Source organism: Thamnophis elegans, chromosome 2 (genome assembly GCF_009769535.1).
Source record: "Thamnophis elegans isolate rThaEle1 chromosome 2, rThaEle1.pri, whole genome shotgun sequence".
Taxonomy (NCBI): domain Eukaryota; kingdom Metazoa; phylum Chordata; class Lepidosauria; order Squamata; family Colubridae; genus Thamnophis; species Thamnophis elegans.
Window position 1 is genome coordinate 8,518,922 of NC_045542.1, and position 144,179 is coordinate 8,663,100.

At 44.0% G+C, this 144,179-nt stretch overlaps 1 protein-coding gene across 1 annotated transcript; it reads left to right on the forward strand.

Moving 5' to 3' along the window:
* The first annotated feature begins 14,522 nt into the window (after nucleotides 1-14,522).
* BGN (biglycan) lies at nucleotides 14,523-95,957 on the forward strand. The gene is given in 10 exon segments (XM_032211476.1): nucleotides 14,523-14,886; nucleotides 61,859-62,112; nucleotides 70,055-70,167; nucleotides 71,383-71,566; nucleotides 71,569-71,595; nucleotides 77,694-77,726; nucleotides 77,729-77,803; nucleotides 80,508-80,601; nucleotides 88,001-88,139; nucleotides 95,071-95,957. Coding segments are annotated over 9 exon segments (1,101 nt in total). The 5' UTR covers nucleotides 14,523-14,886; nucleotides 61,859-61,874; the 3' UTR covers nucleotides 95,269-95,957.
* Nucleotides 95,958-144,179: the final 48,222 nt, after the last annotated feature.

A 144,179-nucleotide genomic window follows, 5' to 3' on the forward strand; every position in this document is an offset into this window, starting at 1 on the left:
CATCTCCAACCTATGCTGATGTCCTGATTGGGAATGTTTATTTCATTCAGAGCCCTGAGGTGCAGTGGTCAGAATGCAGTATTGCAGACTAATTCTGTCGACTGTCAGGAGTTCGATCCTGACCGACTCAAGGTTGACTCAGCCTTCCATTCTTCTGAGGTCAGTAAAATGAGGACCCAGATTGTTGGGAGCAATATGCTGACCCTGGAAACTTCTCAGAGAGTGCTATAAAGCACTGTTAAGCGGTATATATGTCTAAGTGCTATTACTATTTTTAGCAGTATATTGAAGTGGGTTGCCATATGCCTCTGTAGTGTGTAATATGTAGTATTTGCTATTTAGTATTGGAGTACTTATAGCTCACCAAATGTTGCTGAACTACAGCTCCCAGAAATTTTACTCAACATAACAAATGATAGGGCATACCACAATTTCATAATATCTGGAAGATGATCATTTTTTCATCTTTTTTTCTGAGTTGTAACTTGAAAATGACACACAGATATTTAAAAAGTTAATCCTCACTTTAATTTCATCGACATATTTAAAATCATTTGTGATTCAAGCACTGTGGTTTGATGAGTCATATATAAAAGCTGTCTCAATATTCCAATCACCATGTACATGTAGCTGCTTACTGGGAAAAAATAACGAAGGGGACTTGGTAACCATTTGCATTTCGCAATGAATTATTCATAGGAAGCCTGGGTCAAGTTGAATGAGTTTCTTAATAGAATCATGGAGATGGGAAGGTGGCATGTTGAAGTTGGATACAATTTCCAACCCCATTCTTATTTGTGCAAAAATTCTGAATGGAGTTTAATCCACAAATTGAAAATGGGACTTTTAAAGAAAATTAATCTTTTCTTTGAAATGGAGAGCAACATAATCATGGTGAGATAAGTATGGGACAGTCCAATGATTAATTTTAATTTTGTTCTATGTTCAGTTTACTGATTAAGTTCAGGACCTTAGTTGCAAAAGAAGGCTGGGAATTCCAGCATTTCTGGGGATGTATGGCCACATCCCCTGCTCTAAATTGAGCCGAGGTGGCGCAGTGGTTAGGGTGCAGTATTGCAGGCCACTTCAGCTGACTGCTATCTGCAGTTCGGCGGTTCAAATCTCACCAGCTCAAGGTTGACTCAGCCTTCCATCCTTCCGAGGTGGGTAAAATGAGGGCCCAGATTGTGGGGGCGATGTGCTGACTCTGTAAACCTCTTAGAGAGGGCTGAAAGCCCTATGAAGCGGTATATAAGTCTAACTGTTATTGCTATTGCTATTGCTAAATTCAGGAGTTTTGTGAGCAAAGATTGTGCAAACAATATTAAGATCAGGTTCAGCTTCACTTAAGGATTTCCCCCAATGAAAACTCTGTTTTTACTGTGCCTTTCAGATATATTGGCAGAACTACCAGAATGTATAATGAAAATGAACTGACTAAAAGTTTAGCAAATATGCTCTCTTTTTTTCCAAGTTAGGAACATGGTTGTTAAGTGAATCTGGCTTCCCCATTGACTTTGCTTGTCAGAAGGTTGCAAAAAAGGTGAGCAGATAACCTTGGGATGCTGCAATGGTCATAAGTATGAACCAGTTGGCAAGCATCTGAATTTAGACCACATGACCACAGGGCTGCTACAAAAGATGTAAGGGTGAAAAATGGTCATAACTCACTTTCTTCAGAGCCGTTGTAACTTTGAATGGTCATTAAATTTATTATTTATTTATTTATTTATTGTCTTGTATGCCGCCCACTCCCGGAGGACTCCGGGCGGCTCACAAAAGACAAGGGAAAGGGGGGAACAAGACAAAGACAACATATTAAAAACAAAACCAACATTCACAATTTCTATGGAGGTAGATGCTTCTCAGCTCCCCCCAGCCTGCTGGAACAGCCAGGACTTGGTGGCTTTGCGGAAGGCCGGGAGGGTAGTAAGGGTCCAGATCTCAACAGGGAGCTCGTTCCAGAGGGCCGGAGCTGCAACAGAGAAGGCCCTCCCCCGGGGAGTCGCCAGCTGACATTGGCTGGCAGATGGAATCCGGAGGAGACCCAACCTGTGCGATCTAATTGGTCTGAGAGAGGTAATCGGCAGGAGGCGGTCTCTCAGGTACCCAGGTCCAATGCCATGTAGGGCTTTATAGGTAGCGACCAGCACCTTGAAGCGGATTTGGAGACTAATAGGTAGCCAGTGCAGCTCGCAGAGGATAGGTGTAACGTGGGTATACCTTGGTGCACCCACAATCGCTCACGCGGCTGCATTCTGGACTAATTGGAGTCTTCGAACACTCTTCAAGGGCAGCCCCATGTAGAGCGCATTACAATAATCCAGTCTTGAGGGCGTGAGTGACTGTCTGAAGGGCCTCCCGATCCAGGTAGGGTCGCAATTGGTGCACCAGGCGAACCTGGGCAAAGGTCCCCCTGGTCACAGTCGACAGATGGTGTTCTAGAGTCAGCTGTGGGTCCAGGACTGTTGTAGGTCAAAGACTACCTGTATTGGGGAAAATACCTGGTTGCAAGATTATTAGTATCCTGTTGTGGCCCGGCAGGAGCCGTTGGCCACCAAGTGGCGGCAGAGCATTGGATCAGAGGGAGTGTTCAGGGAAACACTTGGGAGTTGTTGCAGGATGCACCCCGTCGAAGGGTTGCTGATGGAAGGAACAGGAGATGATTGCGAGCAGCTGTTGCTCATTGGGATCCTCTCCTGAATATAAAGAGTCTGCTGGTGCCTCGCCCTGGTGGCAGAAGTCAACATTCCGTTCCTGTTCTAGTGATTGTTCTTGTTCGCGTTCACAAACCGAGAGAAGCCAACTTGGATAAGTGGTTTGAAATAAGAGAAGCCGGGTTTGCATTGTGGTGTGAGTTATAGGACTTTCTGCCGGAGCTATTATCTTTGTTTATTTGGGCTTGCAGCCAACAAGAGCTTGGACTGATTAAAAGAAACCTTTTTGACAAGAGGTGTTAGATTTTAATGTAATTTGATTTCACATGTATACTGTCTTCTCTTATTTTTTCTTTAAAACTAGGATATGTTAAGTATATTGATATGGAAACGGAAATACACCAATGAGAGGAAGAGTGGGAAACAGAAGGGAGAAGAAAGATGGGAAGAGAGGGATAGGAGAGAGGGTAAGGGGGGAAGATGAGGAGGATAAGGAGGAGTGGAAGGTAGAGAGAGGAGAAGGAGAAAGGAAGGGGAAGTAGAGTAGGAAAGGGTGATGGAGGGAAGATAGGAGGTAGGAGAGAGGTAGAAGAAAGAGGTGTATGGAGAGCAGAAGAGCTAATAATGAGTTTTTATCTTTTGGGGCGTTGATGACAAGAGGAACTGATGTAATCACTATTTAATACTATAGGATATTGGCTATGTATAGTATACATGTGATTGTATGTTATGAAAATGGAAAATAAAAAGTATATATATATATATATATATATATATTGGTGTTACAACCCCTGGTAAGCCCCAATTATGGGAGGAAGCTAACTGCTTCCAACATCTGTCAATCGGTCGTCACAAGAGTCCATCACGACAGAAACCCAATATTTTTACTGTTGCCTTTTGTTATATTTGTGTTTTTATTTGTGCTGATAAATAAATAAAGGGAGACTAGTATAGATCTATTTCAAGCTATTTAGCTCTCATCAGCTAGCCATACCCTTACTGGGATTCGAACCTGTGCTGTATTGCATCTTAGGCAAACGTCTTAGCCATCAAGCCACAGGTCTCCTCCTTATCAGCTGAAGCCAGGGAAGAAGGTATATATTAGTGTTACAACCCCTGGTAAGCCCCAATTATGGGAGGAAGCTAACTGCTTCCAACATCTGTCAATCGGCTCGTCACAAGAGTCCATCACGACAGAAACCCAAGGGGATTTTAATGCAACAGAGAAAGGGTGCTGAAAACCTTGCTCCATAGCAATAATTCAGAGGTTGTTGCAGTTTTTCTTTTGCAGCCCATCATACGAAGCCATGTGTACCGAGGGAAGGACTCCTAGTCATTGATGTTATTCTCCTTTATACAGAGTGGGGCTGAGAGGTTATCTTAGTCTAGGACTGGGTGAAGTTCAGGAGGGAGGCAGGACACTGATTGGTTAACAAGTTTTGCATTCTCTTGTTGATCATTTGGAGAGTTAGCGGTGATTGGCTCACACATTTCTTTGCCTCGTCTCTGCATTTCAAGACCAGCAGAAATAAAGACAATCATAGGTCAAACTGTTTTGTGAGGGATTGGGAAGTGGGAATGTGGTTGATGTCGGTTAGTCCTAAATTTTCCATAGAATGGTGCTTTCAGGTGATGAAAGAAATGTCCTTCTGGGTTCAGCTCCAAGTGGGGAAAACATTTTGTATTTGTATTTTATTGGTCTTGTATGCTGCCCACTCCCGAAGGACTCCGGGCGGCTTACAATAAACAAAGGAAGGGGATAAATAGACAAATAGACAAACAACAATTTAAAAATACACAACATTCATAGTTCCCGTGGGGCTGGCTATTTCAACAGCCCCCCAGCCTGCCGGAGCAGCCAGATCTTTGTGGCTTTGCGGAAGGCCGGGAGAGTAGTAAGGGTCCGGATCTCCACGGGGAGCTCGTTCCAGAGGGCTGGAGCTGCAACAGAGAAGGCTCTCCCCCGGGGAGTCGCCAGCCGACATTGACTGGCAGATGGGATCCGGAGGAGGCCTAGTCTGTGCGATCTGATCGGTCTATGGGAGGTAATTGGCAGGAGGTGGCACTGGAGACATGGAGGCTGCTTGGAAAGATGGTTTATTGTTGGACAGGACCACATGGCTTGAGCCCTGAACAGAAAAGGTGATCACATGCTTCAATGTTGGTGGAGAAGAAGAGAAGGGCTGAGGGAGGGGCTTGCTAGGCTCTTTATAACCTGTTCAGCCCCACTTCTCTGTTTCCCGTTCCTGTGTAAGAAATGTATTCTGATTGGTTGTCAGACTCCCATGGGCCCATGCAGGGGCAACTCTCTGGGCTGCGTTTTGAATCCAGGTTTAGTTGAGTTCTCAGATGCCATGTGGTCAGTTGAGTAAAGGGCCAATATTATCATGCCTTTACTCCCATCCCCCCTGGGGCTGCAGTGGAGAAGTCTTTATTATGTAAAAGGGACTAGCTTGGCCTTCTTAATGGCCCATTGACAAAGTGGGGATGGGCAGGAAGCTACAGGCAACTATTCTGTCTTTTAAAGCATGTTTCTTTCTTTTCATATCCAGAGAAATATTCTGCCTTTTCAATATTTCCTAGGATATTTCATTTTTCTGGGAGAGGGCTAGATGATAACTTCCCACACAGGTATGTTGGGACTACACAATATTGTCCACACAACGTTGCCCACATATCTGCAGGTACAATATTGGGGAAAATTGCAGTAGCCTGCTCCTGGTGGCACAGTGGTTAATATACACATGGTTTGACGTGGTATTTGTGTGATTCCAAGTAGTAGCCAATTAATTTACAATTAATTTACATTGCAATATTGCAGGCTAACTCTGCACATTGCAGCAGTTCGATCCCGAACGACTCAAGGATGACTCAGCCTTCCATCCTTCTGAGATTGGTAAAATAAGGACCCAGATTCTTGGGGGCAATATGCTGACTCTGTAAGCTGCTTAGAGAGAGCTATAAAGCACTGTGAAGCGGTATATAAGTCTAAGTGCTATTGCTATTAATAAAAATGTACAGTGCCACATGAATTCACAGCTGCCATTTTTTTAGCTGGTATTGTTTTCCATTCACATCACATTATGCTCCCGAACACAGGATATTATAATGGTTTGACATGATATTTGTGTGATTCCAAGTAGTATCCAATTAATTTACAAATGAAAAAAAATATCAATGTGCAGATTTACGAAGTGCTGTCCAAGGCTTTCTGGTATGGTGTCCAGGATGTCTATAATTACTTGGAACACCACTGTTGGTTATATACCAATTTGTTTATGCCAGATGTTTAAACTAGATTTGGCATTTTTATCCACCTATGCAGTCTTTCCCAAGAATGTGTATAGAGAGATGTTGTTTGTTAGTGTGAAAGGTATTGTTGTGAGATGTAACCTTGCTATTGACTGATGCCTATACTCAGGGCCGGATTTAGATGAAAAGGGGCCCTAGGCTATTCCACTTATTAGGCCCTTTCACCTCCCATTTTTAAGTTTGTAAATTACATGAGAGACAATAAAATACATCATTACTGTGATATATATCAATATATATCAATATATATAGCCGGCCTCCCGACGGAGGGCAGCTCTGCTCGGCGGCAAAGGCAGCGAGGCCAGCCGCCTCCCCTGCTGCGCTCAGCTGCCCGGCTCGGCCCCCTCGCTCTCACCTGCCTGGCCACTGGTGGGCTCTGTGTCCACGGGGCGGCTACTGGGAGCGGCCGCGCCTCTCGCCCGACCGCCAGTGCCGGGAACGTGGGCGGGCTCCCCAACTGCCACGGTGCTGGAACGATCTTAACCAATACATTTTTATGTTTGTTTATTAGTCATATGCATAGAATTTCTCCTTATTTTCGGGTCAGTGTTTTAGTGTTCACCGTTTTTAGAATAGAGTAATTTTAATTTTGCTAACAATTTGAATGTAGGCCCCTCTGGATCTTGAGGCCCTAGGCTGAAGCCTAGTTAGCCTATAGGAAAATCCGGCACTGCCTATACTGATGGTGTTCAAGTGGTGATTCAGTTGTTTTGGGATTGCACCCAAGGTGCCTATTACTATTGATACTATTATTATTACTAGTACTGATACTAGAGCTTCTAGCGGTGATGTGTTGAAAATATCTAAAGAGCTGCCACAAATTCTCTAAAGTACCTGAAGGCAGAAGCAATGGGTGGGAACTAATTAAGGAGAGAACCTAAAATTAAGGAGAAATTTCCTGAGTGGAACAACTTGCCTCCAGAAGTTGTGAGTGCTCCAACACTGGAGGTTTCTAAGAAGAGATTAGACAACCATTTGCTTGAAACGGTACAGTACAGGTTTCCAGCCTGAGCAGGGGTTGGACTGGAAGACCTCACAAGGTCTCTTCCAATTTCATGTACTAGATGAGATTTTTCAGGCTTGGTTTCATAGAATTAGCCCCTTCTCCTTCTCTTGCATCTGGGCTCCTCTTTCCTGTAGAAAGTCTGCGTTAGTCTGCTAGAATGCAATACATATCTGTGGATTAAATAAAACAGATAAATAAATCCAAAGGAATCTGCTGAAGCTAATTACCAAGAAGGAAAAGGGGTAAGGGGTGGAGGAGGGAATGGCTATGCACTCCTGGAATGCAAAGAATGTTGTGCTATTGCTCAGATCAACTTGGAGCAAAACCACATGTCAAGGCTTCTTAGGGTGGCTGCCCAACAAGAAATCTCAAATTTATTTCCTGGTCCCTAGAGCCACCACCACAATCAGCTCCAGAATTGCGTCTCAGCATCCTTACAAGTCAACAGCAGACATATCTTCTTCCCATCCCAACTCAAAGGCTTGTTTAGTGTTACTAAGACTTTCAGAGAAAGTGACAATTTGAATGAGCCGAGAGATTCTCGCTCAAACGTAACATCTGAGAAAAGGGAGATTTTGTAATGCAGCCATAAAAGGATTGCCATTGCCACATCTGGCTCTCTTAAAAGAACCCAAATGTTCTTAGTGATCTTACTGAGAACTTGCCACAGGTTTATCAGGAAAGTCTAGCGACAAACAGTTTAATGACAAATTCTAAGTTACTCTGTACAGGATTTAAGATTCTCAAGGGACTCCAGCAAAAGCCCCTTCAGAGGTTAAAAATGCACCGAAAATTTGTCTGCCTACATCAATGTCCCATCCAGGGTACATTCCTGCAGTTGCTGTCATGACCTAGCTGGGATTAGCTCCAGAATGGACAAGAGGAACATGTATGAGCAAGAACCAGGAAATGTGCATTTGACTGGAGATATAGCTTTAATTTTAAAAAGAGGGAAAAGGGGATGTGCTAACAGTGAAAATGTTTAGGCAGCTTATGGTTGAAAGTACCCTAGCCCAGAGGTGAGCAAACGGCAGCTCTGGAGCCGCATGTGGCTCTTTCCTCCCTCTGCTGTGGCTCCATCGGTTGGCACCACCATTTTGAGAGGAGCTTCTGGTGCGGGAGGGGAGAGAAGCACAGTGCGCCAGGAGAAGACTCTATGGCAAGGGGAGGGTTTTCCAGTTGTCTCCACAATTGTTAGGGCTTTTGGTTAGGACAGGTAGAGGAAAACATACGCTGCGCTAGGAGGAGACTCTATGGTGGGGGAACTGAACTTCCGGTCAGCTCCAGAATTGAACAGGGAGCTTCCGGTTAGGACCTTTATGGCTCCCGGTGTTTCTTTTTCTGTGGGAAACTGGTTCAAATGGCTCTTTAAGTGTTTAAGTTTGCCGACCCCTGCCCTAGCCAATACATCTGAATCCTTCTCAGATACCTTTAGCAGCGTTCACAAACTCTGGCGACTAAATCTCCTCTTCCTCTCACAATTATTAGGCTCCCCCCCCCCCCATGAGTCTTGGATTTTGACAGCACTTGATGAAAAGTGCTGAACGTCTCTAATCCAGTGTTTCTCAACCTTGGCAACTTGAAGTCCAGACATCTTCAAGTAGCCAAGGTTGAGAAACACTGCTCTAATCAAACTGTGTTTCATTGTTACAGTAGGCACAGTAGAGCTAGTTCTCGACTTACAACCACAATTAGGAGCAGAATTTTCCCTTGGTCGTAAAGCAAGTGTCTGCAGTTGTTAAGTGAATCATCTGGTTGTTAAGCAAGTCTGTCTGCCTCCACTGACTTTGCTTGTGGGAAGCAAGACTTATATACCGCTTCATAGGGCTTTCAGCCCTCTCTAAGCGGTTTACAGAGTCAGTGTATTGCCCCCAACAACAATCCAGGTCCTCATTTTACCCACCTCGGAAGGATGGAAGGCTGAGTCAACCCTGAGCCGGTGAGATTTGAACAGCCGAACTGCAGAACTGCAGTCAGCTGAAGTAGCCTGCTGTGCTGCATTTAACCACTGCGCCACCTCGGCTCTCATAAATATGAACCAATTGCAAAGCACTTGACCTTGGATCATGTGACCCTGCGGAGGCTGCAAGGTTCTTAAGTACGAAAAACCGTCACGAGTCACTTTTTTTCAGAGCTGTTGTAACTTTCAACAGTCACTAAATGAATTGTTGTAAGTCGAGGACTACCTGTAAATGCATCCTTTTCTCAAATTCACTGCAGGCAAACTATCTCCAGAACAGTGGTGGGTTCCACATAGATACGCCAGCGCGTGTGCGCACGCACACACATGCACACATGCACAGTGCATGCAGCGTGCGCACATGTCTTACTGTCTAACAATGCCTCTGCAAGCCTCCGCAACTCTCCAGATGCTCAGCGGAGCATCGCGCAGGCGCTGTACGTGCCGTGCGCATACGCGGAAGCATCGAAGACTTTAAAGACAGGTAGGGCGCGAGGGCGGGCAGGTGGGCCCTCCCGAGCACCATACCGGAACGGTACCCAGTGCTCCGGGCAGGCTCTGGGATGTACCGCCTGCAACCCACCACTGCTCCAGAAGAACTACATTGTCAAACATAGAAGCTACAAGACCAAGATAGGAATGTCTGAGAAAATCTCTTAAGCACTTAAACATCCAGATAAAAATAGGAAAGAAGAGTCCAGTCTGATTAAGGCATAAAGATAACCATGCAATATTCCAACCTGAAAATGTATTTAACCATGCATTGTATTATGTATTGTTGCTACCGGTATCAGGGGTGGGTTTCAACCGGTTCACAGCGGTCCCCGCGAACCGGTTGGTCGGCGAACCCGGAAGTAAGTAACTTCCGGGAACGGCGAAGGGCGCACCCGCCCGCCCGCGTTCCTTACCCGGTTTTGACGAGTTCTACGCTTCCACGCATGCGCAGGACACATACAGCGCCTGCGCGATCCTCCAGGAGCAGCTGGAGCATCGCACAGATGCTAGTATGCATGCGTGCGCTGCGCGCGTGCACGAGGACACCGCCGGCCCCGTTCCAACCGAACCGGTTGGAACGGGGCAAGAAACCCACCCCTGACCAGTATGTATAGTCTTATAGATGGTTCTTTCACTACAGTTAGCACTTCACGATGTTAGCTATACTCCAAAAAGACCACATCTGGAAATTGGAATTTGTAACATAAGAACAAATCTTGTGCAAAAGGTCTAGGTTTGGGGACGTCCAGACAACTTTACTAACTCCAGACAACTTTATTAACTGTAATCATCAGTCTGCTTAGAAACTGATGTCCAACATACCTGAAAAACATAAGGTTAAAGAAGGATGATCTAAACCAGAAGTGTCATGTTGTCACGGCGGCGTCACATGATGTATCGGGACTTCCCACACCTTCGTTAAACCGGGCATGGGCGTGGCCAGCGCATGACGCATCCGGGCAGTGGGCTGGGAGTTTGACAGCCCTGATCTAAACAGAGATTAAGTGTTGAGACTTATGATATACAGTGCAAACATTTTATATTCCAAATCTTCAAGCATATTTGAACAAAATTCTTTCCTGGGATCTTCCATGTCCAACTCACAATTCTGACGGGCATTTCCCAACAACTGTGCATGTCCTTTTGAGGTGCCCCAATTCCTACTTTTGTTTCCCTCAATGTGCCTTTCGGAACCAGGTCATGTCCAAACCCAGCTTATTGGGAAAACTGGTTCGATTTACTGTCAAAGCAAGTTATATACACTGGATAAATTATACTCCAGTAAGTTGGGGACACATTTAAATACGGTTATCGGATCTGGGCTACAACAATGAGGACAACCATTAGATGGCAGCATGGAATTAAGAGTTTTGTGTATTTTTTTAGTGCCCCCTTTTGGTCATGGGATTTTTGCAGCCCAGTTCTGGGAAACCTCATTAAGGCACCCAGAATTTATGATCGGTACGCATGGATGTGCAAATGTGGGCTTGTAGGTTCCCAGCCAGTGCCAGCTGTTTTGATGCCGAGGTGGCTTGCTCGCAAGAATAAGAATGATAATAAATTAAGTGACTGTGTTTGGCAGGCAGGATTTTGGCATCCGCAACCCTTTGTTATGCAATGTTATCTATTTATCTTTGCAAAAATCTAGCCAACTAGCTGTTCCGATTCATCTTTAAGGGACAAAATATTTATAATATTCTCTCAGGGCTAATGTTGCCTATAGGCAAAACGATGTACATGCCAATCAATATTGGTTTGTTTAATTATGATCTAGTATGTTGGCTGAACTCCGACACTGGGGTACACAAAAGATAGTTTATAGCTTAAGGTGTTCTATGAAGCCAGCCAATTATGGTTTATCCAAGAAAGCATGGATAAACAAGCCATTGCTCAATGTAATATGTAAACCCAGTCATGCTTCTTTCCCCATATTGAAGAGCCGAGGTGGCGCAGTGGTTAGAGTGCAGTAGTGCAGCCACTTCAGCTGACTGCTAAGCTGCAGTTCGGCGGTTCAAATTTCACCGGCTCAAGGTTGACTCAGCCTTCCATCCTTCCGAGGTGGGTAAAATGAGGACCCAGACTGTGGGGGCGATATGCTGACTCTGTAAACCGCTTAGAGGGGGCTGAAAGCCCTATGAAGCAGTATATAAGTCTAACTGCTATTGCTATATTGCCTGGAGTAAAATGCAGTATCCATTGCACAAATAGCTTTCCTTTAACAGCATTCATATTATACCAGCAAAGGGGAATTTTAGTAGTGAGAAGTGAAGCTGCTTCTCCTGTTTATTGTGTTGGGTGGAAATGAGCTGAAATCAGTATTTCCGGAAGATACCAGGCTGGGAAAGGATAGTAGCAATAGCGCTTAGACTTATATACCGCTTCACAGTGCTTTTACAGCCCTCTCTAAGTGGTTTACAGAGTCAACCTATTGTCCCCAATAATCTGGGTCCTCATTTTACCCACCTCTGAAGGATGGAAGGCTGAGTCAACCTTGAGCCGGTGAGATTTGAACTGCCGAACTGCAGCTACCAGTCAGCTTGCAGTAGCCTGCAGTCCATGCACTCTAACCACTGTGCCACCCCGGCTCAGTGGCAAAGTAGTAAATAATAAAACGAGCCTGAATGTTTTACTTATTTACTTATTTGAACCCAATGTCAACTTTCTACTATCAGTCACTTGTGCCCTATTGCAATGTCTTTGCCTTTGAAGAGTATCCAGAAGCTTCAGTTGGTACAAAATGCAGCGGCATAGGCAGTTATTGTGTGCTCCAAGATCTGTGCACAATGCACCTCTGCTATGCAAGCTGCATTGGTGGTCAGTTGGCTTCTGGGTTCAATTCAAAATGCCTTTAAAGCCTTACGTGGCATGTGACTGGGATATTTGAGGGGCTGCCTTTCCCCAGTTACATGCATCATATTTGACAGGAAAGGCATGTTGTGGTGTTGTGGCCCAGCAGGAGACGTTGGAGCTGCCACCAGACTCTGAGAGTGAGGGCCCCTTTGAGTTGGCCCTGGAGGATATGGAGGACCCTGGACAGGGTTCCGGCTCCGAGCAGGGCCCAGAGAGACTAGTTGGCCACCAGTGGCACCTGAGCCTTGGACCAGTGGGGAGGAGACAAGGGAGAGTGATCCAAAAGCCAGCAGTGAGTTGTTTCTGGATGCCCAGAATCGAAGAGCTAATAGGAACAGTTATGCAAGTACAGGAGGTAATTGCGCTCAGCTGGTGGTCATTAGGCTCCTCTCCAGACTATAAAAAAGACTGCTTGTGCACACACCCCTTTTGCAGAAGTTAACGCATTGACTAAAGAGAACTGTTGTAACTAACTTGGCAGGCTGGATTGCTGCCATGTTTTGTCTGAGTTGCTGCCAAGGTCCTTATCTGTTTGTTTGCTTGGCTTTCAGCCACCGAGATGTTGGTTTCTTGCTATTAAAGTACATTCTAGTTAAGCTTGTCTCGCCTTTCGCTACTGGACGGAGGAGGGGGTCAGAACATTGTGGGTCCCATTGGCTAGGGAATGTTGTTGTGTGGAACCTAGGAAGAAAGCCTTTTCTGCTTAGCCCTCTCCTTGTGGAACATCATTCCACTCAAAACTCCCATTCAGGGTCACCTGGAACTAATCACCCCCCCCCCAAATAAGGTTGAACCCAAGCCTATTGGCCATCAGGGAGACTCTTAAAACATGGCTTTGTCAGCTAGCCTGAGAATCCCATAATAAAACGGAGCCTGTTTAGATGGTTATATGGATTAATGGAATACACGCTCTATATGTTTTCCTTTCCCCTTGTTTTCCCCTTGAGCCGAGGTGGCACAGTGGTTAGGGTGCAGTACTGCAGGTCACTTCAGCTGACTGTTACTTGCAGTTCGGCGGTTCAAATCTCACCGGCTCAGGGTTGACTCAGCCTTCCATCCTTCCGAGGTGGGTGAAATGAGGACCCAGACTCTGGGTGGGCAATATGCTGACTCTGTAAACCGCTTAGAGAGGGCTGAAAGCCCTATGAAGCGGTATATAAGTCTAACTGCTATTGCTATTTATTTCTTTTTATCTTGTTTTAATTTCAGTTGGTTGTTTTAAGAATGTTGTGTCCTTTTTTTTTTAATTGGTGAATTTTGTCATTTCACTCACTGCAAAATGACCGATTTCCATAACAACTTTATGCATCCAGGTGTGGCATCCCTCTGTTTCCATCCTCTGCTTGTTTCTGACAAAAAGGTTGCTCTTTTTGGTGGGATGAGAAAACAACCACAATAAATCATTTTTTCCCGAGCTGGCACCGTCCCAACTCCCACAATTCTCAGGGGATTTAACTATAGATTTTTGGAATTTGCAGTCCCATCATAAATAAAATTGTAGAAAGCTAGATAAACGGATGCATAATTCAGCCGAGTTCTTATGTTTCTGTCTGCCTCCCCAGGAGAGGGGAGGAAAAGGGCCCTCTGGATATTGTTAATTACTATTCCTCTCATCCATGTCCAACAGCCATTAGTTACTCTGGGCTGCAAGAGGCTGTACTCCGATGAATTACTATACCTCACCCTAAGCCTCTCCATCATTATTCTGTATAAAGCATGCTGTATACTCAACGATCCATCTCCCCCCATTCCCCCCTTCGTACTATATTCTTATTTCTCATCCTTTCGTATCCCAGGACTTCCCCTCAGCCCCTTTATTCTTTATCTTCTTCCATTGATTGTTTCTTCAAAGCACAGAACCATTTCTTTACCAACAAGATGGCTTCCTTTCTTCTAAGTTTATCACAAGCCAGGCTCCCCCAGTCAGGGAAGACAAATATTTTGCATGGCCTTAAACCAACACAAAAGCCATCCTTTCTGGCGCCACCAAGTCAGAGAGATTTTCTTTTTGTTGTTGTGTTGTCCCCCTCCCTTCTCCAACAACTTTTTTTGGGGGGGGGGACCAGTTTGGTTTCCTTGCTGTCCTCCCAACCCACAAACTCTTGTGACTACTTTGAAAAGAACAGGCGAAAAAGCGTCTGTCATTCTGGAGTGGAGAAGTGGCTGAAAACTTCCATCCTTGAGGTTGAGCGGTTTTTTCTCCCTCTTTTAATTCCCCCCCCCCCGTTTTTTGGCAGGTGGTTGATGGAAACCACATGATGGTTCAGCCCCTGAAGTCATTTGTGTGTGTGTGTGTGCGTGTGTGCGAGCGTGTGTGTGTGAGCTCTGTACCTCATTGAAACCAGCTTGCCTACAAGGAAGTCAACCCCTCTCAATCCCCTCTTGTACAGTACAGCCTCCTCCAGTCCTGCGAAGGGCTTGAGACACACACTCAGCTCCAGTCTGCTGGCAAAAGTGAGAGGGGAAAACATACAATACAAAAAAAACAAGCAGAGGAATAGAAAAAAAAGACGGACTTTAACGAGGCAGCCAAGCAGAAGGCGCTTGGGTGGAGAAGAAAGATCTGCTTCAAGGTGTGATTCTGAGGACCAAACTCTGATCTGAAGGTACATTTTCTTTTTTCTTTTTTCCCTTCCCTTTCTCTTCTCTTAACTTACTTTCCAAAGTTTGGTGTGAGTTTTTGTTTTGTTTTGTTCTCTCTTTTGGAGAGTCTTTGGAGCAAATGGATTAAATGCAGTGGACCACACAGGAATTTCAGCCACGGAACCAGCAGAAACTGGGGATTTGAATTTTTACATCCTTTGCTTTCACTCTCAACTTAAGCCACAATGTTCTTTTACTCTAACCCCAGTAGAAGTTCCTCCTCCCTAATTTTTTTTTAAAAAATCCACTCTGTTCCATTTACCGTCCCATCACCCTGTCTCTCTCCCGCCCCCCATCCCCGCTCTAACTATTAGAGATCACTTCTCTTAGGCTCTTAGGAATAAATTGTAAGAGTCCTGCATTTCTACTTCTCACGCACCCTTTCTCTAGCCGCATAAATTTCATGTGTACATAAGGAGTGGAATTGTTCTCTCTGGTTGTCATTCCCTACATTTTGCTCCCCCTCCCCGTAAACTGATGAGAATCCTACTGTTAACAGCTTGCTCTTAAGCTCCCTTATTCTCAGGTTTCCTTTCATCTACTTGGCAGCTGTCTAACCTTGTAAGACTTATTTGATCGTTTCATTCTCGCTCCCTGGAATGATCTTTTAGGGAACCCCTGTGTTGTAGCTGGAGAGGAACTGCAATAGGTGTGTAACACAAGGAATCTCAGCAGCTAGCCGCCCTTCATTCAGGCTCCCTTACGGTGCGTCTCCAACTTTTTTGAAGGATGGCTCCAACCCTACTAAGTAGGGAATTTGGGACTGTCATCTCAAACACTAGGCTTGGTCCACACTTAGGTGCGGCTTAGTTGGAGACGAGATAGCAAGGTCTCATTCACTGGGGAGTTCAGCCTTGAGGAAGTGAGGAGAGATGGCATATATTGTGGGGTAGAAGCTGTGCATGTTCATCTGTGTTTTTGTCTTAGATCCCAGCATTTGTAGGAGCGGAAATCCATGAATATGGATCTTTCTTATTTCTAGGTATAGATTTTCTGCAAACAGAGTAAATGTGTCAACTGGCTGGGGTAATCCTCAACAATTCCCATAATCAACCAAGCTGGAAGTATGGAATTGTATCTGGAGCTGTATTTGTGCTTATCTAGCTAATATGTCAAAGGTCTCCATGCCCAAACTCCTTGCATCCAAAAAGAGAAGTGAACTGAATGTACCAGACCTTTTTCTAAAGCAGGACTTTCCAAGGGATTTGGTTTTGAAAGCACCTCTCTTATATCCCTTTCGCTTTGGGGTTTTTTTCCATCTCATGCAATCTCCCATTCTCAGCCTCTGCAAACTAGTGTTAAAATTAAAACGAAGGGTGATTTTTTTTGGGGGGGGGGAATGCAGCTCCGAAGAGTCTTTCTGAGTTCCCATAAAAAGAGAGCCTCAGATCTGCTCATTGACTCTAGCGCCCTCTAGCCCCACTTGCAATGATGCAAGATTCGCCATCAGAAGAGCGCCTTTTGGTCCAGATTTGATCGTATCCCGGGAGCAGCCAGAGGACTCTGCAAAACTCGCCAGAAGGGCAGAAACTGCCTTTCCCTGACATTTTCCGTCAATCTCTCATATTCAGAGCTGTCCTGCGATTTTAACTAGCTTCCAAGTCACTGCCTTCCCCATCTAAGCCCCTTGTGGTGTCATTTAGCCTCTCATTCCATCTTGCAGGGACAACTCCCCCTAAACGACACACGGAGTTGCAAGCTATAAAAGAGCACTTTTATTTTGTCTACCTTTCTGTTTTGTTGCTGTTCTTTGATTCGTTACTCTTCTGGGTTTTATCTTTCCTAGCCAATCAGCACCGGATCTTTCTGATACTTGGAGAGCATAGAGGCAGATATTTATTGTTAAATTTATTTGCCGCCTATCTTGCTAAGGGGATAATAGCAACAGCAATAGCAGTTAGACTTATATACCGCTTCATAGGGCTTTCAGCCCTCTCTAAGCGGTTTACGGAGTCAGCATATCGCCCCCAACAACAATCTGGGTCCTCATTTTACCCACCTCGGAAGGATGGAAGGCTGAGTCAACCTTGAGCCGGTGAGATTAGAACCGCTGAACTGCAGCTAGCAGTCAGCTGAAGTGGCTGCACTCTAACCACTGCACCACCTCGGCTCTTCAACACGGAGACCCCACATCTTTTGCTAAGGGTATACAGAGACACCCTGTATTCTCCCCTGTAATTTCTCAATTTAGCATAGCATTTTTTTTAAAAAAAATCTTTCTTAAATCCAAGCTGTCTTGGATTTGTCCAGTGTGAGTCGAAACATGAGCAGAGGAGGCTGGAAGAGTTTTTTTCATTCATAGCCAGCGTAAATGTTTGCAAACCGGAACTGCAAAGCCAGCCGTGTCTCCGGGAGCTTCCTATTCCCACCACCCTTGGAAGCAATTAGACAACGAGCCCCCCGCCCCAGGAGGATCGGAAACCCGCAATGTCTGCCAGTTTAAGCAAAGCCTCCTCAATCCTTTTAGCGGATCGAGCACCAGGGAGGTGGGGAAGATGGTTATATAGATGTTGGAAAGAAAGAATAAGAGGGAGAAAATTAAGATGAACTGAGCTGATCCAAGGTTAACACCGGAGAGGCATCCAGCTAAAATGGGAGATAGCAGGAAAGAGTTGGTGGCTTTCACAGATAAGGCAAGAGGGGAGTGGCAGAAGAGCTTAAGCCAACAGATGTGGGGAGCACAGCCCCTTGCTGCTGCCTCCATCTTTGGAAGAGCAGATCCAGACGGCTTGTGGAGGAAAGGCTGCCCGGGAGAAAAAAACTATATGCCTGCTTGCCAAGTCTGCATCCTTGCGCCAACTCTGCCTTTCTTGGCCAAGCAATTCCCTTGGCAGCCCGCTGCTTGCTGAGCTGGCAGGCATGATCCACTGCCTGCCATTAGAATCCTCAAGCTGGCTCCGCACAGCCACAGATGTCAAAGCCACACGGGCTCCTCTGACCCACAGGACGTGGCATTTCCCCCCCGCCCCCCGGCCCGCAGGCTTCTTATGTTTAATTTGATTGTTCCAGAGCTGTGTTGGTCAGTCAATCCTGTACTTGGCTTTTCCAGTTGCCATATTTTCCCTTTCTCCCATGGATTGTACCAAAGGCCACATTGTCATGGCTGGAATCAGGACACCGGGATGGATTCTAGGATCCGCTGGTTGAAACTGGCAGCCATAGTCCTGAATGGTCCTGACACTTAGCAATAGCAATAGCAATAGCAGTTAGACTTATATACCACTTCATAGGGCTTTCAGCCCTCTCTAAGCGGTTTACAGAGTCAGCATATTGCCCCCACAATCTGGGTCCTCATTTTACCCACCTCGGAAGGATGGAAGGCTGAGTCAACCCTGAGCCGGTGAGATTAAGAGCTGAGGTGGCGCAATGGTTAAATGCAGCACTGCAGGCTACTTCAGCTGACTGCAGTTCAGCAGTTCGGCTGTTCAAATCCCACCAGGCTCAAGGTTGACTCAGCCTTCCATCCTTCCGAGGTGGGTAAAATGAGGACCCGAATTGTTGTTGGGGCAATATGCTGACTCTGTAAACCGCTTAGAGAGGGCTGAAAGCCCTATGAAGCGGTATATAAGTCTAACTATTGCTATTTGAACAGCCAAACTGCAGAACTGCAGTCAGCTGAAGTAGCCTGCAGTGCTGCATTTAATCACTGTGCCACCTCGGCTCCTGCCTAGGCAGGGGGTTGAAGACCTCCAAGGAATTCTGTCCCCATTTTTCCTCTCTCCTTACATCATAGGGGAGAGACACCAATTTGTCAGGCATTGTGTACCTAATATCTCAGTCCAATGTTCTTTCCCACTCTTCTAGAGTTGTTTTTTTTTTTTAAGGCATACCATATCTCCATGGTGTTGTGTTTTGTTTGGACCCCTTTAAAACATCCCTGCAATCTTGCAAAATATCCTTACAGGTTCAGAGGATTGTTTTCATGGGAGTAAATTTGAGAGGCAGGCCGCCTTAATCTCCTGACCTCGTAGGCAAGTGGGTTATAAAGCTAAGGGAGAAATGAGTAAGTAAAACGTTGCTGTGGTGCCATGGCTAAGAATGAGGGAGGTGACATTGGAACCAAAGCTTTGAGGCTTTAAGTTGCAATTAATTTGGAATTAAAATTTGCCTTTCTCCCCAAATGACTTTCAGCCTCATCCAAGCATTATGACTTGTAGTACAACAGTAACCAAGGCAGGCTTTAGCACAGGGATGATGGCTACCACTATAAGATATCACAAATCACTAGGGAAGAAAAGGCCAGGGACACTGAATCTACAAATTGAGCGCTTTAATTATATACTCTCCATTGCAGTAGGCTGACACACTGTTACAATACAATAACAGAGCTGGAAGGGACCTTGGAGGTCTTCTAGTCCAACCCCCTGCCTAGGCAGGAAACCCTATACCGTTTCAGACAAATGGCTATCCAACATCTTCTTAAAGACTTCCAGTGTTGGGGCATTCACAACCTCTGGAGGCAAGCTGTTCCACTGATTAATTGTTCTGTCAGGAAATTCCTCCTCAGTTCTAAGTTGCTTCTCTCCTTGATTAGTTTCCACCCACTGCTTCTTGTTCTACACTCAGGTGCCTTGGAGAATAGCTTGACTCCCTCTTCTTTGTGGCAACCCCTGAGATATCGGAACATTGCTATCATGTCTCCCCTAGTCCTTCTTTTCATTAAACTAGACATACCCAGTTCCTGCAACCGTTCTTCATATGTTTTAGTTTCCAGTCCCCTTATCCTCTTTGTTGCTCTTCTCTGCACTCTTTCTAGAGTCTCCACATCTTTTCTACATCGTGGCGACCAAAACTGAATGCAGGATTCCAAGTGTGGCCTTATCAAAGCCTTATAAAGTGGTATTAACCCTTCACGTGATCTTGATTCTATCCCTCTGTTTATGTAGCCTAGAACTGTGTTGGCTTTTTCGGCAGCTGCTGCACACTGCTGGCTCATATTTAAATGGTTATCCACTAGGATTCCAAGATCCCTCTCACAGTTACTACTATTGAGCAAGGTACCACCTGTAGTGTACCTGTGCATTTCGTTTTTCTTGCCTAAATGTAGAACCTTGCTCTTTTCACCATTGAATTTCATGCTAATCTAGACTCGTCAACTCAAAGAAAGCCCTGTTAAATATGTATAGGTAAGTATGCCTAGAATTTCAGGCTGAACATCCTAACGAAGGAGAAAATATCTTGAGTAAAAGTAGTATTCGTTTGGAATGAAGTCATGAAAAAAGCAAGAAATGCAGCAATAGTGACTAATTTCTTTATCCAATATGGGCATAGTCTAATTATGCACATCATTCTCATGCTATGTCAAAATTTCAAGCTGATTTATTTATCACACATATATATTCCACCTTTCTTCCAAGCGTTTGTGGGGAGGCGTTATTCCTTCTGTCTTCATAACAACCTGTGAATTACTTAGGCTTAGGGATTGATTCAAACATGCACACAATTCACACAAAACAGTGGATAAGCATCATTTCTTGATGAGCAACGCAACCGGTTACTGTTGTATGGACTAACGACTCATCCTAACAAGAAGCAATCCAAGTAACAAGTAAACAACTCAAGGAATATTGCCAGCTGTGAAAAAAAAATCACTCGCTCTACATGGGGCTGCCCCTGAAGAGTGTTCGGAGACTACAATTGGTCCAGAATGCAGCCGCGCGAGCGATACTGGGTGTACCGAGATACACCCATGTTACACCCATCCTCCGCGAGCTGCACTGGCTCCCCATCCGTCTCTGAACGTGCTTCAAGGTGCTGGTTATTACCTTTACCTGGATATCTACGAGACCGTCTTCTGCCACATACCTCCCAGCGTCCGATAAGATCTCACAGGATGGGCCTTCTCCAGGTGCCGTCGACTAGACAATGTCGGCTGGCGGCTCCATGGGGGAGGGCCTTCTCTGTTGCTGCGCCGGCCCTATGGAATGATCTACCCCCAGAGATCCGGACCCTCCCCACTCTCTCGGCCTTCCGAAAATCTACTAAGACCTGGCTGTTCCGGCAGGCCTGGGGCTGTTGACCTCATGAATGAGGTCCAGCCCCACTAAGGTTGAGTGTATGATGTGCCTTTTAATTTGTTCTCTCTCTATTTTAATTTTTTTAGTATTTTTTAGAATTGCTGTATGTAAGCCGCCCGGAGTCCTACGGGATTGGGCGGCATACAAATTTATTAAATCTTAAATCTTAAACTCAAAAAGACGCATAGTTTGAAAACAACAGGAATCTTTCTGATCATTAGTCCATTTGGCCTATCATTATTAATCATAATTCCTACAGTTGCTACAAGGTTTCCTAATTGAACATTTTTAACTGGAGACACCGGAAATTGGAAAGCAAATGCATCAACATTAAGCTATCACCTGTTTCTGCACATGCATGCACACACCCACCGCAAAATTGTCTCTTGAAACTCAGAGATATGCTTCCATATTCTTCTTCTATAGTGTCAGCTGGAAATGGTTCCCCCACGGGGGAGTCATGAAATTCTTTGTCCCAATTGTACGTAACCATGATGCAACCATAATAAGAATTGCAAATACCGGTAATATCTAATCAAGATGAAAAATATCTGATTTTGTGGCATCCCCACGAACCTCGTCCTCATTTTGTTTCCATCCTTTAATATAAGATTGTATTGAGACATCCTGAGCTGCACCTGGGTTCGCACATCTGCCCGCCCCTTTGTACACAGGTAGTCCTCAACTTACAACAGTTAATTTAGTGACTGTTCAAAGTTACAGTGGCATAAAAATAGTGAGTTATGACCATTTCCCACACTTACGGCTGTTGTGGCATCCTCATGGTCAATAGCAATAGCAATAGCAGTTAGACTTATATACCGCTTCATAGAGCTTTCAGCCCTCTCTAAGCAGTTTACAGAGTCAGCATATAGCCCCCAACAACAATCCGGGTCCTCATTTCACCCACCTCGGAAGGATGGAAGGCTGAGTCAATCCTGAGCCGGTGAGATTTGAACAGCCAAACTGCAGAACTGCAGTCAGCTGAAGTAGCCTGCAGTGCTGCATTTAACCACTGCGCCACCTCGGCTCTCTTTTGTTCAACATGAACAAAATTAAAATGCTTGATAACTGACTCATATTTGTGACGGTTGAAGTGTCCCGGGCTCATGTGACCCCCTTTTGCGGTGTTCTGACAAGCAAAATCAACGGGGAAGCCAGATATTGGGTTCAAGTGGGCTCAATTGAGGACTACCTGTATTCTGACACTATCGTAAGGGCAGCTTCAAGATGTATAACATGATTAAGGAGGCTCTCTCACTCATCCCTTGGAGCAGGGGGTGGGTTCCGGCTGGCTTTACTGCCAGTTTGCTCATGCGCACGCTGGATGCGCGCATGCACAACTCATTTAAAATTGTTGTTCCCATGTGCAGAACTAAAAAACAAGATGGCGGTAGTGACCGGGGAACCGGTTCGGGGGCATGGCAGGCCTGGGTCGCTGCCGGTTCCAGCGATCCAGGCCGCCATACCACTACCAGGCTGAACCGGTAGGAACCCATCACTGTCTTAGAGGGAGGGATATCAGGGGACTGCAGTGATTCTGAAAAGCGCAGCAGAGTCAGGATGGGGATCAGCTGTGGGAATACTCAATGCTTTGCTGGTATAATTTCTTGCCTCCAGTATGGAAGCAGAATGTTGCAGCATAGCAGCAAAGAAAGGTCCAAAGGACGTCTCATGCAGGAGATGTGAAACAACAACATTGATCTGCATTTATTTTTAAATAGTTCCTTTCACCCAACCAGAGCAACTTATCCTCCCTTTTCAACATGTTTTCCCACCCTCACATTACTGCAAATCTGGAAGATTCCGGTGTCGTAGCCAGCTGGTTCCTGGTGCACATGTTGACATTGTCTTCCAACTGGCACTATTCTTAAAAAATAAAGTTCAGACCCTAAATGAGCATTTTGTATGGACAAGGAGCCAAATTATTTGAAAGGCAAGCTCCAGTTTTTATCCTTTAGGTTGGAGATGGGGAGAGGTTTGCCTGGCTGCAGTACAGATGAGAGTAGGAACCAAAACTCTTCACCTCTATTCATGAAAAGCAGAATCTGGCTCTGGCATAGTGGCAGCCGCAGCGGGGGAAACGCCTGTAATTGACAGCTTCATGCAGAGCGCTGCATGATATTTGGGGAAAGTGCAAGATCAGGGCCAAGATGTGAACATGTTCAAGGCTGGTCCAAGATCATTGGTTGCAGGAAGTCCACCCCTACACGCTCTAATTAACAATCATGGAGAGCACATTCCACTCCAAAAGGCTGCTGAGAAAGTGTCGTTGAAATAAATAACAATTGCAAAACAGCTCTGCAACAGGGCACCGAGAGTGCAAGGGAGAACTTCCAATTAGCCCAAGAGTCTGCGCTTTGGCTAAGGTTGAATTAAAAGTCACTCATTCCAGGGGTTCTCCACTTTGCATAATCTTCCTTTCCTACCCAGAACAGATTGTTGTGGCCCGACTGCAGACAGCAGAGCTGGTAGCAGACTCAGACAGTGAGGAGGTTGGGGAGGAACATGGGCCAGTCCTGGAGTCTGGGGAAGGCTCTGATGAGGGCTCTGTGTCGGAGGCAGAGATGGGGCCAGTGCTGTCCGGCAGTTATCAGCTGCCTTCAGAGTTGGATATTAATCGGCTAGAGGAACAGCTGGAGCCTGTTCCTGATGTGCGCATGCGCAGAGCTGCCAGGAGAAGGGAACAGCTAAGAAACAAGGGCCGACTCGGGAGCAAAGCCACAGGTGGCTGGTGAATGGCCCCTCCCATAGGGGATAAACAGGAGCAAAAGAGGAAGGGGGGTTTGCAGGAGACAGTTAGTTCAATTTATTAGGGTGAAGATCTGTTCCTGAGCTGGGTATTGGACCTGGGTACTTGAGAGACCGCCTGCTGCCAATTACCTCCCAAAGACCCATTAGATCGCACAGGGTCGGCCTCCTCCGGGTCCCGTCTACCAGCCAATGCCATCTGGCTACGACCCGGGGGAGGGCCTTCTCTGTTGCAGCTCCGGCCCTTTGGAACGAACTCCCCGCGGAGATTCGGACCCGCACCTCTCTCCCGGCTTTCCGAAAAGCCGTTAAAACCTGGCTGTTTCGGCAGGCCTGGGGTTGATGAGCTCCCTTCCCCTCTTGACAGGCATGGTTGTTGGTTATTTTAAATGCCTGTCTTGTATTTGTATGTTCCCTTTCCCGTTTGAGTTGTTCGCCGCCCTGAGTCCCTGCAGGGAATAGGGCGGCATATAAATAAAACAAACCTCAACCTCAACCTCTTGCCAAGTAATTGCTGCTACAGCGTGGCGTTTGGAAGATATCACCTTGGCAACTCTCCAAGCCTGATAAAGGTCTGTAGTTGTGAAATGAAAGACTGTTTGCCAGGACTTTGCTGGAGAGGAATTCCCTTTAACCTAATTAAAAGAGGTTTTATCGGGATGAGGAGTCTGCTTCATGATCTTGGGGAAGCCTAGGTCAGAACACAAACCAATGTTTCCTCCTGGTCTCAAATCTGCTAAGAGGGAAAAAGATGGATTAGCTAGTCATTGGCTTTTGATGGGTAATACTCAAAGTCCTCCATTACAATTCTCCCAAAGGAGCTTCCAGTGACTATTCAAAGTTGCAATGACACTGAAAAAGTAACTTTATGACTGGTCATTTCACTTGCCACTGTCAGAACATCCTTACGACTGGGTATTTGAGATTTGGGTGTTTGCAACCAGCAAGCATTTATGCACTATGCAGCATCTTGTGCATGATTGCTTATTTGCATGCTTCCTAGCCAGCATCTGACAAGCGGAGTTACTATAGGGAAGAAATCATCAATAAAATTGCAAGTCGCGGTCACATGATGTCTTATTCAACAACTGGGTTGCTTAGCAATGGAGTTGTTGGTCCAACTTGTTTTAATTAAGCAAGGACTACATATATGAACTTTTCTACACCTTACCAGTCAAAAACATGATGTGCCTAGTCCACGTTTCCATCCATAGAAGATCATTTTTTGGTCAGAATTAAAAAGGCCAACAAAACAGTGGGAACACACGAGCGTATTCCAAAGGCAGAGGATAAAAGTCTACGCACACATCTGTGTATGCACAAACCAGTGGTGGGTTTCAAAAGTTTTTCGAACCTACTCTGTGGGTGTGGCTTCCTTTGTGGGAGTGGCTTGCCGGCCATGTGACCTGGTGGGAGTGGCTTGCCGGCCATGTGTTTTCTCTCTCTCTCTCTCTCTCTCTCTCCTTCCTTTTGTCTCTCTGTCCCTTTTTCCTTTTTTCCTTTCATCTCTCTCACTTTTTCTTTCTTTTTTCTTTTTTTCTTTCTTCCTTTCTCTCCCTCTCTCTCTCTCTCTCTCTGTGAGTCTGTCTGTCTGTCTGTCTGTCTGTCTCTCTCTGTGTGTGTGTGTGTGTGTCAGTGGTGGGTTTCAAAAAAATTTGGAACCTTTTCTGTAGGTGTGGCCTGCGTTCTGGGTCCACTGGTGGAACCTCTTCTAGCCGGTTCGGTAGATTTGACGAACCGGTTCTACCGAACTGGTGCGAACTGGTAGGAACCCACCTCTGGCACACACTCACTGGAGAGTAGTATTCCAAGCAATAGGGCAAAGACACAATAAAGCCCTTGTTTGGAAAGCTCCTACGTTTACATTTCTTTATATCGCATTCCTTCTAACATTCCTCCCTATTACTGTCAAAGTGTGTTAAAAGTTAAACAAACAAGAAAGAAAAGAGAACTTGGAATTGCCAGTTCTCAAGGCTGATGAGAAAGTTCAACTCTTATTAGTTTTTACTTTGACATTCACAGCATGGGGCTGGTGGCTGGAATAGCTCTGTTTTCCCTTACTAGGCCCTCTCTCCTGCGAGTCCATGCTCGCCCCCCCCCCCCCTTGAGTTGGAATAAAATCATGCCATCTTAACCTTGGCTGTTTGCATCAACAATTCCTATCCTACATCTGCAGCAATTCCAGCTGCATGCATACTCTTTCCAGACCCTCGGGCTTTGTAAATCACCAGCAAGCAAGCACCAAACAGGGGGCTGCAGCCTGAATAGGGTGGGCCCGATATTCTTGAATTGCAAGACAATACTTTGGCTTTCCCAGGCTGTCTGCTCCTCTTCTGACATCCTATCTGGGCATTGCATACTTTATGATATGAAACGAAAAAAACGTACAGGAAATCAAGCCTCAATCATAAAAACGTATCCACAATTTTTTTTTGTACTATAGTATTACTTTTATTGAAAAGGTTTTTTTTTACAGAGAAAAATAATAATACAAATTTAAAGAACAAAAAAGTAAACGAATAAGTGAATGAGCAAGAAATAAAAGAGAAAAGGTAGAAAAGAAAGAAGGAAAAAAGAGATATAAAAAGCAGTTTCTGGTCTTCTTTACAGGAGTTACAGTCATTGCATTTATATTTTATCCTCTCTATAGTTATATTGTGGCTTTCTTTTTTTTCCTTATTCTACCCTTGCTATTTCTCAAACCCATAAATCACAAATTGGTTTTTTTAAATAGTTTTAGCGAAAAGTACATACTGTAAATGGTTTCCAGTCAGAAGATGTGTCTATAATTTTTTTTTAATAAACTGAGCAAGATCAAACAGATTATAATTTAGATAGGTAGGGAAGGAAAAAGCAAAACAGTCAGTACAGAAAGCTGGTGACCAGATAGAAGAAGAATATCTGCACCGTCTAATGCAGTGGTCTCCAACCTTGGCAACTTTAAGACTTGTGGACTTCAACTCCCAGAGTTCCTCAGCCAGCTTTGCTGTACCGTCTAATGCAGTGGTCTTCAACCTTTGCAATTTTAAGACTTGTGGACTTCAACTCCACGAGTTGAAGTCCACAGGTCTTAAAGTTGCCAAGGTTGGAGACCACTGGTCTAATGCACCTTTGGTCATGCCTACATCTTGGTAACTTTAAATAAAGAGCTATAAATTCTATATACCTAGTGGCTGTGATGAGGCAGTGTCAGATTCAGGGTGATTATTTAAATTAGATAACAAGCAGTCCCTGAGCAGGTAAGGGGTGGAGCAATTTGAGTACCAGAAGGTGGGACCAATAATATTACTGCATTCGAGAGATGACTTCTTGAAACAGAGAGGAACATCCCGCCTCCTAGTCTACCCTTTGGGGAAGAAAAGAGGTGATATGCTGTAAAAATTAACAACTGAACCAAACTTGTCTACTTCACACTCCTGCTTCTAGGGGGCCATACTACATATTGTATTGCCATTCTGACACATGAAATCACAACATAAGATATTTGATTTTCTTGACTGGGGACAAGCATTGTATGTTGACACCAGTGGTGGGTTTCAAAAATTTTTAGAACCTCTTCTGTAGGTGTGGCCTGCTTTGTGGGAGTGGCTCGCCAGCCATGTGACCGGGTGAGAGTCGCTTGCCAGCCATGTGACTGAGTGGGAGTGGCTTGGCAGTCATGTGACTGGGTGGGCGTGGTCAACTTTTAAAATGTGGTCAAACTCACTTAACAATGCTCTTGCTTAGCAACCAAAATGTTGGCTCAGAAACTCTGGCATTTGAAGCACGCAAGTCTTAAAGCTGTCAAGTTACAAGACCCTTGCACCCCTAACCCTTTAGGAAAAAAAAACCTGTGGGTTGTTCAAACTTGACAGCTTTAAGACTTGTGGACTTCAACTCCCAGAATTCCTCCTCTCACTCTTCATCTTGATGATGTGCGGATGGATGGGGGGAGGGATCTGGAACCGGTTCTAAACGACACTGTAGATTTGTGGAACCTCTTCTAGAGAAGAGGTTAGAACTGGCAGGAACCCACCCCTGGTTGACACACGTCAATGTAAACGTCAAAGTGGGGGAAGGTCTTAGTGAACGGGCAGAGGTCTTGAGCCTTACAAATGATTAAAGCATTTTCCTTTTTTTTATCTTTACAAATGGAATTATAATGGAAAAGTTGGGTGGGGGAGATAGGGCCCAGTGAGCTGCTGTGGTGCTTGGACAATTAATCATTTTTTAAATAGAAAAATGCGGGAATGGGGTCCTTGAATCTGGTGGGACAGGAAGAGGAGCCTTAACTTGGCCTTCCTTTGCCAGATTTTCTCCGGTTCTTAACTTTGTTTCTCCTTCAGAAAAAGTGAATAAATCAGCATAAGTCAACCAAGATTGTGAGGTTGTCGTTTCTCTTCCAAAAAGTTTTTAATTTTTGGAACTACCCCAGAAATACATGAATACCGTTTCTTCAGTCTCTGTTTCTTGCAGCCGGTGATTCGTTTTGAAAAAGAGAAGTGCCAATGCTCTGTCCATTATGAAATGAATTTGTCTTACTCCCAGGGCTGTATGAGCATGAGTAGTTCACTGAAGGACCTCTGTTTAGATTAGACCTTTTGAAGTGTTCTCTGTCCACAATGGCCTCTATAGACTCCCACCGTTTTCATCAGAATGACAAAGGCAGCATCAGAGCCCTTGTGCATCACGGTGACATGGCCACAGGGACGTGCAGTCACTAGAGGCAGGGGAGGCGTGGCCTCACCAGACATGAGGAAAAGGAAAGAATTTTAAAGAATTTTTTAAAAAATAATTTAAAGCCAAGGTAGTTGCTGCCAGATTCCAAGTCATAGTGACTTGGAGTCTGCCTAGTGTTAACTATAGGAGGAGGCGAGAGAACTATGGGCCTCCTGTGCATAAGCAATTTTTCGCCTTTTAAGAGTTAAGCAAGGGTTAAAAAGCAAAAAAATTCATATGCAAAGGAGGCACGTGTTCTCTCGCCTCCTGTAGAGGGCATTTTTAGAGGCTTTTTAGAGTTCTCTGGGAGCAACTAGCTCAGTCTGACTCAGAGCTCTGGCCTTTCATGAGGGCAGGCAAAAGCAGAGTTGAAATCCTCTCTGAAACAGCTGGAAAAGGTGCGTGTGTGGGGTGGGGGGAGGAATTCAAAAAGTTTGATTGCATGCAGAACCACGTTGCCTTTTCAAACAAACACACACACCCACACACACACACACACACACACACACACAGCTGGATAAAAGTATATAAGCCCAGCTTCACTGATTACAAGTTTGAAAAGGCAACGTGATTCACCTGCAATCAAAGGCTCCGATCGGAAGGCAGCAGGGGAAGGCGGGGTATGGCAGAGGAGCTGCTTTCAAGCCTTTGGAAAATATATCCAATCCAACTTCTGTGTTTGTGTTTGTTTGAGAGTGAGTGAGTAAGAGAGGGATCCAAGTTCTCTGTGTGCGTGTGTCTGTTTGAGAGAGGGGGGAGGGAGGGAGAAAGGGAGGAAGGAGGGGGAGGGAGAAGAAAAAGAATGGGAAAACTTATTTTGCAAGGGGGAAAAATGCTGTCGCTTTAAATCGGAATGAGCATGCCTGGCTGTGGAATTCTGGGAGTTGAAGTCCGCAAGACTAAAAAAATTGCTGCCTCGCCAGCCATAAAGCTCACCGTACGTCACTGCATGGCCATAAATGTAGCAAACAGGTAGAGCTTAAAGTCACAATGCCTCAATGCTGCTTACATTGCTATGACCCACCTTCCCCCTCCTACAGACAACACAGCTCTCTAGCATTTTTGGAGCAGCACAAGAGTAAGGTAGTTTAATTAGGACACTGGGGTATGGGTTTTAATACTTTGCCAAGCTACAAAAGTTACTAGTTGCTCTAATTCCTCACATAACTACTTTGGGCATAAATGTGTGGGTATATCTATAATATAGATATTCTCTGAGCTGTCTGATAAAGGCAATAAAGTACATTTCACAGCTGACTTTTTTTTTTGGAAATAAAAACTGTTCTTTTAACTGCTCATTTAAATGCTGATCAAAGATCTTCTGAGAAACAATGGCTTTCAGCTGATTAAAATTAGGGGGCAAAGTGTGGTGTTACTCACTAAAGGTTGCCCTGCCCCAACTGGGTGTCCTTCCACTGTGTTGGATTACAACTACCATCCTACATGGATGTGCTACAGTTTAAAACTTGGCAATTTGGTAGCCTGGATAATTTGGGGACTGCAGGAATTGCAGCTTTGACCATACTTAGTTAGGGCTCATGGGAATTATACCCTCATTTATTTCATTTGTATGCCGCCCTTTTCCCCGAGGGGGACTCAGGGCGGCTCACAAGTTGAGCAAGGGAAAGGGGATACAGACAGTTTGACACCAACACAAAACAGTACATAATTTAAAAGCGCAACAATCATACCATTCGAGATAGGGGCAACGGTTGTTTAGCCCCAGGCCTGTCGGAACAACCAGGTTTTAAGGGCTTTGCGGAAGGCCTGGAGGGTGGTGAGGGTGCGAATCTCCACGGGGAGTTCGTTCCAGAGGGTTGGAGCAGCCACAGAGAAGGCCCTCCTCCGGGTAGTCGCCAGTCAGCATTGGCCGGCGGATGGAATTCGGAGGAGGCCTAATCTGTGGGATCTAATCGGTCTGGTGGAGGTAATTGGCAGCAGGCGGTCTCTCAAGTACCCAGGTCCAATACCATGAAGGGCTTTATAAGTGACGACTAGCGCCTTGAAGCGTATCCGGAGACCAATAGGCAGCCAGTGCAGCTCGCGGAGGATAGGTGTTACGTGGGTGAACCGAGGTGCACCCACGATCGCTCACGCGGTTGCATTCTGGACAAGCTGGAGTCGCCGAATGCTCTTCAAGGGCTGCCCCATGTAGAGCACGTTGCAGTAGTCCAGTCTAGAGGTCACAAGGGCGCGAGTGACTATGTTATACCCTACGGCAAGGTGGCTGGAAATTGTGGGTGCTAACATCTACAAGCCTTAAAGCTGGACACCCCTGCTCTACATTAGCTGGGGGTACCAGATTGCCAGCTGCTTCTATGATCCAGCTCATCAGCAGGGCACCAGGTTGAAGAATGCCAACCTAAAGACAGAGTCCCACATTTTTGAGACAGTTAAGCTGCTGTAGAGTATTAGAGGCTGCTCTGCATTCCCACATTGGTCTTTTTAGAACTTAATTTGTTGTGTGGACTTGAAGCCTATCCTTTTTATCTGGAATAAGATGAATAACAAAATGTTATCTCCCAACAATGAACATAATGAAAAATCATATCAAAGGACCATCAAACACGTCTCATCCACCATCTGCTAGCAAAACTCTGGGTTCCAAAATACTGCTTGTATTTTCCCCCCCTAAAAGTGCTTAATCCTGGACTCTGGCCAGACTGAATATTAATCATCTTGTACAAATTGTGCATATTTGCAAATGCTTCCTAATATTGCATTAATTAAAGCCCTGCTCCCCTTCATTTCAGAGAGATTTGAGAAGGAAACCTTCCAACACATCATGTTTATTGAGGGGCTGGGGCCATCTGGCTTTTATGCAACAGTGATCAAACTGGTTTGGTCAAGCAACACATCCTCTTCTTCCTTCCCCAGCATGTCCACACATCACATTATAGTAGTGGTGGGATTCAAATAATTTAACAACCGGTTCTCTGCCTTAATGACCAGCTGGGTAGGCACGGCTCGGTGATCATGTGACTGTGTGGGTGTGGCCAACTCAACGTCACTAAGGTCGATGGGCGCTTCGCCTTAGCTGTTGCAATGTCATAAGGGTTAACCAGAGAGGCAGTTTCTGTAAGCAGGTCAACAAAGATTAGGCTAGAAACAACATTAGAATGTCTCCTTCATGCCTTCCTTACAGGATTAGCCCTGTAAAGTGGGGAAAAACAAAAGATTTCTTCCAACAATCGGTTCTCTGAACTACTTAGAAAGTTACCAACTGGTTCTCACGAATAGGTGCGAACCGGCTAAATCCCACCACTGCATTATAGCCCAAGCTACATTGGCTTGTCTCAGGCCCAGAGTGTGTATACAGATAATCCCCAATTTACAAAAGTTTGGTTAGTGACCATTCTAAGTTACAAGGGCACTGAAAAAAATGATTTCTGACCATTTTTCACACAGTCATGTGTGTAAAATATGGTCAGCAGTCGGTTTTTTTTAATGATTTGATTAAATCAATTAATTGATTTAATTGATTAATTGCTTGGCAATTGACTTATATTTATGAGGTTGGAGCAGTGGTGGGTTGCTAACTGTTTACTACCGGTTCGCTCGCTCGCTCACGCACAACACTTCTGCGCATGCACAGAAGCGTCTGGGCAGGTGGGCGGAGCCTCCCTCCGCTGCCACTACCGGTTCGGCCGAACTGGGCTGAACCAGGAGCAACCCACCTCTGGGTTGCAGTATCCCAAGGTCACCTTTTGAAGTCAATGAGGAAGCCATATTCACGTAACAACCATGTTACTACCTGAACAACTGCAATAACTCACTGCACAACTGTGGCAAGAAATGTCCTAAAAATGGGGCAAAATTCACTGAATGACTGTCTCGTTTAGGAACAGAAATTTTGGGTTCAGTTGTGGATGGTCCTAAGCTGAGGACTACCTGTTCAGCCAGGGAGAGCTGCTAAGGGTGAGACAGATTTTCACCAGCCTGGCGTCAGCTCCAAAATTGGAATAGAAAACTGGGTGTGACTCCACCTATAATCGCAACCATTTGGGACCTGGGATTATAAAGGCTGCTATTGTGGGCTTTGGAGTGCCTTGTGGGTTTGGAAGGGGTACGGGAGATGCTCGCTGCTTGTAATTGTTGGCTGCAGCCTGGGTGGAAAGCAGCTTTTACTGGAAGTAGCTCTTCCAGGAAGGCAATCATTCATATTTTGGGCTGTCCCACTAAAGACAATCTGCTTGATAGAGTTGCCACCTTTCTCCCTGGCTTTGTTCCTGTGCCATCAGCAGCGGTCTCACAAGGAAAAATAAATAAATCACTGGAAGCCGTCTCCAACATGGAGATTAAAGGAGAGGAAAAAACTTCAGGGCTTATTTTCTCCCTGGCAGGCTGTTGTTAAAAATATAAGAGTGCAGATATTGAGAACAGATAAAAAGAAGGAAGGAAACCTCAAGTGTGTAACAGGGAATGTTTTATTGAGGTCAATGTGTTTGGAACAGAATAAACCCTTAAAGTCAGTATTAAACATAGCCAGTTTAACCGGATGGTCAGTCTGCATGATCATACAATATTATCCTGGCATTCTGATATTTAGCTCGCTCATGTGACACGTGTCCTAACCCTAACCCCATCCTATTCTTCTCCTTTTGTTTCTCTTCTATATTCTATTCCCCCTTTTTATAAAGATTTCTGCTGAATATGCTCTCCCTACATAATTCAATTACATGCATTCTTATCCAAGACATAACTCTTTAAGTCTTATTGGTGGGAACGTATTTAAAAATGTAGGACCTATTTGACATAATTTTATCTTATCTCTTCCTTCCCATTCTGGCAGACTAGAAATCCGTGATTGCTTTTAATCTCCAAGACTATTTTTCTCTGTGATCTACACAAATTGCGCAGCTTTGAATAATAAGAACATCTTTATTTTTAAGGCTACACATTTGTGCCAGTCGCATGTGCCTAGAGGTGTATAGCTGCCATGTTAAAAAAAGCAAAAGAACAAAAAGCATGCACACCCCAACATGACTTTCCAGCATGATTGGAATACGGAATAAACTAAAATTGTAGTCTGAACTGGAGGTTTGCAAAGCACAAAACATTCTGCTTGGAATATGTGCTCACAGGTAAATAACATGTCAATGAAAACTCTAAGGACGGATGTGCGGCACCAGGTCGAATAGCAAAAGCAATGGAAAAATATACTGTACTATTAATTAATTAGCATTCATTAACATACCCCCTCCAAATAACAATTGCAATTTATTGCAAAATTGCAAAATAAAGCCTCTGAAACAGAAAGGGTTCCAATGTAGCTCTTGTCCTGTTCTGTTCACACTTCATGCAAAATAATGTCCCTGTAGGTATAACAGTGTGCAAGCATGTATTCTTCTGGTATGTCAATCACCTCGATATGCAAATGTAAATTACCCTAAGCATAGATAAAGACAATGGAAAAAGAACTAACTATTGAAAGCTGTCATCTCACTCAGCTGTTTCATTCTGCTTCACGGTCAAGCTGTTGGCTCTTATCTCTGTGGTTTGGTTGTGCTTTGAGTTGCTCCAGCGGGGGAAAAAAAAGCATGTGCAGAAAAGCATGGTATTAGCTTCTCAGAGACTGCTGGGGAGAAAGCTAAGATCATCTGGTTTTACATCTCATAAAATCTGGCCAGCAGGGTGTTGTGTCTGCTTTGCTTGTAAATCCACCCATTGTTATTTTAATTTTTGTACTCTTTCTGACTGTCTGTATTGTTTTTGTCCCCTTGCTATCTAAGCCAAAGTCATTGGCAAGAACAGAGGAACTCCTAAAGTCTCAGGGGATTCCTTTGTTAGCTACAGTTGCAGGATCTTTGGTGCCTTTGAATTGTAATATAATAAACTAAGGTTAAAACTAAGCGTGACCCGTCAAATGCGCGCTCGACAAAAGCGCGCCAACAAAACCGCAGCGAGAAAACAGCGAGTTTGAAATCGCGCCCACAAAAGGGCACCAACAAATGCGCGCCGACAAAAGCGTGAGGGGAGGAGTGTGGGTAGAAGAAAGATGGGTAGAGAGGGTGGGAGAGAGGAGGGGAGGGAGGGTGAGAAGGAAGGGAGGGAGTGGATCGGGAGAGAGGAGTGGTAGAGGGAGAGGGGAAGTAGGGTAGAGGGGGATGATGGAGGGAAGATAGAAAGTTGGAGGGGGGTGGAAGAAAGAGGTGTACAGATAGTGGAAGAGGTATATTGGGTTTCTATTCTTTGGGGTATTGTTGACAAGAGGAATTGCTGCGATTATTGTTTAATGTTGTATGGTTCCGGCTATGCACAGTATATATGTGAGTGTATGAAAATGAAAAAATGGAAAATAAAAACCTTTTACAAAAAAAAAGCGTGATTAGGGTTAAGGTAAGGGTTAGGGTAAGGGTTTGGGTTAGGGTTAGGTTTAGGGTTAGGTTTAGGGTTAGGGTTAGGGTTAGGGTTAGGTTTAGGTTTAGGTTTAGGTTTAGGTTTAGGGTTAGGGTTAGAGTTAGGTTTAGGGTTAAGGTAAGGATTAGGGTTAGGGTTAGGGTAAGGGTTAGGGTTAGGGTTAGGGTTAGGTTTAGGGTTAGGTTTAGGGTTAGGGTTATGGTTTAATTCTCTCAGTACCTTCCGTGATGCTTTTGGATAACACACCTTCCAGTTCACAATCTTATGGGGAAATTGCTTTTAATGTTTGGATACTTGTTTAATATTTAACCCTTGTTTTCTTTTTAACTGCCCTCTTCCCTAATGTTACTTTGATGCATGATTTCAGTAGACCATATTGAAAACATTAGAAGAGGAGGCAGATTCTAACGGTTCACCACAATTTATAGTCCACGACTACATTGTTCCTCTGAAGCTGCTTCAAAATAAAAATGCAAAGAAACAGCTTCAACAGGGAAATAATTTCTTTTTTTATTGAGAATTTTGAAAAAAAAACTTTTAAAAATATTTACTTAGGAATAAGTTTAGGAATAGGAATAAGTTTATTTATAGGCCGCCCTTTTCCCTGAGGGGACTCAGGGCGGCTAACAACTTATAGGGAGGGGATACAAACAGTAACATATAACATAACACATAATTAAAAAGTAAACAACATTCATTCAACATTCGGGTGGGGGCGGATCAAATCTTTACCCCCAGGCCTGGCGGGATAGCCAGTTCTTGAGGGCTGCGCGGAAGGTCTGAAGGGTGGTGAGGGTACGAATCTCCATGGGGAGATCGTTCCAGAGGGTCGGAGCTGCCACTGAAAAGGCTCTCCTCCCCGTAGTAGCCAGCCGGCACTGGCTGGCAGATGGCACTCGGAGGAGGCCTAATCTATGAGATCTAATCAGTCTCGAAGAGGTAATCGGCAGGAGGCGGTCTTCCAAGTACCCAGATCCACTACCATGAAGGGCTTTATAGGTGGTAAGAAGCACCTATACTTCCCTCCCCCCTCCCCCCCTAACCCTCCCCCAATCTTCCCCCTCCCCCAGACTTCCCAGAACCAATACAGGGTATAAATCTTTAACAAAAACATTCTAAAATAAACTTAAAAAAAGTTAATATCATCTTTCATTTGAGCTTTAACTCCTCCTTGCTAGACTAGCTCTAAACAGATTATATTATTTCTTGTTTCTTCAGTCATAAGTATCTGAAATTTCTTAGTCCCATATTTATTTTCAGTATAGTCAACCCATCTTCTCCACTCCAGTTTATATCTCTCATTTGAGTGGTCCTTGAGATATGCTGATATTTTAGCCATCTCAGCTAGGTTTGTTACTTTCAATGCCCATTCTTGAATAGTAGGCGAGTCTTCCTTCTTCCAGTATTGCGCCACCAGCAGTCTAACTGCGGTTATTAAATGCAAAATCAGGTTAATCTCTACAACTGTACAATCAGTAATTGTACCTAACAAAAATAACTGAGGGGTAAACTTTATCCTTTTTTAAAGGACATTTTGCATAATCCACCATATTTTTATCCAAAATAATTTATGTTCGCACTGTACAAAGTACAATTGATTGTGTTACATTTTTATGTGCTGTGCATTTATTTTATTTTAATGGATCAGGATTCAGACAAGACTCCTGTTCTAATCCTAGTGGCACAAGTGCCCTGATGAGACATAGGACAAAGTTCAGAAAGGCCCTTCTCCCACACCCTTTTCCAGCTACGTCAGTGTTTCTCAACCTTGGCCTACCTGAAGATGCATGGACTTCAACTCCCAGCTCTGCTGGCTGGGGGATTCTGGGAGTGGAAGTCCACGCATCTTCAGGTAGGCCAAGGTTGAGAAATACTGAGCTACGTTCTTAGAGCTGAAGTGAATGGAAGGGGGATAGTTATAAGTATAATCTTTATTGTCATTGTACTTAAATACAATGAAATTGGTTATCAGTAGGACTTAGTTTTAAGAGGCAAGCAAGTGAAGGAAGTTGGTCTTTTCTCTCCTTCTGTCCTTCATGCACATACATATGTTGTTTTCCTGGGGGAATGGAGGAGAGATACAGTTGAGTAATAAGTTTCCAAAAATTCTTCATATAGCAAGTGGAAATGCAAAATAGCCATAGAGTTTCAATCATTCTTACTGCTGACGGAAAAATCAGAGGACTTGAGAGTTGAAGGACTCCATGGATGCTTCAAATACACATAATGTGCTTTGTCAAATTGGTCCAGGGGTGAGGTGAGCCCCCAGAATAGGGGCTGATTCAGTGGTGGGTTTCAAAAATTGTTGGAACCTACTCTGTGGGTGTGGCCTCCTTTTTGGGAGTGGCTTGCCGCCCATGTGACCGAATGGGAGTGGCTTGCCACCCATGTGACCGGATATGAAATTATGAATTAGTACTTAGGTCGGTCCAAGTAGCTATTCAGAAGTTAGTGGTTAGAAGCAATCGTAAAGCAAGATATGGAATTAAAACCAGAAATATTTTGTTGGCTATTTGAAAGGGAGTATAATATATATTTAATTTAACACATGTTAGCAGCTGCTGGAATTGTGTTTGCACAACAGTGGAAAAACAGATATGTAAACGAATAAATATTACAATGTGCAGGAATAAATAAATTGACAATTAAAATCAAGAAGGCTTTGAATACTTTTTCGCGTGGGATTGGTTTTAGCAATTGCCAACTAACGGAAACAGAAATTAGAAATCCAAAAGTATGAAAGAAAACACCAATTATGTAAGGAAAGGTCCTTAAAATGTATAAGGAAATATTACTAGATCATTCTTAATGCGTAGATAACTGCGGGACATTACACACCCACCAGTGGTGGGTTTCAAAAATATTTGGAAGCTCTTCTGTAGGTGTGGCCTGCTTTCCGGGTCCACTGGTGGAACCTCTTCTAACCGGTTCGGTAGATTTGACGAACCAGTTCTACCGAACCGGTGCGAACTGGTAGGAACCCACCTCTGTGCTGGGATAAGTATTGAAAGGTGAAAAATGACCACATTATTATACCACCAAATACGTATATATGGACAGAAAGTGCAACCCTAAGAAGGACAGAAATATTGAACAATGGCTGTTTCTGAGCTACTTCTGCTTTGTTGAACTCCTTCTGTCTTCTTCAGCAGCACTGCTTTTCCCTTTGTTTATTTTATGCATATCTATGAATGTTCAAATGTTCAAAACATCACATTAGGCTTTAATTGCCTAATGACAGATGGTTACTCTAAGAAATGCATGCCAGATTTCAGCATTTCCTGGAAACGATGCCTCTAAAGCTTGAAGTGTTTAATTGTGTGATCATTGTACATTGTGTGATCACAATAAAGTATTCTTTATGCATTGCTCCAGCAGGGTCTTAGTCCTGAACCCATTAACTCAGGTGGAATATCAAACAATGAGGATATTCACCTGCGTGGGATACTAAAACTTTTGTATATCCAATAATTAAGAGTACAGATGTTCAATACAGGCAATCTTTTCTTCTTATTCATCATGACTTTCCAAGGATCTTGGTTCAACAGTATGCTGTAACAGTCTTTTCAAATTCTTCTTGGCAGCTGGTCCACTAAAGCACCTCTTCTTTCCTTTCCTTTAATTTTAACCTTTTTAAACTTGACCAGGAAGAATCAAACCATGTAATATCCTTCATTTCAGTTCTAGTTTAGCTATGATTAAAATTGTTCCAGTTTAGCTGTGGTAAAAGCTCCAAGTCTGTAAAAGATCAGAAGCCAGAATGCTTCTGGGACAGATTTATGACTGATTCACACATGAAAAAAGAGAATTGCAACCAAGCTATAAAAATACAACAACTATTGCCAATTTACACAGCTCCTGCAGCTTTCCATTAATGTATTGCAGAAAAAGGGATGCAGCCACAATGCACCAGCAATTGCTGTGCTCTCTGATAGGTTCAATGGATTGATAATCCAGAAATAGCTTTTTTTTCCAACCTGGTGCCCTCCAGATATGCCACAATGCAGCTCCAGAATTCCTAGCCACATCTGGAGAGCATCAAGTGGAGGGAAGCTATTCTAGGTGATGATGATGCAACAATACCACATTGCTAGTTTCCTTTCATTCCCATGTTACCAGGAAGAGTCAAAAGCAGCGGGTGACTCGTGCGCTTTTGTAAGTTGCAATTTGGGACTTGGATATGACATGTTTCAAAACTTAAGTTGCAGAAAGTGAGGTGAAAAGATGTAATTTATTACCACAAAGGCTTGTCGCTGAGGTGGTATATCTGTATTAAAGGACTGCGTTGCACATGATTTTAAACCTGTCACTTGAACTTATGCTGTTTCTGCTGTGTTACTATAAATAGCAGCATATGGCAGGAGGTTGTGATCACGGAGGAGGAGGATGGTGCTGCTGGAAAGGGAATTCTCCTCTGCTTTGCCCTGTTAAAAAGAATTGTCCCCTCAAGTTATTATCAGCACTGAGGAGCCATGAAAGGAAAATGTCATTGGAACATGATGAAGAGGAATATACCTATAAAACCTAATCATAGTACACAAAATTGTCCGCTACAACATCCTATCTGTCAATGACTACTTCAGCTTCAACCTCAATAATACACGGGCAAACAATAGATACAAACTCAAGGTAAACCGCTCCAAACTCGATTGCAGAAAATACGACTTCAGCAACAGAGTGGTCAACGCCTGGAATGCTCTATCTGACCCTGTTGTTACATCCTCAAACCCCCACAGCTTAAAGCCTTAAACTGTCTACCATGGACCTCACCCCATTCCTAAGAGGTCTGTAAAGGGGGCGTGCATAAGCGCACCAGCATTCCTACCATCCAGTGGTGGGATTCAGCCAGTTCGCACCACTTCGGGAGAACCGGTTGGTAACTTTCTAAGCAATTTGGTGAACTGGTTGTTGGAAGAAATCATTAGGGCAGAGAGCCGGTTGTTAAATTATTTGAATCCCACCATTGCTACCGTCCCTGTCCTACTGTCCCCATGTATTTGTACTCATTTCCTTTGCTCATGTCAGGGGTGGGTTTCTCGCCCCGTTCCAACCGGTTCGGTTGGAATGGGGCCGGCGGCGTCCTCGTGCACGCGCGCAGCGCACGCATGCATACTAGCATCTGTGCGATGCTCCAGCTGCTCCTGGAGGATCGCGCAGGCGCTGTATGTGTCCTGCGCATGCGTGGAAGTGCAGAACTCGTCAAAACCGGGTAAGGAACATGGGCGGGCGGGTGGGCCACTCGCCGTTCCTGGAAGTTACTTACTTCTGGGTTCGCTGACCAACCGGTTCGCGGGGACCGCCGCGAACCGGTTGAAACCCACCCCTGGCTCATGTCCATGATTATACTTATACCTGTTATCTTGTACATGTTTGACAAACTAAATTTTAAAAAAGTTCCAGTCTCTGTCAACAACATATACATCCCAATTAGTAAAATCAGGTTGTTTTCTACCCCAAGATTACAGTAAGAACATAAGACTTTGGGAATAGCACTTTTGCCTCTTCGTTCTGCATTGTGTTTCTTACAGTGGCCAACCAGACGCCCCTGGTGAGACAGAGATATAATGCCTTTCCCGTCAGTCTCCCGCAGCAAGTGATGTTTGAAAGTATGCTGATCCAATCCAGAGGAAGCACTGACTAATATAGTCTTGAGAGACCCACCCTCCTTGAATTTATTCAACTTCTGTTCAAAGCCACTCCACCATTATGCCTTTGTTAAAAGAAGGTAGACTTGACTTTGAGCATATGGAAGGAAAAAAAAGACCATTGATGTGGGACTTAGAGGAAAGATTACTTGGTGCAGGACAAGGGCGAAGGGTGAGAAAGAAACTCACAATAATCCTGCCTTGGTTTTGTTTAGTATAGAATGAGACAGAAACTCATTATATACTAGGCTTTCAAGATTCTCTTCTTCTACCCTATTGAAGATAATCCTTGACTTTCAAGGATTACAGTAATTACAATGGCACTGAACAGAGTGAGTTATGACATTTTTTAACTTACAACCACTGCAGCATCTCCATAATCACAAGTTCAACATTCGGATGCTTGGCAACTGGCGTTTATTTATGTTGGTTTCACTGTCCTGGAGTCATGTGATCATTTTTTGGAGACCTTCTGAAAAGCCAAAGTCAATGGGGAAGCCAGATTCACTTAACAACTGTGTTACTAACTTAACAACTGGAGTCATTCACTTAACAATTGTGGTAAGAAAGGTTGTAAAATGGGCCAAAACTCACTGAACAACTGTTTTGTTTGACAATGGAAATTTTGGACTCAATTGTGGACTTAAAGACCATTCCTGAAATTACTGCTTTATCTGTTTGTTGACTTAGCCTTCCTTGAAAGATTGGCATTTTGGGACAATTAATTTCACTAATGTATTATTCACAAGAGTTTCAAAACTCTTCTTAGTACCCAATCTAAAAATCTTTGGAATCAAGACTATATTCTTAACTTCTAGACAGGGTTTAGACTTGTATGAATGTACACCAATAATTAAGAAATTATTTCCCAGTATAATGTACTGTTACCAATTTGCTTCTCCCCCTTACAACTGAATGTTGAAACATGATAGAAATAACATTCTAAACATAAAAGCCCCAATTGTTCCTTCTTAATTTCTGGCTCAAATTTATGTCTGTGCAAACATAGGAGATTATCCAACCCTTTTTCTGCCTAAGCAAATTCAGGCCTGGCCCTATCAGACAGCAAGAGGGAGAAGGCTATTTCAGGAAGCAGGATTGGGGAGAGATGAACGCAGGAACCTTAAAAAGAGTTCCTAGTCTGTTGAAAACATTGGCTGCACCAGAAATGAGTGTCACCCTCTGCTTTTCTTTATGCAACAAAATTTCTTTAGCAAGGAACTGAATTTCCTATAGCCAGTCCTGACAATTCATTTCTGAGAATGGTTTCACTTTGGGATCTTCAGAATATGAGGCTTAAGCTTTAGAGGGGCAAAAGTTATTTTGCTGAACACCTTAATGCAGGAGTGTCCAAGCATGGCTGACTGGGGAATTCTGGGAGTTGACATCCACAAATCTGAAAAGTTGCCAAAGTTGAACACCCCTGCCCTTAAAGGACGCAGCTCTTCTTTCAGCCCAGTTCAGTATCTAATGGTTCCAGTTTTGATTGTTCTCTCACACAGTACAATGTTAGTATCACCTCTGCCTGAGAAAATATTATTGTATGCTTAAGCAAATTTCCTTTGAGGAAAGTTTATATCCTCCTGAGGTTTCTATTACTGTCTTGAATGCCTTCCATTGTTTTGAATGGGATATTTGAAAATATTCCTTACAACCCAAAAGGAAATGCTGACTGTAAGGGGGACATTTGGTATTTAGCACATTGTTTCACTGTCCTCTATAAATGGAAGGCTTCATAATGAATCCCCCCCCCCAATAATGGGGAAAATAGAGATTTGTCCTATGTATGGAAGACTGGTTTTAATTTTTTTTCAGGGATCTTTTCAAGAACTAGGAAACAGACCAGTGGTGGGATTCAGCCAGTTCGCACCTATTTGGGAGAACCGGTTGGTAACTTTCTAACCAGTTCGGAGAACCGGTTTTTGGAAGAAATCTTTTGTTTTTTTCCACTTTACAGGGCTAATCCTGTAAGGAAGGCAGGGAGGAAACATTCTGGTGTTGTTTCTAGCCTAATCTTTATTGCCCTGCTTATAGAAACTGCCTCTCCAGTTAACCCTTATTACCATTGTAACAACTAAGGCAAAGTTCCCCATCAACCTGAGTGACATTGACTTGGCCACGCCCTCATGATCACATGACCACCAAGCCCCACCTACCCAGCTGGTCATTAGGGCAGAGAACTGGTTGGTAAATTATTTGAATCCCACCACTGAAACAGACCACTTTTGATCAAAGCAAAGTAGAATTTTAGAATCATTTTTCTTCCTGGTCCTATTTCGATAAGCACATTGTGTCAGTTTCATCTTCGCTTTTCCATTCATGCCTCGAAAAATAACGATGAGAGAGGGGATTTAGATTAGCCCAACACTTTTGCGTCCAAGAAAACTACGTGGTCATATTTATATTCGGTAGTCATCAGAAACAAAGGCTCAAGGGAATATTTATCTGATCCATTTATTAAAGAAAGAAAGGAGAAGAAAACGTTAGGAGCAACTACAGTGAATCTCTAAACTGACTAGTGAAAGTTACAGTAAAAGTACAAGTAAACGACAGACAACATGATCAGTCAAAAAATATTGAGTTTTTCCATGGTAGGTAACAGATTGTTCATTCCTGTGAGAAGGAAAAGGTAGACAGGCTGTGTGCTGGTTTCCTCCCTCACCATCTTCCATTGCTCTATAGCTTCAGTCCTCACAGCCAGAATTTATTAGGAGAAAGAGGGGAAAGATAAAAGTCTAAATGTAGGAAGGGGCATATTGACATGGCACATGTCTCTTCTAGAAATCAGCCCAGAGGTGGGTTCCTATCAGTTCGCACCTAATCGGTAGAACCGGTTCATCAAATCTACCGAACCAGTTTCAATTTTTTTTTTTGAAACCACGTGAAAAAGCATTCAGAGCCTTCTTGATTTTAATTGTCAATTTATTTATTCCTGCACATTGTAATATTTATTCATTTACATATCTCTGTTTTTCCACTGTTGTGCAAACACAATTCCAGCAGCTGCTAACATGTGTAAAATTAAACATATATTATAATCCCTTTCAAATAGCCAACAAAATATTTCTGGTTTTAATTCCATATCTTGCTTTACGATTGCTTCTAACCACTAACTTCTGAATAGCTACTTGGACCGACCTAAGTACTAATTCATAATTTCATATCCGGTCACATGGGCGGCAAGCCACTCCCATCTGGTCACATGGGTGGAAAGCCACTCCCATCTGGTCACATGGGTGGCAAGCCACTCCCACAAAGGAGACCACACCCACAGAGTAGATTCCAACTATTGTTGAAACCCACCACTGCCCCAGCCTCTAAAAACCTGGCTTCCTCCATCTACATATCCAGAATATTGAATTTCAGTCAACCATAATTTGCCATCACTCCTTTCTCTAACACAAATTAGGGTGTGTGTATGGGGGGGGGAGGAGTTTAAGAATTAAAGGTAATGCTTGCCTACTGCATTCCTCTGAAATGCTCCCATTTTCCTCCAAGGAGGAGGACTTGATCTTCACACAGAGCAATTCTAAGCATGTTACGGGATATGTCAAAGCAGTTGCTTGATTATTTATTATTGCTCAAAATTGTTGGGTGGATGAGTGACATCCCAAGGACAGCTTCTTTTGCTCCAGTCCAGCCTTTCCTATCCATCCATCTTTTTTGTTTTTTAAACCAGAGAATGTTCACCTCCACTCTATTATCAGCCTGTCTTGAATGGTGGCAAAGATAAGGGTGTTTTTATGCAAATGATATTTTTATGGTTTCCTCAAATGGCATGCAATTTATTTCAGCTTCTTAGACCCTGAAAGAGTCTGGGAGATGGAGATGGGGGAATTAGGGTGAAGGGAATCTAATTCAACCATGCAGTTTTCTTGACTTCGTTATACCTTTACTTCATACCCTCAAGGATTTATTGACACACGGAGTATTCCTAATTTTTTCTTCATTTATTCTCCGCATTAGCCAATATTACCCCCTGCCCTCGTGATGCTATTTACTCGCACCTCGGTTCTAGTTATCTTGTCTTATTTCATGCGCCGCCTTAAAAACATTGGCGATGAAGACAGTCAGATCAATGAAGAGTGATTTTTATTTATTTTTGCAGCCGTTCTTTCTCCCATTACTGCGAGCTCTGCTAAGAATATTAAGAAAATGTGATGTTCCCGTGAGTCGTCCATGAGGCCAATGTGGAGAAAAGACAGGACACGATCTTTCTCGGGATGGAGCGACCCAGATTGGGGGTCTGAGAGCCCCTTTTATTGAGATAGGACAAATAGCAATAGCAGTTAGACTTATATACCGCTTCATAGGGCTTTCAGCCCTCTCTAAGCGGTTTACAGAGTCAGCATATCACCTCCACAGTCTGGGTCCTCATTTCACCCACCTCGGAAGGATGGAAGGCTGAGTCAACCTTGAGCCGGTGAGATTAGAACCGCTGAACTGCAGATAACAGTCAGCTGAAGTGGCCTGCAGTACTGCACTCTACCCACTGCGCCACCTCGGCTCTCAAAGGCAGGAGGAGCAATAGCATGTGGTTAAAAACAACCTGTAAAAGTACAATTTCTAATCTACTGCTCAGGGAAGTTCTGTCTATATATGGTCAAATCCTGGACGTCATTGGTAGGGTACATCTCAGGATGTTATGTTATGAACTATCAGGATGTTATGGGGTTTTAGGAGTTTGTTTTCTCCTGTGTGGTTCAGCGTGGCTCTGCATGCCCCGTTATCCACTGGGCCATGGGTGACCGCTACGCCTACACAAGGAACTATATTACAACAAAGGACCACTTTTAAGTGAGGTGTTTGTTGGGCAAATTTCTTTGCTGAGTGGGTCAGATATTTAAAGGAGGTGCCGAGATGGTCATTTGGACTCGGTTGCATTGTAAAAACTTGTGCTGAGACTGAGGAGGGGGGGGGAGAAAAGAGGAGTAAGCAAAAATAATTTAAAAAATGAGGGGAATTCCCATTACTGACTTATCTAATAAACAGACTTTTTGTCACGCAAATATTTTGGGAAAAAGAGACTCAGAGGTTTCCGAGAGATCCTGCCTTAATGAATGCACCAACAAAGCATTTTTTCTGGTTGACAAGCCCAGCGTATTAACTGCTGGGCCATTGCAGCCTCAACCCCCAATGCTGTATCCTGACCCCCAATTCTTGCCATTACAACTCATAAGGAAAGCCTGTGTGAATCTTGCTTCTGTGATTGTACTCTTAGGTTAAGGAGGTTGCAATGTGTTTCTCCAAGCATTCCCGGTTTTTCTTCTTTGGTCAGAGGAAAAGAAAAGGGGGAACCATTTTTGATTTGTAGCACCAATAGCAGGACTGGTCCCACTTTTAAATGGAGCAAAGCATCTACTATCTACAATAGATTATTTGCTCTAGTATCCAGAGCAACCGATTCATTCTGCTTAACGAAAAGAAGGCTGCCAGCATAGCCTTGAGCGTTGATGGTTCTACCTGGGGTTTCTCCAAATGAATAGCAATAGCAATAGCAGTTAGACGTATATACCGCTTCATAGGGCTTTCAGCCCTCTCTAAGCGGTTTATAGAGTCAGCATATTGCCCCCAATAACAATCCGGGTCCTCATTTTACCCATCTCGGAAGGATGGAAGGCTGAGTCAACCCTGAGCCGGTGAGATTTGAACAGCCGAACTGCAGAACTGCAGTCAGCTGAAGTAGCCTGCAGTGCTGCATTTAACCACTGCGCCACCTCGGCTCTTCAGTAGCTCTTCGGATTGACTTGTCACCACATGGTCTTGCTCTGAGAAGTTACCTAAGCAAGTATAAAACCAACAGGCTTGGAAGCCATTGCAAAGAATGAGAAATTTGCATGTGGATGGATGGATGGATGGAGAGCGGGATTGTTTTGGGTGAATAGTGGATGCAGTGGCAATTCAGGAAGGGTAAAAGTGAAGGGATAAGCAGCAGCTTATCGACCTCAAGAGAGTCTTGATTGAAAACATAACCATTCTGGTTTCAGATTTCATCCATGTCCCTAAAAAAAGAATATTTATAGCAATAGGAATAGCAGTTAGACTTATATACTGCTTCATAGGGCTTTCAGCCCTCTCTAAGCGGTTTACAGAGTCAGCATATTGCCCCCAACAACAATCCGGGTCCTCATTTTACCCACCTTGGAAGGATGGAAGGCTGAATCAACCCTGAGCCGGTGAGATTTGAACAGCCGAACTGTAGAACTACAGTCAGCTGAAGTAGCCTGCAGTGCTGCATTTAACCACTGTGCCACCTTGGCTCTGAATTTGAACCACCCATAAAATTGCCTCAAGTCAGAAGTATCTGTTGCTAGCCATGATAACATCAAAGTAAAAAAAATGCATTAAGATGCCACAATAAAAACCTTACCCTTTTGTATTTGCATTATACATAAGTACCAGTGACGTGCAGTCAGAGGAGGCAATGGAGGCAGAGCCTTACCCCTGTCATCATGAAAAGAAAAAAAAATGTAAAAGGAAAAAGGCAAGAGTTGAGGTCAGGCTGAGCTAGTTGCTCCCAGAATCACCGTGGATGACTCTGCTTAGTGCTTAACTGTTTAAAAAAGCCTCTTAAAAAGCGCCCTCTACAGGAGGAGGCAGGAGAACGACATGCCTCATCTAGTCTGGCGTTTTATGATCACTTATTAAGTACATAAGCAGAAATTGCACTATGAAGTTGCGAAGTATGTTTTGTCACTTCCAACCGTCCTCCCCCACAATATATACTTCAACTTTAGCATTTACCTGAGCTTTACTCATGTTCTTTTATTTCTCTCTTTGTCTTACACTACACTGGAATTCTCCATCTTATCCCCTCTAGCTCCACCTACACAGACGAAAGCTCTTGAATTCAAAGATTCCTACTTTATTCTTTCCCATATTTGGTTTTTTTCTAGAAGTGTTGGCCATCCCACCCTCCTCTAATGACCAACCAACATGTTCCGCTTCAGGTTGGAGACAGCTGCCCTGCTTGCTTGGTGAAAGGGCCCTAAACACACTCGAACCAGGGGTGGGTTTCAACCGGTTTGCAGCGGTCCCTGCGAACCGGTTGGTCGGCCAACCTGGAAGTAAGTAACTTCTGGGAACGGCGAAGGGCGTGCCCGCCCGCCCGCGGTCCTTACCCGGTTTTGACGAGTTCTGCGCTTCCACGCATGCGCAGGATGCATACAGCGCCTGCGCGATCCTCCAGGAGCAGCTGGAGCGTCGCGCAGACACTAGTACGCATGCGTGCACCCCGCGCATGCACGAGGACGCCGCCGGCCCCGTTCCAACCGAATCGGTTGGAACGGGGTGAGAAACCCACCCCTGACTCGAACCATAACCTGACATCTGCTCTCAAGAGCCCCACTTCCTTACGGACAAAAGAAGGGTGTGGACCTCTGCAAGAAAGGGAGACAATGATCTCAACTCTCCAGGCATTGCCTCTGGGAAGCCCTGTCTCAATTGTAGTTTTCCACATCTAAAGCAGGGAGTGGGGAATGGAGAAAGAGAAAAGGCCAGTGTGGATTCTTTTTCCCCGTCCTTCCTGCCTACGGCTTGCTTTTCAGTCCAAAGTAGCCCCCAAGGCAGCTCTGGGAATCAAGGAATCTGCCTGTTTCTGAACACCACAGGCCTACAGGCAGGCTAAAATAACGGCCAAATTACAGCCTTTCCTTTTTGCAATTACAGGACATCTGCTTACTGCAAAAACCCAGGGAAAGCTACCATATTTTCCCCCAAGTATTTATAAACAGTTATAAACATGCTGATTTGCTTGCAATCTGAAATAGCAGCATAGATAAATCGGCGGGGGGGGGGGGAGGACTGGGCTCTCATTTAGCCGGCTGTGGGTGCGTTTTCGATCTGAGATTCACCCGCATCTCGAGCTTTGCGCGATCTCCAATAGCAAGCAAATCGGGTCGTAAGTATTAAAGACATTTGAAGGTATGGAATATTTTGATTCTATGCGGGGAGTGAGCAGTGGAGGGATTGATCCTTCCTTACTGCCTCAACTAGGGATTGTGTGCAAGAACTGCCAATCATCTTTCTTCTAGGTCAGAAGGGCAGTTGGCAATTAACGGCTTGTTAATGCAAAATGTACATTTAAAAAAAAAAAAAAGCTTCTAGTTTTCGGGACTGTGAAATGTAGAGCTCTCAGATCTCAAAGGTGGACGACCAGCAGTGGGCAGCAAAAGCTTCGAGTTTTTTCACCTAGCATATTGTGATGGCGCAACATATTCTAATATGGTGGGAACAGTGGTGCGTTCCTAACCAGTTTACTACCGGTTTGCTGAGAGGGCGTTTTGCTCCCTTCGCTCGCACATGCCCTTGCCGTGCGTTGCTGCGCATGTGCAGTTGACTAAAAACGGTTTTGCACATGTGCAGAAATATGCCCGCAATGGCAGAAGAGACTGGGGAACTGGTTTGGGGCGTGGCACAGCATGGCAGGTCGCTACAGTTCCAGTGACCCAGGCCGCCGTACCACTACCGGTTTGGCAAAATTGGTCTGAACTGGTAGGTCCCCGCTACTGGGCAGAAAGCTTATAATGAACATCCAACTCATTTTAAAATTAATTTCTTAGCAGTATTTTTGGAAGTGGTTGACTTCTGCCTTTATCCAGGAACTGAGAGAGAATGATTAGCTCAGAGATACCCAAATGACTTCATGCCTAAAAATTTATGTATTTATGTATTTATTTATGTATTTATGTATGTATTTATTTATGTATTTATTTATGTATTTATTTATGTATTTATTTATGTATTTATTTATGTATTTATTTATGTATTTATTTATGTATTTATTTATGCATTTATTTATGCATTTATTTATGCATTTATTTATTTATTTATGTATTTATTTATGTATTTATTTATGTATTTATGTATTTATTTATTAGACTTATATACCGCTTCATAGGGCTTTCAGCCCTCTCTAAGCGGTTTACAATTTTTTTTAGCAAATTGAGTCAGCAACTTGTCCCCACAGTCTGGGTCCTCATTTCACCCACCTCGGAAGGATGGAAGGCTGAGTCGACCTTGAGCCGGTGAGATTTGAACCGCTGAACTGCAGATCACAGTCAGCTGAAGTGGCCTGCAGTACTGCGCCCTAACCACTGCGCCACCTCGGCTCCATCTTCCACCAGTTTCTAGCCCAGTGCCTGAAACCACTGCACCAAACCCAGTATTTTCTTTCAAAGGAAGCCATCACCGAACCGGTTGTTAAACTGGCAGGATCCCACCACTGCAGCCCTGGGATAGAAGCTGTCTTTCAGCCTATTTGTGCTTGTTTTTATTACCCTGTACCGTCTGCCAGATGGTAATAGTTCAAAAAAAAGGGTGCCCAGGATGAGATGGATCTTTAAGAATGTTTTGAACTTCCTTAAGGCAGCGGGAGTTATAAAGCTCTTCCAAAGAGGGGAGAGGGCAACCAATGAGCCGAGGTGGTGCAGTGGTTAGGGTGCAGTACTGCAGGCCACTTCAGCTGACTGTTATCTGCAGTTCAGCGGTTCTAATCTCCCCAGGCTCAAGGTTGACTCAGCCTTCCATCCTTCCGAGGTGGGTGAAATGAGGACGCAGACTGTGGGGGCGATATGCTGATTCTGTAAACCGCTTAGAGAGGGCTGGAAGCCCTATGAAGCAGTATATAAGTCTAACTGCTATTGCTATTGCTAATGATCCTCTGGGCAATGGCGTTAACCCTCTGGGGCGCTGTCCTATCTGCCACTGTGCAATTGGCAAACCAGACACAGGTGCAGTATGGTTTATATACTTTTTTGTAATGTCATTATTATAACTACAAATTTACATTTAAGTTTTATTTTGTTTTGGTTCACTGTCATCCTTTACCACCTGAATCTGACTGCAAAATTTCCCAGCAAGCTTTGTTTGGGGAAAAAAAACTTGGAGGATTTATTGAATGTAAACACAGGAATGAAAATGCAGATTGTACATTCCCAACTAAAGCTAAAGCTTTGTAGGTTAAGCGGCCCTGTGTGATTAGTAAAAAGTGGCACATCTGTGGTTCAAAAGGCAAAGTCAGCTCAAATTGGATATAGAATGAGACTTTTTTTAAAAAAAGCATTTATTTTAAATTCCGTCTGCTTTTCTGTAGCCATCTACCTTTTCCTGTTTTATTCAGTCTTAAAATGGTACATTTTGGGAGAGGGGGTTTACACGTTTCTTCAAAAGTGGCAGCAGCTGCTAGAAGGGCACGAGCTGCATAAAAACCCAGCATGGCAGGCAGGGAGCTGCAGCTTCTGTACCCATGCCGTACACTCTTTCCCCATCCTAACAATGCAAAAATAAGATACGGTCAGTGTAAGCATTTGCAGCTGGCAGTCTCCTGACACACCAGGGGGAAAAAATACGAAGAAAAGATGGGAAATGCTGTGCTAAAAATAAGCAGGAAATATGTTCCTTTGATGCTTTTTTTCTTTCATATTGCTCTTTGATCGCTCACTTTTTGTGAAACATCCAAGGAACATCATGTCATTGCATCCTGTTTCTTCTTCTTCTTCTTCTTCTTCTTCTTCTTCTTCTTCTTCTTCTTCTTCTTCTAATTCTTCTTCTTCTTCTTCTTCTCCTTCTTCTTCTTCTCCTTCTCCTTCTTCATCTTCTTCTTCTTCTCCTAATTCTAATTCTAATTCTAATTCTAATTCTAATTCTAATTCTAATTAATTCTTATTCTAATTCTTCTTCTTCTAATTCTAATTCTTCTTCTTCTTCTTCTTCTTCTTCTTCTTCTTCTTCTTCTAATTCTTCTTCTAATTCTTCTTCTAATTCTTCTTCTTCCTCCTCCTCCTCCTCCTCTTCTTCTTCTAATTCTTCTTCTTCTCTTCTTCTAATTCTAATTCTTAATTCTTCTTCTTCTTCTTCTAATTCTTCTTCCTCCTCCTCCTCCTCCTCCTCTTCTTCTTCTAATTCTTCTTCTTCTTCTTCTTCTTCTTCTAATTCTTCTTCTTCTTCTTCTTTTTCTTCTTCCTCCTCCTCCTCCTCCTCTTCTTCTTCTTCTTCTTCTTCTTCTAATTCTTCTTCTTCTTCTAATTCTTCTTCCTCCTCCTCCTCCTCCTCCTCTTCTTCTTCCATTTCTTCTTCTTCTTCTTCTAATTCTAATTCTAATTCTTCTTCTTCTTCTTCTTCTTCTTCTTCTTCTAATTCTTCTTCCTCCTCCTCCTCCTCCTCCTCCTCTTCTTCTTCTTCTTCTTCTTCTTCTTCTAATTCTAATTCTAATTAATTCTTATTCTAATTCTTCTTCTTCTAATTCTAATTCTTCTTCTTCTTCTTCTTCTTCTAATTCTTCTTCTTCTTCTAATTCTTCTTCCTCCTCCTCCTCCTCCTCCTCTTCTTCTAATTCTTCTTCTTCTTCTTCTAATTCTTCTTCTTCTTCTTCTTCTAATTCTTCTTCTTCTTCTAATTCTTCTTCCTCCTCCTCCTCCTCCTCCTCCTCTTCTTCTTCTAATTCTTCTTCTTCTTCTTCTTCTAATTCTAATTCTTCTTCTTCTTCTTCTTCTTCTTCTAATTCCTCCTCCTCCTCCTCCTCCTCTTCTTCTTCTAATTCTTCTTCTTCTTCTTCTTCTAATTCTAATTCTAATTCTAATTCTTCTTCTTCTTCTTCTTCTTCTTCTAATTCCTCCTCCTCCTCCTCCTCTTCTTCTTCTAATTCTTCTTCTTCTTCTTCTTCTTCTTCTTCTAATTCTAATTCTTCTTCTTCTTCTTCTTCTTCTTCTTCTTCTTCTTCTTCTTCTTCTTCTAATTCTTCCTCCTCCTCCTCCTCCTCCTCCTCTTCTTCTTCTAATTCTTCTTCTAATTCTTCTTCTAATTCTTCTTCTAATTCTAATTCTAATTAATTCTAATTCTAATTCTAATTCTAATTCTAATTCTAATTCTAATTCTAATTCTAATTCTAATTCTAATTCTAATTCTAATTCTAATTCTAATTCTAATTCTAATTCTAATTCTAATTCTAATTCTAATTCTAATTCTAATTCTAATTCTAATTCTTCCTCCTCCTCCTCCTCTGCTTCTTCTAATTCTTCTTCTAATTCTTCTTCTAATTCTTCTTCTAATTCTAATTCTAATTCTAATTAATTCTAATTCTTCTTCTTCTTCTTCTTCTTCTTCTTCTAATTCTTCTTCTTCTAATTCTTCTTCCTCCTCCTCCTCCTCCTCCTCTTCTTCTTCTAATTCTTCTTCTTCTTCTTCTAATTCTAATTCTAATTCTAATTAATTCTTATTCTAATTCTTCTTCTTCTAATTCTTCTTCCTCCTCCTCCTCCTCCTCCTCTTCTTCTTCTAATTCTTCTTCTTCTTCTTCTTCTTCTTCTTCTAATTCTTCTTCTTCTTCTTCTTCTTCTTCTTCTTCTTCTTCTTCTTCTTCTTCTTCTTCTTCTAATTCTTCCTCCTCCTCCTCCTCCTCCTCCTCCTCCTCTTCTTCTTCTTCTTCTAATTCTTCTTCTTCTTCTTCTAATTCTAATTCTAATTCTTTTCTGTAGCCATCTACCTTTTCCTGTTTTATTCAGTCTTAAAATGGTACATTTTGGGAGAGGGGGTTTACACATTTCTTCAAAAGTGGCAGCAGCTGCTAGAAGGGCACGAGCTGCATAAAAACCCAGCATGGCAGGCAGGGAGCTGCAGCTTCTGTACCCATGCCGTACACTCTTTCCCCATCCTAACAATGCAAAAATAAGATACGGTCAGTGTAAGCATTTGCAGCCGGCAGTCTCCTGACACACCAGGGGGAAAAAATACGAAGAAAAGATGGGAAATGCTGTGCTAAAAATAAGCAGGAAATATGTTCCTTTGACGCTTTTTTTCTTTCATATTGCTCTTTGATCGCTCACTTTTTGTGAAACATCCAAGGAACATCATGTCATTGCATCCTGTTTCTTCTTCTTCTTCTTCTTCTTCTTCTTCTTCTTCTCCTTCTCCTTCTCCTTCTCCTTCTCCTTCTCCTTCTTCTAATTCTAATTCTAATTCTAATTAATTCTTATTCTAATTCTTCTTCTTCTAATTCTAATTCTTCTTCTTCTTCTTCTTCTCTTCTTCTCTTCTTCTTCTTCCTAATTCTTCTTCCTTCCTCCTCCTCCTCCTCCTCCTCCTCCTCCTCTTCTTCTAATTCTTCTTCTAATTCTTCTTCTAATTCTTCTTCTAATTCTAATTCTAATTAATTCTAATTCTAATTCTTCTTCTAATTCTTCTTCCTCCTCCTCCTCCTCCTCCTCCTCCTCCTCCTCCTCTTCTTCTAATTCTTCTTCTAATTCTTCTTCTAATTCTTCTTCTAATTCTTCTTCTAATTCTTCTTCTAATTCTAATTCTAATTCTAATTCTAATTAATTCTAATTCTAATTCTAGTTCTAATTCTTCTTCTTCTTCTTCTTCTTCTTCTAATTCTTCCTCCTCCTCCTCCTCCTCCTCCTCCTCTTCTTCTTCTTCTAATTCTTCTTCTAATTCTTCTTCTAATTCTTCTTCTAATTCTTCTTCTAATTCTTCTTCTAATTCTAATTCTAATTCTAATTAATTCTAATTCTAATTCTAATTCTTCTTCTAATTCTTCCTCCTCCTCCTCCTCCTCCTCCTCCTCCTCCTCTTCTTCTAATTCTTCTTCTAATTCTTCTTCTAATTCTTCTTCTAATTCTAATTCTAATTAATTCTAATTCTAATTCTAATTCTTCTTCTAATTCTTCTTCTAATTCTTCTTCTAATTCTTCTTCTAATTCTAATTCTAATTCTAATTCTAATTAATTCTAATTCTAATTCTAATTCTAATTCTAATTCTTCTTCTAATTCTTCCTCCTCCTCCTCCTCCTCCTCCTCCTCCTCTTCTTCTTCTAATTCTTCTTCTAATTCTTCTTCTAATTCTAATTCTAATTCTAATTAATTCTAATTCTAATTCTAATTCTAATTCTAATTCTAATTCTAATTCTAATTCTTCTAATTCTTCTTCTAATTCTTCTTCCTCCTCCTCCTCCTCCTCCTCCTCTTCTTCTTCTTCTTCTTCTTCTTCTTCTTCTTCTTCCTCCTACTCCTCCTACTCCTACTACTCCTCCTCCTCCTCCTCCTCCTCTTCTTCTTCTTCTTCTGGATTTTCTTTTTTTGGTGGAAATTTAGGGAATGGGGATGGCTGATAATACAATGCAATGGCAAGAGCAGTTCTTTTAGTGAAATGGACATATACTACTATACCAGTTGTAATGTCTTTCTTTAATTAAAGAGTACTTGTTTAAGGATTCTATACACAAAAATGAACTTTTTAAAAACAAACAAACTATGAGACCTTTATTGTGAATAGCACTTGCCTGTAGGTAAATTTTCTAGGAGAATCATTTTAGGAGAATTGACATTCGCTTTCGGCTAAATGCAGAACATCCAGCCCATAGAAACGCTGAAGGACTCTGATATGAAAACAACTGCAATTAGGATAATGTGGAGGAGAATTTGAATTTAAAATTATAATTACAATTACAGTTTTTAGACTTGTAGAGTCATAGAACTGTGGACTTGGAAGGGAACATAAGAATCTCACTCAGCCCCCTGCAAGAAAAAACAGTTAAACCACTCACTCTTCGCATCCTGGATGTAAAAATTGTTTCAACTTCTACTGTCAAGATTACGCTAAATGGGGCATTGCACATCAGAACATCTAGACATAAGGACTGTCCCCCCCGCCATGTCATCACTCTGCTAAACAACTAATTCCCACAACATTGTCAAACTATTTAGTAAGGCTATATTACTATTATTCTTCTCATCTTTCCTATTACCCACCTCCTTTTCTTCTTATGACTATAACTTTGTTGTTTGTATCTTTATGATTTATATTGTTGTTATTTAGTTTCCTAGTATGATTTATGTTGATTGCTTATTTAGTATCCTATGACTATCACTAAGTGTTGTATCTTATGATGTATGATGAATGTATTTTTATGATGACTATGATCATGATTTATCACTTATAGCTTTTATGTACACTGAGAGGTTATGCACTAAAGACAAATTCCTTGTGTGTCAATAAAGAATTCTATTCTATTCTAGAATAGAGAGCCGAGGTGGCGCAGTGGTTAAATGCGGCACTGCAGGCTACTTCAGCTGACTGCAGTTCTGCAGTTCGGCTGTTCAAATCTCACTGGCTCAGGGTTGACTCAGCCTTCCATCCTTCCGAGGTGGGTGAAATGAGGACCCAGATTGTTGTTGGGGGCGATATGCTGACTCTGTAAACCGCTGAGAGGTGGCTGAAAGCCCTATGAAGCGGTATATAAGTCTAACTGCTATTGCTATTGCTATTGCTATTGCTATTGCTATTGCTTTTGCTATTCTATTCTATTCTATTCTATTCTATTCTATTCTCAAGAACTGGCTTATATCCTATCTTCCCTTAATCTTTTACCCCCACCCCCCACCCCCGTTGAACAATCCAAGGTTCTGCCACCTAGCCTCATAGTCCTTATATTAACTTGGTTGATGTCTTCCAAAACCCTTCTAACCTAACCTTTTGGAAAATTGAGTGGTAAAAAAGTAATCCAGGTGTGGTTTCATCAGTGCAAAGCAGAGAGGAATAAAGACTTCACTTGTTGTTCAGGCAGCACTTCTACGATGGAGCCCAGAATGGCTTTAACCATTCTAGAAATTGTCTCACACTCCTGGCCCATGTTTAGCGTGTTGTCAATGACCGCACCTTAATCCCTTTCCAATCTAGTGCTTTCAAGCCATCAGTCCTATATCTTCTATATGTTCCCTATATTTTCTCTCTCTCAGGTGTAATGCTTCATGTTTCTTTCTGTTGAAGGGCATCTTAGTTAAAGTGACCAGACGTCCCGCTTTTGGCAGGACAGTCCCGATTTCTAACAATTTGTCCCGCGGCGTTTTTAAAAAGTCCCGATTTTTGGAAAGAATGCATGACGCAGTCCTCTCCCCCGGCACCCCACTGATTAAAGTGCTTTCTTTTGCCCGCAACAGAGCTCGGGTGGGTGAAAGAAAGCACTTTAATCAGTGGGGTGTGTGCCAGGAGGAGAGGAGAGATTCCTCCCAGCACGCACCCCGCTGATTAAAGTGCTTTCTTTCGCCCGCAACAGAGCTCGGGCAGGTGAAAGAAAGCGCTTTAATCAGTGGGATGCGTGCCGGTGATTCGCCCGCCCAAGCTCTGTTGCGGGTGAAAGGAAGCGCTTTAATCAGTGGGGTGCGTGCCGGGAGGAGAGGAGAGAATCCATATAGACAAAATTTTTAATGAAGAACCACCCCACCCCCACCCCCATCCCTGTCCCTCTTTACCAATGTTAAAATCTGGTCACCTTAATCTTAGTCCAGTCTTCCAATCTATCCAGATTAGATTACAATCCCATCCTGTTATCATGGGCATTGCTCAGGCCTCCATGCACATTTGATTACCTTTTAATTAACTAGGTTATTAATAAAAAGGTTGAATGATATTGACCCTAAGACAGTTTCATGTGAGTTCATTGAATCCTGTTTTCCAGTTTGGTGTACGTAATTGTTAGGACATGAGGCTAGAAAGCAAGAGATAATGAAGCAGCTGGGTGTTTTTTTGGGCTGACCGGTCCATTTTTTTTAGTCCAAGGAAAAAAGTAAGGGCAACCCACTTCTGAAAATCTTGCCAAGAAAGGTTTAGGCAATCACCAGAAGGCAAAACTGGCTTAAAGGCACAAAGACACACACACACACAATTTTGATGGTGATGTTCTGAGTGAAATGACTGTTCACCTTATGCTATCTGTTCATTCCATTTCGAAAATGTTTTTTTTTTCAAAGACACATTCCTGTGTCATTGATCTTTAAATTTTTATTTATTTTATTTACGTATTTTACTTTTGTTCCATTTGACTGCCAAAGAATCCGCACTTTGAAAATGCAGCTTCTCCTTCAGGCTTGCTGCATATTATGAAGAAGATGCCTAATCTGTTTGTAGGCTGTACATAATACTTTCCTCAATGATCCCCCCTAATGTTTGCCACTACAATTCCCAGAATTTCTTGGCTGTAGTTGCTGAACTTGATGAGAATGTCTTTGTTTGCTTGATCATATTTCTAGAATTGCCTAACTCAACCAACTCTGGGTGGTTTACAGTAAAAGCAACCGATAATAACACCCTACACCAGTGTTTCTCAACCTTGTAGACTTGAAGTCCTGTGAACTTCAATTCCCAGAATCCCCCAGCCAGCTGTGCTGGCTGGGGGATTCTGGGAGTTGAAGTCCACAGGACTTCAAGTCTACAAGGTTGAGAAACACTGCCCTACACACACACCCAGGAGAGTCAAACCAACATCCATTAAAAAAAGAGAACAAGACCTAGTCATGTATCATTCAACAAAAAATCTCTCAGGTCCTGAGAGGTTGGGAACTCTATTTTCAAGGTTCACTGAAAGCAGGGGTGTTGAACTCAATTTCATGGAGGGCTCTGTCAGGGTTGTGTTTGACCTCGGGGTGGGGAGGCAGGGGGGGGGGATTGGCTAGAAGGGCATGGCCAGCTCAACATCACTTGTGTTGGGGGCGCATGTGGTGGCCTGAGCACTCTGCCAATGAAAATGGGCTCCCAAGCTCCATTTTCGCCTGTGACGGCCTTCTGCAACCTTCCGCTAGCAAAAACCGGACCCCGGGAGGGCAGCCTGCAGCCCTCTCAAGCTCCATTTTTACTGGCAGAGGCACCAGGGGCCAGTCCTTTGCTATTTCCAGGGTGGCCCCCCGGGCCTGATCTAAGCACCCTGTGGGTCGGATCCGGCCCCTGGGCCTTGAGTTTGACACCCCTGACTTAGAGGATGACAAGGTCAAGGCAATGCAAACTTCAGGAGGGAGGGGGACTGGTATTCTAGAGCAGTGGTCCCCAACCCCCGGTCCGCGGAGTACCTGGCACCGGGCCACGCAGCGGCCGGGGGCCATGATCGCTGCAGCGGCCGGGGGCCATGATCGCTGCAGTGGCCGGGGGACATGATCGCTGCAGCGCAAAGGCTCCTGGGCCGTGCGCAAAGGCTCCAGGGAAGAGAGCCCCGCGCTGGTACGCACGTGATATATAAGCAATCAATGTGTCGTCGCGAACAACGCCCCCCCACCCCTGTGCGCGCTCAGTGGGCCACGGTAAAATTATCAAAGGCTGACTGGTCCGCGGCGATAAAAAGGTTGGGGACCACTGTTCTAGAGGACAGATGTCATGGTAAGGAAAGTAAGCTCAGGTGCGTTGCTTCAAAGATGGGACCTGCAGCATGCCCACTCTACTGAATCTCACCGGGGAGGTGGGCAAAAAACATGTGAGAAAGTCGATTCTTTAGGAAACCCGGCCATATGTCTTAGGAGAGGCCATCACCAATACTTTGAATTGAACCTGAAGATCATGGGATGCAATACAGATGTTACTGTGGTAGGCACCAAACAGGGACAGCTGCCTCTGCAGCAGTGGTGGGTTTCGAGGTGGCGCAGTGGTTAAATGCAGCACTGCAGGCTACTTCAGCTGACTGCAGTTCTGCAGTTCGGCTGTTCAAATCTCACCAGGCTCAAGGTTGACTCAGCCTTCCATCCTTCCGTGGTGGGTAAAATGAGGACCCGGATTGTTGGGGGCAATAATGCTGACTCTGTAAACTGCTTAGAGAGGGCTGAAAGCCCTATGAAGCGGTATATAAGTCTAACTGCTATTGCTATTGCTATTCAATTTTGTTCGCTATCGGTTTGCTTGTGCCCGTGTGTGCGCTTGCGTGTGCGCGCAACACTTCTGAGCATGTGCAGAAGCATCCGGGCGGGTGGGCGGAGCCTCCCACTGCCGCCACTACCGGTTCACCCAATCTGGGCTGAACTGGGAGCAACCCACCACTGCTCTGCAGTTCTAGAAGGCAATGGGAGGCAGGATATGATAGAGAAAGGCAGGTTCCATCCGTGGCACGACAAAACCGCGCTCGACTAAGCCACGCCCGATTAAACCGCGTCACTGATGTCATCAACAGGGCGACAACAGCGAGCGCGGAGAAAGAAGGGCGCTTTAAATAGCGCTTTGAAATCAAGCCGATTCAAGTTAAGGTAAGGGTTAGGTTTAGGGTTAGGTTTAGGGTTAGGTTTAGGGTTAGGTTAAGGGTTAGGGTTAGGTTTAGGGTTAGGTTAAGGGTTAGGTTTAGGGTTAGGTTTAGGGTTAGGTTAAGGGTTAGGTTTAGGGTTAGGTTTAGGGGGGTTAGGTTTAGGTTTAGGGGTTAATTTTAGGTTTAGCGTTTACAGCGTGCTTCTATCTCCGCGCTGTTGTCGCGCTGTTGATGACGTCAGCTATGCGGTTTCGTCGAGCGCGCTTTAGTCGAACGCGGTTTTGTGGTGGAACCGGTTCCATCATGAAGACTAGAAGTGTTAGACGGATGAATGGCAATTGTTCTAAGGAGGATTAAAAGGAGAAATAACTGGCTCCACTGAAAATCTGTGAGATGTATATTTTTTTGTATCCTGTACTGACTAGAGAAGGAGAGTCCCAGCAGGATAGCTGAGAGGACCACCAAGGCAGATAATAGGGATGTTGCAGGCCAGATGTGAGGTTAACTCAGATCTGAAGGATGAAGCAGCTGCTGTGTAGAGGACAAAACTGTTTAACGGTTGCTTTGGCATGGGGGGAGAAATGAGGCAGAGGTTGACTGCTGTCTAGATGGTAAGGTATCTCATGTAACAGAAAGAGGGAAACAAATTTAACCCGGCCGATTGCCCTGCCAGAAACTGCTTTAGTTCAGTTACATAAACAAAAGTAAGGTAGCCTTTCATTAAATGCAAAGCAAAAGTCAAAAACCAGAGCATGGAGCAATCAGAGACTCCAAATGTAGCAACTAGCAGCGGGGGGAATTGTGGGCCAGGAACTAAGAGGCACTCTTTGTTCCCATCTCCTAAAAATGAGGAATAAGAGAATGCCCCAAATTAATTAGAAAAAGTTGGGCTTGAAAGATGGAGGATCTGGGTGATGGCCAGAGAACATATTGCCTTTGGTTGAAGTATGGTGTGGTTAATAATTGAAATAAGCAAGCTTTAGTAACAAAGAGGTTCCCCCAGCTGAGCCTGGTTTCCTTTTCACCCATTTCCTTTGCAAACAAGAAAAAGCAAAATCTTCCACCAGTGCTTTCAAAACGAGTCTTTCTTGGCAGACCGAGTTGGCACCCTCAGAGAAGCAGCGTTACAGCTGTTTGCAGGCCCTGGATTGAATGAAACGAAGCTATATGTTGCCAAGTCAACCCAGCTTTGGGGGGGGATAGGCCATTGGCAAGGATCCAAGTCGTTACTCCAGCAATTCTGGGCAGAGTTTTGAAAGATATTTATTGCACAATCAACACTGGAGTGAGGATGCTCCCTCCCTCCCACATTTTCTGATGTTCCTGACTCATCACCCGTCCCTCCTGGTTCGTAAGGGCTTGGGGTTTTGTCTCTTCTCCTTCATATAATGAAATGATTAACTGTACAGAGTCTCAACCGGGAAGTGCTTGATTCAAATCTGGATTCCATTAGGGAGTCACTCTGTTGCCACATCCATGTCAGTCTTGCATTAATTAAATAAAGTTCCCTATTTAAACTAAACTAAATTAAATTAAGTTAATAGAGTGTTACCCTAAATAACAGAAATAAAAAAAAATAAAGTAACAGTAATTTGCAACGTCCCTTACCCTTGGGCTGCCCAGAAATGTTGGCTTGTAGTTGGCTTGATGAGACTCAGTTCAAACTTGTTTCTTAGCACCTAGCATCAGAGGGAAACAATTGAAAATTATATCCTCTTGAATTTACTGGAGAAAAAGTGGGTCCATTGCATTTCCTTCCTTCCATCCTTCCTTCCTTCCTTCCTTCCTTCCTTTCTCCCTCCCTCCCTCCCTCCCTCCCTCCCTCCCTCCCTCCTTCCATACTTCCCCTTTCCCCTCTCTTTCCCTGGACTATATCCATAGCAATAGCAGTTAGACTTATATACTGCTTCATAGGGTTTTCAGCCCTCTCTAAGCGGTTTACAGAGTCAGCATATCGCTCCCAACAACAATCCGGGTCCTCATTTCACCCACCTCGGAAGGATGGAAGGCTGAGTCAACCCTGAGCCGGTGAGATTTGAACAGCCGAACTGCAGAACTGCAGTCAGCTGAAGTAGCCTGCAGTGCTGCATTTAACCACTGCGCCACCTCGGCTCATCCATGGCAGTGAGATCTTTGTTGCACTACAGTTTCATGCAAAAGGACAAAAAGGGACATTTCCATTTATCACATGATCATCTGGGGGTGAGAAGAATGGGAGGGCAGCAACTCTAGATCTCTAGAGAGGGGAAAACAGGGGGTGGGGGAAGTGGGTAGCTTTATAATGTCACTGAAGAGGAACGAGAAAAATCCAAAGATTAGCTCTGGTCCTCTTACCAGAGCATTGGGCTGTGGTAAGTGCCCAATGATACCATGCTTGGAAATATTGTCAATAACAAAGAAACGCTGATTCTGAAGACCCCGAGAATCTCAACTCCAAGCACTCTCTGATCTCTGCCCATTTTTTCCATACTTTAGCCTGGGACCTCCCACTATGGAGCACTTCCTTCTTCTGATACCCCTCCTGGGTCTGGTGAGCAGCGAACTGCCATTTGTACAAAGAGGATTCTGGGACTTCTCCATGGACGATCCCTCGGTCCAAGAAGAGGAAGAGGCATCTGGGATCTTCCCTACTTCGAGTGGAGCTGAGGCAGAAGACATTCCTTTCTACCCAGGCCTCTGTCCCTTTGGCTGCCATTGCCACCTACGGGTGGTCCAATGCTCCGATCTGGGTGAGTCTCTCTTTTCAGCGGGGGGGGGGGGGGAGAGGAGATTACAGCAATTGGGCAAGACTGTGAACCAGCATTCATTCTGGAGATCCTAGTGTTACGAACAGAAGTAAACTGGAAGGATGGAAGGCTGAATCAACCTTGAGCCGGTGAGATTTGAACCACTGAACTGCAGATAACAGTCAGCTGAAGTGGCCTGCAGTACTGCACCCTAACCACTGAGATGAAAGAAAAAAAGGAAAAGGGACAGAGAGACAAAAGGAAGGAAAGAGAGAAAGAGAGAGAGAGAGAGAGAGAGAGAGAGAGAGAGAGGGAGGGAGGACACATGGCTGGCAAGCCACTCCTACCAGGTCACATGGCCGGCAAGCCACTCCCACAAAGGAGGCCACACCCACAGAGTAGGTTCAAATTTTTTTTGAAACCCACCACTGATCCAGACCTTGGATTGACAACATAAAAAGTTTGGCATGAAGGTGAGGGCTACAGCTGTCCTGATGCTCTTTATTTTCCCCTTGTTTTTCTCAACAGAATGGGTGTTTTGCAAGAGCAGAACTGCATAAATCAATAGCTCAGAGTTGAGACAAGGGCACCATCCTGAGGATAGTAGGTTAAAATAAGATTGCCAGGCCATTCCAGAGACTGCTATTGAAACACTAGTAAACCAGAGACTGTCTTATTTTTTTTTTTAAACTTTATTCAATTTTTAAAAATTAAAGAGGTAGAAACTAACAAAAACTAATAATTAAGACAGAAAGTCCTGCAAGACTGATTGTGCTGTCACTCCCTTGCCTTCTCATACTAAATCATAATATATTATTTGTTATTCATATAATCCAGTGTTTCTCAACCTTGGCAACTTGAAATCCTGTGGACTTCAAGTTGTCAAGGTTGAGAAACACTGATATAATCAATCAGGGAGGATCTGCCTGAGCCGCTTCCTAATGTTATCTCGTTGGTTTTGGACTTATAAAAGATTTTAGCCCCTTTCCAGGGTTAGAACAATGTACATGTAGGTATCTATGTATATACATGTGTGTATGTATCTCCATTAGCAATGATAGGCAAATTTATGTGATTTTCAGTTTCATTTTTAACTGAAGCTGCCATTGCCCCTCACCCCCAGACGACAAATTCTGGAGCCCTAGTTGAAATATATGCACTTAAAAGCAAAGAATTTGGAGACCAGAAGTTTGTTTACATGAGCAGAAATTCATTGGGCTGAAAGTTCTTCTGTCTCATAATTCCAATCTAGTGATTTTGTTGCTGCTGTGGTCGAACAGGACTCAGATCAGTGGTGGGATTCAAATAATTTAACAACCGGTTCTCTGCCCTAATGACCATCTGGGTAGGTGGGGCTCGGTGGTCATGTGACTGGGTGGGCGTGGCCAACTCAAGGTCAGTCAGGTCGGTGGACGCTTCGCCTTAGCTGTGAAAATGTAATAAGGGTTAACCGGAGAGGCAGTTTCTGTAAGCAGGTCAATAAAGATGAGGCTAGAAGCAACACCAGAATGTTTCTTTCCTGCCTTCCTTACAGGATTAGCCCTGTAAAGTGGGAAAAAAACAAAAGGAGATTTCTTCCCAACAACCGGTTCTCTGAACTGCTTAGAAAGTTACCAACCGGTTCTCCCGAATAGGTGCGAACCGGCTGAATCCCACCACTGACTCAGATATCCTTATTGCAGTTCCCCCAGAGATTTGCCAAGAAATTCAGATTCACTCTACCTGTGCTCTTCAGGGCATACTGATTCCAAAGCATTTACCGGTACTCCTCAATTTACAGCTGTAATTGAGCCTGTAATTACAGTTGTACAGTGGGTATCATTAAGGCAATCATTAAATAATTTATAACCTTTTGGTGGTGGTGGTCATTAAGCAAACAAGTCCCTTGATGGTTAAATGAACTCATTTTCTTCAATTTGCATTTTTTGACAGAAGCTGGAAGTAAAAGCCAGAAACGGGCAAAACCACACAAAAAAAATGCAGTAATGTGACTGTGGGATGCTGCAAACCGCTGTAACTGTGAGCTAGTTGTCAAGGATCCAAAATGTGATCACATGATCACAGGGTGTGTGGACATTGGAACTCCAGAAGTGGGATGCAGGCAGCTCTAGGGAAATTTATCCTAACTTTGAATGGTTGCTAAATTAGGACTACCTGTATAATCTAATAGAAATTACAGAGGAGGGTGTCTGAGGGGCATATCAGCGATGCCCAAATCACCAGACTCTGAATGTGAAGCAATTCTTTCTGGTCCCTAGGTCAAGATCAGGAGTGGGTTCCTGCCAGTTCTAACCTCTTCTATAGAAGAGATTCCACAAATCTACAGTGCCGTTTAGAACCGGTTCCAGATCCCTCCCTCCTGCCCATCCGCACATCATCAAGATGAAGAGCGAGAGGAGGAATTCTGGGAGTTGAAGTCCACAAGTCTTAAAGCTGTCAAGTTTGAACTCCCATGGGGTTTTTTTTTTCCTAAAAGGTTAGTGGTGCAAGGGTCTTGTAACTTGGCAGCTTTAAGACTTGCACACTTCAATGCCAGAGTTCCTGAGCCAACATTTTGGTTGCTAAGCAAGAGCGTTGTTAAGTGAGTCTCACCACATTTTACAAGCTGGCCACGCCCACCCAGTCACATGACTGCCAAGCCACTCCCACCCGGTCGCATGGCTGGCAAGCCACTCCCACAAAGCAGGCCACACCTACAGAAGAGGTTCCAAAAAAAAATTTGAAACCCACCACTGGTCAAGATGTACCAGAATTACCTAAGTACCCAAGGGTGTACTCTTGGGTAAGAATATCTGAATGGGATGCGGTGGCTCAGTGGCTAAGATGCTGAGCTTATTGATCGAAAGGTCAGTGATTCGGCGGTTCGAATCCCTAGTGCTGTGTAACTGAGTGAGCTCCTGGTTACTTGTCCCAGCTTCTCCCAACCTAGCAGTTTGAAAGCATGTAAAAATACAAGTAGAAAAATAAGGACCACCTTTGGTGGGAAGGTAGCAACGTTCCGTGTGCCTTCGGTGTTTAGCCATGCCGGCCACATGACCATTGAGACGTCTTCGGACAGTGCTGGCTCTTCAGCTTTGAAACGGAGATGAGCACCGCCCCCTAGAGTCGGGAATGACTAGCACATATGTGTGAGGGGAACCTTTACCTTTACCTTATCCCAGGGTACTTAAACAAGGTTCCCAAAGACTAAGTACGAGGAAACATCTTTGTTTTAATGTTAACCTTTCATTGACTTTTATCTGTAATGCGCAGCTGTATCTGAATGCATTATTTTGATATGGTTCCAACTTCTGTATAAAAAGAAGAGGGTGCCTAGGAACGCAATTCTGATTGCCAGATTATCTGTGCATTTGTAAAACTCTCAAAGGCTTTAGAGCAGGCAATTTTCTCTTGGTTTTGCTTCTGATTTTTGGACACAGTCATTAACAGTAGTTTATTCATTCTTCATTGAGCGAGCTCATTAAGGGCCTTATTCTACATGGGGCAGCCCTTGAAGAACATTCGGAGACTTCAGCTTGTCCAGAATGCAGCCGCGCGAGCGATTGTGGGTGCACCCCAGTACACCCACGTCACACCTATCCTCCGCGAGCTGCACTGGCTGCCTATTGGTCTTCGGATACGCTTCAAGGTTCTAGTCGTCACTTATAAAGCCCTTCATGGTATTGGACCTGGGTACTTGAGAGACCGCCTCCTGCCAATTACCTCCAACAGACCTATTAGATCCCACAGATTAGGCCTCCTCCGAATTCCATCTACCGGCCAATGCCGATTGGCTACCACCCGGAGGAGGGCCTTCTCTGTGGCTGCTCCGGCCATCTGGAACGAGCTCCCCGTGGAGATTCGGACCCTCACCACCCTTCAGGCTTTCCCCAAAGCCCTTAAAACCTGGCTGTTCCGACAGGCCTGGGGCTGACGAGTTCCCCGCCCCCGCTCGAATTGTGTGATTGTTGAGTGTTTTTTAAATTGTTGTAGTTGTTTGTCCGTTGTTTTTTCTCCTGTTTGTATTCCCCCCCCTTACTTTGGTTTGTGAGCCGCCCTGAGTCCCTCTGGGAATAGGGCGGCATAGAAATGCAATAAATCAAATCAAATCAAATCAAATATTTGAAGTGGTCAACGTAAAAAGACAATTCACTATTGACATTTCTGAGCTGTGCAACAGGGTTTCTTCATGGTGGTCATGAGTTAGGCCATCTTAATCACCGTAAATGAATAGTTAAGACTTAGCGAATAAATCAGAGGCAGACAAGGAGACATGGAGCAGGCAGCCATTCAACAGATGCAGTTTTGGCAAGAATTTAAGGTTCATTCCAGACAAGGCATCCCCAACACAATTGATAAAGAAAACACAAGATCTCTACCACAAACTTTTAATACAGCAGCAACAATCCTGTGGATATTTTTCAGGCATGTGCAGACAAAGTATTTATCCCTCATCCCTCCTGCAGCCTTGAATAACGGCTCTCTCACTGCTAGCACATGAATCATGCATGAGCCCCATCACATTTACCAAGCGTGACTTAGCATTGTGTGACTGTAAACAGGGTAAATAGATGAATGCAGTTATGTGGGCAGAGCCACAGTGAATCCACGTGAGGATATTGTGACTGTAATAGCAACCCAAAATACAGCATGGTTTATTGTCATCCAGAACTCAGATCAGAATAAGACTGTAGCGCCCGGGCTCAGGCCTGTATTTTACTGAGCTAATGAAGGAGTAACCTCTGCTGCCAATATTGTCCCACCCATGTAGGAAGAGGAATTCCTTGGAAAGCTGACATCTTTTTGTTTTAGACTTTAATCAGAGCCCAGGCACAGCTTGTCAGTCTAGATTGTAAGATTTTGGGGGGGGGGGGGAGGAGGAGGAGGAGGAGGAGGAGGAGGAGGAGGAGGAGGAGGAGGAGGAGGAGGAGAGACAGCCAGGTATGGAATAGTTCATGGTATATTGTACATGTGGAGCTCTAGGTCATAATAACGTGTGTTGGGAAGATAGTCAAAGGACGCTTCCGCATGGATTTCTTTCCCCTCTCCAACCGCTGCAAAATATTTCAACGCTGGCCATGCAAACATCTTCGCTCCTGCTCAAAATGCTGAGATCAGAGCTCTCACCAGCTGAGCAACGCAGGAGAGCCAGAACTGGCATTCTGCCAGTGGCCCATTTTCTGAGCAAAATAGCTCCTGAAGCAACCCTGTTCTAGACAGAAAGAGGACAATCAAATTGCTTGAAGGCATTTCTGTTTTATCTACACCAGCTCTGGCTGGGTGGTGGCCATGTCCCTCCAAACCAGCTCTGTCCCCCGCCTCCCTCCCATCAGTTTCTTCCATGTGATCCATTTTTTCTTTGGCTACAGAGAGCAAGGAAAGAACATGATGTTTTCTGCATGCAAAGCATTCGCCCTCTGCCCTTGAGCTATACACCATCCTTAAATACGCAGCTCCCCCTGTAATATGACACGAAGCAGCTTCTCAAGACAATTCAGTGGAGGCCGGCTCTTGAAAGTCACCGGGCCATCCCTGTTCTCGAGGAAACAGCAAATCTTACAAAGGCGGCTTATGTCTCCCTATGGTTCAGTGGCTTAGGTACAAAACAGAGGTGGGTTCCTACCAGTTCGCACCTATTCGGTAGAACCCGTTCGTCAAATCTACCGAACCGGTTAGAAGAGGTTCCACCAGTGGACCCGGAAAGCAGGCCACACCTACAGAAGAGGTTCCAAGATTTTTTGAAACCCACCACTGGTCCTTGGATATGATTATTCTACACTATCATGCTCCTATTTATAAAACTCAGTGCCTCTGTGAAAGGGAAGGGTGACCACTGCGTTTGTGGTGCAATCAGAACATTGCGTGTGTTGAAGTTGTTTTAACGCAAACCAAAGATGCCTTTTAAAAAACAGGTGTACATCATATTCTTCTGCATGCCAGTGCTGTGTGTGAGGTAATTTAAGGTGGTTCTGACAAGTGTTGTCGGCATCTTCATATCCGGTCACATGGGCGGCAAGCCACTCCCATCTGGTCACATGGGGTGGCAAGCCACTCCCACAAAGGAGGCCACACCCACAGAGTAGGTTCGAACAATTTTTGAAACCCACCACTGGTACAAAAGCATCAGCCAGGTATAACTGAGCAAGAGTACTTGGAGGATCATATGCCCTCTGCATAATGAAGCAGAGCTAACTGTAAGGCAGCGCAATACTCTAAAAGGCAGAAACCATCCCATCTTCGTGCTCTCTTTCTTGTGGGCATTTGCAAACCGTCAAGTTGTGAAGTGATGCTGCTGTGCTGGACTGTTTCAAGTCATTGGCTCACAGGTGTGTGGAAAACCCACACGCTGCTGCTTTGGGTCATACATTGTGAGTTGGCAAGGAAACAATTGCAAGCCAAGAGAGGAAAGAAACTGGAAAGCATGCTGGACTACAAAGAGCCGAGGGTGGCGCAGTGGTTAGGGTGCAGCACTGCAGGCCACTTCAGCTGACTGTTATCTGCAGTTCAGCGGTTCAAATCTCACCGGCTCAAGGTTGACTCAGCCTTCCATCCTTCCGAGGTGGGTAAAATGAGGACCCGGATGGTTGTTGGGGGCAATATGCTGACTCTGTAAACCGCTTAGAGAGGGCTGAAAGCCCTATGAAGCGGTATATAAGTCTAACTGCTATTGCTATTGCTAAGTTCTGCCCCCTTTTTTAGTTCTCCTGGCCATCCATGATGCTCTCTACCTCACCCACCCACCTACCCCAATCAGTGATTACACTTCATGGTACTTAGGAAGGGGGGTGTGTGGAGTGGTAGAATACGTATTGCTAATATATTTATAGGATTTGCAAGGTTTTTAAAAAGAATTCGCTGACTAATTGTAAATAAGAACTTGAATATTTCCCCCTCCCCCATTGCTTGAGTAGATGGTCTTATCAATGTAAGTAAGGGTAAAGGTTCCCCTCGCACATATGTGCTAATATCGTTCCTGACTCTAGGGGGCGGTGCTTATCTCCGTTTCAAAGCCAAAGAGCCAGTGCTGTCCGAAGACGTCTCCGTGGTCATGTGGCCAGCATGGCTAAATGCCGAAGGCACACAGAACGCTGTTACCTTCCCACCAAAGGTGGTCCCTATTTTTCTACTTGCATTTTTACAGGCTTTCGAACTGCTAGGTTGGCAGAAGCCGGGACAAGTAACCGGAGCTCACTCCATTATGCGGCACCAGGGATTTGAACTGCCAAACTGCTGACCTTTCTGATCGGCAAGCTCAGCTATGACTAATGTGTGGAGCTGAGTAGCTAAGTGCAAAAAGAAGCTAGCCTTAATTTCAGCAGGTGCTAAATTCATTCTCTTCTCTGTGATTCACAGTACAGGGCCCCATCCATTTTGGTTTTTCAGTATAGTGTAGCTAGTCCTCTTTTAACCTGGCCAGGTCTTCTGCCCTGCAGGGGTGGGTTTCTTGCCCCGTTCCAACCGGTTCGGTTGGAACGGGGCCAGCGGCGTCCTCGTGCACATGCGCGGTGCATGCATGCGTACTAGCGTCTGCATGACGCTCCACCTGCTCCTGGATGATCGCGCAGGCGCTGTATGCATCCTGCGCATGCGTGGAAGCGCAGAACTCGTCAAAACCGGATAAGGACCGCGGGCGGGCGGGCGGCCCCTTCGCCGTTCCCGGAAGTTACTTACTTCCGGGTTCGGTGACCAATCGGTTCGCAGGGACCGCCGCGAACCGGTTGAAACCCACCCCTGCTGCCCTGGATATCCCATCTTCTGTCTCTGTAGCAGTGGTGGGTTTCAAAAAATTTTGGAACCTCTTCTGTAGGTGTGGCCTGCTTTCCGGATCCACTGGTGGAACCTCTTCTAACCGGTTCGGTAGATTCGACAAACCGGTTCTACCGAACCGGTGCGAACTGGTAGGAATCCACCTCTGCTGTGTAGCCAATCCCGACTTTCTGACCCATCTGTTTCTGGTTTTTTCCAGGTCTCAAGCAAGTGCCTAAGGAAATCTCACCAGATACCACATTACTAGATCTGCAAAACAACCACATTACGGAGCTGCGCAAAGATGACTTTAAAGGGCTCTTTCGCCTCTATGTATGTACTGCCAAAGACCCCCTCCCCACTTCTGATGGATATAAGCAGGACAGGAGAACCTAGTTGGGTCCACTAAGAATACATAGTCGCTTCCCTCAGGTGTAGAACGAAAATCTATTCGTTCTGCCAGGACTGGATCCCGGAACACTCAACTTCTGAACATGAATGGCCTTCAATATTTCCAACCTCAAAGAGGGGAGGAATGGGAAGAAGAGGGGAAGGGTAAAGGGGAGGAAGGGGAAGGAGAGAAGGGGAAGGAGAGGAGGAAGGAAGGAAGGAGAGAAGAAAGAGAAGAAAGGGGGGTAGGAAGGAGGGAGGGAGGAGGGAGGGAAGCAAGGAGGGAGGAAGGAGGGAAGGAAGGAGAGAAGGAGAGAAGAAAGGAGGGAAGGAAGGAGGGAATGTAGGAGAGAAGGAAGGGGGAAGGAGGGAGGGAAGGAAGGAGGGAAGGAAGGAGAGAAGGAGAGAAGAAAGGAGGGAAGGAAGGAAGGAGGGAAGGAAGGAGGAAGGAGAGAAGGAGGGAAGGGGAAGGAGGGAGGGAAGGAAGGAGGAAGGAAGGGGAGTAGGAGAGAAGAAATGAGGGAAGGAAAGAGGGAGGGAGGGAAGAAGAAGTAGGACCGTTGTAAGATAAGATGGATCTATGGGATGTTAAGAAAGCAATCTTCAAGTATATTGTCCAACTGTAGGGAAAAATTGTTATAAATACATATTATTAATAACAGTTATGAGATCATATAATTGTGAATGTATATATGTAATTGATAAATAAAAATCTTTTAAAAAAAATATTTCCAACCTCCACTTCTCTCAAACCCCCTGGGATTAAAACACAGGAACTCTGGGCTTATGCTTCCTGGAAATCCTGAGCCACTGGCTGTATTCTTTATCATGATATTCTGCTAAAAGATTTCTGGAGGTCTCACTCCAGTCCTCAAATTGTATTTTTAAGTGCAAGCAATCACATCTACCTTATTTATAATATTGCTTCTTTCTTTATATGTTACCTTCTGCAAGTGGATTTGGGAAGTGTGCAGATATCTTATTTGTACCAATAGGAGTCTGGCATTTAATTTCTTTGCAAGACTTCCTCACAAATTTCTCTAGCTCTGCAAGACTTAGTCGCCAGGATAATAATGGATTCTACCTTCTTACATCTATGTAAGAAGCATGTGCTTAAACGCTGCTCACATGTCATCTCTTTCTATGACTCTACCACAGGCCTTGGTATTGGTGAACAATAAGATCTCCAAGATCCATCCGAAAGCTTTTAGTCCTCTGATTAAGCTGCAGAAGCTCTACATCTCCAAGAACAACTTGGTGGAGATTCCACCTAACCTGCCCAACTCCTTGGTGGAACTCCGGATCCATGAGAACAAAATCAAGAAGATCCCAAAGGCCATCTTCATGGGCTCCAGAACATGAATTGCATTGGTGAGGCATCAACCGTTTCCCACTTTTCTTTCCCCAAGTCATGCTTTGTATTCGCTGCTTTTTCTTTAGAAACATGGGACACAGACCCCGGTGAATGGTTCTTTAAAATGCAGAAAACTGCACCCAATATTGTGTGGCATATTGGTTAGTTCTTAAAATAAATATGGTTAATATCAAACAAGTAGACCAAAAGGCCACTGCAGCTCTGTGTTCTCAATGTTGCCCAATATTTTGGAAATGCAAATATGCATTAACAATTTATTCAGTAGTCAGTCAGTCAACCTATAGTTTTGAGTTTATTTGCCTTCCTGGCAAACATTTTCATAACCATCTTCCCCTGCATAAATACATACTGTAGCATGGAGAGAGGGAGGGAGGGAGGGAGGGAGGGGGGAAGAGAGATTGTTCATGTGAACATATGAACAAATTTTAAAAAATCAAGAACAGAGGGCTCGAAAAATTCTTTTTTTCCTCTTTTCAAAGAATTGCAAATTGCAAGCCAGCAATTTGGGAGGAATAAATTAAGTTTGGGGTTCAGATGAAGTTTGAGAGTGTTCATTTCTGGTTTATTTAGTTACTTAGGAACAAAGCATGAGTGGCAATCTGCGTATACTTTTCTTCTTCACTGCGTTCATTAAGTATGCTTAAGAATTGATTAAAGCACAATCCACCAAAAGTTGAATATTTTCCATTAGAAAGTCAAATATATTCACAAAATTATTCTACTGGCTCCTGGATCAGCTTTGGAAAACTTCTGAAATTTCGAGTATCTTAAGCTGAGGAGTTACCTCCCACAAATTTGACTCATTCAAAATATCATCTCATAATCAACAATATCCATTATCTCTTTCAAAACCCCATCAAGATATTTAGGGCCTTTCCCTGTGACTATGTTTATTTGCTACCTGCTCACCAGAGGTGGGTTCCTACGGTTCGCACCAGTTCAGTAGAAACCGGTTCGTCAAATCTACTGAACCTGTTAGAAGAGGTTCCACCAGTGGACCTGGAAAGCAGGACACACCTACAGAAGAGGTTCCAAAACAGTTTGAAATCCACCCCTGCTGCTCACCCTTAAGTTGGCCAAAACTGCCCCAGCAGTAATTTATGTTCCCACTCCCTTTGCTAATCCCTATCCTGCATCTATTACATCAACTCAAAATCTCCTCCAAAGGATATTGCCCTAAATACACACCTGCAGTTTGTGATGATCAAGGGATGATCCAACCCTCCCAGCACTCTTGTCAACAGGCAGGGAAAACATCTGTCAGTCTCAGCACAGCAGCAGGAACAAGATGGGTGTGACATCAGGGGTCCTTTAGTCATCGCTAGGCTACCTTGTATACCCCTCCTTTCCACATGCCTTTCAGGTGTAACTCAAGCTGAATTACAAGTTAAAAAAGAACACAAATAAGAAACACAAAGGGAAGTGAGTCACTTTTAGCATTTCCCGTGAGAGTGTGGGCCACCATTGCAGCCTTGTATGAATCCAGCAAGGCTACAACAACAGAGACAGTTCTTAGAACAATACCAGATGAACGGTCTACCCTTGTAATGCAAATTTGCTGAACTACCCACACCAAGGGTGTCAAACTCAATGGGATTCAGCCAGTTCGCACCTATTCGGGAGAACCGGTTGTTAACTTTCTAAGCAGTTCAGAGAACTGATTGTTGGAAGAAATCTCCTTTTGTTTTTTCCCATTTTACAGGGCTAATCCTGTAAGGAAGGCAGGAAGGAAACATTCTGGTGTTGTTTTCTAGCCTAATCTTTGTTGCCCTGCTTACAGAAAACTGCCTCTCCGGTAACCCTTATGACATTGCAACAGCTAAGGCGAAGCGCCCATCGACCTGAGTGACCTTGAGTTGGCCACGCCCACCCAGTCACATGACCACCGAGCCCCACCTACCCAGATGGTCCTTAGGGCAGAGAAACCGGTTGTTAAATTATTTGAATCCACCACTGCTCAAGGCCCATGGAGCCGCCCTGGAAACAGCAAAGGAACTGGCCCATGGTGCCTCTGCCAGCGAAAACAGAGCTTGATTGTGCTGGCAAAGGGCTGCAGGGAGGCCGTTGTGGCTGAAAATTGGGAGGGGGGGTGGCTGGGCTCCTTTTTCGCTGGCAGAGGGCTAGTAAAACAAATGCAAAGCAAAGCAAAAGGAGAACCGTTTCCAGTTTGCATTTGAGCATCGAAGAAGGGAAGGGGAAAGGAGAAAGGGAAAGAGGAAAGGGAAAGAAAAAAGAAGGGAAGATGGGAAGAGAGCAAGAAATGAAAAAATAAGAAAGGTAGAAGAAAGAAGAATGAAGAGGAAGGGAAAAGAAAAGAAAAGAAAAGAAAGAAGGAAGGAAGGAAGGAAGGAAGGAAGGAAGGAAGGAAGGAAGGAAGGAAGGAGATTATAATGAGAGGGAGGGGAGGGTCTGAAGGAAACCCTGCCTTAGCACTTGGCCAACACAGGTGCCCCCGACACAAGTGACGTTGAACTGGCAACATCCCCCAAGGTCAAAATTCAACCCTGATGCAGCCCTCAATTGAAATCGACTTTGACACCCCTGATCTACACAGTCAATAGTCTCTACACTCTCCACAAGCCATCAGACTCCAGGGCCCCAAATCAGTCAAAGCTAAGCTAGACATCTGAAATCAGCACACTAGTTAGTACCTTTATATACTGGGAGGAAGACCCCTTAAACAGTTGACTGCCTCTGTGAAGACAGGAAATAGACACCAATTCTTATCCATCCCAATGATTTAATTCCAGCTTTCTCCCTTTCCCATTGTGTTCTAGGGAGATTCTCAGTCATCCAGGCCACGGTTGCCCAAGATGCTTTTCAAAAGGCAATTGGATTTCTTCTTCTTTCTTCTTCTTCTCCTTCTCCTTCTCCTTCTCCTTCTCCTTCTCCTTCTCCTTCTCCTTCTTCTTCTTCTTGTTTTTTGGCTGGAAACATTTTGCTTCTTATCCTAGAAGCTTCTTCAGAACTATTTTGAAATATTTTGCTTTATGCTTCTCGAAGTTTTCGAAGCTAACTCTTGGCATTTGACATAATTGACATTTCTGTCCTGGGAAACTCTTGCTCCCAATGTAACTCCCACATCACATTTGCTTCCGAAGTAATATGGTCTCCCCTATAGATCTGGATCAACCATATCTAGGGTGTGTCCATGTAGTTTTCTTTGCGGTGATAAGTAAAATAACTCTGTCCTGTCTTTAGGCAAATGGTGGCAGAAAAAGGAGACTGGGGACTTGAAAAGAGGGGGGGGGGAAATCCATCATGAATTGGAAGTACCCAGCTGGCACTTCTGTGCTCATTCTCACTACTACTACTGACCTGACTTTTACTCCAGGTTAGGGGTGGTGAAATGCAGGGGAGGATATACAACTTGAGACTGTAGTTGGACAGAATCAGAATAACAGGGTAACACTACATTAAAATTAAGGACAATTTAAGACTGCCGTGTCTCACACATGGGCCAGGGTTAGAAAATGATCAGCAGGATAAGGAGGGATGTGTCCGTGCGTGTGTGTGTGTGTGGCATTTATCAAAAAACAATTGTATCATAGTTCAATGCATCTGATTTATTACAACTGCAAGACCACTTGAAGAAAAATGCCCAAATTGCTCCACCAATAATTTGTTTAAAACTGCAAATGATTCAGCATAGAATCAAATATGCATATCTTATTCTGTTAACATCACCATTGCATTTAGCGAACATTTAATTGCTTTTTCCATAAGCTTTGAGAGTGGAACTGCGTGTTTCAGGCAAGCAAGACAATTTGCTTTTTCCAAGAGGGGAGAAAAAAAAAATGGGTTCAAGACAGGGTAATTTGGAGCTGAGTTGGCAGAGGGTGGGAGGAGATGGGCCTTACTAATCCATAATCAAATGGAACAGATTGTACTTTTTGGCTCCTAAAGATTGATCACGATGTGTAGTATCTGTCTCACCCTGTTTGTAACCCTTTACATAGCTATCTTAGAGAGAAAGGAGGGCACATAGATAAATTATTAAGATATGCCACAAAGTTGCGGAAGAGGGCTTGGTTGATTTTATTCATCTGTTTATTTAGCGTATGGCAAATGCAATAGCAATAGCAGTTAGACTTATATACCACTTCATAGGGTTTTCAGCCCTCTCTAAGCGGCTTACAGAGTCAGCATATCGCCCCCACAGTCTGGGTCATCATTTTACCCACCTCAGAAGGCTGAGTCAACCCTGAGCCGGTGAGATTTGAACCGCTGAACTGCAGAGAACAGTCAGCTGAAGTGGCTGCAGTACAGCACTCTAACCACTGCGCCACCTCGGCTCTAAATACATGGACTTATGATAAAGTAGGACGTAAAGTGAGATTTGCACATTAAGTGTGAAACCTGCGGGGTCAGGCTGGACAGCCTCTCGGGGACCCTTTACTTCTATATTAAAAGCCACATAGGCAGAGTTGCAGCTTGCAAAAGAACAGGAAGCAAGTGCCTAACCACAAGATGTTCTAGCCAACGTCCCTATGTCAAACCTATGTCAAAGTCCAAACCAACAAGGTTCAATTAAAGTTCGTTAATGACACGTCGTCCATACCTGTAACAGAAGGAGAAGTAAGACCCCATCTCCTATAAGGCTTTCTCCTCAAGGTAACCACTAAGAAATGAGTTAAGTGTTTCCGTGTTACGCTGCCTTGAGAATGTATAAGAACGCGTGCTTCGATAATGAAGGTGGTTCAGAACTTGCAATGCTAAGCCATGGGCTAGCTTTCTGAACCTGGCTGCCAAAATAAACTTTTCCTCGGGAAGGAAGGAGAGAAGGAGAGAAGAAAGGAGGGAAGGAAGGATGGGAATGTAGGAGAGAAGGAAGGGGGGAAGGAAGGAGGGAAAGGAAGGGGGAAAATGAAGGAGAGAAGGAGAAAAGAAAGGAGGGAAGGAAGGAAGGAGGGAAGGGGAAGGAGGAAGGAAGGGGAGTAGGAGAGAAGAAACGAGGGAAGGAAAGTGGGAGGGAGGGAAGAAGAAGTAGGACCATTGTAAGATAAGATGGATCTATGGGATGTTAGAAAAGCAATCTTCAAGTATATTGTCAACAGTAGGGAAAAATTGTTATAAATACATATTATTAATAACAGTTATGAGATATATAATTGTGAATGTATATATGAAATTGATAAAATTAAACTAATAATAATAATAATAATACTAATAATAATAATAATAATAATAATAATAAAAAAGCAAAAAAAAAACCTTTTCCTGTATCCTGAGAAGTCTAAAGCCTGTCATTTTCTGCAACAATAGTAGTTAAAATGTTAATATCCAGTACACCCAGCTGTTCAAGGGCAGGGTGGTCTATGTTGAAAAAAAAATAAGACATTAGGCTGGTGTAAGGTTTTGATGGACATTCGGACACAATGTGATGGATATTTTGTCAAGGAGCATCATAGTCACACTGAGGGATGGAGACAAGACCCCACTTAAACAGTGAGTTCTGGCAAAACCCATGTTGGCTACAGATCCTGTTCGGAGTTAGCCAATGCTGGCGGGGAAGGTCAAATCCTGGCACCTTTTGTGTAGGGCCGTCTATGTATCTGCCTGGATCTGGGCGTTCAGCAGCCTCTTTGGTTTTCCACAGTGTGTTGATGTCAAGAGCCGAGGTGGCGCAGTGGTTAGAGTGCTGTACTGCAGCCACTTCAGCTGACAGTTATCTGCAGTTCAGTGGTTCAAATCTCACCGGCTCAGGATTGATTCAGCCTTCCATCCTTCCGAGGTGGGGGAAATGAGGACTCAGACTGTGGGGGCGATATGCTGACTCTGTAAACCGCTTAGAGGGCTGAAAGCCCTATGAAGCGGTATATAAGTCTAACTGCTATTGCTATTGCTATTGCTATTTTTAGACAGCTGTTGAGCGAGGGCCAGAGGGGGCTTCCTATTGGCTTCCTGCCAATTGATAGATGAGGAAGATCAGCGTGCACAGGAAGAAGTGGGTTTCTCATAATTTTCTTCCACTCCTTCTGCCATGTATATAGAGAACCAGGAGTTCTACAAAGATGTCAGATGGCTCGGTTAATCTGGATCTGATGAAGCCGAACACTGTTTGTTCTAATATGAAACTTACTTCTTTTTGCAGAGATGGTGGGGAACCCTCTGGAGAACAGTGGATTTGACCCGGAGCCTTTGACGGCCTAAAATTGAACTACCTGAGGATCTCAGAAGCAAAGCTCACTGGTGGTACCCAAAGTGATATCTTCTCCATCTTCTCTCTTCTCCATATCTACCTCTTAATAAAATTCAGGGCTACGGCTTCTCTCAAGCTTTTATCCTAGTACAGGGGGTGGGTTTCGACCGGTTCGCACCGGTCCCTGCGATCTGGTTGGTCGCGAACCCGGACGTAAGTAACTTCCGGGAACGGCGAAGGCCCCCCCCGCGCCCGCGCGCCCGCCCACACCCGCCCGCTTCTTACCCGGTTTTTTGAATTCTGCGCTTTCCACGCCTGCGCAGAACGCCTGCGCGATCCTCCAGGAGCACTGGAGCATCGCGCAGACGCTAGTACGCATGCGTGCTGCGCGCGCGAGGACGCCGCCGGCCTCATTCCAACCGATCCGGTTGGAACGGGGCGAGAAACCCACCCCTGTCCTAGTAGTATAGTGCAGATGTCAGAGTTCCAAGTAATAGACCCAACGAAATCAAGCTCTGAGGCCTGGGGTGTCAGGCCTGCAGCTGTTCCTTTAAGAATCTTTGGCCTGCCACATTCTCATTAAGGGTGGGGGGAATAGCAAGGGGTAGAATGTGTTGTTTTCAAATAAAAAATTCCTTTCTAGAAGCTCAAGGTCATCTTTTGTCTCCGCACCTTTGCACCTGACCGGAAGCAGCTGGGTGTGGATGCCAGCGTGGAAGAAGGAGATTGGACCATGTGATGGACTGTGGGTGTGGGGACAAGATCATGAACTTTTAACTGGGGTGGGATTCTGATGTGATTTCCAGTATTGGGATTTCATAGCATAATGCCAAGATGTCTGATTTATTAAATTGGAACTTTAAGGATTGTTTTGCCTTGGACTCTGATTTAATTCTACATGATACTTGGAACTCTGACATGGGGTTTTCCTCAAAGTAAAATTTTATTAGGAATGCCATCTTGGCACAGCTGGTGAAAAGCGACTCTGAAGGACCCGAGGTTTCTCTACCCAAAGTTGATGTTCCCCCAGGTCATATATCCTATCATATGGCCCAATCAGGTCACAAGCCCTCCTCCGGCTGTCTTTGGCCCACGCCTTCCAAGCACCTGGTGGGGATGTCCTTGGCTCCCACAGGAAAGAATGTGATTTTGGCTACACTCCCTGCCCCCCAGCTATTTCTATCTCCCCCTTTACATTCCCACGGCTGCCACTGGCCTTGCTGTGGCAGCCCTAAATTTCCAAAATGATCTCAGGGTAACAGCGGAACTATTTTGCTTTTTCAAAGAATACTGAGAGGAACCAGCTGAATTCAGGAATGCAACAGTGACTCAGGAGGGAGACCATTTTTTAAAAAAAATAAAATAAGACACAGAGTTCTTTATTTTCCCATATCCTTCCTCTAGAACTCTGGTCTCTTCACCCCAAAATCCATATTTCCTTTTCCTGCAATCAATGTTCCCTCTAATTTTTTTCAGTGTGAGCAGAAAAGTATAGTGTTCGAGCGGCATATTTTCATGCCTGAGCACCTGAATTTTTTTCACAGATGTCACCTAAGACAATAACGAAATCAGTATTATTTGAAACTCAAAGTTATGTTTATTCAAGGTACCCTCTTAATTAAAAGTGTTTATATAATATCAGTATCACTTAACAACGCTCCTGCTTAGCAACCAAAATGTTGGCTCAGAAAGTCTGGCATTTGAAGCACGCAAGTCTTAAAGCTGTTGTTACAAGATCCTGCTTTAGGGATAGTTCCATCTCCTTCCAGACTCTGTGTCTTTCCTCTGGGATCCGAACCTTTCCGTAAATACTAAACAGAAATGGAATTCTTCTCCTCTAAAGGAAAAATTCTGCTTTTTCTGTAGACCAGCCTAAATGTTGTGGCCTCAGAACATTTCAGAATGCATTATAGGTAGTCCTCGACTCACGACTACAATCGAGCCCAAGACTTCTGTTGCTAAGTGAGACATTTGTTAAGCAAATTTTACAACCTTTCTTGCCACAGTTGTTAAGCGAATCAGTGCAGTTGATAATTTAGCAACGTGGTTGTTGAGGTGAATCTTCCCCCGTTGATTTTGCTTGTCAAAAGGTTTCAAAAGGAGATCACATGATCACGGGGATGCTGCAAAGGTGGTAACTGTGGAAAATGGTCATAAGTCACTTTTTTCAGTGCCATTGTAACTTCGGTCACTAAGTGAATCGTCGTAAGTCGAGGACTGCTTGTATTGCCATATCCCATTTTATTTCATTTGCAGCATCAATCTCAGTTCAAAACGTTCGTGGCAGGGCAGGGTTCATTCAATAAAACAAGCTTCTTTGGTTAATGATGATTCAATGCTATACATGAACTCGGGCCCTTGAGTTAAGCCAGGGAACTATAAAAGTCGGCCTTTTTTGTTGGACCATTGTTGGTCCATTGCAAGAGCCGAGGTGGCGCAGTGGTTAAATGCAGCATTGCAGGCTACTTCAGCTGACTGCAGTTCGGCTGTTCAAATCTCACCGGCTCAGGGTTGACTCAGCTTTCCCATCCTTCCGAGGTGGGTAAAATGAGGGCCCGGATTGTTGTTGGGGGCAATATGCTGGACTCTGTAAACCGCTTAGAGAGGGCTGAAAGCCCTATGAAGCGGTATATAAGTCTAACTGCTATTGCTATTGCGTAAATATAACTTTTCTCCTCTTATTGTTGTGTTACCTGTTTTGAAGCACTGTAGATTGCTGTGGATTTTCGCAAAGCTAACATTATCCTATTCTTCTCTTCCAACCAGACCTTCCTGAAACCTTAACCGAGCTACATCTGGACCACAATAAGATCCAAGCAATTGAATTAGAGGATCTGATCCGCTACTCCAAAATCTACAGGTAGTGTGAATAGGAAAGTCATTCTTGAAGAGCTTGCCGTGATTGGGCAGATGAAATTTGGGGCAAAAAGTAGGAAAGTCACTCATTTCCTTAGGGTATGGCAGAGGAGCTGCTTTCAAGCCATTGGAAAATATATCCAATCCAACTTCTGTGTTTGTGTTTGTTTGAGAGTGAGTGAGTAAGAGAGGGATCCAACTTCTCTCTCTGTGTGTGTCTGTTTGAGAGGTGGGGAGGGAGGGAGAGAGGGAGGAAGGAGGGGGAGGGAGAAGAAAAGAATGAAGGAAAACTTATTTCGCAAAGGAGAAAAAATGCTGTTGCTTTAAATCGGAACTGAGCATGCCTGGCTGTGGAATTCTGGGAGTTGAAGTCCACAAGTCTAAAAAAAATTGAAACCCCTGTGTCAGTGCCTCACCAGCCATAAACCTCACCGCACGTCATATGTTCAGAGTGAACATATACTAAGGGTTTGTTTTTTTAATGGAAGGAATGTGTCTCTTTTACTGGTCATCCTCATGAAACTTTTGATAGTTTCAGTTTCCCTAGAGATGCAATTCTTAGTATGATGAAACAAAAATATATTTTGTCTCTGGCCTTGAATCTTTTTCTGCATTTCCTGCTCCTCTGACCTTATAATTCCAAGGTCTTTGCAGGGAATCACTTCGTGTTGATCACAAAATGCCATATATGGAGTTAGAAGGACCAAAGGAGGAGATCCATTTTATTACTAGTTCGCAACCCATGTGCGATGCTCACTTTGCTCTCGTGTGTGCTCTGTTCAATGGAAATTGTTCTGTGCGCTTGTGCAGAACAATTTACAGTGAAAAGGACTCTCGCAATCACTAAAATCTAACATGGCAGCAACATCAGCGGTGGCAAGGGAACTGGTTCGGGGGCAGGTCAGGCCTGGGTCGCTGCCGGTTCTGCGACCCAGGTCTGAATTTCACTACCGGTTTGGCCGAACCAGGCCGAACTGGAAGCAACCCACTTTTGGTCCATTGAAGTTTTAATCTTTGTGCATATAGAAGCAAAGTTGTTCCATCTCTTCCATAACTTGGTAACTGACAGAGAGATTCTATCTTGGAGGTTTCTGCCTAGAAGACCCCCTTCTATACTGAGAGCAATTTGCCCAGGTGCCAAGTATGGGGCCAAAGTCAACTTCCATCCTAACTAAAGCCTTCTACAAATTGTAGTCAAAACTGAGGATTTTAGATCTTCAAGATCTCCAAGAAACAGGTGCTTAAAGAACAATAACTGCAAAGAAAAAACAAATGCATTCAAAACACAAAATAGAGCCCCCAAATACAAACATCCATTCACTCCCTGTTCCTGATTTGCAATTCCTACAATTGGGCAATAAATTCTGCTTCAGCATTTAAGAGGTACATTTCTTTAAAAAAGTTTCACCAAATAAGAAAGGAGAAGAAGGGGAAGGGATAGGAGAGGAGAGGAGGGATAAGGTAAGATAGAGGAGAGGGAAGCAGTTCTATTAAAACCAAGGAGAATCCCCTTGTATAGGCAAAGATTCACTCCACTTCTCTGTTTCTAAACCAACACCTGCAACATCAATCTTCACCTACCAGTGTCAGACCTCCAGACCTCCCCCTCATTTTTCCTTTGTGTATGTGTGTGTCTGTGTGTGTGTGTGCCACAAAAGCACTCCTCAGAATCTTTTAACTGGCTAAAATGTTTAAAATGTCTGGGGGTTTAAAATATCCACCCAGCTCAGCTGTAGTCTCCCTAGCAACAAGCTCCTGAGAAATTTCTACTGCCACCCTCCCCCCCCCCCGCGCCCTGCCCCCAGCTGTAGGTGAAAGCATTTCCATCCATGCTCCGTGATTAGTCAAGATGCGGTTTGTGACATTGCTCCTCCAAACTAGAGGAGAACTGCGACTGTATGAGGTCATCCCAAGTAATCTTCCATGGTTCAGACTAGCGGAAGGTATTCCAAGCATGAAATGGGAGGTAGAAATATGCAGACGTAACCTACTGGCGCAGCGTGCTCGGTATGGTGTATAATTAAGTGTGACCATGTGCAATTGTGCCAGCTGGTTCCTTTCTTTCCCCCCCTGTCATGAATGACTTAAAGCAGACACCACCAAGCCGTCTTAAGTTAATTAGCAATAGCAATAGCAATAGCAGTTAGACTTATATACCGCTTCATAGGGCTTTCAGCCCTCTCTAAGCGGTTTACAGAGTCAGCATATTGCCCCCAACAACAATCCGGGTCCTCATTTTACCCACCTCGGAAGGATGGAAGGCTGAGTCAACCCTGAGCCGGTGAGATTTGAACAGCCGAACTGCAGAACTGCAGTCAGCTGAAGTAGCCTGCAGTGCTGCACTCTAACCACTGCGCCACCTCGGCTCGGTTAGTGATATAGATCTAAGAAATAGATCTAAAACAATCAACGAACAAAGATGAAGGCTGGGTGTATGTGATAAGCAAATTGAACGCACCATCTCGAGTCACAGAATGGTCAAATACTTGTTTTCCACCATATTTTATTATAGAGTATAATTTCAAAGAATTGAACAGTTTCTAGGCAGGTTGTCAAGACAGGCCTGGAAAAACAACTGGCAAAAAATCCAGTTTTATAAATTTTTCAATAGCTTTCTGTTAATCTGACTTAGGATAGGATTTAATAACTGAAGTAAAATTTAGTTGGAGATACAGCCCTATTAAGTTGTCCAGTCAGGCTCTTGAATTTTAGCCCACCCACTCCCCCAATTCACAAATTTATATTTGGAGAGCTAATGTTGTTCTAAATAACGTGGCATCGATACAATAAAGCCAGTGCTTCAACTGAGAAAGATGAGGGTGGAAAATAGGAGATGGGTTTTTTTTTATCATACACTCTAAGCTTAAACTAGGTCTAAATATGGTTTGGCCTTTTTAAGTTGAATATATATTTCAGCCACTAGAGGGGGAAAGAGCTGTATTTGTCAGCAACTTTTTAAAGGCTGTTCTAATTCCTTTCCTTGAAGCATTTTGATCTGAAGAAGGAAACTTGATCAGGAAAGCCTTTTCTAAGAATTTGCTTTCTCTGCCTCCCAAGTCCCAAGAGGCCCTTTCCTTTCATCACTTCTATTGTATAAAAATCAGACAAAGCCCAAAGGATGAAGGTCCTTGATTCAGAACTGAATCCCTCCACTTTTGATTTAATAACATCGGAAAGAATCTTTTGAGAGTTGTTTTTTAAATGTTAATAGCAGCTCAGCAGCTTGCCTGCAGTGCTAGAAAAAGGATTCAACTTTCCCTTTGGGTTGCTCCCCCATAATTGAATCACCACCCAAGGTTGTTACTGCCCCCATAAGATCAAACCCAGTGCCCATTGGAGGCCCACATATTTTGCTACACGGGGCAGTCCTAGCCTTGGGAAAGACTCAGAGAACCATGCAGGGACATGATTTATCCTCTACTTTTGCCACACTGCTCCCCTTTGGGGACCAGCTCCTAATATTCGTCAATATTTTGGAGGAAGAAATTCAAGTTGAAGCTGTACCCAGGAAGTTTGGCAGTTTTTTTGATCCAGGGGAGTCACTTACCGTACCTTAAAGCTAGCCTTATTTCATACAAAGTTGCACATCGAGCACTAATCCCTCTGGCGCGCAGCTTTTGGATACGCAACTTTCTTAGTGTAAATGTGTTTTTATTTTCCATTTTCATTTTCTTACAGTCACGTATATACTGTGCATAACCGGGGCCATATAACATTAAACAATAAACACAGCCATTCCTCTTATCAGCAATACCCCCCAAAATACAAACCCAATGTACCTCTTCGACCCTCCATACACCCTTTCTTTCGCCCCCCTCCAACTTTCCATCTTCCCTCCATCATTCCCCTCTACCCTACTCCCCCTCCCCCTCTACCACTCCTCTCTCCCGATACGCTCCCTCCCTTCCTTCTCCCTCTCCTCCAGTCCTCTCTCCCACCCTCTCTACCCCTCTTTCTTCTGTCCCTCTACTCCTCCCTTCGGTGTATTTCTACTATCTATTAATATATTCAGCTTGTCCTATTTTTACAGTGAAATTAAAGAGCAACAGTATACAAGTGCAGTCACGTTACTTTAAAATCTAACACATACTATGTATCCCCCCTCCCCCCTCCCCCCTAACACCCCACCTCCCTTCCCCCCCCCCCCGACTTCCCAGAGCCCGTAAATGGTATAGATTTTAACAAACACAGTCTACAATATATTAAGACAAAGGAAATAATAAAAAAAAAGAAGTTAATACATCTCTGCATTGAACTCAGCTTCTTCCTGTTGCACTAGCTATGGACAGTTTAGATTATTCCTAATCTCAGGCATAGGCTATCTGTAATTTCTTAGTCCCATATTTGTTTGTGTATAGTCAATCCATTTTTTTCCAGTCTCGTTTATATCTCTCATTTGAGTGATCTTTAAGATATGCCGATATTGAAGCTGAGTTTAAGGTAGAGAGTTTATTGATTTTTTTTCTGGGGGGGGGGGGTTCCCCCTTTTATTTTTAATTATTCTTTTCTTTTTTTCCTTTTTTATTTTTATTTTTTATTATTTTTTAACTTTTAATCTATCTGGTTTCAATATACTCCAGACTTTGCTTGATAAGGAACGATGTCGGGAATGGGATCTGGGAAGTCGGAAGGGGGTCTGGGAGGGGGGTTCATGGGGGGGAGGGTGGAAATATAGATTCAATTTTTAAAACAAGATATGCCGATATTTTACGCAACTTTCTGAGGTGGTACAGCCCTGTTTTTCAACTCAGCAACTTTAAAATGTGTGGACTAGAATTCCCAGCTTGCATTCCCTAGCCACCAAAAACACCGTGGCACAATAAATAAATAAAAAAGAAGTTTATGTTGCATTCTGTTTAAATAGGCTTTTAAACAGCACCGCCCTCCAGACCCTAGAAATGTGGAGTTTTATATCGTCACCTAAACAGCCGCCCAAATCCTTCTGCATTTCCTTCTCCCCTTTTTCCTTCCTGGTCCACTTATCCAATCCTTAGCTGCAGTTTGTTGTGGCGCACCGAGACTTCTGCTTGCTGCGTGAAAGAATGAGGTAGCTGGCTAGAGAGAACCAGACAGAAGATGGCAGCGTAATCATGCATTTGCTTTCTGCTTCATTTGGAAATTGAAATGTCTGTACCAGAATGCCCTAGGCTCAGACTGATTGGTCTTTGATTTCTCATTCGTCACCATCTTCATCTGTCATCTCTAATATTTAAATATATTGCCTGAGCTTTGATATGGAGTCTGTAATAGAGACAGATACATCTTTGATGGAGAAGCTGCAAAAAAAAGGAACCAGGACAAAAAGAAAATATAAAATCTGGCCTTCATATTTTACTTTCCTTTACTGCCCAGAGAGAGAGTCGAATGGTTTGACTTTATCAAAGATTGGGACTTGCTCCCATCTATAAACTTTATGCTGCTTGTAAGATGGAAATGGACTGAGTTCACACATAACCTTAAACAAGTAGGAGCCAGAGAGATAGCAATAGCAATAGCAGTTAGACTTATATACCGCTTCATAGGGCTTTCAGCCCTCTCTAAGCGGTTTACAGAGTCAGCATATCGCCCCCACAGTCTGGGTCCTCATTTTACCCACCTCGGAGGGATGGAAGGCTGAGTCAACCCTGAGCCGGTGAGATTTGAACAGCCGAACTGCTGAACTGCAGTCAGCTGAAGTAGCCTGCAGTGCTGCACTCTAACCACTGCGCCACCTCGGCTCGATATGTAGTAGTGAAGATGTTAGACTTGGGCTGGGAAACCCCAGTTTCAACACTAAACTCACTTATAGAAACTACTTGAGTGTTTTTTTGGGTCTGTCTATTAGCACTCTCTTCCCCAAACATTTATTAGGGGGAAAATTAGAGTGCTGTATACAGGTTGTCCTCAACTTACAACAATTCATTAAGTGACCATTCAAAGTTACAACAGCACTGAAATAAAGTGACTTATGACCAGTTTTCATACTTAACAAATGTTGCAACATCCCCCTGGTCATGTGATCAAAATTTGGATGCTTGGCAGCTGACATGTTTTTTTTTATTAAAAGGTTTTAATAAGTTTTACAATTATATACCTTTCCCCTTCCCTCCCTCCCCCCCAATCCCACATCCCATCCCACCCTCCACCCCCCAACCTCCCAGATCAAATACAGGGTGTAAACATTTAACAATCATACACTAAAATAAGCTAACTAACTTGAGCATCGTACCTTCGCTTGTTCTTTAACTCCCCTTCTGTAAAGCTAGCTTTAGATAAATTGTAACATTCCTTGCTCATTCATTCATAAGCTAACTGAAATTTCTTAGTCCCATATTTATTTTGAATATAATCAGTCCATCTTCTCAATTCCAACTTGTAATTCTCATCTGAATGGTCCTTGAGGTATGCTGATATTTTAGCCATCTCTACTATTCAAGAATGGACGTTAAAAGCAGCTGGCATGTGTTTATGACAGTTGCACTGTCCTGGGTCATATGATTACTATTTGTAAATTCCCATCATCAAAATTTATGATTTTATGATTTTATTAACATTTATAGGCCGCCCTTTTCCCTGAGGGGACTCAGGGCGGCTTACATAAAATAGGGAGGGGGGGGGTACAAGACAATAAACATAAAACAATACATGAGAGTAAAATAGTACACAACATTCATTCATCATCCGGGTGGGGACAGATTGTGGTCTTTATCCCCAGGCCTGACGGGCTAGCCAGGTCTTGAGGGCTGTGCGGAAGGTCTGGACGGTGGTAAGGGTACGAATCTCCACGGGGAGATCGTTCCAAAGGGTCGGGGCTACAACTGAAAAGGCTCTCCTCCGTGTGGTTGCCAGTCGACACTGACTGGCAGATGGAACTCGGAGGAGGCCTAATCTGTGCGATCTAATAGGTCGCAAGGAGGTAATTGGCAGGAGGCGGTCTCTCAAGTACCCAGATCCACTACCATGAAGGGCTTTATGAGTGACAAGTAGCACCTTGAAGCGCACCCGGAGATCGACAGGTAGCCAGTGCAGCTCGCGGAGGATAGGTGTTATGTGGGCGAACCGAGGTGCACCCACAATCACTCGCGCGGCCGCATTCTGGAAAATTCCCTGTACATTTTTTGCAACCAAGACAGGCCAACTGCAACAAAGATTTCACCGCTGAAGGAAGGAAAAGTTAGAAAAATCTTTATTCTTCCGTTTCATGGCTCTTCCCCCCACGCCTCTGGATTTTGAGGCTTGCAGTAATTTGAAAAGAACTTTGGGGCAGAGTGGCAAGTGACGGGGAGGGAGAGGTGAGGAAAAACACCTCACTGGCAGGGTGAATGCAAGGAAATGAGAGCTGACCTTCTCCTACACTGTGCAGTACAGACGTTGGCATCACACTAAATCTCCATTTTCTTTATATTCCCTTTCTCTCCCCGTAGACTGGGCCTCGGACACAACAATATCCGCATGATTGAGAATGGCAGTCTTGCTTTCTTGCCTATCCTGCGTGAGCTGCACTTGGATAACAACAAGCTCTCAAGAGTCCCCCCGGGATTGCCTGATCTCAAGTTTCTGCAGGTATCCAATAAGATTCAGTTCTGTGGTGAGAAATGTAAGGCCCTGCACAGGTAAAAATAAGACAGCACCTGGCTCAACACCTGTGAGAGGGATCTAGGTGTTCCACTTAAATATGAGCCAGCAGTGTGCTGCAGTTGCCGAAAAAGCCAGTGGAGTCCTAGGCTGCCTCAACACAGGACTAGTGTCAAGATAATGAGAAGTGATAGTGCCTCTCTATATAGTACTCGTAAGGCAGAGGTGGGTTCCTACCAGTTTGCACCTATTCGGTAGAACCGGTTCGTCAAGGGGTGATGCTCATCAATGTTTCTTAGCCAAGGGAGCCAGCATCGTCTGAAGACGTTTCCGTGATCACTTGGCCAGCATGGCTGTGTGCAGAGGTGCTTGGAATGCTGTTACCTTCTCACAGAAGTGGTACCCATTTATACTCTCGCTAGGTGGCCAGGAGCTAGGGCAAGTAGAACATAGAATAACAAGTTGGAAGGGACCTTAGAGGTCATCTAGTCCAAGCCCCTGCTCGAGCAAGAGACCTCATACCATATCAGACAAATGATTGCCCAGTCTCTTCTCGAAAACCTCCGGTGATGAAGCACCCACGAACTCTGAAGGCAAACCATTCCACTGGTTGATTGTGCTTACCAGCGGTGGGTTCCTACCAGTTCACACCTATTCGGTAGAACCGGTTCGTCAAATCTACCAAACCGGTTAGAAGAGGTTCCACCAGTGGACCCGGAAAGCAGGCCACACCTACAGAAGAGGTCCCAACATTTTTTGAAACCCACCACTGGTTCTTGGATATGATTATTCTACACTATCACACTCATATTTATAAAACTCAGTGCCTCTGTGAAAGGTAAGGATGACTACTGCGTTTGTGGTGCAATCAGAACATTTCGTGTGTTGAAGTTGTTTTAACGCAAACCAAAGATGCCTTTTTAGAAACAAGTTGACATCCTATTCTTATGCATGCCAGGGCTGTGTGTGAGGTAATTTAAGGTGGTTTTGACAAGTGTCGTCAGCACCTTCATATCCGGTCACATGGGCGGCAAGCCACTCCCATCCGGTCACATGGGTGGCAAGCCACTCCCACAAAGGAGGCCACACCCACAGAGTAGGTTCGAACAATTTTTGAAACCCACCCCTGTCGTAAGGCCATGCTTGGAATACTACATCTGCTTCTGGTCACCCTCATGCAAAAAAGATGGTGAGATCCTAGAGTCAGACAGAAGAGCAACAAACATGATAATGGATCTAGAAGCTAGACTATATTGATGAACGGCTAAGGGAACTAGGTATGTTTAGCCTAATGAAAAAGTGATACGATAGCCATCTTCCAATACTTGAATGGATGTTGCAGGGAAGAGGGGCTCAGTTTATTCTCCAAAGCACCTGATGGCAAGACAAGATGCAATGGATGGAAGATCGTCAGAGGAAGATCTAACCTGGAACTAAGGAGAAGATTCCTGACAATAAGAACAAGTAGTCAATGGAATGGCTTTGCCTCCTGAAGTTGTGGGCGCGCCATCACTGTAAATTTTCAAGAAAAGATTAGACAACCATTTGTTCGGGATGGAGTAAGGACTCCTGCCTTGGGGGGGAGGACTAGAAGACTTCCTACATCCCTTCCAGTTCTATGATTCTATGATCCTATGATCTATAGCAGTTAGACTTATATACCGCTTCATAGGGCTTTCAGCCCTCTCTAAGCGGTTTACAGAGTCAGCCTATTGCCCCCAACAACAATCTGGGTCCTCATTTTACCCACCTCGGAAGGATGGAAGGCTGAGTCAACCCTGAGCCGGTGAGATTTGAACCGCTGAACTGCAGCTAACAGTCAGCTGAAGTACTGCACTCTAACCACTGCGCCACCTCGGCTCATCTCCTAGGTTTCAGGGAGGCATGAAGTCTAGGAGATCGTACTTCAAGCTTCAACAATGGGCAACCATAGAAAATTCATTGGGTTGACATAATCCAAAGAAATCCAGAACTCGGTCTTCTCGATTCTGTTTTTGTTTTGTTTTTTAAATTCAAAATATACTTTTTTCATTTTCCATTTTCATAACATACAATCGCATGTATACTATTACATAGCCAATATCCTATTGTATTAAGTAGTAATTACATCAGTTCCTCTTGCCATCAACGCCCAGTTTTTAAATACCTATAGAGAGCATGCAAATGGAACAAGACAATGTCGTCCTTTACCAATCTACTTATTGCCTTTTCCATACTGAATCTGGCTCTGTTGCACTGCAGGTCCAGAACGATGATTCTGCAACCCAGAAAACTCATTTTGCAAATTCTCTGTGGTGCATAAAAGCGAAATACCTTAGTTATCTATATTCTATATAGTTTCATGAGCAGTAATCATGGTTATTTGATTGGAATTTTAAAATGTACTAGACGACCTATGTCCCTTTTGATTATCTTTTCAAATATCCTTACCAGATCCTTCCATACCTTCAACAATGGCAGATCTTTTAACGTACTTGAAAAGTTCTTTAAAATTCAGAAAGGTATTCAGAAATGTATCTATCTTGAAAGTAGCCCATGTTGAACTGTATAGTGCAGTCAAACATCAGGAGTTCCACGCCAGAAATGTTTTATGACATTTTTATAGTCATAAAATGCTTTATGATAATGTTTGTCATAAAATGTTGTACAAAATTTGCCAAATTTCAATCCCATAGGAGTCAGATTTTGGAGATGCATTCTCTACGTTAGCCCATTTGAGGTTGCTTGGTTCAAAAGGTTTTGCCCTATGAAACACCACTTTGTCCAGGTAAAGGTGGTTCCACCACAAAATCGCAGAGGACAAAATCGCGCTCGACGAAAGCGCGCATTTGACGTCATCACAGCGCGATGAAAACATCGCACTGTGATCGAAAAATGTAAAAATAAAGCTAAAACCTTACCCTATCCCCCCCAAACCTAACCCTAAACCTAACCCTAAACCTAACCCTTAACCTAACCGTTAACGTAACGCTAAACCTAACGCTAACCCTTAACCTAACTCTAAACCTAACGCTAACGCTCTAAACCTAACCCTAACCCTTAACCTAACCCTAAACCTAACCCTAAACCTAACCCTTACCTTTATGTGAATCGGCTTGCTTTAATTTTAATTTTATTTCAATTTTTAATTTTTTTCGTCGCGCTGTGATGACGTCACATGCGCGCTTTCGTCGAGCGCGATTTTGTCCTCCGCCCTTTTGACGGGTCACGGGTAAAGGTTACAGACCTGAGAGTTTTAGATATAGTTATCCTGCTAGGAAAAATGGATATTGTACAATTTACAAAACTTAGTTAACAATACAAATAACAGCAAAGCTGGAAATTGTTATGTCCTTGGAAGGACGCTGTTTTGAAATCAATAGAACTTATTTCTGGTTGCTGTAAAGGCTTTATATGAATTCATGATCTTCAGGCACTCAACTTCCCTATGGCAACCTGTACCAATTGAATCTCTCTCACTTTCTCCTCCCCACCAAACCAAACCCCATCATATTCCCAACAAATTCCAATTGTTGCTAAAACAAGGTTTGTTAAATAGGTACACAAATGGACCCAATGGCTTAACTGAGATTCGGAGGGGGGTTGTTGTTGTTGTTGTTCTTCATTTTGGATTCCTAAAACCATTGTTGGCAGAGGACAGCTGAAACAGCTTTTCCTAGCATGGTCTCTTTCCAGCTGTACTTGGACTATAGCGCCCATCATTCCCAGCCAATACGGCCATTGGCTGCTCTAAGAGGGTAGTTTTTAAGGTAATAAATAGGGTGATTTTTTTTTTAATATGATGGTTTACAAAAGAGTTTCCCTTTCAAGAATGATAGATTCCATGCGGTATATCTCCAGCCATTTGACTAGCTTCAAGTTATCTCAAATTCAACAATAAAACAAGATGAATGTGATCTGGGGGAAAGGGTTCCATCACAAAACCGCGGTAGACTAAAGCGCGTGTGACTAAAGCGCGGTGACAAAATCGCACCGTCAAAACCGCGCGACAACAGCGCGCCGACAACAGCACGCCGACAGAAGCGCGCTGTAACATAACCCTAAAAATAACCCTAAACCTAACCCTAAACCTAACCCTAAACCTTACCTTAAGTGAAATCGCGCTTCTGTCGGCGCACTGTTGTCGGCGCGCTGTTGTCAGCGCGCTTTTGACATTGCGGTTTTAGCGCCGCGGTGTTGTCGGCGCGCTTTTGACGTTCGCGGTTATGTCGTGCCACGGGGGGAAAGATACATATATTCCTTCTTGCTTATGCTCTTCCTGTTCTTACCACATGCAGGAATGTTATTTCCCATCTTCTCATTATGGGGAGAGGCAAGGCTTTAAAAAGTAGCCTGCCTGTTTCCTCAAAATCTTAATCTTACCTTAATTTCTTAGGCTTCAGACATTTCGTCAAGTGTTACACTTGGGCCACCAAATGTATCTAAATGTGAAACTTGAATATTGGGTTCAGTTTTAGCATACAGATAGGTCTCTGTGAGATTCTCAGTCATCCACGTCAACACATTCACAGTCTTCAGTCAACACAACATACATGCACACTTTATACCCAAGAATACGCTAAGGGAGAAGGCTTGTCCACCCGAAGGATAAAACACCCCAACATAACTTGAGCAACATGGTATATGCAGTACAATGAAGTGAGACATGTGCGGATCTGTATATTGGGGGAAACAAAACAACCACTTCATAAATACATGGCACAGCATAGGAGAACAAATCCATCGGGACAAGATTCAGCAGTCCATCTGCACTTATAAGACAAAGGCAAGTCCTTTGAAGACAGCAAAATCCACATTTTGGACAGAGAGGACCGCTGGTTTGAAAGCGGGCTCAGAGAGGCCATCTACGTTAAAATTGAAGTTTGAAGTTTGAAGTTTATTGGTATTTGTATGCCGCCCACTCCCAGGGGACTCTGGGCGGCTTACAGACAACAAGGGAATTAAAAATAAAAAAAATTAAAAATAGAGACATAATCATTTTAAAATTATACAACATACATACACTTAAAATAGGGCTGGATGCTGATCAACAGCCCCAGGCCTGCCGGAACAGCCAGGTCTTAGTGGCTTTACGGAAGGCCGGAAGAGTAGTGAGGGTCCGGATCTCTACGGGGAGATCATTCCATAGGAATGTTCCAAAATTGAACAGCCTTCTCTTAACAGAAGGGGAGGGATGCGGCATCTTCTATCTCCAGTCTATAACCGTCAAAATCGCGGTGATAAAATCGCGGCGCTAAAGCTGCGATGTCATCACCGCCGCGACAACAGTGTGACAACAGAAGGGCGCTTTAAAACGGCGCCGCGGCAGAAAGCCGATTTCAATTAAGGTAAGGGTTATGATTAGGTTTAGGGGTTTGTTTTAGGGTTTGTTTTAGGGTTAGGTTTAGGGTTAGGTTTAGGGTTAGGTTTAGGGTTAGGTTTAGGGTTAGGTTTAGGGTTAGGTTTAGGTTTAGGTTTAGGGTTAGGGTTAGGGTTAGGTTTAGGGTTAGGTTTAGGGTTAGGTTTAGGGTTAGGTTTAGGGTTAGGTTTAGGGTTAGGTTTAGGGTTAGGTTTAGGGTTAGGTTTAGGGTACTGAGTGCTTGGGAATGCGCGGATTTGCCCTCCGCGATTATGTCATCGCGGTAGGGTTGCGTTTTTCCTTAGCGCTTAGAACGGCGCGAATTAGTCTTCGTGCTTATGTCTCCGCGGATAAGGGCTTCGCAGATTTGTGGTGGAACCGTCTATAACACAATTCTTTCAACAGTTCGAAGAAAGCTCCACACCCATTTGCACCACTCAGATGACACAGACAAGAATGCAAATGGCCAGTTTTCTGCAAGGAGTACAAATCCTTCCATTCCCTACCATCTGGTCAAAACTGAAGAAGCTTCTTGGATGAGAAGCAAAGCATCAATGAAAAACAAGAAAGTCCAGTTGCCTGTTGAAAGAAAATCACGTTTGGGATAGAGATAGGTCTTTACATTGAGAAGTGTTAAGATCTGAACTTACAACCATTCATTTAGCGACTGTTCAAAGTTACGATGACACTGAAAAAAATTACTCATGACTGGTCCTCACACTTGTGACTGTTGCAAGCCTCCCCATGGTCACACGATCAAAATTTGAGTCCTTGGCAGCCAACAAGTATGTATGATGGTTGCGGTGTCCTGGAGTCATGTGATTGCCGTTTGTGACTTCCCATCTCGTTTCCAAGTCAGTGGGGGAAGCTTAATGCCCATGTGATTCATTTAAGAACGGCAGTGATTCACTTAACAACCATAGCAAAAAAAAAGGTCATAAAATTGGGCACAGCTTACTTAACAACCACTATGCTTGGCAATAGCAACAGCACTTAGACTTATATATCTCTTTACAGCCCTCTCTAAGTAGTTTACGGAGTCAGCATATTTCCCCCAAAAATCTGGGTCCTCATTTTACCCACCTCAGGAGGACGGAAAGCTGAGTCAACCTTGAGCCGGGCGAGATTCGAACTGCCAAATTGAAGGCAGCCGGCAGTCAGCAGGAGTAGCCTGCAGTACTGCACTCTAACCACTGCGCCATCAGGGCTCTTAGAAGTTCTGGCCCTAATGATGGTCGTAAGTCGAGAACTCCCTTTGTTCAAGACAAATGTCTCCATTGAGGAAGGTAAGCCCAATTGACCCTCCGAGGTGGCGCAGTGGTTAAATGCAGCACTGCAGGCTACCTTCAGCTGACTGCAGTTCTGCAGTTCGGCTGTTCAAATCTCACCGGCTCAGGGTTGACTCAGCTGTCCATCCTTCCGAGGTGGGTAAAATGAGGACCTGGATTGTTGTTGGGGGCGATATGCTGACTCTGTAAACTGCTTAGAGAGGGCTGAAAGCCCTAGGAAGCGGTATATAAGCCTAACTGCTATTGCTATTGCTATTGGTATTCTAACCAATTTTTCTGCCTTCTTCCACAGGTGGTGTACTTGCATTCCAACAACATTACTCATGTTGGCGTTAATGATTTTTGCCCTGTGGGCTTTGGGGTGAAGCGTGCCTCGTACCATGGAATCAGCCTTTTTGGCAACCCCGTGCCTTATTGGGAAGTTCAACCAGCTACCTTCCGCTGTGCCACTGACCGCCTGGCTATCCAGTTTGGCAACTACAAAAAATAAAAAAAATCAAGAATAAATGAGGGAGGGAGGGTTGGGTAGCGGGACAAGGTAAACCCAATGGGGAAATGAGGGGGTGGGAGTAGGGAGGGGGATGTGAATCAGGCGATGGTGGCCCATTCTGGAGAAGGGGGAGTCACCAGTATGGTCATGCTAAAAAAAAAAAAAAGAAAGTCAAGAATTGTTGACTTCTACGAGCCCAGCCAATGTTCGGGATAGAACAAGGGATGGGAAGGAAGTTCATAGAGCAAAGGGAAGAGAAATAGACGAAGCTCTTACAATATGGTCCATTTAACTAGCCTACATTAGTCCTGCATTTGAAATCAGCTCGTTATGATCTGCAAACAAATACTTGCCTTTCTAGTTCCAACAGTTTTGATGCTACTGCTGGCTTGTCTGGGGCAGAACGGGGTGGGAGGGATGGGAATTGAAGGGATTTTGGTCTATAGTTTTGTTCGCATGAGCAGCCCGCTCTGTCAGACCTGCTACACCAGTCATCGACTTATGCGCCCCCTGAATTTAGCAGCTTGCAGTATGGATGTCGTTTTTTCTGACCGCAACCTTCATATGTTATAGAATGTGTTGGGTGATCCAATGAATTCTGTTTCTGCATTTCTTTAACTTGCAAAATCAGCCTCTGTATATCTTTTTTTTAAAAAAAAAACACAAAACAAAAGAGGAAGTCACCTCTATATAATGTACATCAATCTTATGCGAATTAAAGTATCATGGCTCCTGCTAAAGTATCCTAGGAATAGTTTGGTGAGCTGGCTGGAAAACCTCAACAACTCCCAAGATTCCGTGGGGAAAGGAAGTGATTAAACGGACTGAAACTTCTCCTGTGGCTTCTATACACCTAAGCCTCTGAATCTAGCCACGGGCAATCTGGCTTCTAAATCAGTGGGGCATGCACCCATGATTCTACTCTTTATTACCATCTTCATTGAAGAAAAATAGACCTTGTAAATTATCCTATATACAATGTGTAAGTGGCCTGTCTTGATACCTGCAAAGGCAGGTTGTTTGGGAAGATTAAGATGTGAGCAACTGTAATGAGGGATTTTTGACACATCCAACATCAGCAGCAAGGACCTCAACATCAACAATCCTGTGCAGATTCTGCTTACCAAAGTAGCAATAGCAGTTCGACTTATATACCGCTTCATAGGGCTTTCAGCCCTCTCTAAGCGGTTTACAGAGTCAGCATATCGCCCCCCACAGTCTTGGTCCTCATTTCACCCACCTCGGAAGGATGGAAGGCTGAGTCAACCTTGAGCCGGTGAGATTAGAACTGCTGAACTGCAGATAAGAGTCAGCTGTAGTGGCCTGCAGTACTGCACCCTAACCACTGCGCCACCTTGGCTCGGAAGTCCCTAGCTTCAGTACAAATCAAAATATATCGCCCTATTGTCCAACTCAGATTCCAATGACGACAGCAGGTGTGACATTTCGGCAAGGGTGGGCCGATGATGGAAGAAATGCCACTCCCTTTTGGGGGTTCTTTCTCTTAAGTAAGAGAGGCCCAGCCTGTCTCCTGTTCCAATTGGCCATGATTACATCGAAGAAGAAGACAGTGAGGATAACTTGTGGGTGCACAAAAGATCCAGAAAAGTTTTCTCGGTTCACTGTCCCCATTGTTCTCCATCCCTCCTTGTTCTGCCATCGTTTACTCCGGAAAAGTGAAGTGGAGACTAGGTCCCTGCGGCCACGTCCACCTCAAAGTGTTTGAATATCATTATTTCCCCCACCCCCATGCTTGGTTTCTTGAGGCCCAGATGCTAAGGCGTATTTAGAAGAGGTGTTCATTGCTATATGCAGAGAATATAATGAGGGCTCCAGCAATGCTGTCCTACATAGGTAACTCACCTGTCTTTTCCAATTTAGTTTTCTGTCTTACAAGAACATTTAGAAAAATCTGCTATGGAGGTAAATAATGGAATAACTGCAGGAGATCCTTCGGTTAGTAACTCCGAGAAGCCTTTTGTCCCAAAGTTTCAGGGGCTGAGGGTTTCATGGGCATGTAGAGTTTAGAGTTTAGAGTAGTTTATTTATATGCCGCCCTTTTCCCTGGGGGGACTCAGGGCGGCTTACAATTCGAAAGGAGGGGAAAACAAACAGATTAACACATAAGAACAGTACATCATTAAAAGCGCAACATTCATACCATTCGGGTGGGTTACAGTCTTTAGCCCCAGGCCTGACGGGATAGCCAGGTTTTGAGGGCTGTGCGGAAGGTCTGGAGGGTGGTGAGGGTACGAATCTCCACGGGGAGATCGTTCCAAAGGGTCGGAGCTGCCACCGAGAAGGCTCTCCTCCGCGTAGTTGCCAGTCGGCATTGACTGGCAGATGGAACTCGGAGGAGGCCTAATCTATGGGATCTAATTGGTCGAGTGGAGGTAATTGGCAGTAGGCGGTCTCTCAAGTACCCAGATCCACTACCATGAAGGGCTTTGTAGGTGACAAGTAGCACCTTGAAGCGTACCCGGAGATCGACAGGTAGCCAGCGCAGCTCGCGGAGGATAGGTGTTATGTATCCATTGGGGGTATGCTGTTCAGCTCCAGACTGATTCATTGATCTGGGATTTGAATGGTTAATTTGATTAACTTGGAACTGAGTCTGCCTGATTTTCTGAAGTGATGCGGGAGAGATTTTTGCTCATGCGCAAAAGCCATTCTGTATAGGAAAATCAGGTTTTCCGGCATTCTGACCTTTTGATCCAAATTGTCAATCTGATTTGGAAGTTAATTTGATTCAGAGGTTCAGTCCAACTATTACATAACCGAATTGCCAATGTGAAGCTTTTGCACAACCCTATTGTACAGTAGATGGGAAGCGGGGCAGGGAATAGATAGCAATGGGATTTGTCAAAATAGGAAAGGGTAAAAAATAGGGCATTTGGGACCCAGATATACCTAATGCATCTAGGTTTATTTTAAAAAAATACCCATCTCTGCCCAGTTTCATAGAAAGGGAACCTGAAGGACATGGATAATGAAATCAGAAGAAGGTGGCGGGGGAGGTGGGGGAGAATGGGGTGGGACAGCACCCGAAGAATGTAAAAGATTTTTTTTTAAAGTACTATTTCAGAAAAGGGCAGTGACAAGCCATTTCTATAACCCTACACACTAGTGTGACCCAAATACCACTTTATCATTTCACAGTTGTGGATTGATTCCTCTCCCACGTCCCCACAATCCACCCATTAAGTATCAGATCTTCAGCCCAGAGAAGGAACCCAGAAGCTTCAGGTCAGCTCTCAGCTATGACAATCCCAACCTTAATTCAGAACATGCATCTCCCTATCTTCAATCTTTCATTGTGGGGAGGTGGGAGGGTATTTTTCTCTCGATCGGAAGCAGGGAGGAAAAAAATAAATAAATATAGGGAACCTTCAGAGAGGTTAAAAATAGCTGAGAGAATTGTTTACCCACAAGCTCTGCGTAAAACAATTTTCATTCCCAAGTAGGGTATCAGAAGGGATATTCTTAGAAGCAGTGCTGAATTCAGGCAGAAGCTAAATTCAAGGAACAGTTTCAGGCCCCACAAAATTTCAGAATGTCAGTTTTCTGATTTTGCAAACAATTTCATTATTAGTGGTATTTTTTTTAAAAAGTAATTTTGTTAGCATTTTGGTATGTATATTAATGTATCGTAAAAATTATTTTAAAAATTACATTTAATGATTGTTTCCAGGGTATATTGTATTATAATCTATGAGCAAAATCAAGGCAGATTAGTGATAAATCACTAAATGGACTCATTTGGAAATGCTTTTTTTTTCCACTTTAAATACTATTAAATAATTTAAAGGCTTACACACACACACACACACACACACACACACACACACACACACACATTTTCATTTTCTTTTTCGTGGCAACCCAAGATCCTGTTTTGGTATGGACCTTAGCAAAAACTTTCTGGAGTAGCCTTTTAACAAGGAATGTTCAGGGCCTCACCAATTTTAGCTCCTCCATGCAAAAAGAGAAGAATCTATGAATTACACACATGCACGAGCATATATTTTATATTTTTATTGAAAGTTTTGACAATAGTAAGAGCTAATGCAAACTAGAATAGAATGAAAAAGAAGAAAGAAAAAGGGGGAAATAAAAGTAAAAAGTGCTAAAAGGAAGAAAAGTAGAAGAAAACTAGAGAAAAAAGAAAAAAAAAGATATAAAAATACCTGGTTTTTCCAGTCTTCTTCACAACAGTTACAGCTACAATTATATTTTGAACTTCTCTCTCTAAAGTTACCTCATGACTCTCTTCTTTCTGTAATCTATCCTGTCTCATCATCAAAACTATAAATCACAAGTTCATTTTTACACGAAAAAAAATCCATAATGGGTTTCCATTCGTCAATAAATGTACGCGTTTCCATCTATATGCCTGGATACATATACTGTAGGTCCCATCAGTGACGGAGCCTCTATCATTACTAAGTTTTTTGCCCAATTCTTAAGAATTGTTTTTTTAGCAACAGGCAAGTTATATGTGTGCCAGAGGTAGGGAACTATGGCCCATTTAAGATTTGTGGCTGACTCAGGAATTCTGGAAGTTGAAGTGTACAAGTCAAAAAAGGGCCATCATTCCCTTCCCTGGATACAAACAATGCTAAGATGAGGCGCTAAAGAAATAATTTGAGACGAGGAAAGTTCCTTTTGTTCACTTCCTGCCTCTGGTCTTTTTTTATAGTCCAGAAATGCATGAAGGAATAAAAGGAACCTTTATTTTTTTCCCCAACCTATTTGCATCTTCTGCATCCTGTAGTGCCATGCTTTGCATGGCCACTTCATCACCAATGGCATCGCACAGGCGATCTCTGGGACTTCATCTTTACAGCATTAATGTTAACTGAGCCGCTCTGCAGTGCCTTGAATTGCATTATCATAATTTTAAACTTTCACCGGGTGGAACAAAGGCAACAGTTAACCACTTTATAAAAACATCCAGTTAAAGGGAAGGATACAACTATAGGGATGAGGGGGAAAACAACAGCAATTGCCCAAGTATGAATTCTTCATTTGACCTGTATGTTCACTTCACACATCTTACAGATTTCTCACATTCTCTTGGTGAACTTTTTAGGGGGGAAAAAAGAAACTCACTTTTCACAATGATGTCCAGTTCCTGCAGAGTCATGTAGCTGAAATCTATCTAGCTGTGAATTGGATAACTCAGCCTTCGTCTTCCTGTCGGGTAGCAGCAGATGTCTTCCTAGTTTTGTCCTCCCTCCTGTTAAAAAGAAGTAGGAGATTTATGGGTTTTATAACAACAACAATAACAACAACATTGTGGAGCCCGGTGCAATATTGATTCTTGTAGAAATGTCCAATAAAGTTAGCAGTAATTGCCACCTTTAGCTGTTATCACTGGGCTTGGTGAATAAGGCATCTTTTTGATTTAGAAACTCAAGCAGGAGTGCAATTCAGCCGCAGACAGGGAGACCAAAAGCAACTTTGTGCATTATTTTCTTCAGGTGTCTATGTATATGCTTAGGACTTTTTAAAGTGTCCATCTAAAAATATTAAGTATGTAACTGGCAAAAGAGCATAACCTGCTGTTGAATATTGTATGCGATATGGCCATCTAGTTTACTACATGCAAATATATTTCTGACCGAAATAAAAGTTTGGCATTCAGTATATTGTTCCTGTCCTTGAAATAGCCGCAAAGAATCTATTTAACCCACCTATATACTGAAGAGAGATTTAAAGCTAAGTTGAGCTTCTTATTGGATGTTCAAATAAATGGTGGGGGGGAAAACTCCCTGCTTCAAATATAATTTTTACATAAATGCACATTTAAACAGCATGAATTCTTAAATCTTAACAAGGAAGCAATTATCACTGCACCATTAAGGGACAGCAGGTGCATAAAATGTGAAAAAAAACATAAACGAGTGCATCTTCTGATATAGTTTCATTGATAATTATAAAGATTAGCTGGTTATTCTTCACTGAGGAGCTTTTATGACAATAGCTTGCTATTGGAAATGTGTCAATCGCTGCTAAAGCTTTTAGAGTTATTAAGAAGTTGTGATGAGTTTAGTAGTCATAACCCTCTGTACCAGAGGTGGGTTCCTACCACTTCACACCTATTACCTTCTCACAGTACCTTCTAACCGGTAGAACCGGTTCGTCAAATCTACCGAACCGGTTAGAAGAGGTTCCACCAGTGGACCCGGAAAGCAGGCCACACCTACAGAAGAGGTTCCAAAAATTTTTCAAACCCACCACCGGTCCTTGGATAGGATTATTCTACACTATCAGGCTCATATTTACAAAGGAGGCCACACCCACAGAGTAGGTTCAAAACAATTTTTGAAACCCACCACTGCTCTGTACCAAAGCTGACTGATGCTCCTGAAAAATAAAATTCCAACGTTCATGGAAAGCATCCGGTTGGAGACAGCTTCAGCATTCTAAGGGATTTCATTGGTTTAGAGTTAATGGCAGGTGTGTCCTCAAAGGTGGTGAAAAAAGTCACAATGGACACCTCAACTATATTATCTTAGCCCTGCCCCCCCACTTTTTTTTTTACTTGTGTTACTTGGAATGACATAAAAGGGGCAGAGGTTACTTTTCCTGTGGATATCCTTGGTTAAATACCAATGAGTGGCAGCAGAGGTGGGTTCCTACCAGTTCGCACCTATTCGGTAGAACCGGTTTGTCAAATCTACCGAACCGGTTAGAAGAGGTTCCACCAGTGGACCCGGAAAGCAGGCCACACCTACAGAAGAGGTTCCAAACTTTTTTGAAACCCACCACTGGTCCTTGGATATGATTATTCTACACTATCATGCTCATTGATAAGCATCACCCCTTAGAGGTGATTGGGCAAGGGAAGTCTTTACTTTACCTTTATGCACAGCTACCTGAGAAAGTTCACTGCTCTCTTTGCTTCTGGATCCTCATCCTGAGATTATATGCACCATCCCCAATGCCCCCGATGACCCCGAGAGAGTGAAGCTCCAGCAAAGGCCATGATACAGGCAACATAAAAGAACCTGCAAACAACCTTTGTGCACTGTATACTTGTTACAGTTGTTGGAAGAAATGTCCTTCTGGGTTCGGCTCCAAGAGGGGAAAAAGACACTGGAGACATGGAGGCTGCTTGGAAAGATGGTTTTAATGGTGGACAGGACCACATGGCTTGAGCCCTGAGCAGAAAAGGTGATCTCATGCTTCAATGTTGGTGGAGAAGAGAAAGGTAGAAGAGAAACTGAGTCCCTGGTTTTATGCCCTCTCTGGCCTTTGATCTTGAGCTTGTATTCTGATTGGTTGTCAGACTCCCATGGGCCCGTGCAGGGGCAACTCTCTAGGCTGCGTTTTGAATCCAGGCTTGGTTGAGTTCTCAGATGCCATGTGGCGAGTTGGGTAAAAGGGCCAATATTATCATGCCTTAATCCCATCACTCTGGAGCTGAAGGGGAGAACTCTTTATTATGTAAAGTGGACCAGCTCTGGCTTTAATGGCTCATTGACAAAGGGGGATGGGCAGGAAGCTGCAGGCAGCTATTCTGTCTTTTAAAACATCTTCCTTCCTTTTCACATCCAGAGGAATATTCTGCCTTTTCAATATTTCCTAGGATATTTCGTTTTTTCTGGGAGAGGGCTGGGTGATAACTTCCTACACAGTGTTTTTTATCCTATCTGCTCCACCTCCGCACATAAGCAGAGCACAGTAGTTTTTCTAGCCTGTTGTGAGTGATAAACAAAAAGCCAATCTATGTCTTTAGTCAAATTTAACTCTAGGTTACCTTGACACCTAATTTTTTTTCTCTACATAACCACCTCTGTTAGCCTAACTAGGCATATTGGGAGTAATGATCAAGCTGCCTTTGAAATGGTGAACTAAAGTCACCTCCTCGTTCCTCTGATGCGCTTATGAGGGAGGCACAATTGAAGTGTAGGAAGTTAAAACCCACCCCTCTGCTAGGAAACCGAAATATCTTGGGAAATATTGAAAAGACAGAATATTATATTTCCCTGGATCAGAAATGGAGAAACATGTTTTTAGGCAGGAAACAGACTCACTCTTAATAGCCCCCACCTTTGTCAATGGACCATTAAAATGCCCAAGCCAGTCTTTCTACATAATAAAGACTTCTCCCCTTCAGCTCCAGGGTGATGGGATTAAGGCATGATAGTATTAGCCTTCCACAGAAACCACATGGCATGTGGAAACTCAAACTCGGCCCCATGGGAGTCTGACAACCAATCAGAATACATTTCTTACACAGGGACAGGAAAGAGAGAGATGGGGCTGAACAGAGAGTGCAAAGCCAGGAATTTTCATGTCTTTGCTCTCTTCTTCCTCACCCAACATTGAAGCATGAGATCACCTTTTCTGTTCAGGAACTCAAGCCATGTGGTCCTGTCCACCAATAAACCATCTTTCCAAGCAGATTCCATGTCTCCAGTGTCTTTTTCCCCACTTGGAGCTGAACCCAGAAGGACATTTCTTCCAACAGAAGCAACCATACAAAAATTTTAAAATGAAAAATTTATTTTTTTACAGTTTTTCCATTGGTTGAATTGCCAATGGACTGATTCCCTCCCTCCCTCCTTCCCTCCCTCCCCCCCTCTCTCTCTCGTGAAACAAGCTCTCATGGCTTAATCCCATAACTCTGGAGCTGAAGGGAAGAACTCTTTATTATGTAAAGTGGACCAGCTCCGGCTTTAATGGCTCATTGACAAAGGGGGATGGGCATTTTTTTCATTTTCATTTTTTTTTCATTTTCCCTTTATTTGTATGCCGCCCTTTTCCCTGGGGGGACTCAGGGCGGCTCACAGTTCAAAAAAAAGGGGGGGGGAGGACAAACAGTTTCCAACATACAGACAATACAACATATTAAAAAAACACAACAGCCACACAATTCGAGTGGGGTTAGAGTCTTAACCCCAGGCCAGCCGGGACAGCCAGATCTTTAGGATGGCGTGGAAGGACTGGAGGGTGGTGAGGGTCCGAATCTCCACGGGGAGTTCGTTCCAGAGGGTCGGAGCAGCCACCGAGAAGGCTCGCAGGAAGCTGCAGGCAGCTATTCTGTCTTTTAAAACATGTTCCTTCCTCTTCATGTTTCCCATTCATCATTTTAAATGTAAATGATCCAATCTCATTTGCTCCTCTACTTAAAGATGTTCACAAAATGAGAAATGTGTTTCAAGCTCAGTTCAAACATTCCAACTCCTCCTTTTGAGGGAAACAGCCCATTGAGACATTCTGTTGCAAAGTTCCCTGTTGGCTCGGTCCCAACAGAAGAAATTATAAAGCTAATATTTTAGCCATCTGAAACAATAGGAACTCAGAACAAGCTCTTTGCTCCTTTGTTTTTCAGCCCAAGGACACCTGAACAGGTGAGGTTCAGTCAATGCTGATTGCTAACTACCACCCAACAGGAAGAAAAATGAGCCTAGATGATAAATTAAAACAACAACAACAACAACAACAATGCTGTAGTAAACAATATGATCTTTCTTATTTTTTTAAAAGTGGGGATTTTAAAAAAAGTAAATTAAAACTATCCCCTTGGTTTTTTCTTCTTCTACAGGTTAGGTAGCAGATAGCAGTCAATATGCTTCAAGTAACAATTTTGACTCTTTTAAAATCTTACTGCTTTCTTGACATGTACAAGAAAGCGTAAGGTATGGTTTCTTTTTGATAGACTTCACACACAAAATAATGGTGGCTGCTTATTAAGTCAATGAATAACTAATTGTACAGTTAATTAATTGTATAAATATAGTAAATGTTATGTATTTAGTGTCACAACCCCTGGTTTGCCCAAATATGGAAGGAAGCCTACTGTTTCCTTTCTCTGTCTATCGGCTCGTCACAAGAGACCATCCAGACAGAAACCCGATATTTTTACTGTTGCCTTTGTAAAAATATTGGGTTTCTGTCTGGATGGTCTCTTGTGACGAGCCGATAGACAGAGAAAGGAAACAGTAGGCTTCCTCCCATATTTGGGCATACCAGGGGTTGTGAAACTAAATACATACCTATTTCCCTGGCTCAGCTGATAAAGGAGGAGAACCTTGTGGCTTAGTGGTTAACACATCTACCTAATATGTAATACAGCCCAGGTTCAAATCCCAGTAAGGGTATGGCTAGCTGATGAGAGCTAAATAGCTTGAAGTAGATCTATACTAGTCTCCCTTTATTTATTTATCAGCACAAATACAACATAGTAAATATTCCTTCAATGCAACTTAAGAACAATAAATATTCCTTTGCAAGTATTTAATTTTCTCTCAATTTTATAAGTATGCTTCCACAGTTTAACCTAGTCATAAATTATACAAATTTATTTATTCATCTGTCAAATTTATTTTAAAAAAACCATCTCACAAAATAAATGACTCCGTTGTGGAATTTCATGGAAAGAAAAACCTGAAAGATTCATGAGAAAACATAGGAGGATTGCAAATATAGAAATATACCGTGTAGTACAGATAATCCTGCCAATTTTTTAAAATATTGCAGGGTGATTGAATGATATCAATGGCGTTACTACAATGAATAATAATTAACAAGTGTACATTTCCCCTATTAAATGACATTGTAAGTGAGGTTCTCCTCATACACAGACCAGGAGTTTGGGTAAATCAATAAAGGTTTCATTCAAAAATAGGAACCCTTTAAGATACTTTGGCCTAGGTTTTGCTTGTAGTACAAAGGATTGAGAAAATATACAATTCTTTTTTTTAAAAAGGTTTTATTGTTTTTATTAAACAAAAACACACACAAAAAAAGAATCACCTTTCATTACATCTTGTAGAAAGTGTGTCAATTGGTTACAGGTACATTCCGTGTGTTTCTTCCACGATCATTACGTATATTTCATTCAGGTTGAGTTATACATTTTAGAATTTATGTATTTTACTATCACTGTACCACAATTTTCATTTAATTAGGGTTTTAAGGACACAACCACCTACTGGCTTTTTTTTTTCAGTTTCAATGAATCTGCCATAACTTTACATCTTTATAACATATTCTAAAAGAAAGTCAGCTAAAAGGATATCTAACATTCCCTCTCCTCCCCCCCCCCAAACTCACAGATTAACACTTCTGTCCATTTTATTTTTACTAATACAACACACCTGTATGTATCATTAAATATTATCCATTAACATTTCTTTGTTATTATTGTAGTTAGCTAAAAATTATTTACTATTTATCTCACCTCTCCTCTCCACGGGCCCAAAAGAGATTTACCTTTATAACCATTTCTAAACAGAAATTTATTAATAAGATTTATAGGTCTTTTCCCTAAATCCCAGATTAGTTAATTACGTGTTAACGAAATAACCATTTAAGGTCTAAAACAATCTAAAAGATGTTAACATTTCTACTTAATAATCACCAAAAGTATGCATCAACATTTCCTTATTATTATAGTTGAAAGGGGGGAAAAAACCAATTGTTTGCTATTTATATCACGTCTCCTCTCTTCTGACCAAAATTATATATACAATTCTATGGGAGAACAGATACTCTAGGGTCCTTGGTGGTCTCTGAGCTTGGTTTTTTCCCCCTTCCAGATGTTTCATTACCCAAATAGGTTACATTCTAATACTGATGCTTTTATCTAGTTGAGTAATGAAACATCTCCAAAAAAAAACCCCAACCAAGCTTAGAGAGCACTCAGTTCAATCCTGAGCTACAAATATTTTCTTCTCTTGGTAGAACAGATGTAACTGACGCAAAGCTTTATTGGTAGATGACAGTTTTCAGAAATGTCATATTGAGAAGCTTTGCTTCCCCGTCTGACTACTACAGTGATGGGATTCAGCCAGTTCGCACCTATTCGGGAGAACCGGTTGGTAACTTTCTAAGCAGTTCGGAGAACTGGTTGTTGGAAGAAATCTCCTTTTGTTTTTTTCCACTTTGCAGGGCTAATCCTGTAAGGAAGGCAGGAAGGAAACATTCTGGTGTTGTTTCTAGCCTAATCTTTGTTGCCTGCTTACAGAATCTGCCTCTCCGGTTAACCCTTATTACCATTGTAACAACTAAGGTGAAGTGCCCATCGACCTGAGTGACATTGACTCGGCCATGCCCACCCAGTCACATGACCACTGAGCCCCACCTACCCAGATGGTCCTTAGGGCAGAGAACCGATTATTTGAATCCCACCACTGGACTACTATGATAGGACTTGTGGTGGCTTCTGCTTCTTTTGTCACAAGTATAATTCTTCAAGCTCCACCCTGTAGATAATGAAGATCCTTGAGAGAGAAGAAAGATCCTTAAGAAAAAAAAAGACTTATGGTGCTAGAAGTTCAGGAGCATCTGCATGCGAATCTGGTCCTTGGTTTGGCTGAGTTGCCAACTCAAACTCAAGATGTCTAGGCATATTGATTACGGTGCAGGCATGTGAAAAAGTTTCAGGTGCTCAGACAGAAAAGTGTGCTTAAAGTAATCAGAAGAAAAATTAGATGAGTCAGTAAGAAAGGGAGTAACAAGAACTCCTTGAGACAAGAAATGAAATAGAGGTAGCCGGAATCACCGGAAGAAATAGGAAGAGCCAGGCAGATTCACTTGCCAAGAGATTGAAATGAGAAGAAAAATAAAAGACAGCCTTTTGTGTGGGGCTGGCCGAATGCCCCAAAATTAATCTCCCGACTGTGAAACAGACAGAAGCGTAACGTTGAGAAGCTTCAAGGGCATATATGCAAGGGAAAAGAAAGCCTTGGATTCAGAGTGAGAGTGTGAATTTAGCAAAGAGGTTTTCAAATATAGCAGGGGGGTGTCTGTTCCCCCCATCACGGCTTGTTCATGAGTTTTTAAACATTCCGTGATGATCTGCCAAGTGGAAAGTATTTTTGCTGCTGAGTACCATTCATTTGGCAATAAAACATAATTTTCAGACAAACTCTGCAATAAACCTTGCACATATGGAGACAAATCTTTTAAAACACTAGATGGCAAGGGAGTGAACACAGGGTTTTGTCCTGTAAAATCAACAGGAAAAGCAGCCATTAATTTTAGGTCCTTCAGTTTCACGTCCTCCCCACTTCTCTTTTTTTGCATTCCTGCAGTGAGGGGACCGAGTGAGTACTCAGTACTTTTTAAAACTGGATAAATATTAGATTTTTCTGCCTGAGGAACTTGTTGTTTGATCTCTGTTTCCTTAATTTCCTCTGCAATTTCTGTTGTTACTTTTTCATATTTAGGAGGGATATCAGATTTTTCTGGGGTGTTGGATTTTTCTTCTTGAGGAGTTTGCTTTAAAATCTCCTCTTTGCTTTCCCTTTTCTCTCCCCCTATAGCCTTTGTTGTTATTTCCTCATACTCGGGAGGGGCAGTGGGGTTTAAAGATGCTAATTCATCTGCCTGCTTTTTGGAAAGCGTGAATGTGTCTCCGTTATCCTTTAATATAATTTTGTGAGCTCCAACTATTTGTCTAATTTCCTTAAGGTGAGCGATCTGTTCTTTAGACAAATGTCCAATTTCCTTAAGGCGAACCACCTGTTCTTTAGATAAATCTGTCCCCATACTTACGGATTGGCCTGGGTAAGAGATGGGGGTGTTGGGCACGCGATGAGTCCGTTCGACCTGTCCGGGCCTCCTGCGTCGCACCTCGACTGATTCCTGGCGTTGTGAAATGGATCACGTCGGAGGTCACCACTTGCGAGAGCGAGCTTGCATTGGGAATACAAGCATACTCTCACAATCCGATGGACCACTTCACGAATCTCTAATTCCTAGGCTGCTTTGGCAATGAGACATGCACACACTGCAGACTGGGTGAAAATGGCGTCTTCTGGCTAAGCCAGAACACTTTTTATTAGGAAAGTTCAAAGAAAGCTAGTCAGCAATTTAATACAAACAAAGCATCTCACAGCATGTTACAAATCACTTCTTGATACACATTCTGGCAGAAAGGCAGGGAGGAGGGACAAAGGGTACTCTTTGATAAGAGGAAGTTAGGAAGTATGGAATTGTAAATCACATCCTGATAAGGAGAGCAGGAAGGAGGAACAAACGGTCTTAGAATTGTAAATCACAGAGAGCTACATTAGGCATATGGAAATGACTTGATTTGTTACACGAGGCGGCAAAAGGATGCAAGGCTAATTCTGTGTGTTTATATCTCAGATAATAGAGGCCTCTCATCTCTGTGTGTATCCGTGTATAGACACCCGAAATGAATTCGGCTTCCTTATCTAAAAGCTTTCCCAGGACTGTTTTCTCCATATGGCTTTTGGCAAATGTTCACTGGGATACTTTTGATCCAGATAGATATTGATCCAGATATTCTATCCTATCCTATTGATCCCAGCTAATTTCACCCAGCCAATTATGGGATAATTTCCCACACAGGCATTGTTAGCAAAGCCATTGTCATCTAACCCGATAGTTATCATAATGAAAATCCAACTAAGTTTTATTGCTCCTCAGCTCCTCATGTTCAGGTGACATCACAGCTAATATTGGCAATCTATATGACTTTCTACGCCAGCACAAAGCCACACAGGACAGTACTGGCCTTTGTCTTATGGGTCTGAAGCAGAGGTGGGTTCCTACCAGTTTGCACCTATTTGGTAGAACCGGTTCTTCAAAACTACCGAACCAGTTGGAAGAGGTTCCACCAGTGGACCTGGAAAGCAGGCCACACCTACAGAAGAGGTTCCAACATTTTTTGAAACCCACCACTGATCCTTGGATATGATTATTCTACACTATCATGCTCATATTTATAAAACTCAGTGCCTCTGTGAAAGGTAAGGATGACGACTGCGTTTGTGGTGCAATCAGAACATTGCGTGTGTTGAAGTTGTTTTAACGCAAACCAAAGATGCCTTTTCAAAAACAAGTTTACATCCTATTCTTATGCATGCCAGTGCTGTGTGTGAGGTAATTTAAGGTGGTTCTGACAAGTGTCATCGGGATCTTCATATCCGGCAAACCACTCCCATCCGGTCACATGGGCAGCAAGCCACTCCCACAAAGGAGGCCACTCCCACAGAGTAGGTTCGAACAATTTTTGAAACCCACCACTGGTCTGAAGTGTTTCGAGCTGGCATTGATCTTTTACCTACTCAGTCCTCTATGATAACTTTCACCTGGAAAGCCATTCTCAGTATTTGTCACTTTTTCCTTGATTTTCTATATCTTAAAACCTGGTGGTACCACTCGGTTCCAAGCATCCAAGATGGTCACTACTGAATCCAGAATTTCTGGTGCGGGCATTAAATCTTGTAATGAAGTCTTCTATGCACTGAATCAGGGTCATCCCATGAGTGCCTGTGAAGTCAACACGGAACACCATAGCACAAAATCCATTTGAGGGTCACTTTAAGCAAGGAATGGTTGCAATTTTAGCCCATAGTTTAAATGTGGCATGCTAATTATGGTTCCTAGCTCCTTTGCTAGAAGTACTTCTGACCTGCACTGAGCTGTTTTGATGTGAATCTGATGTTTGCAGGAGATTCTATTTATTTATTTAATTAATCAAATTTATATAGCTACCTGTTCTAACCCCCCTCATCCCACAGCAACACACTCCGAGCCAAAGATAAGTTATGGCATTTAATTAACAGACAGACAGGTCCTTGGCAGCAAACTGGCACAGACAAGCTTGGGCAGCAATCCAGCACAGATAAGCCGTGGCAGCAATCCAGCCTGCCAAGCTCACAATAATGTTCTCCAACATTAGTTCCTGCGTTGACTTCTGCAAGAGGGGCATGTGCACAAGCAGTCCTTTTATAGTCTGGAGAGGAGCCTAATGACCACCAGCTGAGTGCAATTACCTCCTGTAACTGCGCAACTGTTCCTGACCCCTATTAGCTCTTCGGTGCCGGGCATCCAGGAACAACTCACTGCTGGCATCCGGATCACTCTCCCTTGTCTCCTCCCCACTGGTCCAAGGCTCAGGTGCCTCCTGGTGGCCAACCAGCTTCTCTGCGCCTTTTTCGGAGTCAGAACCCTGTCCAGGGTCCTCCACATCCTCCAGAGCCAACTCAGAGGGCCCCTCGCTGTCGGAGTCTGGTGGCAGCTCCAACGGCTCCTGCTGGGCCACAACAGCTACCCATCTCATTGAAGGTAACTCTGAGTGGCAAACAATTAGCTACCGACCCACTACCAAAAAAAGGGAGGCAAGACAAGAAGAGCAGCTCCGTCCTCATTGGGTCAATATGAATGCTGACTCCTGGAGCACTGGAATGCTTTGTTTCTTCTCCCTCTGGTACCCTCCCTTCTTCTTTCCCAACAATTGTATGGTAATAAATAATCTCTCATTCTGGCTGGGACGTGCCTATTTTGCATTCTCTGAATAACACTTAGCAGCATTTTCAAGCACTTACTAATCATCTTTTATTTATCAGGTTTTTTTATCTTGACCTTCTCCTTGGAGAGCTCGATGTGGGTTTATCCCGTGCTGTCCTCACAACAACCTGGGGAGGCAGGTCAGTCTAGGAGATTATGGCTCATTCCAGAGGTGATCTGATAGCAGAGCTCCCCAGCCAATAATCCAATTATCTCATCTGCTCTACTGGGTGAAAAGGAGGTGGCAGCTGAAGGTGCACAGGAAGTGCTGTTTTAGAGATCAATATTTCCATATGCATTTTTCATGTCATTTTCATACCTTTTCCCTTTCCTCCAAGTAGACATGATGATTTGCAGCTAGGCTGTCCTCTCCTTGTATCTGTTCTTTCTGGATTCTTGGTTGAAATACAGTTAAACTGCGCAACTTTAATAATGTTACTTTTTTTTCTTAATAATGGGAAAAACAAGAGCAGAATCTGACAGGAGTGCAGAACTTTGCAGGATTCCACTAAAGCAAAAGAAAAAACTCACAAATACGGACACCAGAGGTGGGTTCCTACCAGTTCGCACCTATTCGGTAGAACCGGTTCATCAAATCTACCGAACCGGTTAGAAGAGGTTCCACCAGTGGACCCGGAAAACAGGCCACACCTACAGAAGAGGTTCCAAAATTTTTTGAAACCCACCACTGGTCCTTGGATATGATTATTCTACACTATCATGCTCCTATTTATAAAACTCAGTACCTCTGTGAAAGGTAAGGATGACTACTGCGTTTGTGGTGCAATCAGGACATTGCGGGTGTTGAAGTTGTTTTAACGCAAAGATGCCTTTTAAAAAACAAGTTTACATCATATTCTTATGCCTGCCAGTGCTGTGTGAGAGGTCATTTAAGGTGGTTCTGACAAGTGTCGACATCTTCATATCCGGTCACATGGGCGGCAAGCCACTCCCATCCGGTCACATGGGTGGCAAGCCACTCCCACAAAGGAGGCCACACCCACAGAGTAGGTTCGAACAATGTTTGAAACCCACCACTGACCGACACCCTCTGAGCGCTACAAGTCTTCACCTGGAATGAAAGCAGACAAGAAGACAGCAACCTCCCTATTCCCTCTCTAGACTGAGGAATGCCTTGGCCTATCCTGAAGCAAATCCAGATTTCTCCCAGGGCACAACCTCCAGAGAAACCCACAGGGGCTGCTGCTGTAAACCACCCTTGTTATTTTAAAAGCATATTTCTGGAGTCATCCATAGCCCAGAGTTATTTGGGGAAATATGGAGGCTTGCATTTTGTTTTGAAACACGCCAGGAGGTACACTTTCTCTCTTGCGCTGTCCGGTGGGGTGAAGCTTGGTGGGCAACAGTGACGTGCGGTGAGGTTTATGGCTGGTGAGGCACTGACACAGTGGTGGGTTTCAAATTTTTTTAGACTTGTGGACTTCAACTCCCAGAATTCCACAGCCAGGCATGCTCAGTTCCGATTTAAAGTGACAGCATTTGTTTTTCTCCTTTGCGAAAAAGTTTTCCTTCATTCTTTTTCTTCTCAGACTAGATGAGGCACGTGGTTCTCCCGCCTCCTCCTATAGAGGGCACTTTTTAGAGGCTTTTTTAAACAGTTAAGCACTAAGCAGAGTCATCCACTGGCAGCAACTAGCTCAGCCTTTTTCCTTTTACATTTTTTTCTTTTCATGATGACAGTGGTGAGGCTCTGCCTCCCCTGCCTCCCCTGCCTGCACGTCCCTGGTGGGCAAGCATCTTGTTGGGGGACCTCTGCTGCTGGCTGAGGCCAATATGGGCTTCCTTTCTCCACTTTGGCCACTCATCTGCACGTCTGCTGCTGAAAGCTCTGTTGGATCAATGGGGTTCCTTCCAAAGATCTCTCTTATTGATGAAATGAGTGCTGCTGAGTGATGGACTTGAGACTGGGGAGGCGGGACGGGGAGAATTGGGTTCGCCCTGCCAACTGGCCAGCAATGCCCATTAGCTGATCGCTCTGCTTAGAAGCACCTTCCTGGCAGGGCAAAAAATTAATAAATCATTACTCTGGGGGAACTTGGGGAAGCATTCTTGGCTGAGCTTTTGCCAACTTGTTTGGACAGAGAGCCTGCAGGAAGAGCTCTCCAGCTCCTTTTCGATCACAAGTTGTGTGCAAGGGTAGCCATTTAAATCCAGTGAGATGGAGGCAGAGGTGGGTTCCTACCAGTTCGCACCTATTCGGTAGAACCGGTTCGTCAAATCTACCGAACCGGTTAGAAGAGGTTCCACCAGTGGACCCGGAAAGCAGGCCACACCTACAGAAGAGGTTCCAAAAATTTTTGAAACCCACCACTGGTCCTTGGATATGATTATTCTACACTATCATGCTCCTATTTATAAAACTCAGTGCCTCTGTGAAAGGTAAGGATGACTACTGCGTTTGTGGTGCAATCAGAACATTGCGTGTGTTGAAGTTGTTTTAACGCAAACCAAAGATGCCTTTTAAAAAACAACTTTACATCATATTCTTATGCATGCCGGTGCTGTGTGTGAGGTAATTTAAGGTGGTTCTGACAAGTGTTGTCGGCATCTTCATATCCGGTCACATAGGCAAGCCACTCCCATCCGGTCACATGGGCGGCAAGCCACTCCCACAAAGGAAGCCACGCCCACAGAGTAGGTTCGAACTATTTTTGAAACCCACCACTGGATGGAGGTGAAAAAAAACCAGAGCCTGTTTTCTTTCTTATGAGACGGGTATTATGCCTGGATAATCCACCACCCCTTTCTCTCGTTTCCCTCTATTTCTTAGAAGCCCATGCCATGGCTATTTATCCACAGTTGGACTTCTTAGTCATAGCCACGGTTTTGATCCCTGCTATAAGACATCTCTCTTCCAATCTGCACATTTTTGCTTGCACAGCTTTGGGGAATGGAAACAAATTTCCCAAGGAAGGATGTTCTCGCCTATTCATTTCTGTTCTTATTCGGTTTTATGGGAATTCTTAGCAGAACAAGACTGTGTGTGTCACCTCTGAGTCCTTCCAATTCCCCTTGATCTCAATGGAGCATGTTGTGAATTGTGAAAGTTGGTGTTAAGAGCATTTTCCTCTGCAACTTCCTGTTCATTGAAATGACACTTCCTAAACGTATCTGCATTACTTAGTAAATAGACCAATGGTGGGATTCAGCCAGTTTGCACCTATTTGGGAGAACCGGTTGGTAACTTTCTAAGCAGTTCGGAGAACTGGTTTTGGGAAGAAATCTTTTGTTTTTTTCCCACTTTACAGGGCTAATCCTGTAAGGAAGGCAGGAAGGAAACATTCTGGTGTTGTTTCTAGCCTAATCTTTATTGACCTGCTTACAGAAACTGTCTCTCCGGTTAACCCTTATTACATTGTAAAAGCTAAGGTGAAGCGCCCATCAATGTGAGTGATGTTGAGTTGGCCAGGCCCACCCAGTCACATGACCACCAAGCCCCACCTACCCTGCTGGTCATTAGGGCAGAGAACCGGTTGTTAAATTATTTGAATCCCACCATTGCTCCTGGGCCTTGAAGGAAAGACTAAGGTCCACCTCTGAGGAGCTGCTGCTCATGGTCCCATTATAAGCAGATGTAGAATTCACATAGGGCAGGACTACGCCTGAATTTATGGGACTAATGCAGAGAAAAATACCTGTGTATTTCTAAACAGAACTCTTAAAACATGTTACTGTTTCTTATTATTGTGCTTTCGATGTTTAATGAGATCATGTTGTTATGGTGTATCTTAAAATTACATATCATTCTCTCAGGATTACCGGTATTATATTTTGAGACTCATTTTGAAATATGATTTTATGAATATAATACATATGTGCATTCATCTATATATCTATATATCTATATATCTGTATATCTGTATATCTGTATATCTGTATATCTGTATATCCGTATCTGTATATCTGTATATCTATATATCTGTATATCTGTATATCTGTATGTCTATATGTCTATATGTCTATATGTCTATATATCTATATATCTATATCTATATATCTATATATCTATATATCTATATATCTATATTATATATATCTATATATCTATATATCTATATTATATATATATATATATATATATATATATATATATATATAGATATAGATATAGATATAGATATAGATATAGATCTATATCTATATCTATCTATCTACATCTATCTATCTATCTATCTAATCTATCTATCTATCTATCTATCTCTATCTATCTATCTATCTATCTATTGATCTATCTATTGATCTATCTATTGATCTATCTATATATCTATATATCTATATATCTATATATCTATATATCTATATATCTATATATCTATATATCTATATATCTATATATCTATATATCTATATATCTATATATCTATATCTACATCTCTCTCTCTCTCTCTCTCTCTTTCTCTCTCTCTCACTATATATATATATATATATATATATATATATATATATATATATATATATATATATATATATACACACACACATATACACACACACACACACACACACCTCTATGTGTACATACACATACAATAAAGAGTTTTAAATAATATCTGCCAGGTTATCTCAACCCTGAAGGCAGGGCTGTTGTGTCTTACTTATGTTCAGCTAATGAAGCTGTCATCTTAACCATGATGATTATAATGATAATAAACGTAGTTTATTTAATTACCTGTTGCCTAACATGTTCAAGACAGGTGCTTTATTACATTTCCATCCCTCAAGGAAGCAAGGGAACATAATGGGCTTTCTGCCTTGAAGCACTGCCACTTGCAAAGTAATTCTCCTTGCCTTTCCTATGTGGAACATTATTAAAAGATCTATTAACAGACCACAGACCACATAAAGGAACCTATGGGAGGAAGCTGTCCTTAATATCTTGAGATGACACCCAAGTTTTTATTCTAAAGACAGTGTTGGCAAAGTAGTGACACCTGTGTATCACATCTGCCTCTTGTGATCTTTTGTTCTTGGGTGGACAATCTTTGGCCACCTTTCATGTATGGTTTCCCCCTCTATCTCTCAGACTTAAGGCAAGCAGGTCATTAAACCTTGATTGGCCTGAAACTCTGCCCAACATTCATTGACTAGCTAATGTCAGAACCTTCACAGATTCAACACTACACACAAGCTATTTCACTGCAAGACATATGTTCGCAAAAGATCTGTCCACTACAGAATGGAGAATATCAGCCCTGTCTATATATCAACCCAAGGTTAAAATGCTAAGTTTTCACTCTCAGATTTTAGAGTCAACAGACTTTGGGGCTTCTCTGACATGTGATTGGTAGGCAGAAAGCTTATATAATATCATGTCTGGCTTGAGCAACACTTCTTCAGCTTGCAGTTCACAATCTCATCCAGCACGATCAGCGATGAGGGGAACCTGATAGCAAACAGAAGGCCATACGATGCATCTCACACCATAGAAAGGACAGCCGATTCTGTCTTCAGCGTTCCAACTTAAGTGTCATAGCTTTAAATCTTGCACCTGTGGGTTGACAACACGGGATCCATCAAATTACCTTCATGAGAGGCAATTAATAAAGCTTCCAATTTTATTAAGAACAACTGGGTGACACAAATAGATGGTCTCTTCATTCTACTGAGTCAACAATGGGTGCCACGATAATTTCTGTGGCTGCTCCGACCCTCTGGAGCGAACTCCCCGTGGAGATTTGAACCCTCCCCACCCTCCAGGCCTTCCGCAAAGCCCTTAAAACCTGGCTGTTCCGACAGGCCTGGGACTAAAGAACTGTTGCCCCCATCTCGAATTGGTATGACTGTTGTGTTTTAATTATGTATTGTTGTTTATGTCGTTTTAAATTCTTGTTTGTATCCCCCTTCCCTGGTTGAGTTGTGAGCCGCCCTCAGTCCCCTTCGGGGGGAAAGGGCGGCATATAAATAAAATCAACATCAACAACATCAACATAATAACATAAATAAATACAAAATAAAGATATCATCAAAGGGGGATGGAACGCTAACTTTTAGCAACATGCTTTCTGTAGTCTCCTGCTTTCAATGGGCTTGACATAATAACAGCTTTCCCCTTCACAAGGTTGTTATAAGGAGGGAAAATATGGAGAAGGGCCTGAGACCTTCTTAGAATGATATAATCTTATCCTATAGAGAATGAAAATGTATGTATATATATTTTCATACACATATGCATTCACACACAGACACATAGTTTTCATGTGTGTATGCCTTAAATACTTAAATGCCTTTTATATATTACAGATTTTTGATTACAGGTTTTGCTTCACTTTCAGAATGCAGCAAGAATCTGTTTTCCCAGTTCTAGGGACCATCCATCTCTATATTGCATGTGACAGAGATAAATAGTAGGACCCCATTTCTAGAGAAATATTGTTAAAAACTGAGATGGATCAAATCTCAGTTCATCCACAAGTTCCCCCCACAGCAGTTCTCCGCCTGCTATTTAAGATACATCCAGCCTGTCTTTGCAAGTTGTCAGATTTACTAAGACAACGAATAACCTTCACAAAAGAGTACATAGAAATGCAAGAATTTACTTTTCAAAAGGAGGGAGAAGAATATCCCACATTATTTGTCCCCATGGTTTCTTTTATTCTCTGTCCACCCAAGAACAGAGAACTTCTTAATATATCTGATGCAGTGACCTTTAATCCTCAAGTGCTTAGGCCACCTAAATGTGTTGTGCTTTTAAGTAATGCAAAGCTTTTTTTTTTTAAAGTGCAACTTACAAATTTTACTAGCACAGCCAATGCGAGGGTGGAAACAAAAAAAGAAAGAAGAAATGCATTTGACTTATCTGCTGGCTTCTCTATTCTCTACCCCTCTTTCTCGACTCCCACCTACTTCCGTAAAGGGTACTCTGCCAGGCCCACCCCTCCTGCACTCACACACTCCCCCACACATACATACATCAGCACTGTCCTAACCACCATCAGTTGGAAGCTGCCTTCCAGAGCAAGGATTGGGACCGGGAGCCTATGGCTGGACTGCTACAGAAACAGGTAGTGGAAATCCTTCCATCGCTCTTAGCCTCTCCATCAGTGATGGAGAGGCAGCTTGGAACGTACCATCTCATAGACCCGAGGGAGGGGAAAGCAGCCATCAATGAAGTCCCAGCTCTAAATCCGTAGATGTCTCTTGATTTCGGAGAGGCGGGGAGGAGTTGGAGGGATGGATCTGGTTGGGGTGGAGGGTGGGGCAGGAGGTTCAAATCTCTACCATTGGCTTTCGCCTTCTTTCACCATCCCCCCCCCACCAAGCCGTGGTTCCCCTCTTCTTTCTCCTGCCTCCCCCTCCCCCCTCTGCTGAGATTTGCAGCTGGACCAGCGCTCCGCGAGCCTTCTCCATCCTTGCAGAATGTAGGCACTGCGATGTCAAGCCGCAGCATCCCCGGGGCTGTAGTCAACTAGCAGCCCCCATCCTCGCCCTCCCCCCCCCCCGTCCCTCTAATCCTCTCTTGAAAGGGGGGAGAAATTGAGCTGAGGAAGTTCCCCCCCCCCTCCGCGTCTCCGGTTCTCGACTGGATCCGGGCCAAGCTAGAGAGAGAAAGGGGGGACCCCTGGTTCCCACCACCTCTCTCTCTCTTCAGCGGCCGATTCCCGAACAGCCTTCCTGCTCCCCACTTCAGTTGCTTCTGCTTCTGGCATGGCCCGGTGAGTACCATGCGGATAACCTGTTTTTTTTTGGGGGGGGGGTGTTTTGCGTGGGAGGGGGGAGATTGGGATGGAAAACTCTGTGTGATTGATAAGATAGAGACATGTATGTCATATATAACCTCATTGCGCCCAGTGGAGTTTGGGGAGACTCCCCCCCCTCCTTTTGAGAGGAAGGGAACCCGGGCAGTCTCCGTCATAGGTAATGCAGAAGGGGGGAGGAGGGGGAGGGGAGCGGAATGCGGTTGGGATGGCGTGGGGACAAGTCACTGCAGAAAGCAAAGCTCGGTGGCCCTCGAATGGCGCTCCTCCCACCTTTTTTTAAAAAAAGGTACTCTCCCAGACGCAGCCTAAAATTTACCCGGGGAGGTAGCAAGGGGAGATGGGCGCTTGGTAACACCTGCAGGGGTCCAGCTTTCCAAAACGGTTCTGGGAGGCTGGTTATTGGGTGGGGGGGGATTGCAAAATAGAATGGGGAGTGTAGCAAGTCCTTTGGCCGCATGAAGTCCCCTCCCAGCCATCGCCACCTTTCCCCCCCCCCCACCTCCCCACCCGACCTCCTCAATGTCGACTTGGCTCGGCTTTCTCTCCTGCTGCACCTTGCGCGCTCGCCTGCCGGCGTCTCAAGGTGACAGCGACGTATTCTTGAGGGGTGTGTGTTTGAGAGAGAGAGAGGGGGGGGAGAGAGAGGGAGGGAGGGAAAGAGAGAGACTTTGCGTGCGCGCACACATGCTCAAGGAGAGGGAGCGCCGGTGACGTCCCTGGCTAGATCAGTAAAGGGGTGTGGGTGGGTGGGGGGGCCCGTTTCAAAACCAATAGGGATCCCCCCGCCCACCTACCCACTGCAGAGAGGTACCTGCATTAAGTGGGGGGCAGGAATTGGGCTGGGGCTGCGCGGGGGGGGGTGTTAAATAGGCAGTTTTGGCAGCAGCGAGCCTTCTCCATCCGCCATGCCATTCCCACCTTTGGTAACTAGAAGGCAGAGGTGGAGAATCAGACCACACAGCATGTGATGTGTGAACATGAGAGCGAGCGAAAGTGCGACCCTCCGGAGTCCGACAGGACCTTTCAATGGGCTTGTTTCAAAGAGCCAAGGTGGCGCAGTGGTTAAATGCAGCACTGCAGGCTACTTCAGCTGGCTGCAGTTCTGCAGTTCAGCTGTTCAAATCTCACCAGGCTCAGGGTTGACTCAGCCTTCCATCCTTCCGAGGTGGGTGAAATGAGGACCCGGATTGTTGTTGGGGGCAATATGCTGACTCTGTAAACCGCTTAGAGAGGGCTGAAAGCCCTAGGAAGCGGTATATAAGTCTAACTGCTATTGCTATTGTTCAGGGCAGCGGATCCCGGGCGTGGACTGAGCGAGAGGGAATAAATAAGACTTTAGGGACGTGGGGGGACGGAGGGAGGAGGGCTTGGCGGGGAAAAGAAGAAAGGAACCGCTAGATTCAGCGGGGAGCGCGGACGGACGAACCACAGTTCGCTCGAACTTCAGCAGGCGGAGGATGCATCGCCAGGCCTGGAGGGGGAAGGACCGGCGGAAAAAATCCGGGGAAACTGAGGTCAGGCAAGGGTATGATTGCCTTGCTGAACTCCAGGGGGAGGTGGGGTAAAGAGGGGAGGGGGCGACGTCAGCATAAGGACATAAACCAATGTTGCTCAAGCTTGGCGGCTTTGAAGTCCTGTGGACTTCAACTCCCAGAATCCCCCAGCCAGCGACGTCAGCATAAGGACATAAACCAATGTTTCTCAACCTTGGCGACTTTGAAGTCCTGTGGACTTCAACTCCCAGAATCCCCCAGCCAGCATAGCTGGCTGGGGGATTCTGGGAGTTGAAGTCCACAGGACTTCAAAGTCGCCAAGGTTGAGAAACACTGAGATAAACGGCCTGCGTGGTGGGGAGGATGAATTGCAAAGGCTTCATTGGCCCAGCCGTCGGCCTCGACAGAGCTCTGTACTTGGAGCGGGTCAAAGCAGGACAAGCCGCCCCTTCGGGACTTCTTCTATTCGGCGTCTCTTCCCTCTTGCCCAGCTCTGCTGCTTCGATGCTTTGAGGGACATCTTTCCCCCCGTAGACATCATCCCCCCCCCCCGAGAGCAGCTCGAGTCTCCTCGCCCCCACCCGGCCACCTCAAAGCGAGCGGGGGCGAGGGTAGGGGTGGGGGGGGACCGTCACGACGCCGTCGCCTTCTCAGCCTGCTCGGCTCTCGGGAGAGGCGGAGCGGAGGTCTCTTTAGAGGAGCCTTGGGTAACCGGCAAGGGGAGTTTGGCCTCCCAGACCGCTCCGGAGCCCAGGAAGCAGCGGTGAGGAAGAGGGAAGTGGGTGGGTGGGGGGTAAAGAAGGGGGAGGCGCCGCGCAGGGCCTGGCGTGGACCGCCAAGCCCGCCCGCCCGCCAATCGCCAAGGGCAACCGGGAGCATCTCTTTCCGCGGTCTGCTTTGGCGCATTGCTCGGGATGGGAAGCTGAAGCGCGTTCCGGCTCTGGCTTTTTTTCAAGGCAACTGCAGGGGAGGGGGCGGGATCCACAGGCTGCCTTTCCCCCGCTTCTGATTGGTTGAGCGGTCCTGAGTGGCAGCGAGCGCAAGGGGTGGGGTGGGGTGGGGGGAAAGGGAGGAGGGGAGGAGCTCAGCCAGGAGGGAGCGGGATCCACAGGCTGCCGGGGGGAGGGGGGGGGCTGCCTTTCCCCCGCTTCTGATTGGTTGAGCGGTCCTGAGTGGCAGCGAGCGCAAGGGGTGGGGTGGGCTGGGGGGAAAGGGAGGAGGGGAGGAGCTCAGCCAGGAGGGAGGGGGCTGGGCTTGACCCACCTACCCGCCAGCGGTGGACTGGGGAGGGGGCGGGAGGACCGCAAGACCCCCTCCCTCCCTCCCCCCCCCGATTGCGGCGCCCGGCCGGTAGCAAAGGGCAGGCTGGGATGGCGGGAAGGATCGCGATGACATCGTGTTATCTGCCGTTCAACCAACCCTTTTCTTGACCGAAGGTGGGGGGGGGGGAGGAAGGGGACTCTCCAGCCCGGGCATTCGAGGAACGCGGGCTTTCTGTTGCACATACCCCGTGGCGCTTGGCCCCACCGAAAGTCCTTTGCTCGTGGCAAAGGCAATCCGAGGCCGCCCCCCAATCCCAAGTCTTGGCGAGGCTGGTTGGAGAGAACGTTTAACTCCAACCCGGGAGAAAGATCTTGGCGATCGTGACGCTTGTGATATTGCGCTTGGAAATGAACTGAGCCTCCTGGCTTAGGGACAGTCTACCGGCAAACCAGCAGGGGGGTTGAAAGCAACGGAGGGAGATGGGCGAGGGGGCTGCTGTCGCCTCTCATGTTTCCCCCCCCCCCGCGATGGAAATAGACTGGCCGCCCCCTGATGCAGGAACACAGCAGACCAGCGCCTAAACTAGGGCAGAGGGATTGCACCAGCACTGCCGCAATCGTTTTGGGGAGGTGGGAGAGAGAAGCAGAGGGCGAGGAGGGGAGGCGGAAGGGGGAACCCAAGAGGCGAGGAAAATGTAGGCAGAGAACAGGGAGGGGCCAAGAAATATTGGCAGTGGCCTCCCCCCTCCCCAGCAGGACAAGTTCACTGGGGGCTCCACGCCAGCCCATCCACCCCCTGCCTCCCTCCCTCTCTCTCTCTGCCAGCCTACCTCCCGAGGTTGTTGTGACACACACAAAAAAAATCGGAGGAGGGAGTCATGTATATTATACACTACCTCGAGCTCTGGAATAAAAGGCAGAGCATTAATTTAATACACCAATGCACCAGAAAGCTTTATTAGAGCATAAGCGCCGGTGGAACAGAGACTCGATTAGTTCACCAGCCTGGTAAATGCATAAACCATGCCTTTTCCCCTCTCCTTCTCTTCTACCCCTCCTTTTTCTCTCTCCTGTGAACCCCCGTATGCCAATTTTATTTTTATACATTCTGCCCCCCCACCCCATTTTGCCTAATGTTCCCTTGATCCATCTTTGCATGCTGCAAGCTCTGTTAGACCATTCATCCTTTTCTCCCCCACTGATCTGGGGGGGCGGGGGGGGGAGAGGAGGGGATGGAAAACTCCTGTTGAACAGGCAAAAACTCAGCACCCACCTACATCTTCTCCCTCCCTCCCTCCCTTCCTCCTCTCTCTCTTTTCTCTCTCTCTCTCTCTCCTTATATAACCCTGCATTAAGTAACCTACTCATGGTTTCCCACTCGTTTTAATTCTTGTGTCACTCTTCCTATCCCACTCCTCCCCTCAGGACCTCTAGGTCCCAGAGCTAACCAGGACAGAGCCTCCCTCCCCTCTTCCTTAAGAGAAGGCCACAGCTGGTTATTCTCCGTCAATATTTCGGAGGCGTGTTCAGCCTTGGGGATGAGGGAAGGCAATATGATTTGCACCAGGCTGCCTGCATTTGCTGTGAGCTTGCAAAGAGCTGGCCCAGAGAGATTGGGCTTTTTTATTTAATCAGACGGAGAATCTTACCCTTGAAAGCCAAACAAACAAACAAAATAACAGGATTTCTGCATCTGGCATAAGCCGGTGAGTCCACTGGGCTTTAAATGTTTTTGACTGGAGCTGTCCACTGTGTAGAAATCCAGTGCTGGCAAGCAGCACCAATTCTTCTCTGCAATAAGGACACGTCACCTGAAACAGGGAGAAGAAGAGGGTTAATGTCTCTGTCCAAAAAATGGCTCCATAATGCTGTCTCTGCCGTTCTCTCCTTTTGGTCTTCTCTTCTTTCCCTTTTGCGGGCTTTTCCCCAAGTGTATCCGACCACAGCACAAATACACGAATCTTTTTATTGCCGTGGCCTCTCCTCTTCACCTCCCAAGCCCAGGAATGAGACAAGCCTAAACCATCCCTAGTTGTACCACTGTTATAGTGATATTTTCTCCCTTGTTCCAACACTGCCCAACAACTGTATGCCAATCGGTTCAGCATTGTCCCCTGTTAGACGACTGCCAGTGACCAGGAATGCGAAACTGAGGTGGGGATGAGATTCATCAATAGGAACAGCAGATTTCCCTGCCGTTTTCCACTGATTCAGAGATGGGAGACAGGCTTTACATTTTCACGGTCCTTTCTGGGATTTCTGGGAACTGTAAGCTGCAGAACTTACGAACCCAACCCACAACCCCAATTCTTGGAGGCATCATCCAGGTGCTTTTCACGAGCTTCTTGCAAAATGTTAACTTCTAAAAGTAGAGGGATGTACTCGGAAAATGTCAAAGCCGTGTGCATAGAAATACCAGGACGTGTTCATTGCATTTGTTCATCTTGATCACCTTTACAGCTGAAGTGAATTCAAGGAAATTTTAGCGGGGGGGGGGTTTCCCCTGGCTTTGTCCACTTCTTGCTGTGCTGTTTCTAGCATCACATTTAAGAACTAAGCACCAAAGCTGGACTTACTTACGCTGCTTGTCAAGACGAACCAATCTGGAAGAGTCAGTTTGCCCTCCAGTTCTGTGCACTTCTCTGCCCCCCAATATCTCTGCAGATCCAAGTGGATCACATTCAGCCCTCAAACTCACTCTGCCTGCCTGTTTCTCCTCAGTACAAGGATCCTTTCCTTGAGAGTCCTCCTCTTCACCCACCTGGGTTCAGAGGGGTGTTTCTCACCCACCCTCACAAATATCCAGCACCAGAAATGGACTAGCATTCGGCACCTGAGAGCTTCATTTCATGGTTTCTTGGGGAGGTGAGATAGTGGTGATCTGAGAATTTCAGTGAGCATGAAGAAGGAGGCAGCATTTTTTAAGACTGGGGTCTTGGATTTCTTAATTGCCTTAGGTATACTTTAAACATAGTTTTCATGGACCTCCTTCCTCAAAATGATGAGATACGCAATTCAGTGGTGCAACCCTTCAGGGCGATATGTAGCTTGCCAGTTGCCCGTTCTGATCCTACATATTGTTTGCAAAATACTTTTCACAAACCAGAAGACTTCAATGTAATTGCTATAGTGATGCATAACAGTATTGCAAAATTAATTTCATTCTTGTTTGCTACTCAACTACCCAAGAACGTAGCCCATTCGTATTTTGTTATGTCAAAAGGAAGACCCTTGTTTTTATTTAAGTATTTATTGGCTATTTAGGGGGCACCGTAATCTTAGCAATAGCAATAGCAATAGCAGTAGACTTATATACCGCTTCATAGGCCTTTCAGGCCTCTCTAAGCGGTTTACAGAGAGTCAGCATATTGCCCCCAACAATCTGGGTCCTCATTTTACCCACCTCGGAAGGATGGAAGGCTGAGTCAACCCTGAGCCGGTGAGATTTGAACCGCTGACCTGCTGATCTAGCAGTAGCCTGCAGTGCTGCATTTAACCACTGCGCCACCTTGGCTCTACTGCAGCCATACAAATAATCAGGTTTAGCCAATTCTACTAGATATCTACTAGCTATCTGCTGTTGGTCCAGCTGTTGCTTTAATAATACACATTATTTTTTTTAACGCAAGTGGTCCTTTATGAAATGCATCTCTTGCCTTGGCAATGCCATGTATATCTGTATGGGCAATTGCCATTGGGCCCAGCTGGCCCTTAAAGGTAATCACTGCTGACCTTATAGATTTCCGGTCAGTCTTGGGTCCTCTAGATGTATTTGATCACAGTTCCCAACATCGTAAGTGAAGCTGACGGCCTTGTGACCTTTCATCCCATTACTGCAATGTGGTGTATATGGGGCTGCCCTGGAAAAGCATTCAGAAGTTTCAACTGGTGCAGAAAGCAGCTAGACAGGTAGTTGCGGGTGTCAGATATTTGACACATGTAACATCACTGCTGTGTGAGTTGCATTGGCTGCCAATGTGCTTCCAAGTGCAATTCAAGGTGCTGATTGTCACTTTTAAAGCACTTCATGGCTTGGGCCCAAACTACCTAAGGGATTGTCTTCTCCTATTCATTTTTACCTGTAGAATTTGGTGCAGCAGGTTGGACAAATTACAGATTCTGTGTAGAATGTTGGTTTGGTGGGAGACTAGGAGATCTTCTCTCCCATAGCTCTCACCCTCTGGACCATTCTCCTGTCAGAGATTAGGATGATGTCAACCCTATTGGCTTTTCATAAGGCTTTGATTGGGTGAGCCGAGGTGGCGCAGTGGTTAGGGTGCAGTACTGCAGGCCACTTCAGCTGGCTGTTATCTGCAGTTCAGCGGTTCTAATCTCACCGGCTCAAGGTTGACTCAGCCTTCCATCCTTCTGAGGTGGGTGAAATGAGGACCCAGACTGTGGGGGCAATATGCTGACTCTGTAAACCGCTTAGAGCGGGCTGAAAGCCCTAGGAAGCGGTATATAAGTCTAACTGCTATTGCTATTGCTATTCTCACACCTGGGTCTCCAAGTTTGTTAAGGATCCCATTTCTTGGCTATATTGACACCTGTGGCAATAGTTTTACTTGGCAACCATATATATTTAATTTGTATTCCTTTCCTTTTAAAAATTGTTTTATGTTTTTTACAAAATACCCTGCCCCGAGTCATTTGTTCAGATAGGCAGCTCTAGAAATCAAATCAAATCAATCAAATGTTTTTTTTAAAGAATAAAATGCAAAGGATCTTGCAGTGAAGAAGCATCAAGTCCAAATGATTCCCAGCATGCTCAGTTCAATCCAGGAACTGATCCTGTGCCTTCATTTTGGCAGGCAATGTTGTTGCTCCATATGCACTCCCTGACTTATCATTGGTGATGGGTCTGTAGGCAGGTTGGGTGATTCTGGATTTCAACTCCAGGTTCATGCTTGGCTGAGTACTTCATCCTTCCAAAAAAGTGTCTTCAAACATTCACATTTATCTTGTAAAGAAAACTGGGAGTCCCATGATGCCCTCAACATTGTGTGTTAGTCTGTAAATACAACCGATCTACAGTGCTCTGTGGTTTATCAGCTACAAAGGCGAGCTCATTCTACTTCTGCCTTCTCTGCCCCTTCCCAAGTCAAGTTTCATCTAACCCAGTGTTTCTCAACCTTGGCAACTTGAAGATGTCCGGACTTCAACTCCCAGAATGCTGGCTGGGGAATTCTGGGAGTTGAAGTCCGGACATCTTCAAGTTGCCAAGGTTGAGAAACACTGATAACCAGATCCAGGATAATATAAGTGAAAGACCTGGCTTCAGATGCTATTTCAACACACACACACCACATACGGTCCTATTTATGCACTGATGTATTCATTGAAGTGGAAGATAATAACGAAGGTGATTGTTTACTGCCCACTTTTTATTAAGGAGCTGGAAGAGGCACACGCAACATTCCTTCCTATTATTGTGTCTCTACCTTACGGTGTTGAAAACGACTGATCTAAAACCACTCGATACGTTTCTGTGACGGTGGGGAGACTAGAAGCTCAGCCTCCCCATTCCTAATGCAATATTTTCACCACTACTATCACCGTCAAGGTTAAGTTGGGGCATGTTTTAAGGCACTGCAAGAAGGGTCAATATTCAGCCTGGCTGAATGTGTAGGAAGAGATCATTCCCCTTGATCAGAAAGCAAGTCAGGGCACGCCACTTCTGCAATAACCATATGCATTCTTTGTCCTATAATCTTCTGGAATTCTGCTCCTAGAAGCAGAATTCTCTGACCTATATAGCTTATGCAGATTCATTGTCATTACTTTGCATAATTCATTCTGTTTTTCTTTAACTACAGAGAGGAGGAGGGGGGAAAGAGGTAATTCATTTTGGGACCACCTGATACCCCACTCCACATTTTATCCGGCTTCTGAGATTTCATCAGACACTGGTCGCATGTTCAATATAACCTATAGCTCCCCAAAGGCTAGAAAATCCTTTTCTGACAAAAAAAAAAGTGGGACCCTGAAGAAGTCAAATTTTATGTTCAGTTTTTATACTCATACCCATGAAATGATAAGATACTTTGAGTCCTCATTATATCATATGGCTGGCCTTGCTAGTTTGCATCAATACTGTTGCATAGTAATTCTCTCTTCTCTCCACTGCAAGCTATGGAGGTTAATCTACAAAGGGCAGGTTGCTCAGCTTGATAGTGTGTTGCTTTAATTCATCTGTCTGTGACATAAAATCCACATTGGACTATTGTAAAAGGTCAAAGTTTCCCTGTCAGTCATGTTGATTCTAGGGCACAGTGCTCATCTCTGTTTCTTGACTAAGTGAGCCAATGTTGTCCAGAGACACTTCTGGAGTCATGTATCTAGCATAGCTATATGCCAGAGGTGCACAGAATGATGCTACCTCTCCACCGAAGTGGTACCTCTTAATCTACTTGCATTCGCATGCTTTCGAACCAGTAGTTGGGCAGGAGCTGGAAGTAAATTGACTGGGAAACTCCGTATGCTATTGAACAAGAGCTTCTAATTGGCATTAGCATTTTGGTTAATGATCAAGGAAGTTATAACTAAGTAATACCTGAAAGGTTACAAGTCAGTCAGTCAGTCACTCACTTACTTATTTTACTTCCCAAATTTATATGGCGCCCAACTTGCTATCAAGAGACTCTATCATGGATACAAGAAGCTGAGATGTGAATCTTGGCAGAAGTGGAACCAGGGAGCCAGCCTCAGAGCAGAGTGCTCTGTGGGCCAGAATTCAAGCTCAGAAATGCATTTGGGAAGGGTGAGGAGTAAGATTCAGGAAAGAGAGGTTGGCAGCAGCCAAAGGGAATGGAACACAGACAAAATAGAAGCCTCGGTTAGTAAGACTGATGGCAACACTAATGGGGTCAGAGATGGTTGTTGTTGCCTAGGAAATGATCCAGAAGGATCAACCAGTGCACCATATCAGGAGAAGAGAAAAAAACTAACTTGAAATTATTGGGGGGCAGAACCATCCTGGAAATCAGTGTTGCCAATGGCTTCCTTTCCATTGTGATCTCACCGGCATGCAGAGATGAAAGAACTCCTACTTTTAAATCTCGGTAGCTCCTAGTAGCCTACTGAAAACTTCTTCTTTTTCCCTTCTTTCATCTACCATTTATCATACGACATACTTTCTGGAAGCTGAGGGGACAATCTATTCTCGATGACTCTCCTTCCCTCTTTATGGTTGTCTTGTCTTATGGCTTGCCTAGAGAGCCGAGGTGGCACAGGGGTTAGGGTGCAGCACTGCAGGCCACTTCAGCTGGCTGTTATCTGCAGTTCAGCGATTCTAATCTCACCAGCTCAAGGTTGACTCAGCCTTCCATCCTTCCGAGGTGGGTGAAATGAGGACCCAGACTGTGGGGGGGGGGGCGATATGCTGGCTCTGTAAACTGCTTAGAGAGGGCTGAAAGCCCTATGAAGCGGTATATAAGTCTAACTGCTATTGCTATTGCTATTGCCTAAGCAATTTACTGACATTACTGATCTTTTTTCCCCCTTTTGGCCTAATGCAACCAACCTCCCCAGGCTTTCTTGACCAGAAACAGCTTGTGCATGATCTAAGCAGGCAGTGCCAATTTGCATCAAATGATTTGATGTTGGCCAGGGAGAATAGTTGCTGCCTATCAGCACCAAGGACAGTTCTTAAGGGTAAGACTACCATGGAATGGCCGGTCGTGGGGAGGAGCTGTCTGCTGCAAGAGGGAGATCGGAACAACATGCGTAGCTTCTTACGAGTTGGCCATCAAGCTATAAAAACACTCTTCCCAAAACAAGTCTTAATTTTTTTTTTAATTCACGAGACAACAGATGAGTAAATGAAGGCTCATTTGGCATCTTTGGAAACACAAATTTTTAAAAGACAACCATGTGAGCTTCTGCACGGCAGAAAGGAAGGAAGCCAGCAAATCACAAACTGAGCTGGAAACCTTTTTGTCTGTTCCTGAAAGAACCCAAATGCACGAGATGGGATGAGTGGCAATTGCCCCCCTTGAAGAGGTTCTCGGTACCCGATGGCAGGATTTTGGGGGAAAAGAATAGGACTCATCTTACTATGGATTGCTATAAAGGAGAGCCAAGGCTACTCAGGGCAAATAGTGCTTCTATATATAGGTTATTTTAAAAGGATGGGCTGGGGAAAATTCTCATACACAGAAGCTGCTGTGTTATGGACAGGATTTGCTACGCAGCAAGTAAAGGCAGAGCATGGGCATTAGTAGGAAGCAGCGGATGTTTCATTCGGTAATTGTTGTACTGTGTCTGTTTTTAATAAGATAGTCTTTTCTTCCTTGTGAAAGATGGACTTTGACTACAGTTAATAACATTTAAAGCTGCATGTGAATTATGAGAGAAGGTGTCACAGAGAGGAGAGGCTCAGACTATTTCCCAAGGCACCTGAAGGCCAAACAAGGAATAATGGATGAAAACTAATCAAGGAGAGATTCAACCTAGAAATAAGGAGGCATTTTCTGACAGTGGGAACAATCAACCAAGGGAACAGAAGTTGCCTTCAGAAGTTGTGGGAGCTTCATCACTGGAGGCTTTCAAGAAGAGATTGGACTGCCATTTGTCAGAAATGGTGCAGGGTCTCCTGCTTGGCTGGAGGGTTAGAGGAGATGACCTACAAGGTCCCTTCCAACTCTGTTATTCTGTTTTAAAGGTACCATTTGGGGTTCCTGATCAACAGATCAACGGGGGGCCGTCTAAGACAATTCCCCAAATCATCAACTAGCACAGCTGTTTGGATGGCACCTAGCTGGGGAAATCTAGCCTAAGCTCAATTATCCCTGGCAATTACAATTCCAGGACCAAATGGAGCAATACATTATTATTATATCCACAACTGCCAATTCTTTAGCTGGTGTTGGCCTGCATCCACATCGAGTACTTCCCAAGAACTTTGGATGTTGCGATGTATTCTTGTAGTACTGGAGTCTTCTGTAACCGGCAGGTAGAAATACACAGATTTTTCTACATGTCATCCAAGGTTTTTTTGGGTAGGAATCACTGGAACCTCCATGATTGGTTTATGCCATAATCTTCCAATTCCAGTTTTCAGATCTTGATACATTGTGATCATCTCCAATTCTTCGTTTCCTATTCTACTATCCCCTGGCATTGGCACATCAAATTGCCTGTACTTTCTTCTCAACTGCAGTTAAATCTGGTCTGCTTATGAGCTATGACTTTATCTATTAGTATTCAGAAACCCCACAGTATTTGCTCATTTTCAACTACTTTTTCAACTATATGTTCCCACCGATTTTTTTCATTACTGAACATGATAATGTTTACAGGTGTTCCAGTGAGTCATTTTCATGACTGTGTTAAAGTAGCTGTTTATAATCAGTTTGTGTGATTATTATTATTAAAATTTGTATGCCGCTCAACTCCCAAAGTTTCTGTTTGGGATTCGTGTGTGAACTATTTCAGTCTGGATGAATGAATGCCATTGGACATTATTTCACTCAAAATGTGATATACCACCCCATAGGCACTTGGATTGGATTGGATTTATTAAATTTATAGGCTGCCCAATCCCAAAGGACTCTGGGCAGCTTACAGTAATAAATTTTTTAAAAGGGTTAAAAAGAACAAAGAAAAACAGATAAAAAGAAACACAACATACACCCAGTCTAATCGGGGCTGGACCTCAATCAAGAGGTCAACAGCCCCAGGCCTGCCGGAATAGCCAGGTTTTGATAGCCTTTTGGAAGGCCATAAGAGTGGGTAGGGTCCGGATCTCTGGGGGTAGTTCATTCCATAGGGTCGAAGCGGTTACAGAGAAAGCCCTCCCCCGGGGCATCGCCAGCCGACATTGTCTGGCTGACGGCACCTGGAGAAGGCCCACCCTGTGTGATCTTATCGGTCGTTGGGAGGTGTACGGCAGAAGTCGGTCTCGCAGATATCCGGGTCCTAAGCCATGTAGGGCTTTAAAGGTAATAACCAGCACCTTGAATCGTTCTCGGAGACCGATAGGGAGCCAGTGCAGCTCGCGGAAGATAGGTGTAGTGTGGGTATACCTTGGTACCCCCAGTATCGCTCGTGTGGCTGCATTCTGGACCAACTGTAGTCTCCGAACGCTTTTCAGGGGCAGCCCCATGTAGAGCGCTACCCCACTTGGCAGAAACCCCAGTGACATGCATCATGACATCATCACACAAATGAATCAGGGGATGCAATTTTTCAGTCAGATTACAAGATCATGGTACAAGTAACATAGAGTACTTAATCCATTGGTATTTGACTGACGCGCCTGCTGTCACTTGTTTCTTCTTAGTACTGCTATTACAGACACCCATGTGCCTCTAAACGCTGTTCTCATGGCACCACTGAGGATGCCAAATAATGTTTGGCAGTAGCTTAACCCTGATCCCTGTTTTTCATCTTATGGAAATGAAACAACTTTCTGAAATACCTATTCCTTGCAAGGCATCATGCTTTTCCTCCTTCCCCCGTGGTTGTTTCAGTACTGCCTTTGGATAACGCTGTTTCTTCATGAGTGTCATGGGGGGTGGGCGGGGGGAGAAGAGCCAGCAAATTGAAATGGACACTGGGGGGCAATTAAGGAAAATTATTCAAAGGAGAATAGGTAATCCATTATTAATCCCCTACTTGTGTTCATTAGGAAGCAAACACCAAACAGGAAGCTTTTCATTAACATGCCAAAAAAACCCCACTGTTTAATCGAATTGTGCCTGGATAGCACAGTGTAGCATTGTATAAAGTATTTGTGAAGACTTTAGTTTTCTAGCTAGCTAAAGCAGTGTTTCTCAACCTTGGCGACTCTAAGTCCTGTGGACTTCAACTCCCAGAATTCCCCAGCCAGCTGTGCTGGGGAATTCTGGGAGTTGAAGTCCCAGGACTTAGAGTCGCCAAGATTGAGAAACACTGATCTGGAGAGTACTGTAATTTTTGGTGATCACCACTCTCCTCTGAGTATTCATTAGTTTCTTTCCCCTTCCCGCTCAGATACAGAACCCACAATCTCCACACCAAAGTGGGAAGCTGATCCTGATTCTTATCCTGCGCAGAAACTTAAATGTTACCCAAACTATGCTTGAAATTCTCTCTTCCCATCATAGCCTTAACATTTTGTAAACTTTTGAATAGCATGCAGAAAATCTCAAGGTCATATCTTCTCCGGTAAAAAAAAAAACAAATAAAAAACAACAACCCAGGATTAAGTAGCGATAAAGGTCAAGAAAATACTTTTCCTTTAAATTCTGGAGACTTAAGTTCTCGAGCAATGATAGAACTAATCCAAACACAAGGCAAATGCCTCTGAAGAACTTTGAAGCACATAGAGAGCCAAGGTGGCGCAGGGGTTAGAGTGCAGTACTGCAGGCCACTTCAGCTGGCTGTTATCTGCAGTTCAGTGGTTCAAATCTCACCGGCTCAAGGTTGATTCAGACTTCCATCCTTCCGAGGTGGGTGAAATGACGACCCGGATTGTTGGGGGCGATATGCTGACTCTGTAAACCGCTTAGAGAGGGCTGAAAGCCCTATGAAGCGGTATATAAGTCTAACTGCTATTGCTATTGCTATATTTTTTTAGTTTCATAACTGAATACATCTGAAATCAGGTGGAAGAAGACTGTTTTAAGGGCCTTTCATACCTTTCTGTGCAGATTATAAAGCTCTCATTTGCTGAGCTTCATCATGCTTTAACGGAGACCATTTCCTGTGCCAAACTCCCATGAAAACCTTGGTACTGCATCTTGTGGCCAGCCGTCACGGCCATCAGAAGGCATTTTCTAAGGCATCCAACCACAGTTTTGTGGTATGTTCTTTCCTTGACAACATAGAAAACCAAAGCTTTTCTCAAAAGTGTAACATCATCTCATGACAAAGAGGAATACGCTAGATGATCACGGAAGAACTAGGAACATTAGCTTCATCTCTTTACAGTTTCATGTGGTTTTAATGAGAATGAACTATTCCTCTAACATCCTTGGAGCGAAATAACACAACAGCAACATATTGGCACATGCTTTTTAAAAAAAAATAAATCTGGGCCAACTTTGTACTCTGTGATATTAACATGTTATTAACCCAAGCACAGCTTTTTTTGGTTAGGCTTATGCATTGCAGGAAGAAGCAATAACTGACATTGTGTATAGTATATGAAAGCATCTTTCATAATAAAATAGATGGATACAGAACAGTGGTGGGTTTCAAAAATTGTTCGAACCTACTCTGTGGGTGTGGCCTCCTTTGTGGGAGTGGCTTGCCGCCCATGTGACCGGATGGGAGTGGCTTGCCGCCCATGTGACCGGATATGAAGATGCCGACGACACTTGTCAGAACCACCTTAAATTACCTCACACACAGCCCTGGCATGCATAAGAATAGGATGTAAACTTCTTTTTTAAAAGGCATCTTTGGTTTGCGTTAAAACAACTTCAACACACGCAATGCTCTGATTGCACCACAAACGCAGTAGTCATCCTTACCTTTCACAGAGGCCCTGAGTTTTATAAATATGAGCATGATAGTGTAGAATAATCATATCCAAGGACCAGTGGTGGGTTTCAAAAATTTTTGGAACCTCTTCTGTAGGTGTGGCCTGCTTTCCGGGTCCACTGGTGGAACCTCTTCTAACCAGTTCGGTAGATTTGATGAACCGGTTCTACCGAATAGGTGCGAACTGGTAGGAACCCACCTCTGATACAGAATGAGTGATGAATTGCAGTTGCAAGATGGGCAGCTATATAGGGTAAATAAATATAATAAGTAGGAATACTAATAGAAATCCTTTACAGTTAAATCTATGAAAATCTATAGAATTTGCTTTGAAGTAAGAACCACTTAGTTCAAGTTTATACCCTTCCTATGGATGGAAAGTAACCCTAGTTATTTATTGGGAAGCATGCATATATTGGGTTTACTAGCACTGATAATGTTACCTAGTTTGGGTAATGAAACATCTGCAAAGAAACAAGCAAGCTCATACCACCAAGGACCCCTTGTACATTGGGTCTATTTCAGTGGTGGGATTCAAATAATTTAACTTAAGAGTTAAATTAATAATAATAAGAGTTAAATCCCTACGGGAGTGGGCGGCATACAAATCCTAATAAACTTGAAACTTAACAACCGGTTCTCTGCCCTAATGACCAGCTGGGTAGGCGGGGCTTGGTGGTCATGTGACTTGGTAGTCATGGACAACTCAAAGTCACTCGCGTCGAAGGGCGCTTCGCCTTAGCTGTTACAATGTCATAAGGGTTAACAGGAGAGGCAGTTTCTAGAAGCAGGGTAGAAACAACACCAGAATGTTTCCTTCCTGCCTTTCTTACAGGATTAGCCCTGTGAAGTGGAAAAAAAACAAAAGGAGATTTCTTCCAACAATCAATTCTCCGAACTGCTTAGAAAGTTACCAACCGGTTCTCCCGGATAGGTGCGAAGCGGCTGAATCCCACAATTGGTCTGTTTACTAAGTAATGCAGATACGTTTAGGAAATGTCATTTCAATGAACAGGAAGTTGCAGAGGAAAATGCTCTTAACACCAACTTTCACAATTCTACTTTTTTTTTCTTTTAAAGAAAAAGAGAAGGCCAGGTTTTTCTTGGGATTGACTTTGGGATACAAACGTGCTTTTGATAATATCTTCCATCTTCTAACATTGCATATTGATTCTAATGGTAAAATCCGAATCCTAACCCAGCTAGAGAGTGTATCTTTTCTCCCTCTCTTCCAATTCAAGTTATTTTGCTTTGCTTTATGCCACTGAAGTTAAATGAAATGGGATCTGATCAGGGACTAAACGGAAAACTCTTTGAGATTTTTAGCTCCATGAATGCCACAAAGGAAAAGCGAGGTCTTCGTTTATGCAGTCAGTTTACCCATTTCTTCAAGAATCAGCTACCCAGGGGTGCAGCGAGTCCTCCTTGAAAGCATTTTGGAGGTCTGCCGCATGATGCTACTGCTGAATTTATCCCCACCCCTTTTTGAGGCAGAATTCCAAGGAAACAATAATGTAAACCAAAAATAGACTTTGACACGGCTCACAAAAACGGAGACACCCCCTATCACCATCACAAACTAGGAAAAAGCCAGAAATCCCCACATGCTTGGTAACATTGCAACACTCTGATCACCCTCCAGAACTACTCATTAGTAGTCCGTCACAAGTATGTTCATTACTAAATTAATTACTTAAAATTAATTCAGGAGCAATGTCTCCAAATGGCGAGTGGAAGAAGACATCGCATCATGCTTTCAATTGCTAGAGGGGGTCATTTTCTCTGCTTTTACAAAGAATCGGCATGTTTGAATTATGTTGGTCTTTCTGTTGATTATGTCCAACTTGTACATAAGAAAGAAAGAAAGAAAGAGAAAAAAGAAAGAGAGAGAGAAAGAAAAAAGGAAAGAAAGAAAGAGAAAGAAAAAAGAAAGAGAAAGAAAAAAAGAAAGAGAGAGAAAGAAAAAAAGAAAAAAAGAAAGAAAAAGAAAATATGAAAGAGAAAAAGAAAGAAAGAAAGAAAGAAAAAGAAAATATGAAAGAGAAAAAGAAAGAAAAAGAAAGAAAATATGAAAGAGAAAAAGAAAGAGAGAGAAAGAAAGAAGGAAAAAAGAAAGAAAGAAAAGAAAGAAAGAAAGAAAGAAAGAGAAGAAAGAAAGAGAAAGAAAGAAAAAAAGAAAGAAAGAGAAAGAAAGAAAGAAAGAAAGAAGAAAAGAAAAGAAAAGAAAAGAAAAGAAAAGAAAAGAAAAAAGACTCCAAGTATCCATTTTCACACCGGTTGGGAGGAAAGATGGAACTGGAAGGAGCATCCTCTCTCATCCAAAGATGGAACCATTTTTAAATAAAGGCTGTTCAGTGAAAAAACATCACAGGCACTCAATATTTAAACTAGTGATTCCTGAAGTGGCTGAAGGTGCCTCGTTGACTGTGCTGCCTTGAAAGAGCAATCTGTCAGGCTTAATATGGGATCTGCCCTCTTAGGGCAAGGAGTCCTTTTGCCCCTCCCGCTCCGTCAAAAAACAGTGACATCATTCAGAGGGAGGGAAGGAGGGAGGGAGGACACCCTGGGATTTCCAGAGGCAGCTGACAGCTGCAAGGAATTCCTGCAGCATCACCATTATTAACTGGGCTTCTATCCTTCTGCTGCAGAAGAATATCTGCCCGTTGTACCAGAAAATGGTCAGGCAGATGCACAAATCAGAGTGGGGGGGGGGGGGTTGTTTTATTTTTTAAGCCACAGAATTAAAATCCATCATCAAGGAAAAACAACTCCCTTGTGCTTCAACTCCCAGAAATAATCTTGACTTCTAGCCGGCTTTGGCTAGAGGAAATGGCTGATGCTTTGGGAAGGCAAGAGAAAGAGCCAGGGCCATTGCTGCTGCTTCTACTATCTGAGCCACATCCAGAGGCTGGGAGGAATGGCACATCCGTCTGCTTCCCATTTCAAGCTGTAGGCAGAGGAGGATCAGGGTGAGCAACTGAAGGGCTGGCAATGGAGATAAATGCTATTATCCCCCCCCCCCCTTCTGTTCCTATTAGAGTGTAAATCGGTGCCAAAATTGGAAGAGCTCAGGTGGAGCCAAGCCTTCTGGTTGTCGCATACACCTCTGGCAGAGGAGACAAGACAACCCACCACTTGGACGTGAGCCTGATTGGGTTGTAAACCCGTAGTCAGCTCCTATCCTCCCTGTGGCAATTCTGATCAAGCTTTCTCAGAGCTTATTCCTGCTCCTGTACACCCATCTAAAGGACTTATTTCCAGAAACTGACATCACACTTGCAATTACGGCAAGTGCCTCAGGTTGTATGCCAGTTCGGTACTTCTCCTAAAATGCAGCCCTTCTAACTACCAGTAAGCCTCCACATGCATGAAGATCCCAGTAAGTCCGCAACGCTCTTCAGTCGCACCGCCACTGATAGAAAACTAAAACAGAATGCAGTCTGATATAAGATCCCTTTAACAGTTCAACCACGATCCAATGGTTATTAGTAACAATCTCACTGAAGCTGTTAATGCATGTCAAGGGTGGATCCCAGCATATTATGCCTCCCTCTCCATTTCCAACATGCAGTACATTGCCATTCCTATTTTATTAAGGATTACTGGGCATTCCAACACTCTCTTTAAGTTTCTGGATCAGCATCTTGCAACCTTGATCTTGAAGACTTAATCATCTCCAGTGTTTCTCAACCTTGGCAACTGAAGATATCTTGCCAAGGTTGAGAAATGCTGATCTACACTATTTGATCTATTAGTTTATGTCCTCTGTAAAAGCGATGTCTGCAGTGGGTAGAATTCAGAGGTGGGTTCCTACCAGTTCCCACCTATTCGGTAGAACCGGTTCGTCAAATCTACCGAACTGGTTAGAAGAGGTTCCACCAGTGGACCCGGAAAGCAGGCCACATCTACAGAAGAGGTTCCAAACTTTTTTGAAACCCACCACTGGTCCTTGGATATGATTATTCTACACTATCATGCTCATATTTATAAAACTCAGTGCCTCTGTGAAAGGGAAGGATGACTACTGCGTTTGTGGTGCAATCAGAACATTGCGTGAGTTGAAGTTGTTTTAACGCAAACCAAAGATGCCTTTTAAAAAACAAGTTTACATCCTATTCTTCTGCATGCCAGTGCTGTGTGTGAGGTAATTTAAGTGGTTCTGACAAGTGTCGTCGGCATCTTCGTATCCGGTCACATGGGTGGCAAGCCATTCCCATCCGGTCACATGGGTGGCAAGCCACTCCCACAAAGGGGACCACACCCACAGAGTAGGTTCGAACAATTTTTGAAACCCACCACTGGTAGAATTATAACGATTCACCTACACAGGTTGCCAGTCCAGTAATTGCTAATAAATAAGTAGTTTTACAACAGAGGGAGGACCATGAAACTGACAAAGTCAAGCTATTCAACACAGAATGCTTTCTGACACCCTTATGTTGTGGACCATCACTGACCTTTCAGCAAGTGTGTAAGGCTTCTTATAAAGATTGTGGAACTGAAGCAGAGAGTTCTGAGAATCTGCATTTTGCTGGTGCTGGTGTAAATGTGTACCTAAATATAGTTCATTTCACCCGTGGTGGCTTCTAGATTATTGAATAGCACAATGCGTGTTTTCTCAACTCCCAGAGTATAAACTCAGATATATTGAGCTTTCAAGAGGATGTAATTTTTTTTAATCTAGCATTTAATCCATAGATCAGTTTTATAATGCAGTTGGAATGAGTTTTAGGAAACAAGGCTGCTTACTAAAATGCATTATTAAATGTGAAGTGGGTTTTGTTGATAATTTTCATAAAGTTCAAGAAAGCAATCTGCTCTTTTGCTTTTTTTAAAAACCTTTTGACGAAGTGTATGTAAGGGCCAGAAATATTGTTTCACAAATAAAGAATATACAGTAAAACAGAATGAGACGCTGAAGTTATTACATACAGTATATATTAGCTATTCCAAAATAGAATATTTCAGACATATGACAGTGCCCGGCCACTCACTGAAATACAAATGTACAGGTGAAACTGGAAAAATTAGAATATCGTGCAAAAGTTCATTTATTTCAGTAATGCAACTTAAAAGGTGAAACTAATATATGAGACAAACTCATTACATGCAAAGCAAGATAGTTCAAACCGTGATTTGTCATAATTGTGATGATTATTGCTTACAATCTTCAATGTACAATCCTTGTTTTATTGATTGCATGTAATATTCTAATTTTCTGAGATGGTGGATTTGGGGTTTTCATGAGCTGTAAGCCATAATCATCACAATTATGACTAATCACGGCTTGAACTATCTTGTAATGAGTCTATCTCATATATTAGTTTCACCTTTAAAGTTGCATTACTGAAATAAATGAACTTTTGCACGATATTTTAATTTTTCGAGTTTCACCTGTAGTCTGGTCCATCTTGGCAGGTAACCATATTTCTTGGTGGATCTTTTTTGGGCTGAGGAGGGAGTAAAACTTTGTACATGGGTGGGAGACAGAGGTAGTTAACTAGAGTGGAAAAGGATGCACAGCCATCACTTCTGGGTTCTGTTTGAACGAGTGCTGGAGCTGGCTTCCCTTGGGATCTTTGCAGTGTTTTTCATTTGCTTGTTTCCTCTGGTTGCCTTGCGCTTTCACTTGGGGATCAAGGTTCAAGGTTCAAGGTTCATTTTATTTATATGCCGCCCTATTCCCGGCGGGACTCAGGGCGGTGCACAAACCCAAAGGAGGGGAAGAGAAACACAAGAACTACAACAAAAAGTACAGGGAATTTAAAACAACCAACAGCCACACGATTCGAGAGGGGAAGGGAACTCATCGACCCCAGGCCTGCCGACACAGACAGGTTTTAACGGCTTTTCGGAAGGCCTGGAGAGAGGTGAGGGTCCGAATCTCTGCGGGGAGCTCGTTCCAAAGGGCCGGAGCCGCCACAGAGAAGGCCCTCCCCCGGGTAGTAGCCAGATGACATTGGCTAGTAGACGGAACCCGGAGGAGGCCGACTCTGTGGGATCTAATGGGTCTTTGGGAGGTAATTGGCAGCAGGCGGTCTCTCAAGTATCCAGGTCCAATACCATGAAGGGCTGTATGATTTTCTTGAGACTGTGATCTCTTAACCTCAGTTGTCACCATTGCCAAACTTCAGTCAATCTGACAAGTAAAAGATTGTAGATCAGGATTGTGACCTGCTCCAGGCGCAGGTGATGCTGGGCAGCTGGTAATCTGAAAGCAAAGCACTGACCAAACTAGGAAAGGCCGCCTCCTCCTCCTCCTCCTCCTCCTCCTCCTCCTCCTCCTTGTCATTAAAGAATTCAGATTACAATTTTTCCATTGTATTACTGTAGGCATTTATTTTTAGGTATCACTGGTAGTGTCGGGGGAGACCTCTTTCAAATGGAGTTAAAGAGCTGGAGAAGAGACTGGGGAAAGAAAGCATTTCAACAGCAGTAAGGGTAAAAAGAGTTCCTTACTACTGAGATTTTGCTGCTTTCCAGATGTGTTGGGTCTCCCGGAATTCCCTCCCAGGGTGGCCACAAGGGGTTGCTGAATCCTGCTCTAAACCCATCCAGATGAACATGAGTCGACATGTGTATTTGTACCAGTGACGGGTTTCAAAAATTGTTCGAACTTACTCTGTGGGTGTGGCCTGCTTTGTGGGAGTGGCTTGCCACCGATGTGACCGGATGGGAGTGGCTTGCCGCCCATATGACCGGATATGAAGATGCCGACGACACTTGTCAGAACCACCTTAAATTACCTCACACACAGCACTGGCATGCATAAGAATAGGATGTAAACTTGTTTTTTAAAAAGCATCTTTAGTTTGCATTAAAACAACTTCAACACACGCAATGTTCTGATTGCACCACAAACGCAGTAGTCATCCTTACCTTTCACAGAGGCACTGAGTTTTATAAATAGGAGCATGATAGTGTAGAATCATCATATCCAAGGACCAGTGGTGGGTTTCAAAAATTGTTTGGAGCCTCTTCTGTAGGTGTGGCCTGCTTTCCGGGTCCACTGGTGAAACCTCTTCTAACCGGTTTGGTAGATTTGACGAACCGGTTCTACCGAATAGGTGCGAACTGGTAGGAACCCACCTCTGACTTGTACCATTATCTACAGTAATGCACACTATAAAATATAGAAACTGCTCAGGGAATGGAGGCTGAAAACTGCTGGGGATAAAACCGAAGGAACTATCAAAAATATTTTATGAGAACTAACTAATTGCTAAATACCTGGAGGAGCCCTGCCCTCCAGATGTACTGAGGTTATACCTCCCGTAATGATCAGAATGAAACACGGTGAGCCCACAGGCAGGAAGAAGTTGCTTAGAAATAGCCCGCTACCCACTACCCTGGCACTTAGCAAAAGCCCTGCTGATTCAGGAACTCTAGGAATTGTGTTCCCAATGTGGCTGGGGTGGGGTGGGGGAGCACCAATTGCTTACCGATTTATTATTAGATTTATATCCTACTTTTATTTTGTTCAGCTGAAAGGCACCCTGTATAACGCTCCCACCTACGACTTTCCTCTCAACTGTGACCATATTTGCTTGTAAAAAAGGAACGACAAACTTGAAAAGGGGGCAAACCTAAAAGAGATTTTTAAGGATAAAAAAAAATAATTGTTTACGTTCATAGCTTTGCCTTACAAAGGAAGATTCAAAGGCAACGCCAGTGCAATACAAATTAAATAAATCTAAAGGATAGCTTTCTCAAATAAAGGACTGTCTTTTGTGGTGAGAAGAATGCGACTGAAACTCACTCAGCTGACTTTCATGCCCAAAGCAGCATTAGAACTCACAGTCTCTTGATTTCTAGGCCTGCACCAGTGGTGAGTTTCAAAAAAATTTGGAACCTACTCTGTGGGTGTGGCCTCCTTTGTGGGAGTGGCTTGCTGGCCATGTGACTTGGTGGGAGTGGCTTGCCAGCCATGTGTTCTCTCTCTCTCTCTCTCTCTCTCTCTCTCTCTCTCTCTCTCTCTCTCTCTCTCTCTCTCCTGCCTTTTGTCTCTGTCCCTTTTTTCTTTTTTTCTTTCATCTCTCTCTCACTCTTTTTCTTTCTTTTTTCTTTCTTTATTTCTTTCTTCCTTTCTCTTTCTCTCTCTCTCTCTGTGTCAGTCTGTGTGTGTGTGTGTGTGTGTGTGTGGCAGTGGTGGGTTTCAAAAAATCTTGGAACCTCTTCTGTAGGTGTGGCCTGCTTTCCGGGTCCACTGGTGGAACCTCTTCTAACCGGTTCGGTAGATTTGACGAACCGGTTCTACCAAATAGGTGCGAACTGGTAGGAACCCACCTCTGGCCTGCACCTTAACCACTACACCAAACTGGCTCTCAATTTGAATATGACTACTCTGAAATCAGGGCCCTTGATATATGGGCAGACCATGGTGGAATCTTATAAAATTAGGAAATTTGGAGCTTTAGTCCTCTCTGACCTTGAAATGCAGACATTTCATTACTCATCATCAGTTTTCTCCCTTTCCTCTGCCAATCCTGAAATTCCTAGTCACCAAGAAAATTAAAACAATTTTTTAACACAATGCCCCCTCTCCATCAAAAGAGGGAGGGATGGCCTGAGAAGTCCAGTTACCTCAAGCAATCAATCGCCACAGAAGATGAAGGTGTCAGGCCTGCAGTTATATTCCTTTTAGAATTTTAGCCTGCCACACTTTCTCTTATTTCATTATGCCGTTTCATTAGTATAGTTGATGGGAGGGGGGAATAGACAGGAGTAGGATTGTGGAATGTATTGTTTTCATTCTTTGCTAGAAGACCAAGGTCATCTTTTGTCTCCGTACTTTTACACCTGACCGGAAGCAGCTGGGTGGAGACGCCGGCGTGGAAGAGGAAGATTGGACCATGTGATGGATTTGGGGGTGTGGGGACAAGATCATGAACTTTTAAACTGGGTGGGATTCTGATGTCATTTCCAGAATTGGGATTAACACAGATGTGTTAAGATGTCTGCTTTATTAAATTAGAACTTTAAGGATCGTTTTGCCTTGGACTCTGATTTAATTCTACATGAGAGTTGGAACGCTGACAGAAGGGATATTTGGCAGACGTGATCACGGAGGGAATGTATGGCTAGCTGGTAGGGGGAGCCTCTACATTAAAAGACCTTGAAACATGATATATAGATGCACCTGCCCATCTCAAAGGAAAGCGGAGCTGAGCAATGGGATGCGATGTTTCTAACATCAAATCTGCAGAGGGGCTATTATTTGCCGGCAACGCGTGTGATACCCCTCCCCCTCTTGATTCCCTTTCATCTCTACCCTGCACACCCCATTCCCAGCACTGGGTGTTTTGCTAAGCTGAGGAACGTGGTTGGAAACAGGCGGCTCCATCACCCATCGCTTGGCAACAAGCAGTAAAAATAGCTCAGGCTTCAGAGGAATCTGACTCCACGGAGGCTGCGGTTCAGAACACTGGCCTGAAAGTCAAGGGCTGGTTTGAGCCACGGAGAGCTGCAATGTAGAGCATCTCAAACTCCCCCCCACCTTTTCCTTCAGTTTTTCCCTACTTAGCAAGGAGCAGCTATTCCTGCTGGGATCTGGGCCTGCATGAGCAACAGCCCCGCAAAGAGACCTGTCACACTTTGGCCCAGATGTCCTATTGTTGTATGCAAGACCGACTGATCTTGAAGGCAATCTGATCCCTCCCTAAGTCGCCACCAGCAAGGATGTGATTAGATCA